The sequence below is a fragment of the Haematobia irritans genome, chromosome 3 (genome assembly GCF_050003625.1).
Source record: "Haematobia irritans isolate KBUSLIRL chromosome 3, ASM5000362v1, whole genome shotgun sequence".
In the NCBI taxonomy this organism is placed as follows: Eukaryota; Metazoa; Arthropoda; class Insecta; order Diptera; family Muscidae; genus Haematobia; species Haematobia irritans.
Window position 1 is genome coordinate 57,310,198 of NC_134399.1, and position 144,179 is coordinate 57,454,376.

Below are 144,179 nucleotides of genomic sequence, written 5' to 3' on the forward strand. Positions count from 1 at the left end.
GTTTTTTTTTTGTATTCGGATTGATGTGACTTGAGTCCTGTCAAAAGCTCGGATTTATCGGACACTTCTATCAAAACTTATGATAAAAATTGTACTTAAACTGCGACTAAAGTTTTAAAAAATGTCAATTCCAAAAAGGGCTAAGTATAGTTAGTACTGTTTAGAACAGAACAATACATTTTTTTCAAAACTAAGTAAACATGACATTCTTCAGAATGGACATTTATTTTTTCTATGATTTCTAAGTCTATGTTACTTAGTGTACACATGATACATTTTTGAGTGTCGCTATGTTTACTTAGCATGCTATTCCCCGATTAAACAAAAACATTTCTCACGTGTAAGTAAACTTAGAACAGTTTAGATTGGAGAACGTTGTCAGCGTATAAAGTATAGTTTTTTTTCGGTATTTATAGAAATTTGATTAACCTAACCTATTGATACTTTTGTGAAATTGACTTTAATAAATCTAAAGTTATTCTCCTGAAAAATCTATAGCTTAAAATTTAACACAAATTTAGATGAAAGGTTACTATGCAAATCGTTGGTAAGTAATTTACAAAAACATGTTAGTAAACGCAAAAAAAAACGTTTGGAAAAAGTTTGCCGAAAACTTTTTCATTTGTTAGGGTTTTTTCGAACATTTCAAACTTTTATTTCCAAAGAATTTTTTGTTACAAAATTTTTATTTTTGCAATAAAAAAATAAGATTTAATACACAGTCATTTAGTTTATATCAAGCACTGTTCTTTTCTGACTTTAAGTCTTTTATAAGACACATTTTGAAGTTTCATAGCGATAATTATCGGTTAATGACAATAAAAGCTTTGTAGCCCAGTGGATAGTTCGATTCTCAGTCCAGGCGATAGATAAAATTTAAAAAAATATATATAAAATATAATAATTTTTTCTACATTGTTTGTACACTGAAAAAACAGTGAACCCACTAAGGAGAAAACTTTTGGTTATGGTTAGAACATTTTGAATATTTTTAGAAAATGTTAACTACACAGTATTACAAACGCTGGCATCACGCCGATATCATAAAAATAAGTAAATATTTTTCGACAATTTCAAGAAAATTTATTAGACATCAATAATTTTCATAATAATTCCATGAACTAAAATATAGTTAAATTGGCTTTAGTGAAATAGAGAGTTCACTTTTTTGAATGTATTACAAAAAAATGTAGTAAGAACTAAAAAACCTCGAGGAAATGAAAAAGATTTGAGGGAAGACTAGGCAATTAGCCAGGGAAGAGAATTTTTTTGAGTTAGTCTTTAAGAATTTTTTTACATCGTGTAAAAAATCAACGTTTATCATAAAACATATAAACATTTCTTTTATACGAATTTCCTTACAGCGAAAAGCAAATGGGAAACAATATTTGTTGGTCTAAAATTTCGTTTGGAAGAACCCGATATGGACGAATTTGTTTGAACTGTGTCGCTGGAAATATTAATTTTTGTGTTACGTTAAAATTAAATTTATAACACCCTACATAACTGTTTTTGTAACACAGTTAAACATATGCTAAGTAAGTTGTTACATTTTCATTCTCCAAACTATAATATGCTATATGTTCTTAGATGACCAATGCCAGAAAAAATTTCCGATAAAAGGATGCTAAATCTACTTAGAGGAACAACGCAAAAAGCTTTGTTCATTCTAAAGTGGTCTAAGTCAATTTTAGCCGTGAAAAATTATCACTATTTGGAATTCGTACATTCTTAAAAAATTCTGCAATAAGTATAGGTGTGTACTATGTTCCTTTTTCGAGTTGAAAACCACCTTATTTTCGCGATTACTTTTCCTTAAATAATCAATATTATAAATTAAAACAAACTTATTCCTGTAAAGTCTTGCCGAAATCTAGAGGAACAAGAAACTGTGCATAAATTGAGTTAATTTATCTGATTTATATTGAACTGTTTTAATAAAGTAACCGCGAAAATTTCAACGCGAAAAGCGAACATAGTACTTACCTTATGATGTTAACACCGAAAAAAATTAATTTCTATCTTATACGGTTTTTGAGAAATTCCAAATAAACTTTGAATCCGTCTGCTGTAAAATTCTTCTTCTTAGACTTCTTAGACTTAGCGCACTCTGGAATGTAGACATCGATATCTTATACGGTTTTTGAGAAATTCCAAAAACAAACTTTGAACTTGTTTCCTGTAAAATTCACTTTTTAGACTTAGCGTACTTTGGAATAGAGACATCGATATTATAATGACAAACAAGGATTTTTTTATAATTTTTTTTTTACGTTTCATTTATACTGGGTGCTTTGATTCAGAAAAATTCAACACTGGGAAAATTCGATATGAAATAAATTATTCAAAAAGGTTCAGTTAATCGGTCTCTTAACGCCGAAAGTAGATTCGTGGGCGATTATCGATTTTTGGCCGAATGCCGATTATTCCACCGTGCTTATAACAATTTTCCGATGGTGTTTTTCCTACTGGGTTATATTGAGAAAAATTCTGATTTTTTAATAAATATACATGACATATTCTTAGTATATTTTTGTTGTTGTTGTAGTTCCTAATTCGGTTCCCTAGACTATGGAGTACAAAAATATAGCAGCAGACAATGAATGCACTACGTAAATTTATTATAAACCGCCTCATTCCTCTTTAAATGTTATTGAATTAAAGAATCAAACTAAATATTAATGTTACACAACGATCATTCCCAATCTTCAGAGACAAAAATTATGCATTTATGTACATATTTAACTTTTTTTCTACAATACATGTATAATAGGCCTTTATTGGTTCCCTTTGTATTGATGACTGAATAAACAAACTACAATAAATAATAATTGTGTTCACTACACAATTACGGTTATTAGTTTTTCTTTGACTTTCGTCGACATTTTTGTTACAATATTTGATACAAAAAAAATTGATAAACATTGTTCTCATTTCAATTTAGTATTAATTTGTAATGAATAGTATCTCATTTGAATTTTATGACAAATTCCAATTACCTTTGTACTCGACACAAATATTCCATCATTTGAAAAAATTTTTTTGACAACCTTACAATTTGTGCAATTGGATTTATTTACGATTTTCATAATACAAAAATAATTGCAATCACAATATTTGGTATTTGATTCACATATTCACTTTTTCTGTGTTCTCACAAAAAATCGTTTACAAAGTGAACCATTCCTTAATCTAATATGTATTTGCTTCCATGAGAATAAAAGGCGCTCCCAAAACTGCACGCAAGCTGATAGCAACCAACTGCAATCAATTTTGATACGGCTGCCTATATTCTCATCTCTATAAAAATTATGCACTGGATATGCAAAGCCATACCCCACTGGAGCATCAAAATCCATTCACATGAACTCTAACATGACGAATAATCAAGTGGAGCTCAATCAATTGAACGGTGATGCTGCAATGCGTCCGCACACAGAATAAATTCTGCAATCTTTTGTATATAAGAAGTGCAAAGACGAGCGCCCTTTTTAAATCAACCCCTATCAACGTAGAATACTTAAGGTGACAGACATTGTAACCAACTGAGAATTATAAGCACAGACATGATATACATTGTTCAAATTCATGTACTGAAAACGAAAAATAACGAAAACGTTTACCTCATAGAAGTGCATATTTCATGTTTGTTATAAACAAGAACCAGTGATGGTATTATTTAGAGAATGGACGAAATCGTACTTTTACTAGGAGAAGTGGTGATGGTATTTTTATCGGATCTTGGAAAATTTTTAATTCCGAAGGGAAAACCAAGCTCCTAGGAAATTATAAAGGTAAATAAGTGTTTCACAAAACACAGTTTTATGTATTTGTTTTAATCAAAACTGTTATGACCATTAATCATCGCACAGCCGTACAGATCAATCAATATGGCATCACCATAAAGGGCAACTGTCATTCTTGTTTACCCTTATTTCTTATTCTTGTTCTTGATATACTTACGATCGCATTAAATAAAAAGAAGTCACCTTTTTGTAATCATTATTATAAGATTAATTGCTGTTAGAAAATAAATACAGTTTTAGTATAAAAGCAGCGTGCATTTTTTCAATTATTGTTATTGGAAACCAATTTAACGACACAACAGTTGGCGACGAGAGTGAAACCAAATAAATTAATTTTTATTGTGCAAATTAATTATTTCATTTTTTTTTTGTAAGGCAGTACGCGCATTACAAAATGGATGCCGCTCAATTTGCAGAGTTTATGAAGGCGCAACAAGCTTTGGTGGCGCAATTAGCCAAATTAACAACTGGTGCATCAACATCTAGTGCAGTACAAAATGGTGGCAGTGCAACAATAAATACAATTTTGGTTCCCAATTTTGATATCTTCGACCCGGCAAAGGAGACATACCGAAATTACATTCAACGGTTTACAAATTACGTAACCATGAAAGGCATTGAGTCGAATAAAGATTATTGTACGAAGCTGCTTTTAAATTCAATTGGAGCAAAATACTTCAATATGGTCACATCGCTGGCGGCACCAAAAATTGCAATGGAACTGCCATACGACGAGTTATTGAAATTGTTGGAGGATCATTTGACACCAAAAAGAAATATCTTGGTGGCACAACATAAATTTTTGTCAAAATACCAGACGGATGGACAGTCAATTTCTGAATATGTTGCAATGCTTCGAACGGACATTGGTGATTGTGAATTTGTTTCAGAGTGCGAGTGCAAAAGTTCAATTGCTGATGTATTTTTACGTGCACAATTTATTCGAGGAATTTCTTGCAATAGTATTCGAGAGCAATTGCTGCAATCAAGTTCATCGAAGTTTGAAGAAATCGTTTTAAAAGCTTTAGCTTTAGAAGCAGCGAAAGCAGATGCAAAAGAACTAACACAATCACAAACAAATAGTTCAAGTGCAACAATTAATAAAATTTCAAACAAAAGGAAAATGCCAAAGCGTCCTAATGTGCAAAAATCGAAGGTCAAAGTTAATTATGAGCAACTTGGTATAGCTGGCTTATGTTTAAGATGTGGCAAAAATAATCATTTTGCAAAAGAATGTCGTTCTAGTGCAAATTTAAAATGCAATTTGTGTTCTAGACACGGGCATGTAGCAAAAGTCTGTATTGCATCTCTTTTGGCGGATAGTCCTAATGCCGGACCTACAAATAACAACAAAAACAAGTCGATTTCAACGAATCAAATTCAGAGTGATGGTTCCGACTACGGAATTTACAAAATAGTCGACGTATACCAAAGCAGCTATGGTAATGTAAATTCTAATCGATACTATGCTAATATATTGATAGAAGGCAAAGTTATAAAATTCGAAGTTGATTCTGGATCTGGATTTTCATTTCTACCCCGAGGAATTTTCAATAAGTTAAATTTGTCAAACAAACTTGGAAGTACGAATATCATATTCCGATCATACACTCAAAATACATTCAAGCCCGAAGGGAAAGTTCGAGTTCATGCTGTTTTCAACAACATTTCAATTTATGATGACCTTTATGTTGTGCCAGATGGCTGTACAGCCCTCATAGGTCGTACTTGGATTCGTCGATTATGCATTAATCTCAACGAATTGGATAAAATCAACAATGAGCCAATTACAAATTCAATAAGCGAATTAAATCATATTGATGATTTAATGTCAGAATTTTCAACAGTTTTTCAACAGAAGATAGGTTGTGTACCAAATTATAAAGTCTCCCTTCGACTTCGAGACAATGCAAAACCTATTTATATCAAAGAGCGCCAAATACCATATGCATTAATAGAACGTGTTAATAAGGAGATCGATGAATTGGAAAATCAAGGCATTATAACCAAAGTAACTAATAGCGATTGGGGGTCACCTTTGGTAGTAATCCCAAAAGCGGATGGAGGGGTACGCCTCTGCGTTGATTATAAAGTCGGAGTCAATATGCGGTTGGTAGATGCACATTACCCCATTCCAAAAGTGGATGAAATTTTTAATGCCCTCAAAGATTCGAGATTTTATTGTCGCCTTGATCTCTACAAAGCATATTTACACGTTCCAGTTGATGATTTGTCATCTGAGATACAAACGATCTCAACGCATCGAGGCACATTTCGAATGAACCGTCTGTCGTTTGGAATCAAGACCGCCCCAGCAGAATTCAATAGAATTATCGATCAAATACTGCGTGAGGTTCCAAAAACAGAAGCATACTTCGATGATATTTTGGTTCATGGCGAAACTGTAACTGAGTGCAAATCTAATCTGAAGGCTTGTTTAGCGCAGCTAAAAAAATACGATCTACACTTAAATCTTTCAAAATGCTCATTTTTTCAAGAACGCATCGAATTCTTGGGCCACATAGTTGAATTCAACAAAGTGCAAAAATCTGATTCTAAAATAAAAGCGATTGTCGAGATGCCACAACCCAAGAATGTAGATGACGTCAGGAGATTTTTAGGTATGGTGACCTACTATTCTCGTTTCATACCTAACGCGTCAACACTTACCGCACCTTTACGGAAATTATTGTGCAAAAATTCAATTTTCAAATTCGATTCAAATTGTAAAAATTCTTTTGAAGCTTTAAAGCAAGAAATAGCCGGTAATCGTGTCCTCATGCCATTCAATCCGGATCATACAGTGCAGCTAGCCTGTGATGCTAGTCCTACAGGCATTTCTGGGGTGCTATCACATTTAATCAACGGCGAAGAAAGGCCTATAGCTTTTGCTTCAAGGTCATTAACGTCGTCAGAACAAAATTATTCTCAGCTGGACCGAGAAGCCTTAGCCATTGTTTATGCTGTTCAATATTTTCATGAATATCTTTACGGTAGAACGTTTAAGCTGGTCACTGATAATAGACCGCTATCACGAATTTTTCATCAAAACTCTAAACTACCGCAAATGACTTCGGCAAGACTTCAAAGGTACGCAGCATTTCTAGCTGGATATAATTATGAAGTTATAGCAAAAAGGAGTGAAGAAAATGCAAACGCTGATTGTCTTTCACGTGCACCAATAAGTACGAAGATAAATTATATAAATTTCATCGATAAAGAAGTGCAGTCTATTTGTAATTCAACTGTGCAACAGATATCATCAACAATTATTAATTTCGATTCACTCGAGAAAGCTACAAAATCAGATCAAAAACTTTCTAAAATTATGTTCGACTTGCAGTCGTCAGGTATGGTCGATACTGAATACACAATAAATTGCGGAATTTTATTCAAGGGGCCGAGAGTGGTTGTTCCAGATTTGTTACAAAAAGCTGTTCTTGAGGAACTTCACCATACCCACTTAGGGATAACAAAGATGAAGCAATTAGCGAGGCGTTACGTCTACTGGACAGCTATTGATAAAGACATCGAAAATTACGTTCGATCTTGTGCAGCATGTGCTTCAGTGCAAAACAGTCCTCCAAGAGTAATTTTACACCACTGGGAGGAACCGCAACAAAACTGGCAACGTATTCATATTGATTACGCTGGACCTTTCCAAGGCCACCAATTTCTAATTGTAGTGGACTCCAAATCGAAGTGGGTGGAAGTTGGAATTTGTTCCAATGCACCATCATCTTCATCAACCATAAACATGTTGAGCAATATATTTGCAAGAAACGGCTTTCCTGACGTTATCGTCTCAGATAACGCTACAATCTTCAAAAGCGAAGAATTCACATCATTTTGTCACAATTGTGGAATTTTCCAGAAATTCATCGCTCCTGGTCATCCTGCGACCAATGGTTTAGCCGAGCGAAATGTGCAGACTTTGAAAAAACGCCTATCGGCTATGGCAGATGATTCATCGTCAATTTCAACTAAGGTGCAAGAAATACTTTTTCGTTACAGAGCTACTCCTCTAAACAACGGTAAATCGCCTGCTGAACAATATCTGGGAAGGCAGATTAAAATAAAGTTGGATGTATTAAAACCTTCAAAAATTACAGCATCTTCAAATCCGGAGTTACCTGTCAGACAGCTACGTGTGGGAGACAGAATACAAGCAAGGTATTACATGGCAAATAAACCTTCATGGAAGCTTGGGACTGTTGTCAAAAAACTTGGTCGTCTTCACTACCTTGTTCGTTTGGACAATGGGTTTATTTTTAAACGCCATATAAATCAACTTAATTTTACCATGGCAAAGAATCAACTTGATGTACAAGAGTCTCAAGAGGCAGAACCAGCAACAAATGATAATCAACATTCGGATAATCAACTTTTGTATCATCCGCATCTTCTTACGAATATTCCCGGCAGTATTTCAACAAGTCACAGTAATGAGCCTGAAACACCGTCAACACCACTACAACAACAACCAAGCACCTCAACAGGGAATTCGGAAGTTGACACTACACCGTCACGGCGTACATCCAGCAGATTAAGGAAACCACCTAGCTACTACAGCGATTATGTTCGACACTAACTGGATGAGTCTTCAATAAGTGGGGGAGAATTGTTATGACCATTAATCATCGCACAGCCGTACAGATCAATCAATATGGCATCACCATAAAGGGCAACTGTCATTCTTGTTTACCCTTATTTCTTATTCTTGTTCTTGATATACTTACGATCGCATTAAATAAAAAGAAGTCACCTTTTTGTAATCATTATTATAAGATTAATTGCTGTTAGAAAATAAATACAGTTTTAGTATAAAAGCAGCGTGCATTTTTTCAATTATTGTTATTGGAAACCAATTTAACGACACAACAAAAACATAATAGACAGTACTCGATTAGTGATTTTACTTTAAAAACATTAATACATGTATTCTTGTCATGAACTAAAATTGTCTTCATGGTAATAGCATCTTATGAAAAATATTATCTGATAAAAACGTAGTACAAAATGTGGGAAATGTTAACTGAATTTAGTGTAAACGAATTAAGTACCGGTCGTCAAAATGTTTCACACTGAAAATTGGCACAGCTATGGCGCTGGAACATTCCCAGCTTAAAAGTGCATTAGAAATAAATGTTCCATCTCTAACACCAACCTACACACATACATCTCCATAAGCAAACTAAATATATTTTTTAACGCAGATATTGACGCAATGCATATCAATGACATTTTCTGCGGCCTTAAGGTGGAAAGTCGAAAATAAAAATGTAAAGGACGAAACAATTTAAATGAAATTATACTTTTTCTTTATAAATTTTATGGTAATTATCAAGGCAGTGAAAAATCAACCTTTCTTTCAGTTTTTGTATTCATTTTCCATACAAATGACTACATCTCGCAAAGCCTAATAATAGTTTAATGCATATAGAGTTCTACTAAAGGAAACTTCCTATGAAGTCATATCACATGGAGCCTAAGTTAGATGTAGGTAGTTTTAGACAGAGGGAAAATTTCGCTATGGCCATGGCTGCATATAATAGGACAATGTTATATACCGAGTTAAAGCTAACATTTCTTAGATGATTCTGATGTGAATCAACAAGTGGCCTTTCGACATTCGCCTTTCAAAAATTTGAAAAGGTCTAATTTCGACAAAAGGTCTAATTTTGACATGGCGTCTGGAATGGTGACCGTCAACATAGATTTAAAAGGCAAATGGCCAATTTGATTACTAACACTAAATTCCCTAAGATGCTCTTCTCATCACTTTATTTAGCTTCGAAATTCGCAGTTATAATCCCTAATTTTCTAAATTATTTATTTAGATCTGTTTATAAATCCTACACAAATCAGGAACAAATCACACACTAGCAAGTTAAATTTCTTTGGACATGCGATAATTAATTACCTTGCGAGTTCCTTGATCGTATCGAGTTTATAATAAACGTCTATACGTTGAAATTAAGCGTAGTTCAAATATCATTAAAATTTTGAACATGAACATCTTACACATACAAATCGGCTGAACTTTTGGGTGTATTTGATTGGTGGTTCTGTGATTCTATATTAATGGAACAGGGATACAAAAGTCGAAAATTTTTTAGACTTTTTTTGAAAAAGTTTGTTCAGGCAGGTCAAAAACGATAAACCATATTAACCCTTATACTACGTTGGGGTCACTTAATGACCCATATCGTATTTTTCAACACCGCATATCTTACTGTTCGAATATAATTAACAATTTCTATCACTCAGTGCATTAATTGTTAACATATGCTGAATTCATACTGAGAAGTTAGAACTTTTAATTATAATCCAAAAGTAAGAAATTCGGTGATGAAAAATACGACCTAATACCCAACGTAGTATAAGGGTTAAGGAAACTCGATTAATCGAACATTTTATGCATACAACTAATCAAAAAGTCGAAAGTAGCGACGTCAGAATTCGGCTTTTTATACCCTCCGCCATAGGATGGAGGGTATATAAAGCTTGTCATTCCGTTTGTAACACATCGAAATATTGCTCCCAGACCCCATAGTGAGTATATATTCTGGTTATTGGTGAAATTCTAATGCTCGACCGTCTGTTGAAATCACGCTAACTTCCGAACGGAACAAGTTGTTATTAATGTAGGTCGGATAGTATTGCAAATTGGCAATATCGGACCACTTTTAGATATATATTTTGTTCCATCAACAAGTTAAAAAAGGCGATAACTCGACTTTTTTACTTTAAAAAAAGTCGATCGTTCGTAATGTCGATATTTCCGAATATTGGAAAAGTTAAAACCTGAAGGAGCTCGCTGAAAACTCTTGCAATTCGTACTTACGATGGTAGTTTATGTTTTCAATGAGTTCTAATCCGTTATTTATTTGTTTTGTCTATCATACCTGAAACCGATTGAGCAGTTGCCCAATTGCGATGCACAAGAATTCTTATATTCAGTATTTATATGGATCCCTTTTAGATATATTAAAAACTTTGGATAGCAAATTTTTAATATTATTGATAGCGATCTTCTAAGAATGTTCTCGTTGTATTTGTGTTTTGTATTACTGTCAGAACTTAAAACTCGTATTCATTGTTAGCTAGGGTAAGTACAGCAAATGTGATATACCCATTTGTTTTTCGATAGTCAAATTTTTTGTTTTTGTCCGACGAGGCTAAGATTTCACCACATTCATTTTACTAGTGTTAGCCATTCACGCAACTATGAGCGAAAAATAAGAAACCCATAATTTTAGATATACTTGCGAATTTATTAAAAATTTGCCGGTAATGTGGTACACACATTAGCGTAGCTAGACAATTTTCCTAGGGGGGGCTATAGCCCCCCTAGCTAAAACTTTATAGACTGAACTTATAGGTTCAACTAAAGTTTTATTTCATAAAATTTAATAAAAAATAGACATCAAAATAACTCGAGAATCAATTTATAATAAAGCAACTAAAAGTACCCTACGGGAAATTGGTGCAAATTGTGAAATAAAATTTAGTGAAATAAAATTATCAGAATAACCTTTTGTTCGATATATTTCAATTTTTTTTTCATTTCGGGTTCGATTAGGAGCCCAAATTGAAAGAGATTTCTAAGAGTTTGTCCGAGACTGGTTCCTGAGGACCTGTTTATGGGTTGCTCCTGCTAAATTGTTCCAGGACATGTCCTTTGGGGTGAGTCCAAGACGCGTCCTAAAATGTAAGTTTACTCCGTCAATGACAAACCCATGTAAAGGTGGACGGTCCCTTCCATACGTTTTGATCAGAACTGGGACTGGTCCATACACACCAGGGACTAGTCCTGTACCAGTTCTGTGGTTGATCCATTTCCCGTAGGGTAGTTCCACACTTTTCCCAGCAAAAAATTGGGAGTTGTTCCAAAGGCACAACTTTAAAAGCACTTCCAAAAATGTCCTCACAAAGAAGTTAACTATTTTACCTACACACAAAAAATTATCACCAAAATTTTTTCAATTAAACATTTAACTGAATTTGGAAACGGATTCAATTAATATGTTAATTGATTCAATTAATTATTTAATCAAATCCGAATAAAAACCAATTAAAAAAATGATTGATATTTGTTACGTTTCCAATTAAAATATTAATTGATTCAATCAATTTGTTAATCAATTCGGAAATAATTTTCAATTACAAACGTGATTGAAAATTTTTCCGTTTCCAATTACACATGTGATTGATCCAATCACCTTTGTGATTGAAATTGAATAATTTTGAGCAATGGAAAGAGCGAAAAGAGAACAAGAGAATGGGTATTTATAAAAAAATGTATGATGGAGAGATCAGTCTGTGGAAGTAACTCGTAACGAACGGTTGGGTTTTTGTTTTTCGCGTAAATTGAAAAACATGATTGGCGACATTCTGTCTGCTGCATTCAAAATGTGTGCATAAATATTTTGAACGCAACAACAAATCATAGCAAAGGGTTGAAATAAATAAAGTGTGCAACAACAAATGGCCACGTGGTAAACGTTTGAAAAAATATATGACAGAACGCATTAGAAATTACCTGTGTTTGTGTTTTGTGGTATTGTAAAAATGGAAAACAATCTACGTTTATTGAAGGTAAGACATTGTGAAATGTGAATACCGTTTTCTATTGAATCCTGTTTACATTAAACAAACTAAAATAATATATTTTTTATTCATTTATTTTAGTGAGCAATTTTATTTCGTGAAATTGGTCAATCAATCAACTTCATCATTTTATCAAATATATAAGAATATGTTTGCAATCAAAAGATGGGTACCATATTGATCTTTTAAGGTTATAATTTTTTTCACTCCTAGTTTTCTTAAAACCAAGAGCGGTGTGGGTTTGTTGGTATGGGTCTTGAAGTTGCGAAGTAGCGTTGGCATTAGATTGAATTTTTGTTTTACCTCCCTTTTTCAGTTTGAACCCAAGTAGATAGCAGTATATCTGATATATAAACTAATGAGCTGAATAATGTAACGGTAAAAAAGTTCTTTCTTTTGAATTTAAAAATATGAAAAATATCCGAAAATAATAAAAATATGTATTTTCCATTTATATTTTTTTCTATTTCCAGAATTTGCAAAGTATCATAAACATAATACCAAATATTTCATTGTTTTGCCATAATTTTTGTCTTTGATTGGTTCAAGTTTTAATAGACGATTTCAGTGTGTGGAAATTTTGGAAAGGAATTGTACTAAAATTAAATTACCGAGCTCCTTAATACACCTTTTTATGCTAGAAGACTACAACTGCAAAAGAAGATTATAAATCTGCAACCTGGAACTAAGAATTTAACTTGATATTCTATGCAGGTAAGTTTTAGCAAAATTAACTTTTAATTGAACAAAATTAAATTCGAATTATTCTGTTTACTTTCAGAAAAACTAATTTAGCTTACAGGTTGCTGATTTATTGGAAATCTAGGCGCATTTACATATTAGAAGGAACATGCTGACATGGTTATTATGATAAGGAAGATAATGATTTATATAGTCTATTTTTTTCACCCTATAGTTTTTTGTATAATTGCATAATTCAAAAAATAATAAAATATTAAATATGTTTTATAAGAAACACATATTTTCTTTTATTTTAAATAAAACTAAAAACGATTTTGGGGGCGCAATATATAATTTTTTTGATTGAAATTTATAGCCAATTTCAATTAATTATTTAATTGAATGAATCAAAAAGTTGATTAATTTTTGTCGCGAAATTAATTAAAATTTTAATTGATTCAATTAAAACTGTGAATGAATTTTATGTTAAAAATCAATCACGTTTTTAATTGATTCAATCACACAATTAATTGATTCCGTTACAAAAGTCAATTAAATTTTTAATTGAAAATCGTGTTGGTTTTCAATCAAAATGGGTGATTGATACTATCATTTTCGTGATTGAAGACATTTCAATTAAAAAAATGATTGAATCCGCGATTTTCGTGATTGAAATCAAAAAAAAAATTTTTGTGTGTACACAGAAAGTTTTTTTACTTCATTTTTTTTTTATATTTTAATGCGTAATTTTTTGTTTTCTTTTTTCAAATAGTTTAAAAAAAGAGTAAAAGAGTAAATAAGAGTGTACCACTTCCAGACCCAAAAAGAACATTTTCATTTATTTTTGGCGACGCTTTTTTGCAGCATTATTAAGATATTAATTTATGAAAGAATAGTTCTAATATCAATTACTATTTTTTATTCAACTAAATCATAAGTTCAACCACAGCTTTATTTCATAAATATCAGAATATCAGACTTCTACCACAACCCAAGTAATTCGATTGTGCATGAAAGTCTTTAGTGGAACTTTGTGCGTTGTACGAGTATATACTTGCTTAATTTTTATAAAAATGTAAAATCGTAAATAGGTTTTCAAATTCGGGGGGGGGGGCTAAAATTTTTCTGGGGGGTCTAAGCCCCTCCCCAGAGGCCTTCCTACGCTTATGGGTACACAATAATGTAGATTAAAAAAAAATAAATGCAACATATATATCGCAATTGCATACATTTTATGCTTATTTAGTAATCGTCAGTTATTTACATCCGAAAATTAATAAATTGAAAATGTACCTTCACACAAAAAATAACCCTTCATACAATCAATCAATCAAAAAATGAAATAATTAAAAACCACCCAAAAAACCATTCGAGCACAAGTAAATGTGATTTTTTTCAATTGACACAAATAAAGAGTTGCAAAAATCAAACTTATACTTACAGAATCATCATATGGAGCTACAAAATTCAAATTATCCGCCTGCACTTGGTTAGCATCCATTGACAAACTATTTGCTGCAACTAATTGACATGTTCCACCATTTTCCCAATTACCTTGAAGATAATACATGATTTGGTTGCTTTCCGCTTGATCAACAAATTCAAAGTTTTGTGTTGTGGATGAAACCAAAGGCTGCGACATGGTGGACGAGGCAGCTGGGGTGGTCGAACCCGGCATAGCAGTGCAATCGTTGCTGAAATTTTCTATATATTGCGCTAAATTACTTTTAGTCGGTGGTTGTGCATTAAGCATGTCTTTTATTTTGGGCTTACGACCTCGTTTCTTCTGTGGCTGCCCTTCTTTTTCGTAATTCTTTGATTTGTGTCGGCGCTTTGTTGATTTCTGTTTCTTAAACCCTAAAAAATCTCCTTGTGGGCTGAAGCTACTTGGTACAATGTTGTAGTTGTCCATGACATCATTATTTATATTTTCTAAAACATTTGTCGCCTGCCTGAGTTCGTCGTCATTTGCGCATGTTATTTCGTTAAAAAGCTGAGATAAAACATCGTCTTCTAAGTCTCGCTGGCTAGCATTGATGTTATCTGCAAGGATGTCGTCCGTTACAGCCAATTTGGTTTTGTGGAACCGTTTGTATGATTCTTGCCTAGCCCTCTGGGCTCTCGCACTTAATACAACCAAACTATTGTCCAATATATTAATGTTTATATCATGAAAATCATTTTTCAACAACGAAGGGATTGTTATGTGGCAGGACAATGGTTCACCGTTTTCAAATCCACTCTCTCTGCATTGTACGGCGGTTGTTGTAGTGGACACAACATATTCTTCATCTTTATATTTTTTCTTGTGGTGACTTTTTCTTTCGAGTGTATTCCCCTTTTTGGCTGATTTGGGTGGTGATGTGTATTTGGACGATCTCTTTCTCTTTCTTGGCGTTTTGCGAAGCGATAAAGGTACATTATCCAGCGAGTCGCAATGTTTGTCATTGTCACGAGGAACTTTGTCCTTATCGTTAGTGGTAGTCGTTGATGTATTCTTAGAAGATAGGCATCGCATTTTTTTAATAATTAAGACCTCATCGTCGCTGCTGTCCGTATGCGTGTCTTCTCCTTTGAACTTTTTATCTGCAGCTTTTTCACTTGCGCTGTTGCTACCATCTTTATATTCGATCATACTCTCCAGTCGTTTTATTTTTGTTTCAATGGATTCCATCATTTGATAAGCAAGGGATAATTTATCTAACACCACCTTGGGCTCCTCCATCACCAACTGTCTATGCATCTTAGCCTTGATCAGATTAAGCTTTTCTGGAAAATCTTTCAAGGCTGATTTGGACACCATTTCTTCCACGTAATGCTCTATGGCAATCTTCGCAACATCTTTATCCATGTTTGTTTTTATTCCTTTTTTTATATCAATTGCTTACAGATTCAAGACAGCAAATTTTAAGGGAAAGAATAAAATGTTTAGTAAAGTCTCGACGCTTTTTGTCCATCACAACTGAATAGAATAAATGCGGAATTTAAAATCCCGTTAGCAAATAAACCAACTAAAAGAACTCGCCCTAAATAAAATCATAGGCGCGATTTAAAAAGTAATTAGTGGAAATACAATAAGGTAACGTAAACAGTTGGGTTAGTGGAGCTTGCATTACAATTATTCGTCGAGTAAACACAGGGTACCCAAATACATTTTTAAAAAACAAAAATGCAAAATAACGATAATTTGATTATTTTAGGATTTAGCTGCTGTTTTTTGTTTACAACACCCAGAGAAATGTTTGGTTGCAATTCGATCATAACAATAAGAAAATAATGTCAGCAACTTATTTTTTGTTACAATAACAATGTCTTGATCGTTGGATAGTCGTTGGAGCGCTATTTTACAGGGAGCGATATTGAATTAAGTTGGTGGTTGCTGTTTGTTATTACAAAATTAACATTTTATTTTCCTTGGGCAATTGATCTGCTGCTCATTTTATCGTTTGTATAGTTTCGGAACAAAAATATAATCCGTGTTTGTGTTATAAACTCACACAAATAGTTTTAATAAATAAATTATTTCTTAATTCACATTGCAAATGGCTCCATGCTATAAACGTCAGTTTTTCAACTCGAAAAAAACAAAGTACCACAAATGGAAAAATTTCGCTAGTTTTTCTCATTTTTTAATTTTGTATGGAGTTTCAACGCGAAAACCGAATAGAGTACCGGCCTTAAAGCAGATAAACTCAATTGATGCAATGTTTCTTGTTTCTCTAGATTTCGACAAGACTTTACAGGAATAAGTTTGTTTTATTTTATAATTTCGATTATTTAAGGAAAAGTAATTGCAAAAATAAAATTGTTTTCAAACTCGAAAACCGAACGTAGTACCCACCTATACCTAAAAAAATGTTCACAGAACCAAATAGAAATTCTCATAACCATTCAGTCGGTTGTAATAACCAATGCCGGTAAATTTGGTTTTATGTTTAATAAAATTGTTGAGCTAACCACCAGCATAGTGAGACCTACAGCATGGGAATCAACAAATGGTTAGTACAATCAAGAGTTGAGTGTACTAATAGAATTTCAGTCCAATCATGGGACGCACGTAAGATAGTCGTTGCTATAAATAAATAGTAATATCAACATTGGCATGCTAGGTGGCATGACTCTACAAAATTTGCAAATCGGAGAACAGCGTCATAAAATTTACTTATTATAATAAATTGAATAATGTGTATCACATCAACAAGCGTAGAATAGAATTTGGCTTAAGGTAAGTAACGCACCGATTTTGAAAAAAACTGAGAATGATAAAAGTTTTCCGAAAATGTCCAGGCTTCACACACCAACAAACACAATCTTCATATAATTTCAACAATTTGGTTAAAGGCCGGTACTATGTTCATTCTTGCGAAAAAATTTTATGGAAACCATTATTTCGCACATAAGGTGGGTATTAAGTTCGAGTTTAGCCGCTAAAAACATGATTTTTTCACGATTACTTTTCTTTAATAATCCATTTTAAGGAATACAAACTTTGTGAAAATTTGCTTTGGGCTTTTCCCCATCAAGTTATAATAAAATTTGCAACAAATATGTATAATTTCATGCATTTTTCTTACTGATTTAGTTTTCACTTTAGCGATTTTAGCGGCTAAACTCGAACTTAATACTCACCTATAGAAAGCGGCGTTTTTTTAGGTAGCTTGGAGCGCTATTTTACAGGGAGCGATATTGAATTAAGTTGGTGGTTGTTGCTTGTTTTTACAAAATAACATTTTATTTTTCCTTGGGCAATTGATCTGCTATTCCTTTGATCCTTTGTATAGATTCGGAACAAAAATATGGTCCGTGTTTGATTTATAAACACGCACAAATAGTTTTTAATAAATAAATTATTTCTTAATTCACATTGCAAATGGCGCCGTGCTATAAACGTCAGTTTTTCAACACGAAAAAACAAAGTATCACAAATGGAAAAAATTTCGCAAATTTTTCGCATTTTTTTGGTTTTGTATGGAGTTTCAACGCGAAAACCGAACAGAGTACCGGCCTTAAGCCAGCAAAAATGCAAGTCTATTAACACCTTTTTGTATTTTTTAATTGTATTTTTGGAAAATAATTTGAATGGCGTTATTTGCAAAAGTGCAGTATGGCAACAAAAGGTACATTGTTCCAATAAAATGCGGGTTTTGAGCTTGACCGCAGATGCTATTTACAGAGGCAGTAAGTGACTTAAATTTAAGTATAATTTATTTTTGCCCTTTAGATTTCTCCATGTTGTCGTATGTCGAATCAGTTCACCATACTTACAAATATATGCATTCTTCATTTATATATGAAATCACAACATAATCTGCTATTTAATTCATTTAATATTGAAATTTGGTAGGTACATCTAACAATTGTTTAGGAAAATAACAACGCGGTTGGTTGCAGCCAAAGACAATAACTCTAGGAAGATAGGAAATTGGCTACTGAGGAGATCAAACCATTTACCGTGTTAGTTTCATACCAAACCAAACGCGTATACGACAAGTATTGACATAGCATTAAAATGCAAATAAAATGAAATTAAGTGAACGAAATAAATTTACTTAAACGGGAAAATGTATTTTTTTTTTGTTGTTGCCTAAAATTTAACATTGTTTCATTAAGAAAATTAAGTTTTTCATTTAAAAAATAAAAACGAAAAACAAATAAAAAATTACAAACATGTATGGAACTAACATGGTAAATGCAACATTGGGTATGACGCAAGCCAATTTCTTATCTTCCTCAATTTTATTGTCTTTGATATAAGGGCTGTTTTCTTTTTACACTGGATGCAACATTTGTATGAGCTATCCAGAACCAAAGACAATAAACTCTAGGAAGATAGGAAATTGGCTACTGAGGAGATCAAACCGTGTTTACCGTGTTAGTTTCATACTCGAACCAAACGCGTATACGACAAGTATTGACATAGCATTAAAATGCAAATAAAAAGAAATTAAGTGCACCAAATAAATTTCCTTAAACGGGAAAATGTAATTTTTTTGTTGTTGCCTAAAATTTAACATTGTTTCATTAAAAAAATTAAGTTTTTCATTTAAAAAATAAAAACGAAAAACAAATAAAAAAATTACAAACATGTATGGAACAGTTTTTGAATTTGACGGCATTTCCGAGAATCCCCATTTGAAATGTTGAAAAATTTGCACCAACTTTCACAATTTTAAGCGTAATAACTACACTCATAGAAAAAAGTCTGTTGTTAATAGCAAACGCTGTCTGCTGTTTTTCAGCAAACAAAATGCTGCTGTTTTAGCAGATTTTTTGCTAAAACAGCAAACAATCTGTTATTTTGGAACAGCAGACATACTGCAGAAAAGTCAGTCGTTTGCTGAAATTTTCTGCTGATCCGAATAAAATTATAAAGACTCTCCAGTCAAATGGACAATAGTAAAATGGTAACTTCAAACGTTAAACACAATTAATATTGTTTGATTATGCAATAACATTTTTGAACACCACTTTTAGTAATTTACATTTTAAGGTGGGTTCGAGTTTAGTCGCTAATTTTCACGATTACTTTTCTCTAGTTATTGGATTGCATTCGCGTACTTTTCAGCAATTTTAAGCAATGAGAGTAAAATGCACATTTACTCTTTGGTAGTTTTTATTGGATAATTATTGCTAGAAAAGTACGCGAACAGACCTAATGTTGGTTTTGACAAAGCATCCCAAAAAACACAAACGTTTGTAAAATGCTAAATTTCAACAATTTTTCAAACATTTTTTCAAGGGATAATATTCAAGTTGAGAAATTGTTGAGAAAATCGCGTTCTCAACAAAAAACAGACATTACCCTCATCAGTAAAATTCGATACAATAGCAATAATTTCTCAAGTGTTATCCTCAAATTGAAATGCATCGCTACTCAACAATTTCTCAAACAATTACCGATGCGAGTCAAATTAAAAATTAACATTAGGGCTGTTTTCTTTTAGCACTGGATACCCTAAGCCTTGAGGGACTAAAAGAAAACAGACCCAATAAACACAAACGTTTGAAAAATGCTAAATTTCAACAATTTTTCAAACATTTTTTCAAAGGATTAGGGTAATATTCAAGTTGAGAAATTGTTGAGAAAATCGCGTTCTCAGCAAAAAACAGACATTAGCCTCAACAGTGAAATTCAACACATTAACAATAATATCTCAAGTGTTATCCTCAAATTGAAATGCATCGCTACTCAATAATTTGTCAAACAATTTTCGATGCGAGTCAAATTCAAAATTAACATCGTTGCAAATACTTTTCAACCTAAATTTGTATGAATGATATCCCCACTTCAAATTGAAAGTCAAAGCCAAAATTCTATGAATTTTGTATAAATTATTCATTTTCATCAAAATAAAATATATAATAATACACTACACTACATTATACACTACAATACCAATTGATAAATAATAATCTTATTAAACATATCAACAAATAAGAACAAAAAAAAAAAAAAACAAGTATATACGGCCGTAAGTTCGGCCAGGCCGAAGCTTATGTATCCTCCATCATGGATTGCGTAGAAACTTCTTCTAAACACTGCCATCCACAATCGAATTACTTAACTTGCGGTAACGCTTGCCGATTGTATCTTAAAACCTCCTAACACCATCTTCTAAATTGTATGTAAGTCCATATGTGATATATCCCTGCCAGCATTTCAAAGTTCCATTTCGTCTTCATCGCTACCACAGACTCGTAAGTGTCACTACAACCATCCTACTGTGATGGGGGGCAGCATATCATAAAGTACAAAATGTACTTCATACATGTATTTTGCCATCACTACTTTTACAAAAGCCATTTTATTTTTTGTGAAACGCCAAGCCCAACCAGCTTGTTATATTTTATTTAAATAAAAACGAAAATAAAGTTCTGAAAACATAGATTTTACGCTTAAAATTGTGAAAGGTATATTGGTGAACAATTTTTGATTTTCCAAATGGAATAAAGTGATTGTTTTTCAAATATTTTACAGACACGCTGCCTCCATCGAATAAAAACACTGGCTGATAGACGCTGCAACATGTAACTCGCTACTTGTAACTCTACATCATCATTAATGCAAAAAATTATGTTAAATGTGATGTGATAGTGGTATAAATGTTATATTTTTAAGAATTTGTAAATGATTAATCAAATTAATAAATATCTAAACAAACGTGTTTTACTCGACCACAATGATTCTTTTACCACTATCTTAAAATGTGTTTTTTCTGATTGTTTGGAGGGTCTCTTATTGGCGTCGTTCTAAATTGATCTATAAAGGCACCTAATAATTGCACTCATGCGAAACCTTTTTGTAGTAACTTGGCGTGGTACAACTTCTCAATAGTGACGGCGCTTTTCCGACGAGTTTTTGATATCGTATATGAAGCGCCCCCAAATTCAAAAAATGTTGGCAGGGATATTAAATCAAAAAAGATCGATCCAATACGTACATAATTCAATTTGACAAAGTAGACATACAATTTTGACAAAATTTTCTACAAAAATAAAATTTTAACAAAATTTTCTATAGAAATAAAATTTTCACAAAATTTTCTATAGAAATAAAAATGTTGACAAAATTTTCTATAGAAAGAAAATGTTGACAAACATTTCTACAGAAATAAAATTTTAACAAAATATTCTATAGAAATAAACTTTTGACAAAATATTCTATAGAAATAAAATCTTGGTAGATTATTTTTGGCCCGAGTGGCAACCATGATTATGAACAGAATAAAATTTGAACAAAATTTTCTATAGAAATAAAATTTTGACAACATTTTCTATAGAAATAAAATTTTGACAATGATGAAAATTTTATTATGAACTGAATAAAATTTTAACAAAATTTTCTCTAGAAATAAAAAAAATTCTATAGAAATAAAATTTTGGTAGATTATTTTTGGCTCTAGTGGCAACCATGATTATGAACCGATATGGACCAATTTTTGTGTGATTGGACCAATTTTGGTATGGTTGTTAGCGACCATATACTAACACCACGTTCCTAATTTGAACCGGATCGGATGAATTTTGCTCCTCCAAGAGGCTCCGGAGGTCAAATCTGGAGAACGTTTTATATGGGGGCTATATATAATTATGGACCGATATGAACCAATTCTTGCACGGTTGATAAAGATCATATACTAACACCATGTACCAAATTACAACCGGATTGGATGAAATTTGCTTCTCTTGGAGACTTCGCAAGCCAAATCTGGGGATCGGTTTATATGGGGGCTATATATAATTATGAACCGATGTGGACCAATTTTTGCATGGTTGTTAGAGACCATATACCAATATCATGTACCAAATTTCAGGCGGATCGGATGAAATTTGCTTCTCTTTGAGGCTCCGCAACCCAAATCTGAGGATCGGTTTATATGGGCGCTATATACAATTATGGACCGATGTGGACCAATTTTTGCACGGTTGTTAGAGACCATATACCAATACCATGTACCAAATTTCAGCCGGATCGGATGCAATTTGCTTCTCTTTGAGGCTTCGCAAGCCAAATCTGGGGATCGGTTTATATGGGGGCTATATATAATTATGGACTGATGTGGACCAATTTTTGCGTGATTGTTAGAGACCATATACCAACACCATGTACCAAATTTCAGCCGGATCGGATGAAATATGCTTCTCTTAGAGGCTCCACAAACCAAATCTGGGGATCGGTTTATATGGGGGCTATATATAATTAAGGACCGATATGGACCAATTTTTGCATGGTTGTTAGAGACCATATACCAACATCATGTACCAAATTTCAGCCGGATCGGATGAAATTTTTTTCTCTTTGAGGCTCCGCAAGCCAAATCTGGGGATCGGTTTATATGGGGGCTATATATAATTATGGACCGATATGGACCAATTTTTGCATGGTTGTTAGAGACCATATACTAACATCATGTACCAAATTTCAGCTGGATCGGATGAAATTTGCTTCTCTTTTAGGCTCCGCAAGCCAAATCTGGGGATCGGTTTATATGGGGCTATATATAATTATGGACCGATGTGGACCAATTTTTGCATGGTTGTGAGAGACCATATACCAACACCATATACCAAATTTCAGCCGGATCGGATGAAATATGCTTCTGTTAGAGGCTCCACAAGCCAAATCTGAGGGTCCCTTTATATGGGGGCTATACGTAAAAGTGGACCGATATGGCCCATTTTCAATACCATCCGACCTACATCGATAACAACTACTTGCGCCAAGTTTCAAGTCGATAGCTTGTTTCGTTCGGAAGTTAGCGTGATTTCAACAGACGGACGGACGGACGGACGGACATGCTTAGATCGACTCAGAATTTCACCACGACCCAGAATATATATACTTTATGGGGTCTTAGAGCAATATTTCGATGTGTTACAAACGGAATGACAAAGTTAATATACCCCCATCCTATGATGGAGGGTATAAAAACAAACAACAATACTTTAAATATCTTAAACATTATTAGTAAACACTTTTGCATTTCCTCCCTTTTGGTGTCATAAAACAGCATTAAAATTTATTAACATGCGGGCAATTTGAAATTAGGAACGTACGCAGTCCAGTACGTTAGAATTGATTTCCAGCAGAAGGAATTCATAAATTGACAGCAGAAGGTATTCACAAAATATCCATTTTAAACTGATAATAGCATATGAATTAAACTGACGATGTGATGCACATTTTCATTAAAATTTACTAACATGCGGGCAATTTGAAATTAGGAACGTACTGGACCGCGTGTTAGAATTGATTTCCAGCAGAAGGAATTCACAAATTCACAGCAGAAGGAATTCACAAAATATCCATTTTAAACTGATAATAGCATATGAATTAAACTGACGATGTGATGCACATTTTCATCCAGAAGTTGTTGATTTCAGCAATTTATTGTTTTTAACAATTTTAATTGGTTGCACTTGTAATGTTTCTGGAAACTTTTTCTTGTCGATAAGCCACTCATTTTTCATTGGTCAGCTTCTTAATGTTTGCAAGAATGTAGCATCCAAAGATTTTAGTTTTCTGCAAAGAGATTTAAATTTAGTAACTTCTCTAAAGTGTTTATTTAATTTTTCATATTGACGTACCAATTATTATAAACTATTTGAAACAGTTCCAGTTAATTGTCCACCATTTTTTCATCGGTCAGCTTTTTAATGTTTTCAAGAACGTAGAATCCATAATTTTAGTTTTCTGCAAAGAGATATACATTTCGTGACCTCCTTAAAATTTTATTTCATTTTTTTTATTTTCACTTACCTATTTTTATAAACTATTTGGTTATTTGTCTAAAATTTTCCATTTTTTTATTTCTTGCAATTGACCACGAACTTCGTTGCACAAATAAGTATTGAAAACCACATGGTTTTTTCGTTGCATTTTAGGGTAGTGTTTTGTCAAAGTTTTTCTCATACCCTGCCAATATTTTTTGAATTTGGGGGCGCTTCTGAGAATCCCCACTACGTCGAAAACAGTCGTATACGATATCCAAAACTCCTCGGAAAAGCGCCGTCACTATTGAGAAGTTGTACCACGCCAAGTTACTACAAAAAAGTATCGCATGAGTGCAATTATTAGGAGCCCTTCTGGATACATTTAGAAGGACGCCAATAAGAGCCCCTTCAAACAATCAGACAAAGTGCATTTTAAGATAGTTGTAAAAGAATCATTGTGGTCAAGTAAAACACGATTGTTTAGGTGTTTATTAATTTTATAAAACATTTATACATTCTCATAAATATAACATTTATACGACTATCACATCACGTTTAACACATTTTTATGCATTAATAAGAGATTGATGTTGAGTTACAAGTTGTAAGTTAAATGTTGTAGCGTCCATCATCCAGTACTTTTATTCCCAATGGAGGCAGCGTGTCTGGAAAAATATTTGAAAAACTATCACTTTATTCCATTTGGAAAGTCAAAAATTGTTCACCAATTTACTTTTCACAATTTTAAGCGTAACAACTATGTTTTCAGCACTTTATTTTCGTTTTCATTGAAATAAATTATAATAAGCCAGTTGCGCTTGGTGTTTCACAAAATATAAAATGGCTCTTGTAACAATAGTGATGGCAAAATACTTTCATGCGAATAGTGATGGCAAAATACTATCACAGTTGGCGATTGTTGCAGTGTCACTTACGAGTCTGTGGTAGCGATGAGGATGAAATGGAACATTGAAATGCTGGCAGGGTATTAGCTTCAACACCTTTTCAAAGATTTCGTCAACATTTTGGCAAATTGAAGATGAGCTATTTAAAGCCAAGTTGAATTTATGTTGAAAATTATATTTACCCTCAAACTAAAAAGTTGTTGCATTTGAAAAACGCTCATCCTGTGTTTATTGGGACGAGACAAGCCGGGAAAAAAAAAAATATTTTTGTGTTGTTTGGTAAGTATTGGATTGTATAATATTGTATTTCTTTTAAAGACCTTTTGTTGTTAATAATTTTTAGATTGGAAAATTGCTATTATACATTGATATATGGGAGCAAACGTCGTACAATGGTTCAAGCCCGTTTTACATACAAACGGTTATGGATTCAATCCTAGTTTCGACTAAACACTATACAGTTTTGCAATGGTGGATAGGTGGATTATGCGCTTTACACACTATCCGTTATTCCGGACGGAATGTCGGTGTTTTTAAGGAATCTTGCAGTGTGTCGGATCGATACGACTTGTCGGCGATGACGACGTCGCTAACTTTCGATAACAGGGTGACATAGAGACGACAAAAACTGAATTAATATAAGACGGACAGACAGAATATTTAATGAAATGTATGTATTTCCGTGCATTAAAACAACGATTTATACACAGAATATGGTAGAGAACACTTTTACCTACAATTTGGTATGCCACATGTGCCTGTTCAATATTATTTAACTTGGTTATTACTGGGTACTCGTGGTCAGGACACTATTTCCCATGTGGAGACAACGGATATTGATAGAGGGCATCAATACCTACAATTTGGTATACCACATGTATCTGGGAAACGCCGAGTGTAGAACAAAATTTTCCAGAAACTGTTGGACGCACTGGTGGTCAGGACAGTATTTCCAGCGCTGAGGCCAGGAATGGACTTCGTACACAAAAGTGACAACGGAACTTGGTAGAGGACATCAATACCTACAATTTGGTATACCACATGTATCTGGGAAACGCCGAGTGTAGAACAAAATTTTCTTGAAACTGTTGGACGCACTAGTGGTCAGGACAGTATTTCGAGCGCTGAGGCCAGGAATGGACTTCGTACACAAAAATGACAACGGAACTTGGTAGAGGACATTAATACCTACAATTTGGTATACCACATGTATCTTGGAAACGCCGAGTGTAGAACAAAATTTTCCTGAAACTGTTGGACGCACTGGTGGTCAGGACAGTATTTCCAGCGCTGAGGCCAGGAATGGACTTCGTACACAAAAGTGACAACGGAACTTGGTAGAGGACATTAATACCTACAATTTGGTATACCACATGTATCTGGGAAACGCCGAGTGTAGAACAAAATATTCCAGAAACTGGTGGTCAGGACATTATTTCCAGCGCTGAGGCCAGGAATGGACTTCGTACACAAAAATGACAACGGAACTTGGTAGAGGGCATCAATACCTACAATTTGGTATACCACATGTATCTGGGAAACGCCGAGTGTAGAACAACATTTTCCAGAAACTGTTGGACGCACTGGTGGTCAGGACCGTATTTCCAGCGCTGAGGCCAGGAGTGGACTTCGTACACAAAAGTGACAACGGAACTTGATAGAGGACATTATTCCCCACAATTTGGTGTACCACATGTATCTGGGAAACGCCGAGTGTAGAACAAAATTTTCCAGAAACTGTTGGACGCACTGGTGGTCAGGACAGTATTTCCAGCGCTGAGGCCAGGAATGGACTTCGTACACAAAAATGACAACGGATATTGACTCTCCTCTTGTATTAATGTCACCACTTCCCCATATACTATGATGTGCATTTGCATCGCATCCCATAATGAGTTTTGTCTTTGTTTTCAATGACTCTTCAACTAAGGTGTTAACGGCACATAGAGACATCTCCCTATCATGTCCCATGTAGACCGAAGATACCCAATATTTGCATTTGGCTAATTCCAAACTGGCAACGACAGTGTCAGTATTGCACATTGAAGGAAGCAGAAACAAGTTGAGCTCGTTTTTAGCAATTATACAGGCTCGATTTACATCATTACCAGTACACTGCAATAATTTGAACCCCGGAGTACTTAATTCACATATTTTGTTTCTATAAACATATGGTTCTTGAATAAGAACTATATATATGTCCCCTTTCATCAGGAGAACTTTTAAGGCAGCACATGCAGCCTTACAATGGTGAAGATGTATCAGGCGGATCCGTAGGACCATCGGGATTTTCAACAACCGTCACATCAGCCGTTTCAATCGAGTCATTAAGAATGTCCTCTTCAGAGATCTCGGTGACTCTCGCAATAACCATAGGTTCAACTTTGGTGAGTTTTGAGGCTGTAGAAACCTCCTCTCGCATACGGTGTCTATCCATGTCTGCATCTTTGGTATTTCCCTCGACTTCGCAAGAGGATCCGCTTATTTCTGATTCAGACAGAGGCTTGCCCATTTCCGAATCCCTCTGCTAATCGCTTTTATATAGCTTCATTTGGATATAATGAAAGCCATAACATACACGGCCCTGGGACTTTGCTAGATGTGGCAAAGACTGAGTATTCAATATAAACACTGCATGCCGTCTTGCTCCATCCACTTCATCCAAACGGCCAACCTTCCAATCAGCTGATTGCATTGTTTCAGTCTATTTAAAATAGATTCAGGGTCAGGAGAGTTTGCAGGTATCCACATATGTGCTCTTGGTCTAGCCGGTATGTCTTTCTTCTCGACTAACTGTAGAGCAGCTCCTTCCCAAACTTCACCAATTAGTATCAAAACAGCTTTAAAACATTCTATAGTCCTCTGGTCATCAAATGCAACAACCAGCCTCTTGATGTCGAGGATGTTGATGTATTTTCCAGCACCTGTGCGTAGACGCCAGACAAAGCATTCCCAATTTCCCCCACTTTTTGCTTTGGAACCATACCGTCCAATGCTCCTTTATTACTGATAGCCATCACAAGGATGTCTTTAGCAACTGAGGCAAACGATCTTTGACCCCTTTTGGAGGATGTCAGCTCATCCGGTGATCGTTCCCTTTTTCCAGCTTCAAGAATTCCTTGAGCCCATTTTAAGGAATCGCTTTGTTTAACCGACAACGTGCTTGGGTCGACCGATCCTTCCCTGCCAGCATTTCAAAGTTCCATTTCATCCTCATCGCTACCACAGACTCGTAAATGTCACCACAACCATCGCGAACTGTGATGGGGAAGGATATCAAAAAGTACAAAATGTACATGAAAGTATTTTGCCATCACTACTGTTTTTTATTTTTTGTGAAACGCCAAGCGCAACCAGCTTGTTATATATTGTTTAAATAAAAACGAAAATAAAGTTCTGAAAACATAGATATTACGCTTAAAATTGTGAAAGGTATATGGTGAACAATTTTTGACTTTCCAAATGGAATAGTAATAGTTTTTCAAATATTTTTCCAGACACGCTGCCTCCATTGGGAATAAAAGTATTGTCTGATAGACGCTACAACATTTAACTTACAACTTGTAACTCAACATCAATCTCTTATTAATGCATAAAAATGTGTTAAATGTGATGTGATAGTCGTATAAATGTTATATTTATGAGAATTTATAAATGTTTCATAAAATTAATAAACATCTAAACAATCGTGTTTTACTTGACCACAATGATTCTTTTACAACTATCTTAAAATGCACTTGGTCTGATTGTTTGAAGGGGCTCTTATTGGCGTCCTTATAAATGTATCCAGAAGGGCTCCTAATAATTGCACTCATGCGATACTTTTTTGTAGTAACTTGGCGTGGTACAACTTCTCAATAGTGACGGCGCTTTTCCGAGGAGTTTTGGATATCGTATACGACTGTTTTCGACGTAGTGGGGATTCTCAGAAGCGCCCCCAAATTCAAAAAATGTTGGCAGGGTTATTTCTTTAGGATAAACAAAGCATTTCTGCGTTCCTTGAATCTCTTTCGTGAGGGATTACCTCCTTTTGATGTCATTACCTTAGAAAAGGTTCGACTTTTTTATGCATCACAACAAATATTACTCCAATGCGATTCAACAAATGGTAAAAATTAACTGAAAACACGTAAATGTCCCACTACGATATTTTCCTACACCCTTATTTTCTAATTAACTAATATTTTACTTTATATGTCCGAGTCGAAGAAGAGCACAAAGATAATAAAAGAGGAAGATGGGAGATTGGCTTGCGTCATACCAAATGTTGCATTTACCAGATTAGTTTAATACATGTTTGTAACCTTTTAGTTGTTTTTAGTTTTTATTTTTTAAATGAAAAATTTAATTTTCTTAATGAAACAATGATAAATTTTAGGCAACTTCAAAAAAAATTACATTTTCCCCTTTATGGAAATTTATTTCGTGCTCTTAGTTTCTTTTTATGTGCATTTTAATGCTATGTCAATACCTGTCGTATACGCGTTTGGTTCGAGTATTAAACTAATGTGGTAAATAGTTCAGTAGCCAATCTCCCATCTTCCTCTTTTATTATCTTTGGAAGAGCATGCCGATGTTGTTTCTTCACTTTGTACTCTCTTCTAAATGTAAACAAACTTCTTTCAATAACATTTTTCACAAAAAAACCAAAAAATTACTTACAAAGTATTTTGCAAGAAAATTAGCTTGAGTTGAAAGTGGGTCATTTTATGTTCATGTTATGAAATTGTTTGTTATGTTTAAATGAATTATATTTCTATAAATTGGAATTAAATATTTTTCTTTTATTTGAAAAAGTGTGATCTTTTTTTCCGTATGTGCTCTTTTTATAAGCTGAATGTGATCTTTTTGCCTGGGAGATAAACCGCATTTCCATATTTAAGAACATTAAGGTGTACATGCTTTTGTGAGCTATATCGCAATATGAACAGAAATGTCTGATATTAGGAGCTATAGTTGATTCTGAGTTACAGAGTTAGTATGCCACTACCCCAATCTGTGATCCGGAAGTAATACAAACTTGAATCATCTCCAATGAATTTTACATAGACTTGCCATAGGACGGAAGTACTCCCTTTTTGGATCCTTTAAATTGCTTTAGAAGTTGTGCCCTGGAAGTTTATTTGAATGAAGGAATTTAAAAAGCAAAAAAAAATTTTTTTCAACCAATTTTTCACTTTTTTCATCCATATATTTAATTACACTGTTATTTTCCTATTATATAATTTTTACAATTTGAAAAACTTTTTCGCTCCGAGTAGGGGTTGAACCTGGGTTTGTTGGCACCATAACAGAACGCAGTTAACATTCTAACTGCTTCTCGAGATGTTCTTTATTAGTATGAACGAAAAATAAGAAACACAGGTTCAAATCTCACTAGCGGCAACATTTGGTATCAAATATTTTTCTAAACAAATATTTTTTATGTTATACATCATTTTTGTTTTTTATTTTCGGCATTTATTTTCGTATAAATATATCTTTTCCATTAAAAATCAAAAAAAAAAAAAAAAAATTCTCGTAATTTGCAAAACCTTCTCAACAAAACTTCCATGGAAGCGAAAAAATCAAACGGCACAGGTTCAAATCCCTGCGGGAATGAAATTTCTATTTTTATACCCTCCATCATAGGATGGGGGTATATTAACTTTGTCATTCCGTTTGTAACACATCGAAATATTGCTCTAAGACCCCATAAAGTATATATATTCTGGGTCGTGGTGAAATTCTGAGTCGATCTAAGCATGTCCGTCCGTCCGTCCGTCCGTCTGTTGAAATCACGCTAACTTCCGAACGAAACAAGCTATCGACTTGAAACTTGGCGCAAGTAGTTGTTATCGATGTAGGTCGGATGGTATTGAAAATGGGCCATATCGGTCCACTTTTACGTATAGCCCCCATATAAAGGGACCCTCAGATTTGGCTTGTGGAGCCTCTAACAGAAGCATATTTCATCCGATCCGGCTGAAATTTGGTATATGGTGTTGGTATATGGTCTCTCACAACCATGCAAAAATTGGTCCACATCGGTCCATAATTATATATAGCCCCATATAAACCGATCCCCAGATTTGGCTTGCGGAGCCTAAAAGAGAAGCAAATTTCATCCGATCCAGCTGAAATTTGGTACATGATGTTAGTATATGGTCTCTAACAACCATGCAAAAATTGGTCCATATCGGTCCATAATTATATATAGCCCCCATATAAACCGATCCCCAGATTTGGCTTGCGGAGCCTCAAAGAGAAAAAAATTTCATCCGATCCGGCTGAAATTTGGTACATGATGTTGGTATATGGTCTCTAACAACCATGCAAAAATTGGTCCATATCGGTCCTTAATTATATATAGCCCCCATATAAACCGATCCCCACATTTGGTTTGTGGAGCCTCTAAGAGAAGCATATTTCATCCGATCCGGCTGAAATTTGGTACATGGTGTTGGTATATGGTCTCTAACAATCATGCAAAAATTGGTCCACATCAGTCCATAATTATATATAGCCCCCATATAAACCGATCCCCAGATTTGGCTTGCGAAGCCTCAAAGAGAAGCAAATTGCATCCGATCCGGCTGAAATTTGGTACATGGTATTGGTATATGGTCTCTAACAACCGTGCAAAAATTGGTCCACATCGGTCCATAATTGTATATAGCGCCCATATAAACCGATCCTCAGATTTGGGTTGCGGAGCCTCAAAGAGAAGCAAATTTCATCCGATCCGCCTGAAATTTGGTACATGATATTGGTATATGGTCTCTAACAACCATGCAAAAATTGGTCCACATCGGTTCATAATTATATATAGCCCCCATATAAACCGATCCCCAGATTTGGCTTGCGAAGTCTCCAAGAGAAGCAAATTTCATCCAATCCGGTTGTAATTTGGTACATGGTGTTAGTATATGATCTTTATCAACCGTGCAAGAATTGGTTCATATCGGTCCATAATTATATATAGCCCCCATATAAAACGTTCTCCAGATTTGACCTCCGGAGCCTCTTGGAGGAGCAAAATTCATCCGATCCGGTTCAAATTAGGAACGTGGTGTTAGTATATGGTCGCTAACAACCATACCAAAATTGGTCCAATCACACAAAAATTGGTCCATATCGGTTCATAATCATGGTTGCCACTAGAGCCAAAAATAATCTACCAAAATTTTATTTCTATAGAAATTTTTTTATTTCTAGAGAAAATTTTGTTAAAATTTTATTCAGTTCATAATAAAATTTTCATCATTGTCAAAATTTTATTTCTATAGAAAATGTTGTCAAAATTTTATTTCTATAGAAAATTTTGTTCAAATTTTATTCTGTTCATAATCATGGTTGCCACTCGGGCCAAAAATAATCTACCAAGATTTTATTTCTATAGAATATTTTGTCAAAAGTTTATTTCTATAGAATATTTTGTTAAAATTTTATTTCTGTAGAAATGTTTGTCAACATTTTCTTTCTATAGAAAATTTTGTCAACATTTTTATTTCTATAGAAAATTTTGTGAAAATTTTATTTCTATAGAAAATTTTGTTAAAATTTTATTTTTGTAGAAAATTTTGTCAAAATTGTATGTCTACTTTGTCAAATTGAATTATGTACGTATTGGATCGATCTTTTTTGATTTAATATCCCTGCCAACATTTTTTGAATTTGGGGGCGCTTCTGAGAATCCCCAGTACGTCGAAAACAATCATATACGATATCAAAAACTCGTCGGAAAAGCGCCGTCACTATTGAGAAGTTGTACCACGCCAAGTTACTACAAAAAGGTTTCGCATGAGTGCAATTATTAGGTGCCTTTATAGATCAATTTAGAACGACGCCAATAAGAGACCCTCCAAACAATCAGAAAAAACACATTTTAAGATAGTGGTAAAAGAATCATTGTGGTCGAGTAAAACACGTTTGTTTAGATATTTATTAATTTGATTAATCATTTACAAATTCTTAAAAATATAACATTTATACCACTATCACATCACATTTAACATAATTTTTTGCATTAATGATGATGTAGAGTTACAAGTAGCGAGTTACATGTTGCAGCGTCTATCAGCCAGAGTTTTTATTCGATGGAGGCAGCGTGTCTGTAAAATATTTGAAAAACAATCACTTTATTCCATTTGGAAAATCAAAAATTGTTCACCAATATACCTTTCACAATTTTAAGCGTAAAATCTATGTTTTCAGAACTTTATTTTCGTTTTTATTTAAATAAAATATAACAAGCTGGTTGGGCTTGGCGTTTCACAAAAAATAAAATGGCTTTTGTAAAAGTAGTGATGGCAAAATACATGTATGAAGTACATTTTGTACTTTATGATATGCTGCCCCCCATCACAGTAGGATGGTTGTAGTGACACTTACGAGTCTGTGGTAGCGATGAAGACGAAATGGAACTTTGAAATGCTGGCAGGGATATATCACATATGGACTTACATACAATTTAGAAGATGGTGTTAGGAGGTTTTAAGATACCATCGGCAAGCGTTACCGCAAGTTAAGTAATTCGATTGTGGATGGCAGTGTTTAGAAGAAGTTTCTACGCAATCCATGATGGAGGATACATAAGCTTCGGCCTGGCCGAACTTACGGCCGTATATACTTGTTATTATTATTTTCTTTTTACGTTTTTTATTAATTTTCTATTTTTTTATTATTTTTGTTTTGTGAAATTTAATTGTCCAAAATTTGCACATAAAATAGTCTAATTGCTCACTTTCTAATACTTGTCCAAAAGGACTGCATCGGAAGTAGAAAAAAATCATCGAGGGGTCCCAAGATGCGCTTTAGAAGAAATGTTTGTGGAATTGTCCAAAGGGACTGCATCGGAAGTTGAAAAAATTTATGGGGAATTCTTATGCTGGGTAATATTGATTCCATTAGTAAACAAGTAAGTAAAGTAGAAAGTCGGGCGGGGCCGACTATATCATACCCTAAACCACCATTACAGAATTAGTAATCATAAGCATTTGTGGGTTAACATACACAGTCTTACACAAGTTTACATACGGTTTAAAAAATTGTATTTTCTTTAATTATTAAAATATAATAAAATATGCATATATATGCTTTAGATTTTGTAAATTAATTTGAAAAACAAAGTATTTGTCCATTTTCAAGAAGATGTTTTTAGTCTGGATTATAAACAACAACAAGAAATATGTTTAGTTATAAGTTAAAAACCTCAAGGGTATGTAAACTTATGTGAGACTGTGTATAGGTCTGGGAGATAAACCGCAGTTGCATATTTAAGAAAATTAAGGGGTACATGTCTATGGGTGCACTCATGCGATACTTTTTTGTAGTAACTTGGCGTGGTACAACTTCTCAATAGTGACGGCGCTTTTCCGAGGAGTTTTGGATATCGTATACGACTGTTTTCGACGTAGTGGGGATTCTCAGAAGCGCCCCCAAATTCAAAAAAGGTTGGCAGGGTTATTTCTTTAGGATAAACAAAGCATTTCTGCGTTCCTTGAATCTCTTTCGTGAGGGATTACCTCCTTTTGATGTCATTACCTTAGAAAAGGTTCGACTTGTCAAAGTGTCGCCACCTGTTGACCCGTCTACAGATCGACTAATTGGGCCTAACTCTTTGTCATTGTCCAAATTTATAACTCCAGTCGATACCCGTCCACTGGGCCCTGAAGTTAGCAACCTAGTGGATGAATTTGAATTTCGCTCCATGGTGGCTTAATATCCCACCACACTTGAAATTCGTAGTAGGTACTTATTACGATGAGTTAGTCCGCTATTAAAAAAAAAACACGCCCGTTCCGTTCGACGGTTGAATGAGTAGTTATTGTTGGGGGTTATTGTTCACTAATATTTTTTGGCATGACTCCTTGTTTCCGTTACCCAACATACGGTGCATCTTCTATGGGCCATGAGGACTGTTTATGTGTGGCTTGAATTTCGTCCACGAGATGGCGCAATATTAATTATTTTTTTAAGCTGTAAAAAACTACATGTTGCATTTGTTTGTGTTTTTCTCGAAGGAGATTAGTGTTTCGCTGAAAGCGTTGGGTGCTTAGTTCATGTGTGGCGGCGTTAATTCGCCCAATACTTGATTATGCATAAAAATTTTTTGTGAACACAATAAATTAAAAAATAAAGTTAAACAAGTGATTAAAGTAGAAAGTCGGGCGGGGCCGACTATATCATCCCCTACACCACCCCTACTGAATTAGTAATTTGTGGTGTTTTGATGCCATACGTGCTCTTTTAAAGAGCACATGTGCTATTTTTTACAAAATGTACTCTTAAAATAAGATAGGCCAAAAGAACATGCAAAAGTGCTCTATTTTTAGTTAAGTGCTTTTTTTATGCATCACAACAAATATTACTCCAATGCGATTCAACAAATGGTAAAAATTAACTGAAAACACGTAAATGTCCCACTACGATATTTTCCTACACCCTTATTTTCTAATTAACTAATATTTTACTTTATATGTCCGAGTCGAAGAAGAGCACAAAGATAATAAAAGAGGAAGATGGGAGATTGGCTTGCGTCATACCAAATGTTGCATTTACCAGATTAGTTTAATACATGTTTGTAACCTTTTAGTTGTTTTTAGTTTTTATTTTTTAAATGAAAAATTTAATTTTCTTAATGAAACAATGATAAATTTTAGGCAACTTCAAAAAAAATTACATTTTCCCCTTTATGGAAATTTATTTCGTGCTCTTAGTTTCTTTTTATGTGCATTTTAATGCTATGTCAATACCTGTCGTATACGCGTTTGGTTCGAGTATTAAACTAATGTGGTAAATAGTTTGATGTGCTCAGTAGCCAATCTCCCATCTTCCTCTTTTATTATCTTTGGAAGAGCATGCCGATGTTGTTTCTTCACTTTGTACTCTCTTCTAAATGTAAACAAACTTCTTTCAATAACATTTTTCACAAAAAAACCAAAAAATTACTTACAAAGTATTTTGCAAGAAAATTAGCTTGAGTTGAAAGTGGGTCATTTTATGTTCATGTTATGAAATTGTTTGTTATGTTTAAATGAATTATATTTCTATAAATTGGAATTAAATATTTTTCTTTTATTTGAAAAAGTGTGATCTTTTTTTCCGTATGTGCTCTTTTTATAAGCTGAATGTGATCTTTTTGCCTGGGAGATAAACCGCATTTCCATATTTAAGAACATTAAGGTGTACATGCTTTTGTGAGCTATATCGCAATATGAACAGAAATGTCTGATATTAGGAGCTATAGTTGATTCTGAGTTACAGAGTTAGTATGCCACTACCCCAATCTGTGATCCGGAAGTAATACAATCTTGAATCATCTCCAATGAATTTTACATAGACTTGCCATAGGACGGAAGTACTCCCTTTTTGGATCCTTTAAATTGCTTTAGAAGTTGTGCCCTGGAAGTTTATTTAAATGAAGGAATTTAAAAAGCAAAAAAAAAAATTTTTCAACCAATTTTTCACTTTTTTCATCCATATATTTAATTACACTGTTATTTTCCTATTATATAATTTTTACAATTTGAAAAACTTTTTCGCTCCGAGTAGGGGTTGAACCTGGGTTTTTTGGCACCATAACAGAACGCAGTTAACATTCTAACTGCTTCTCGAGATGTTCTTTATTAGTATGAACGAAAAATAAGAAACACAGGTTCAAATCTCACTAGCGGCAACATTTGGTATCAAATATTTTTCTAAAAAAATATTTTTTATGTTATACATTTTTTTTTGTTTTTTATTTTCGGCATTTATTTTCGTATAAATATATCTTTTCCATTAAAAATCAAAAAAAAAAAATTAAAATTCTCGTAACTTGCAAAACCTTCTCAACAAAACTTCCATGGAAGCGAAAAAATCAAACGGCACAGGTTCAAATCCCTGCGGGAATGAAATTTCTATTTTTAGTATTATTTTCTTTTTACGTTTTTTATTAATTTTCTATTTTTTTATTATTTTTGTTTTGTGAAATTTAATTGTCCAAAATTTGCACATAAAATAGTCTAATTGCTCACTTTCTAATACTTGTCCAAAAGGACTGCATCGGAAGTAGAAAAAAATCATCGAGGGGTCCCAAGATGCGCTTTAGAAGAAATGTTTGTGGAATTGTCCAAAGGGACTGCATCGGAAGTTGAAAAAATTGATGGGGAATTCTTATGCTGGGTAATATTGATTCCATTAGTAAACAAGTAAGTAAAGTAGAAAGTCGGGCGGGGCCGACTATATCATACCCTAAACCACCATTACAGAATTAGTAATCATAAGCATTTGTGGGTTAACATATAGGTCTGGGAGATAAACCGCAGTTGCATATTTAAGAAAATTAAGGGGTACATGTCTATGGGTGCTTTGTGTCAATCTGACTATAGCTCATAGTCAATGTTGCCACGGAAAATATTCGGTTTACCCTACAAGGGCAAAAAAAGTACCCTACTTTCCCATACATTCCCAAACTATATTACTAAATATATTATACTATATTTTTCGTTAAATTTAAAAAAAAAAAATTACAAAACAAAAATGGTTCTAAGTACTTTATTATCTTAAAACATGAATATGCAACGTATATAACTTAGAATATAAATTTGTATTACCACCACGGTTGCCACAATTGGTAGAATTCTACCCAAATTAGTAATTTTTTTTTGTTAAATCTCTATAAAAATAAAATTTTGGAAAAAGTTTCTATACACAAATTTTTGTGAAAAATTTTGACAATAAATTCTATAGAAATAAAATTTTGAGAAAAAATTCCACAGAAATAAAATTTTGAGAAAATTTTTTATAGAAATAATATTTTGAAACAAATTTCTATAGAAATACAATTTTGACAAAATGTTCTATAGAAATAAAATGTTGACAAAATTCTCTACAGGAATAAAGGTTACCACACATTGTTAAAGATCAAGCCTTGCCGGCTTCTAATTTCCTCCTCTAATTCCACCAAAATGTAAAAAATATTACAAAATGTGTTGAATGAAAATGTCCTACATTGTGGCCCTACGTCCCTACAAGACGCTAAATATTAGAAACCCCCTACATATAGGGAATTTCCCCTACTTCTAGCAACACTGGCTGTGTTGATATTGCGCCTACGGAGTTAGTATGCCACTAATATTAAGCCCATTATTAAAAAAGAGAAAATCGTTAAATTAGTGTGAGTAATAAATACAAATTTGTAAAAATCGAGCAATATTATTATGTAAGAGCTACAATCACGTATAAGTACGATCGGCTAGTACATCAAAATTTGAAATTTGTGTAACATTGTTTAATAAATAAGAGTACTATGGCCAAATTTGGGAAAATCGAGCGATGCATATATATGGAAGCTATATCTAAATCTGAACCAAATTGCATAATATTCTGCGGGTTTGATTAATACCACAAAAGATTACCTTGTGCAAGATTTGAGTAAGATCAGTTGAGGCCTGTATGGTCAAACATAAGGTTATTAGGGGCGAATTTTTCAAAATCGGGTGATACATATATGGGAGCTATATCTACATCTGAACCGATTTCGATGAAATTTTGCACATATAGTTAGTACTATAGAGGACTGGACCTAGCCAACTTTTAGTAAGATCGGTTAATAAATAAGGGTTTTATGGCCAAATTTGGGAAAATCGGGCTATACATATATATGGGAGCTATATCTAAATCTGAACCGATTTCGATGATTTTTTGCACATATAGTTAGTGCTATAGAAGACTACATTTAGCCAAATTTGAGTAAGATCGGTTGATAAATAAAGGTGTGGCCAAATTTGGGAAAATCGGGCGATAAATATATATGAGAACTATATCTAAATCTGAACCGATTTGGATGAAATTTTGCAGACTTGAAGGGAGATGGAAAAGATTACCTTTTGCCAAATTTGGTGACGATCCGTTTGAAAAAAACGTGCAACGTGACCCCATTTGTCGAAATCGGGCGATACATATATATGGGAGCTATATCTAAATTTGATCCGATTTCTTCCAAATTCAATAGCGTTCGTCCTTGTGCCCAAAAAACTCCCTGTACCAAATTTCATCAAAATCGGTTTATAATTGCGACCGGAATCCTGTGAACAACAAATACATGGACAGACGGACGGACGGACACCAAGCGCTAGAACGACTCAGGAGGTGATTCTGAGTCGATCGGTATATATTTTATGGGGTCTAAAATCAATATTTCTGGTAGGCACATTTTTTGGCCGATCAAACTTATTATACCCTGACCACTATGTGGTTTAAGGTATAAAAAGAAATCGTTCAATTAGTGTGGGTAATAAATCAAAATTTGTGAAATTAGGGCAATATATTTATATAAGAGCTACACGTAAATCTAAATACGATCGGCTAATGCATCTACATTTGAAATTTGTGCAAAATTGGTTGATAAATAGTGGACTTATGTCCAACTTTGGGAAAATCAGGCGATACATATATAGGGGAGCTATATTTAATCTGAACCGATTACATATATAGGGGAGCTATATCTAAATCTGAACCGATTTCGATGAAATTTGACTCACTAAAAGGGTGGTCAATTACATTATTTTATGGCAAATTTGACGTCGATCGGTAAGTAAATGAACGCAATCTGACCCCTTTATAGAAATCGTACGATACATACAGTGCTGTTCAAAACATTTGCAACTAACCCTACCATGAACTTAATCTAAATATATCTCCCACAATAAGAGTTTTATAGTTTAGCTTCCACTTAACAAATAATATTTATGGAGTGGTATTTCCAAATCCTTATTGATAAATGAATGGGTTGTTGTAAAAAAGTGATATTTCCCGAAAGGTAAAAAATCGTATAATTCGACCTTTACAAAACATTTGCAACTACCAAGCATCCTGTAATATTTCCTTCCTTAATAAGTATAATAAGTTTGTCATTCCGTTTGTAACACATCGAAATATCGATTTCCGATTATATTTACTTTATATAGTATATATATTCTTGATCAGGGAGAAATTGTAAGACGATATAAGCAGAATCGTCTTTTGTCTGCACGCAGGCTATATCGGTCCACGTTTTGATATACCTCCCATATAAACCGATCCCCCGATTTGGGGTCTTGGGCAAATAGAAATCGTAGTTTTTATCCAATTCGCCTGATATTGGATATCTAGAGGTATTCTAGGGCCATAAAGAGGTGTGCCGAAAATGGTGAGCACCGTTTTGATATATCCCTCATATAAACCGATCTGCCGATTTTACTTCTTGGGCTTGTAAAATCCGTAGTTTTTACCTAATTTGCCTGAAATTGGAAATCTGGAGGTATTCTAGGACTATAAAGTGGGCCCAAGTGGGTGAGTATCGGTCCATGTTTTCACTGAAAGGAAAATGCAAGACACGAGAACGAATTTTTACGTTCCGGTGACGAATTTTTCGTCACCGGGACGTAAAACGTAACATTTCATCCCAGTGATGAATTTTTCGTCATGGCGATGAATTGTAATTCTTCGCTGTGATGAACATATTGACATCCCATAGATCATTATATTACGTCTAGGTGATGAAAGTATTTCACCTATGCGATTATATTTTTCGTATCTGCGATTATTCTCTTTCATCCATGCGATGATGAAATTCTTCAAAAGTACGATTCTCCTTCGTCGTCGGTACAAACGCTATCGTCACAGCGATGAATGCTTTTCCTAAATTTGACGTAATCCATTCATCAATATGATGTAATCGATTCATCAATATGATGTAAACCGTTCACAAATTTGATGTAATATCTTCATCAATATAAGTCAATTTCGTGGTAAAGGCCGGTACTATGTTAATTCTTGCGAAAAAAACTTTATAGAAACCATTATTTCGCACATAGAAAGCGGTGTTTATTTAGGTAACTTGGAGCGCTATTTTACAGGGAGCTATATTGAATTAAGTTGGTGGTTGCTGCTTGCTATTACAAAATTAACATCTTATTTTCCTTGGGCAATTGATCTGCTGCTCCTTTGATCCTTTGTATAGTTTCGGAACAAAAATATAATCCGTGTTTGTGTTATAAACCCACACAAATAGTTTTATTAAATAAATTATTTCTTAATTCACATTGCAAATGGCGCCACGCTATAAGCGTCAGTTTTTCAACTCAAAAAAAAAAAACAAAGTGCCACAAATGGAAAATTTCGCTAGTTTCTCGCATTTTTTAATTTTGTATGGAGTTTCAACGCGAAAACCGAACAGAGTACCGGCCTTAAGAGCGGATATGTTCGCTATATAGCAAATTTATATTAATACATGGACGAATATTATTATATTCGTCCATTCGATAATATCAATTTGTTTACATTGCGAACATTTCCGTCCATATCAGAAATTTGACTTATACATACACACAAAGAAAATTTCATTAAAATTGAGCCAACGAAATTTTTTCATTGATATAACGAAACATTTTCATTAATGCAATGAAAATATGCGTTAATAGTACGAAACGTTAGGTTGATAAACAGAAAATTCGTTATAATAACAAAAAATTTCGTTACATTAACGCATTTGTTTCATTGGTTCACTTTTAACGACACATTTCATTAATATAACGAAACTTTTTCTATTAGTGTAGATTACATCAAATTGATAAATGTATTACCAGAAATATTTTATACGACACTTTTAATAAACAACCATATTGTTTTTTGTTTTAATTAAACTTTATTTATTTGAAATAAAGTACAGCTAACGAAATAAATACGTATATAAAATTTATCATACACATCTTCCAAAGCTGTTGATTTTGATAAATTGTCCATCTTAATACACAAACATTCTGTTACCTTAATAGTATTTAGATCAGCAAGGATGAAAAGTTGTATGTATCCTGTGGAGAAAACAATAATAAAGTTTTTAAAAATTGATATTTTGAACACTCAAAAAAAGTGAACTCACTATTTCACTAAAGCCAATTCAACTTTATTTTAGTTCATGGAATTATTATGTTTGGAGAAAGTTTCCTTTACTCCAATAATTTTTTGTGTACGTTAGTTAAATTAACTAAAGCCGAGAAAAAAATATACACAAATGAAGCATAAAGATTAACTAAGTACGTGTCTTCCACAAAATAGTTCATTATTTCTTTAAATTTGTAAATTTTACCAAAAATGCGTCCATCATGAACTTCGTATGTCACTAAAGACATTCGTGCCATTTCGAACTCCAAGTTTTTCCTTCAAACTACAAAATTTTTTTAACAAGTGAAAAAACTTAGTGATGTCTAACAAATTTTCTTGAATTTGTCGAAAAATATTTACTTATTTTTATGACATCGGCGTGATGCCAACGTTTGTAATACTGTTTAGTTAAAATTTTCTAAAAATATTCAAAATTTTCTAAAATTAACCGAAAGTTTTCTTCCTGGTTCGATTCTATTAGAATTTTAAACAAAATTTAACTCACCCTTTTTGTGCCCAAATGTTCCTTTTCCTTTAGAATTTTTTGTTCATTAAATTCGTCTTTCTCTTTTAATTTCAGTTTAAAGCCATATTCGGTTGTCACAGAACGAAAAATGTTGCGGTAATTATCTGTAAATTTAGAAATACTTCCATAAATATATAACATATAAATATTTCGTAAAACAATAAATTGTCCAAAATAAATTTAAAATTACACTTGTTACCTTCGCAACGAATTCATCTTCTATATTTTCTTGTAACGCTTTTTCTCTATTGGATGAATGATTTGTTCGAGCATGCCTCTCAAAAGAAGAAGCATCCTTGTATAATGTCCCACAACATCGTCGATTGTCTGTGTGTTTAAGCAAATGATAACATTTTAAATGCTTAAAATATTCGTCATTATGGTTAAAACTTTTATTCCATATATAACACTTCATGTTTTTTTTTTTGGGTTTTACTCACTTTTTTTCTTTTCACTATCACAACTTTAATCAATTAGCTCTTTTTTTGGCATGCGCGACCACCTTTACACTTTGAACTAAACTCATCAACTGAGAAGAACCATTTGAAATATTTTACCGCACAGAAAAAAGGAGTAGATGAAATTTTTCGTCTACTTGATTACTTTTTTCGTCAATTTGAGGACTTTAATTGTTTTCATACATCTTGGAAGCCAATTTAAAAACAACCATGTGAACAAATGTGTGCTCAAATTTTCGTTTGAGTTAAGTTAAATGTGGAGAGAGCATGAAATACCCAACAAAAAATAACTTTGCTCTCATTAATAAAAGCTGTGTACAGTTATTTGAACGTAGCAACCGCGATTGCCTGTGTGTGTTTTTTGGGTAGAGAAATAAATACACATTTATAGAACGTATGAATTTTATCATGCATTGAACACTATTTCGTCACATTGACGATTGATTCGACTTTTAGGTGTTTCAGTACTAATGGAAAATGTAAATTACAATCATCCATACGGTATATATAGTATATATATACCGTATATAGTTTATGTTTTATTTAATATTGTGATTTTTTCGACCCATGTTTCATCGATTTGAAGATTCGTTCATCGCATTGACGGAAACCAGCACCCATGATACATAAAATAAAACACTTACAGCCGTATTCATAAAAAGTTAATCGACGTTTATAAACGATTGATAAACTATTTCGTGAAAAATAGCATTCATAAACGATTAATAGCTTACCAAACCTTTAACAAGTCTTTGGTAAATTGTAAAAATTTATTGTAGGATGTACCCTTCTTTAACTCTTTGATAAAATTGCAAAATGCTTTTTTTGGGCAATACCTATAATTTATCGCTGATTTATGCTATTTTGTATATCATTATATGCCAATGCGTATAAAATGGGCGATCTTTTCTTATAAAACCGTATTTTTATGCCATTTTGCAAAATACTAATCCAAATAAGAGAACTGCAGAAATAGACGTACAAAATTCATACCTACCAACATTATGTAAATTTAACGTCATCTTAAACTTCCTTTTGTTACTTTAATGAAAAATGCGTCGAAAATTAGCTCGAGAAATTAAATAGATTAATTCCATTAGATTAGTGATGTGTTTTTTATAACAATAGACTTTATATTCGAATACAATCCGGTTCGATTAATACTAATATTGATACTAACATATTGACTAATTATAAAATGATTGTATATTGTGAGTAATGCATTCTGTATAAATTAATTTAGCTTGGAAAATTATGTTTCGCCACAAAATCATTAAAATGTTGAGACTTTATTTCTATTAAGATCAACCGGTTATAATTCGATCTTCATCACTACGATGAAAATGACCAGATGTAACGACATGTGTTGCCACCTGATCACTAAAAACGCATGATAACTATAATAGTGTTATTAATGATTAATGAATACCTATTTTTATATAAGGCTTATAGAATAAAAAGAGCGTGACAGCTATCACTGGTTTAGAGTGCACGTTAATGATTTTTTATGGATAAGGCCGTTAGAACTTTGGTCCAATTTATATTAAAATGTGCAATTCATATAATGGGACTTCATATAAACGAAATAAATTTAAATCGAATGTTAATTTTGGTTAAGTTTCCCTGAATCGGGAAGAAAATAATTTCGTCTAGGACCATAAAGGGGTGTGCCGAATATATTGTTTATCGGTACAATTTTTTTTTTATACAGCCCCCTTATAAACCGGCCCTCCGATGTGGGGTCTAGATTCTAGAACTATAATTACCCTGCCAACATTTGTTGAATTTGGGGGCGGTTCTGAGAATCCCCACTACGTCGAAAACAGTCGTATACGATATCCAAAACTCCTCGGAAAAGCGCCGTCACTATTGAGAAGTTGTACCACGCCAAGTTACTACAAAAAAGTATCGCATGAGTGCAATTATTAGGTGCCCACCTCGATACATTTAGAAAGACGCCAATAAGAGCCCCTTCAAACAATCAGAGAAAGTGCATTTTATGATAGTTGTAGAAGAATCATTGTGGTCAAGTAAAACACGATTGTTTAGATGATTATTAATTTTATTAAACATTTATAAATTCTCATAAATATAACATTTATACGACTATCACATCACATTTAGCATGTTTTTATGCATTAATAAAAGATTGAAGTTGAGTTTCAAGTTGCAAGTTACATGTTGTAGCGTCTATCAGCCAGTGTTTTTATTCCCAATGGAGGCAGCCTGGCAGCCTGTCTGGAAAAATATTTGAAAAACTATCACTTTATTCCATTTGGAAAGTCAAAAATTATTCACCAATATACCTTTCACAATTTTAAGCGAAATAACATATGTTTTCAGCACTTCATTATCGTTTTTATTTAAATAAATTATAAGAAGCTAGTTGTGCTTGGTGTTTCACAAAATATAAAATGGCTCTTGTAACAATAGTGATGGCAAAATACTTACAAATAGTGATGGCAAAATACTATCACAGTTGGCGATTGTTGCAGTGTCACATACGAGTCTGTGGTAGCGATGAGGATGAAATGGAACTTTGAAATGCTGGCAGGGTAGATGTGCTGAATATTGTGTGTATTATGATTTCTCTAAAACTCAAACAAAAATGGTTCTTATAAATCCAGAATCTGATCTAGTCTTCATACACCCAGAAAAAAGTGCCTTCGAAACTAAAGAAAAAAATGTTTATCAATTTAGTTTAGCCATTTTATTTCCATTAAGTTAAATGTTTGTGTGAAAAGGTGAGTATTAAGTTCGAGTTTAGCCGCTAAAATCGCTAAAGTGAAAACTAAATCAGTTAGAAAAGTGCATGAAATTATACATATTTGTTGCAAATTTTATTATAACTTGATGGGGAAAAGCCCAAAGCAAATTTTCACAAAGTTTGTATTCCTTAAAATGGATTATTAAAGAAAAGTAATCGTGAAAAAATGACGTTTTTAGCGGCTAAACTCGAACTTAATACCCACCTAAATAATAAAATTTACTTGTTTCAGTAAAAAAATCCTAAACTGAAAGCAGTTAGGAATAGTTCATTAACTAGAATAAGGCATGGAATTTTACTAATACTGTTTTCTTCGCTGGGTATAAGAATTTACTACTGAACAAGAAAATTTTATTCACTGATAACAAAGCATTCGTAAAAATAAACAAAAACCGAACTAAAACCAAGTTTTCTCAAATTTAGTAAAGTTTCTTATAAAACGATAATACTGACTTCCTTTATTATAGAAAGCTTATCATACATACGAATAATATTTTAGTTCGTTCGTATACGGATGAAAAAGACTGTTTTTCATATGTTTGGCTATAAACATTATATGTTTGGAACACAAATTTTTAAACACAATATTTTTGAGTGCAAGCATACAATGTTCATAAACTAGCATAACATGTTTGGGACATATATGTTAATATGATAGAACATATTATGTTTGGGACATAAAATGTTTTTAAATATAATATGCTTGGATGCAAACATATATTAATTTAGAAATAGCCTATAAACATATATGTGTTTAGTAGCTTGGAGCGCTATTTAACAGGGAGCGATATTGAATTAAGTTGGTGGTTGTTGCTTGTTATTACAAAATTAACATTTTATTTTTCCTTGGGCAATTGATCAGCTACTTCTTTGATCCTTACAAACTGTGTGGTCCGCTGTTCGAATCCCCGTCCGGCAAAAGGTAAAATTAAAATAAAAAAAATCATACAATTGAATAATTTCTTCTACAATGTTTGTATTACAGAAAAAGGTGCTAAGAACTAAAAAATCTCGTGGAAGTGAGAAAGATGTGGGGGAATATACAATTGGGCAGAAACAAAATTTTGAGCATTCTGGTCGAAAGCCTATGTTGTTAGCACCTATATTACCTGTTTATTTTCATAATTCATTATGATTGTAAATATATAAATAAATAAATAAAATTTTGAGCACAATATTGTTTGGGAGAATTTTTTTAAGCATATAATATTTTTGGGTGCAAAATGCTTCCAAACATATTATATGTTCACATAATAACATATTGTTTTTTGGAAGACAACATTATTGAATTTGGATGCAAAAATACAAAATGTTTGGAAATTGACTACCCAAACATATATTGTTTAGACCAATATGCTTTCAAACATATTATATATTGGAAGAGATCAAACATATAAATGTTTGGGCAATAGCCAAAAATGTATATGCTTGAAGCAAAATATGTTTGGGAGTATATGTTACAGAAGCGATTTTTTGTGAGGGTGTGGGTATTTAAGATTCGGTCCGGCCGAACTTACTGTTTTATATATTTGTTTATAGCTCGCAGAATAATTGTATATTCCCCGACATCTTTCTCACTTCCACGAGATTTTTTAGTTCTTAGCACCTTTTTCTGTAATACAAACATTGTAGAAAAAATTATTCAATTTTATGATTTTTTTTATTTTAATTTTACCTTTTGCCGGACGGGGATTCGAACAGCGGACCACACAGTTTGTAAGGATCAAAGAAGTAGCTGATCAATTGCCCAAGGAAAAATAAAATGTTAATTTTGTAATAACAAGCAACAACCACCAACTTAATTCAATATCGCTCCCTGTTAAAAAGCGCTCCAAGCTACTAAACACATATATGTTTATAGGCTATTTCTAAATTAATATATGTTTGCATCCAAGCATATTATATTTACAAACATTTTATGTCCCAAATATAATATGTCCTAACATATTAACATATATGTCCCAAACATGTTATGCTAGTTTATGAACATTATGTTCTTGCACTCAAAAATATTGTGTTTAAAAATGTGTGTTCCAAACATATAATGTTTATAGCCAAACATATGAAAAACAGTCGTTTTCATCCGTGCACCACCATGAATCAAATATTATAGTTTCCTGTGAAAATTTCAGGGAGATTTGGTGACAAGCAGATCAGTTCAACCAGTACACTTCCCGAAGATAAATTCAAAGATTTTACCTATGTTTGAGTTTTAGAGGAATCATAAACATCGTGTGCAAGTGTGCAAGAAAATGAAATGAAAATGAAATAACGCCTTGATTTAAAATCTAATATCTGTAGATTTTTAACCCCATTGTTTAAAAGATTACCAGAAGTAAAATCTGGAAACTATAATTCAGTTTCAAGCAATTTTCATTATCAGTGCACATGGACCGATATTCACCATTTTCGGCACACCTCTTTATGTTCCTAAAATACTTCTACATTTAAAATTTCATACAAATTTGATAAAAACTATGGTTTCTAAAAGCCCAAGAAGTAAAATCGGGAGATCGGTCTATTTGGGAGATAAACCAAAACATGGACTAATACACGCCATTTTCGGCTCTCATATTTAAGGTCCTAAAATGCCTGTAGATTTCTCATTTCAGGCAAATTGGATAAAAACTACGGATTCTAGAAGCCTAAAAAATAAAATCATTTCTTGCACACCTATTTGTATTCCTAAAAACCTCCAGATTTTCGATTTCTGGCAAAGTGGACAACAATTACGGTTTCTAGAAGCCCAAAAAGTAATATCGGGAGATCGGTCTATCTGATGGCTATATCAAAACATGGACCTATACTCACCATTTTCGGCATACCTTTTCAGGCAAATTGGATAAAAAATACGGATTCTTTAAGCCCAAGACCCCAAATCGGGAGATCGGTCTATATGGGGGATATACCAAAACCTGGACCGATACTCACCATTTTTAGCACACCTCTTTATGGTCCTAAAATACCTCTAGATTTCAAATTTCAACCAAATTGGATAATAACTACGGATTCTAGAATCCCAAGAAATAAAATCGGGAAATCGGTCTATATGGTGGCTATACCTAAACATCAACCGACAGTTATCATTTTTGGCACACCTCTTTATGGTGCTAAAATACCTCTAGATTTCCAATTTCAGGCGAATTGGATAGAAACGATCGAATCTAGAAGCCCTAGAAATATAATCGGGAGATCGGTCTATATGGGGGATATACCAAAACCTGGACCGATACTCACCATTTTTAGCACACCTCTTTATGGTCCTAAAATACCTCTAGATTTCAAATTTCAACCAAATTGGATAATAACTACGGATTCTAGAATCCCAAGAAATAAAATCGGGAAATCGGTCTATATGGTGGCTATACCTAAACATCAACCGACAGTTATCATTTTTGGCACACCTCTTTATGGTGCTAAAATACCTCTAGATTTCCAATTTCAGGCGAATTGGATAGAAACGATCGAATCTAGAAGCCCTAGAAATATAATCGGGAGATCGGTCTATATGGGGGCTATACCAAAACATGGACCGATACTCACCATTTTTGGCACACCTCTTTGTGGTCATAAAATACCTCTAGATTTCAAATTTCAACCAAATTGGATAATAACTACGGATTCTAGAATCCCAAGAAATATAATCGGGAAATCGGTCTATATGGTGGCTATACCTAAACATCAACCGACAGTTATCATTTTTGGCACACCTCTTTATGGTGCTAAATTACCTCTAGATTTCCAATTTCAGGCGAATTGGATAGAAACGATCGAATCTAGAAGCCCTAGAAATATAATCGGGATGTCGGTTTATATGGGGACTATATCAAAACTTGGACCGATATAGCCCATCCTCGAACTTGACCTGCCTGCAGACAAAAGAAGAGTTTGTGCGAGAACAAAACCAACAATAACAAAACAAAACGAATGGAAAAATCATAAACCAATTTTTTCACAAAAGGTTAGCGTCACTGTATGAATGTTACCTGATAATTGAAGATTCCAAAATGAAGACGAATGAATATTTTATATATTTTATTTATTATATTATTTTTTAACAATCCCACCGTATACCATAACAACGCGATTTCAACTAAAAAAACAACCCACGCGCAAACATACCGATTACATATATGACAGTTATCGATTACAGGTAGATAAAAGAAATATAGGAAAATTTCCTATATTCTAACAAGTGTGTCCCCTTAAGTTTTAAAAGGATAGAATACTTCTTAGTACGAATTAACTAAAATATTTTTCTATGCCAAGTGTTATTCGTATGTATGATAAGCTTTCTATAATAAAGGAAGTCAGAATTATCATTTTATAAGAAATTTTACTAAATTTGAGGAAACTTGGTTTTAGTTCATATTTTGTTTATTTTTACGAATGCTTTGTTATCAGTGAATAAAATTTTCTTGTTCAGTAGTAAATTCTTATACCCAGCGAAGAAAACAGTATTAGTAAAATTCCATGCCTTATTCTAGTTAATGAACTATTCCTAACTGCTTTAAGTTTAGGATTTTTTTTCTGAAGCAAGTAAATTGTATTATTTTAAACAAAAATTTAACTTAATGGAAATAAATTGGCTAAACTAAATTGATGAACATTTTTTCCTTTAGGTCCGAAGGCACTTTTTTTCTTGGTGTAGTATATTTGATTCATGATGGTGGGTATTTAAGATTCGACCCGGTCGAATTTACTGCTGTATATACTTGTTTTACCTTGAATAGTTATAAGGACCTAAAAGATTAAACGTACAAAAAAGGACATTGTACACGCAAAAAAAAAAAACGTTTGGAAAACGTGTACCGAAAACGTTTTTCTTTTGTTAGAGTTTTTTTTGAATTGCTTCCAAAATTTTAAACTTTTATCACCAAAAAAATTCGTTTGTTAAAAAATTTTTATTTTTTCAATAAAAAAAAAGTATTTTTAAAACAACAACACAGTCCATTTCGTTTATATCAAACACTATTCTTTTCTGACTTTAGGTCTTTAATAAGACACATTTTACAGTTCAAAATTTAATATACCACAATGTAATGTTGAACATTTTTGCGGAATCTTCCGGACATATCTGCAATATATGTAAAAAAAAACTTTGGTCGAAGCAGGGATCGAACCCACGTTCCTTGGCATGTAAGTCGGACGTAGCAACCACTGATCTACGGTGCCAAACTAAATGTTTGTTTCTGTTAAATAAATTTGTTTATTCGGTTCGTGGGTGCCGCAAGCTATGCTATATAAATATAACTTATATTCAATGGCCGTGTTATCTCACGTAATGACGATGTCAATTGGCCGCCAAGATCATGTGATTTGACACCGTTGAACTTTTTTCTTTGGGGTTATTGGAAAGAAAAGGTGTACATCGATAAGCCAGCAACAATTCAAGAGCTAAAGGATAAGATAATTCGGCATATTAACGGCATAGAACCTCCATTATGCCTCAGCGTCATCGAAAATTTGGACCATCGGATGAAAGTGTGCCACCGAGGTCGCGGCGCCCATTTGGCCGATATTTTGTTCCATACATAATTGAGTAATACCAATATATCATAATAAAATAAAATTACAATAATTTCCTAAATAGTTTGAGTTTTATTCAAAATCAACATCGGCCCTTGAAATTTTAACCACCCTTTATAAACCATAACGATCAAACGTCGAGCTTTAGAAGTCAGAGTATATTTTCTCAAAAATACCTTAAATGGCATAAGTAGGAAATGTGTTTTTCCCAAGAATCAAAATTTTACTTTCATGGTTCGAATGGAAGAGGTTTAGTACGAAGGCCCAAATGAAAGTCCCAATCCAAGAAATACAAAAGGTTCCATCAATCGTGGTGGGGGCAATATTATGTCTGGGGTGTTTTTCTGGACAAGTTTTTGGTCCGATTCATAGAGTCGAGGGTATTATGCAATCGGAAGACTACAAAAACATTTTGTCCCATGTGATATTGCCATAAGCATTCCGGGAAATGTAGTTTGCAGGGATTATTCAGCGCGATCATGACCTCAAGCACACGTGTAAGGTAGTAAAACAATGGATTTCCGATAAAAAAATTGCGAGTGCTTGACTGGCCTACTTAATTGGCTAATATAAAAGTCAAAAACTAACCTTTGGAAAGTTGTAAAACGAAAAATTGGTATTAAATTTTGGTAAAATGGCTTATGATCTCTATTTGAACCTGAACCATAGGATATCATTAATATTTAATTTAATCCTAACCAATGGCAGGAGTTGCGCAGAAGTAGTTAATGGTACAACTAATAATATTTGATTAATTTTTTTAGATTAAATTTTGTTCTCATGCAAAGGGCTTCAACTAAAGGGTGATTTGTTAAGAGCTTGATAACTTTTTTTTTAAAAAAAACGCATAAAATTTGCAAAATCTCATCGGTTCTTTATTTGAAACGTTAGATTGGTCCATGACATTTACTTTTTGAAGATAATTTCATTTAAATGTTGACCGCGGCTGCGTCTTAGGTGGTCCATTCGGAAAGTCCAATTTTGGGCAACTTTTTCGAGCATTTCGGCCGGAATAGCCCGAATTTCTTCGGAAATGTTGTCTTCCAAAGCTGGAATAGTTGCTGGCTTATTTCTGTAGACTTTAGACTTGACGTAGCCCCACAAAAAATAGTCTAAAGGCGTCAAATCGCATGATCTTGGTGGCCAACTTACCGGTCCATTTCTTGAGATGAATTGTTCTCCGAAGTTTTCCCTCAAAATGGCCATAGAATCGCGAGCTGTGTGGCATGTAGCGCCATCTTGTTGAAACCACATGTCAACCAAGTTCAGTTCTTCCATTTTTGGCAACAAAAAGTTTGTTAGCATCGAACGATAGCGATCGCCATTCACCGTAACGTTGCGTCCAACAGCATCTTTGAAAAAATACGGTCCAATGATTCCACCAGCGTACAAACCACACCAAACAGTGCATTTTTCGGGATGCATGGGCAGTTCTTGAACGGCTTCTGGTTGCTCTTCACTCCAAATGCGGCAATTTTGCTTATTTACGTAGCCATTCAACCAGAAATGAGCCTCATCGCTGAACAAAATTTGTCGATAAAAAAGCGGATTTTCTGCCAACTTTTCTAGGGCCCATTCACTGAAAATTCGACGTTGTGGCTCGTTAGTAAGTCTATTCATGATGAAATGTCAAAGCATACTGAGCATCTTTCTCTTTGACACCATGTCTGAAATCCCACGTGATCTGTCAAATACTAATGCATGAAAATCCTAACCTCAAAAGAATCACCCTTTAGTATAGAAAAAGAGAGGATGATTCAATTACAAATAAGACTAAGACCTAAACAACGCTTAGATTGTTCGAGATCCTTGAAGTGTATCCCACAACGAATTATTTGAATAGTCTCATTTACCTAACTCAGTTCCAAATGAGAACAACTTTTGCGATATTTGTCTTTAATTTGTTTTAAAAACTCACTTTCATGAAAAGAGAGAATGTAGATCTTCATATGTTAAATTATAAAATCAATTATATCAGTTGGTCAATACTTGAAATGCATAATTTGTGGTCATAAAATGAACAAGTTGCCATATACAATTTTGCGGCATCACTTTCGTCAACGTTCAAGCACCAATCAGCGCCGTAACAAATGCTTTTGTGCTCGTTGAACTCTCCGACCAAGAGAGGAGAATTCACGTTTGTAAGATCCACAACACTAAAGTTGTGATACATGCAAGCGCATATTATAAAATTGTGATTTAGGGGATCAGATTTAATGCGCCATATTCCACCTTGCAAGTCAATCTCCGCCAAAGGTGCCTTCATGGATCTACTGTCGAATATGCGTAGCTTTTCATCGTAACTGCCAGTTAAGAGAATATTTTCCCGTTTTGGATGGCTTAACAGACAAGTGACACCAGCGTTATGGGACTTATTGAGAAATACCCGGGAATCTGTTCGCATATCGTAGGCAAGTAGAAATGTGTCATCACCCCCTGTATAGGCAAGATTTTTATTCCACTTATCGAATGCACAAATCCATGCCTCAAAATCATGAGCATGCCATGTTCGTATCATTTCCAGATTTCTCTCCGCCGACCACGATAGTAGACTAATATTTCCTTTGGAATCGGAAGTAATTATGCGGTCTTCGAGATTATTGCTAGCCATGTTTTCACCAGCTACAGATTTGCCCCAATCTAGTGATAATGCCAGCAAGTCTTTGTCAACGGGATTAAGGTTGGTACCTTGAATGTATTTAAGTTTTGACTCCTCAATAAGGAATATGTCAATATTTCCCAATGCTGTTGCCGCTGCCAAGATAGGTAGTTCATTATTGGATGAACTCAACCATTTCATATCTAATATTGCTGCTGTTTCGATACGATCTAGCTCCACCAAAGTTTCTAAATTTGTATCAAACTCATATAGGTATATACGACCTTTACGTTGGCATACTGGTGTTTCTCCAGGATTGTCTTCAGTTTTTTCTTTGAGTTGGTAGGTACCACAAACAAATAAGTTGTTGTAGCCAGGATGGGGACACCACTCCACAGAATCAGCTGAATACTCAGTATCGACAGAATGAATTAATTGTATGTCCAGCATTATCTGAAAGTATATGTACATATGTCGTTATTTTTTATAGTATTTTAAAAAAGTACACATAAGCAAATTCTTTTTGTAATTTAATATACAGTCAGCAAAAAAGTTGTACACCTATCAATTTGAAATAAATTGTGAAACGACAAGAAAAATACGAACTAAATATATATGTATTATACCTTAAATTAAAGCTACAATATAGAAAGAAAATTAATTCAGATTCAAATCTGTTTAGGGAAATAAAAAAACAAAAACAAAAAAGGGTTAATATCAGTTGGCCAAAAAAAACTTGTACACTAAAAATAAATAAAAGTTATTGTTTTAAACGCTAAATATTACAAATTTTTAATATTTTGTATGATAGTCCTTAGGGTTTTCTACTGCCTGGAGTCTATTTGGCATTGAGTGGTTAGGGTTTTCGTCAAATCTACGGGAATTGAGTTCCATATATCCAAAAGCACGTTTTTGAGAGTTTCTTTGCTAAAAATGTTAAAGTTCTTCAGCTTTGTCTTCACATATGCCCACAGGTGTTCAATTAGATTCATGTCCGGGTTCTGTGGAGGGTGAGGTAATACTTTTTTGGCAATTATTCCTTAAGAATATAGGACGAATGCTTGGGGTCATTATCTTGGACAAACACAAATTCGTCTTCCAGACCCATTTTTTGGGCAGATTCGTCCAAATTATTCTTCAGAATATATAAATTATCTATTTTGTGTATATTTCCTTCAAGAAATATGTTATGAGGTTTCCAACGAAATTTGCATGCCGTCACATTCTCACCTACGTGGTTAACAGTATGCGTAATATTTCGTTTTTCCCCATTTTCTCTTTCCTATTGCCTTGGAAGTAGTTCGTTTACACCAAAAAGCCAGCAAAAGAGAGCCGGAGAGAGACTATATTTGACAATTATCAGATAGAGAAATGCAAGATTTTGCTAGAGATTTTTCCCCAGTAAAATCTTGGAAACCTTTATATCATAGACCAATTAAAATAGATACATACTTTGATAATTCACCATGGGTTTGTTTATTTGCAGTGCGCAGTCATTCCACTCAATTGCGCAGTCAAGTGACTCAATTACTTTTTGGAAAACGAGAATTACCGTCAATTTGCATTACAAAAAAGGTGTGGATGTATAGAATTTTATATGCTTTTACAATATTTGGTGTTTCATCAAGAAAACAAATTAAAGCCAAATTAAATATATCACTCAATTTTTTAATTTGGCGTTCCAAGGAAGTTTGTCTGCACACCATAGAGGGCTCTTTTACGTCTGCAATTGAGTGATTTTTTTAATTTGGCTTTAATTTGTTTTCTTTCCTTTGTTTTCTTGATGAAACACCAAATATTGTAAAAGCATATAAAATTCTATACTATATATATTATATATTAAAAAAACAGGATTCGTTTTTAATGAAGCTGAAATTTTGAATGTGCAAATAATTACTGTATGCCGTTCGTGTACTTTTCAGCAAAGAGAGTAAAATACAGTCATACTCTCTTCCTTGTTACTGGAAAGGTACGCGAACAGATCTATTTACGGTTTTAAGGGCTCCAGAAGTCAAATCTGGTGATCGGTATGGACCAATTTAGGGAGGTATGTGAAAAAGCTAAATTTACTTTTTCATCAAAGTTAGTCTAGGAAGTCCAGCACAATAATATTTAGGATAGAAAGTAACATTTTGAAGCCTTAAAAATAGATATGCTTATGGTGCAAAATAACATGTTTGTACTGCACAAAAAACAGTATGTTTGAACAAATTCTTAAAAAACATATGCTTAAAACCATTGTTTGAACTTTGCTCAAAAATGAGCTGAAAAAACATAAAAACCCTTTTTTATTTGAGTGCCGCTCACAAGTGCCAATGAAATGAGCAGCCCTTTTCAAAAACTCGTAGAACTGTTCTATAAAATGAGAATTGTTTTGAATTTTGTATACATTACAGAGATGCCATATTGTAAATTTTAAACATTTTTCTATGGAAACAATTGAAAATAAAAATATGTATATAAAAGTATGGATGGAATAAAACAAGTAAGGAAAGTCTAAAGTCCGGCGGGACCGACTATATTATACCCTGCACCACTTTGTAGATATACATTTTCGATACCATATCACATCCGTCAAATGTGTTGGGGGCTATATATAAAGGTTTGTCCCAAATACATACATTTAAATATGACTCGATCTGGACAGAATTTGATAGACTTCTACAAAATCTATAGACTCAAAATTTAAGTCGGCTAATGCACTAGGTTGGAACACAATGTTAGTAAAATAATATGGGAAACATTTAAATCTGAAGCAATTTTAAGGAAACTTCGCAAAAGCTATATATGGGAGCTATATCTAAATCTGAACCGACCAAATTTGGCACGCATAGCTACAATGCCAATTCTACTCCCTGTGCAAAATTTCAATTAAATCGGAGTAAACGATTGGCCACTGTGGTCATATGAGTTTAAATCGGGCGAACGATATATATGGGAGTTATATCTAAATCTGAACCGATTTCAATAAAATTGGGCACACTTGACTACACAACTAATTGTACTCCTAGCGCAAAATTTCAACTAAATTGGGGTAAAACCCTGGCTTCTGGGACGGTATTAGCCCATATCGGGGGAAAGATTTCAATCAAATTTACCAAACATTGGTAGAATGTCAATTCTACACTTTATGCAAAATTTCACGAAAATCGGTAGTAAACTTTTGCCTCTGTGGTCATATGAGTCTAAATCGGACGAAAGATATATATGGGAGCTATATCTAAATCTCAACCGATTTAGATGATATTTTGCAAGTTTTTCGAGAATCATAAAATATTCCGATATACTGAATTTGAATAACATCGGTTGATAAACACGCCAATTATGACCAGATCGGGGATAAATATATATGGCAGCTATATCTAAATCTGAACCGATTTTTTCCAAAATAAATAGCGATTGTCTTTGTCCCAAAAAACGACCCTATGCCAAAAAGAACTTAACTTATTTCTGCTTCCTTCATTGAGCAATGTAGACACTGTCGTAGCCAGTCTATAGATATCCAAATGCAAATATTGGGTATCTTCGGTCAACATGGGACATGATAAGGAAATGCCTCCATGAGCCGTGATCACCTTGGTTGAGGAGTCAATTAAAACAAACACAAAACTCATTATGGGTATGATGTGCATCACATCCCATAATGAGTTTTTTAGGGAAGTAGTGATACTAATGCAAGGGGAGAGTCACTAATAGAATTTATTTTGCGCACTAACCTGGTAGTTTGCAATAAGGGAGATGCACCAACCTTCGTCATCAGAAATAGGCAAGAGGTTCTGGACGTCACATTGGCCTCTCCGGAACTGATTGATAAGATGTTTGAGTGGCAAATTTTGAGGGAACATAGCTTCTCAGATCATCGTTACGTACCATATTTCCGCCAAATGTGAGGAATGCTGACTGGAATAGGTGTACGTTCAATATGATGATATCAGAAATACCGGAGATAAATATAAGCATAAATATACCAAACCTATCGAGGAAATTGTATCGGAATCTAGAATAAAATGGGCTTCAAATAGCTTTGGACCATTCAAATCCCCCGGACCTAATGGAAATACTCCGGCAGTGGGTGACGGTGATATATAAAGGATGTATAAACTTTGCATATATTCCAGAAAAGTGGAGGGAAACAAAAGTCGTTTTCATACCTAAAGGCCGGTATGCACCTCTAGCGAAATTTTCGGTAGCAAAAATTTATTTAAGTCTACAACAAAAAAACAGGACTGTGTACACAAATTTTAAACCAGCTAATCGCTTTTAAAAATTGTTAATATATGTTCCAAATATTCCTCAAATAAATTGTTTATTATTTATAGACCTTTTAAAACTTTTACGCACACAATGATTGTAATAAATTAAATGTTTTCTGCCAAAATATACTTTTGACAACCCTGTTATTTTCATTAGAGGTGTGTACTAGCTTACGAAATTGAACGCTACCGAAAATTTCGTTAGCATAAATAGCAATGCATTTCTTATGGGAATGAAATTTTTCGCTAGAGGTGCATACCGGCCTTAAAGCGGGAAAAGCCTCTCACTCGAGTGCGAAGGATTTTCGACCAATCAGCTTATCCTCATTCCTACTTAAGACTCTGCATTTCTTATGGGAATGAAATTTTTCGCTAGAGGTGCATACCGGCCTTAAAGCGGGAAAAGCCTCTCACTCGAGTGCGAAGGATTTTCGACCAATCAGCTTATCCTCATTCCTACTTAAGACTCTGGAGAGGATGATAGATATTTCTCTTAGAACTAGCGTCGATTCAAGTTTGCTCTCAAAACGACAGAATGCATACTCGAAGGGCAGGTCTACTGAGACCGCATTGCATGAACTAGTCAGCTTTATTGAAAGCTCACTATCGTTCAATGAATACACAATCGTGGCGTTCCTAGACATCGAAGGAGCATTCAATAACGACCAACCGAGCTCGATATTAAATGGAGTGGGAAATCTGAATGTTGATCCAGGTATACTTAGGCTGTTAGACCAACTTCTAATGAAGAGAAGTATTTCAGCCACACTAGGACAAGCAAACATACAAAGTTATGTGAACAGAGACACTCCCCAAGGAGGAGTTCTATCACCTCTTCTTTGGAATGCTATAAACAACCTTCTGAACTAGCGTTATTTTGAACATGAAGCTGAACTTTAGGCTTAATACTGAAGAAAGGGCGAGGAAAGCAAATGTAGCTTTGTACTCGTGTAAAAAGGCAATAGGAAAAAAGTAGGGACTAAAACCGAAAATTGTGCATTGGCTATACACGGCAGTGGTTAGACAAATATTGTTTTTTTTTTAACGAACGGTCCCAACGCTCACTTTCCGGCCCCTTCCAACCGTGAGGGCCACGTCCCCATGACGTAGGGACAGCGTACACACCATGATCCGGACCATGGAGGGGTGGAGGCAGAGGGATTTGACCAGCTACAGAGAAGGACTCATCAGCCGGATATATTAAAACACAAGATCAAATATTAGGTTATTCAATGAAACTAATGTATTAGTTATCCAAATATGCTAAAATTCTAGACTTCATCATATCAATACTAAGGTTAGTGTCAACTAGATGATAGATTGAATTAAAAATAATGCATATCCTACGAATAGGTTCCACAGAAGCATAATTCGAACGTTGAAAACCAATGTAAAGAAACTGGTAATTCCTAGATGCCCTAAAAGGAACATTTATCCTAATCCTATAAATCAATTCCGAGCATGGAATATCCCCACTAACTAACCTATATATCATCATGGAGCTCAACATCGTCCGTCGGCTCCTGAGAGTATGCAAATTAAACAGCCTCAATCTAGAAGTGTATGAAGGAAGAACAAAATCACTGTTCCAAACAAAATCACTGTTCTGCTTCTGAACCGATTCTATCCTATCAATGTAAACTTCATACTGAGGATCCCACACGATAGAACCATAATCTAGAATAGGTCTAACAAGGGCAGTAAAAAGCCTCTTATCAAACGAGGAGAATAACTTAACGTCATCAGCATACATCAAAATCCTAGAGTTAACTACGGACTGAGGTAAATCGTTTATAAATAACAAAGATAAGACAGGCGCAAAATGACTACCCTGAGACACACATGATGGGACATCAAAGCACCTTGAATAGGAATCACAAAAAGACACAATCTGCGTACGGCAATCAAGATACGACAAAATCCAAGCCAAAAGTTGGCCACTACACTTTTGTTCCAATCCTATCCAGCTTATATAACAAGAGCTTATGATTCACCCGGTCAAAAGTCTTACTAAAATCCGTATAAGTAACATGAGTCTGATTCCCAACAACAAACTGATTAATAACATCAGAAGTAAATTCCACCAACTTCGTAGTAGTCGATAGGCCCTTACGAAAACCATGCTGGCAGGGATCCAGTATGGAAGAAATGCCATGCGACAAAACATCAGTCACCATCTTTTCAAAAACCTTGGGAATAGCACTCAATTTTCCTATCCCCCTATAATTACCCGCATCAAAGGGGCTCCTCGACTTATGAAGTGGTACGACAAAAGAGCTCCTCCATCTTAGAGGGAAATAAACGAACCTCAATGAACTATTAAATAACATCGACAATGGAGCAGAGAGACATTCGGAGCAAAACCTCAGAAATATCCCAGGAATCCCATCTGGACCACCACTAGTGGACGCCTCAACCCCACGCAAATACCCACACACAGACAGACTATAAAATAATGGAATTGACACCCTATCAAGCGACCTAATAGAGTAGGGATATGAACCATCAGCATCATAAGCACTCTTTCTATAAACAGATTCAAAAAAGCCCGCGAAACAGTCCGCAATGGACTGGTCCCCATAAAAGTCAACACCATACCTCCGGATCTTCAAAAATCACGATTACACAGCGTATCGAAGAGATCAGCATCGACAATAATCTTAAATGAAGATCTATTCTCAAAGGACTGAGACTTCAACCTAATAGTCCTAAAATCCGATATACTATCGACCCTAGACCTAATATAACAATCAATGTCCTCAGCCGTCGTCTCCGGGGGAAAACGAGAAACAAAAACTACCCTCTTTTAGGCAGCCATATTGAGTCTCTTCGACCTTTTCCCCTTTGGTTGAGCCTGAAGGCAATCCGACAAAGTAGGAGTCGCGAAACTTATGAGAGACAAACCTGAATCAACCACACGACCCCGCGAAGAAGTCGAGTCAGTCACCAAAGGAATCGGCGGTACAGGAGCTTGCGTGGACTGTTCAGCTACAATACCTGGAAGAGGATCACAAGAAATAGGAGCAGTCACAACCGCTCGGGGCAGTGATGATACAGTCACAGCCGCTCGGGGCAGTGATGATGACGCACCCCCAACCGTTGATGATCCCACACCAGATTTCGGCAGCCCCGAACCAGTCCTAACAACCTTAGTACGACCCTCCTTCGGCGACGACTTTTTCGAAGACCTCTTTCGTTTCGTACCCGATACAGGAGAGGCAACAAATGACGAAAGATCTGGAAACCTATCAAACAACGTCGAAAATTTCACAAAGTTCGAATACAGCTCCCATAAGTCACGCGTCAACGTAGTCACCTCAGACGTAGCCTCCCTAAAAAAGTTATAGAACTCCACACTAATCTTCCTACATCTCACACAACACCATCTAAGACCGTTGTTACCAACGTACAACTCATCTACCACCAGCAGCCAGTCCAGCACACCTCGAATGCCAATGCCCATCACAAAGCCAGCATACAATAACAATCTCATCATCAGAAGCAATTTTACAATCCTCATTCGAGCATACCATGGTGAATTCAGTAACAAAATAAAATTAAAATAAACTATAACAAAAGTCAAATGAAAATATCCCACTGCCTCAATACGAAGGCGGTTCGGAAACTTCTTAGCCTATCAATGAAAGAGAATAGTTAGTTTTTCAAAAATATTTTTATTTTTCAATATAATTTCCTGAAACTTCAATACACTTAGTCCAATGCTTTTCTAGCAATTCTATCCCTTGATTAAAATAGTTTTCCTCAAGGTCTTCAAAATAGTGGTTTACGGTAAAACGCTTGCCAGCAAGGATTTTTTTAGATTTGGGAACAAGTAAAAGTCACTGTGAGCTAAGTCAGGAGAATAAGGTCGGTGGTCAAGCAACTCGTATTTTAATTCGTTGATTTTAGCCATTGTTAAAACACTCTTGTGCGCTTGTGCGTTGTCTTGATGAACAATTAATTTTTTGTGTTGTAAGCCAGGACGTTTTTCTCGAATTTCCTCCAGCGTCAGTCCACTGTTTGGATTGTTCTTTTGTCTCTGGAGTATAGTGATGGATCCATGTCTCATCAACAGTTATGAAACGACGCTTAAAATCCATTTTATTTCGCTTAAAACGATTCAAACAAGCTTGAGAAACATTCATTCTTATGCGTTTTTGATCGACTATTCACAAATGCGGCACCCATCTTATAGAAAGCTTTTCCTTCTGTAGTTCTTCACGCAAAATTAAATGGACTCGATCATTTGAGATGCCCATGATATTAGCAATTTCACGCACTTTTATTCGTCGATCATTTAATACCATATCATGCATTTTGGCTACAATTTCTGTTGTTGTTGCTGTTTTTGGACGTCCACTACGTGGTTCATCTTCAATGCTTGTACGACCACGTTTAAATTCACCAACCCTATTTTTTACGGTTGCATATGAAGGAGCACTTTCACCTAACACATTCACCATATCATTATGAATTTCTTGTCCCGATACACCTTTTTTATGTAAATATTTTATGACAGCATGAAATGCGGGTACGTCTTTTTTGAACAGATCGAAACAAAATTTAACATGTGTTCATAAAGGGTGATACTCTCAAAATTTGGTCAAGGGAAAACGCGTGTAAATTGGTGAAATCGTTTATTTAAAAAATCAAATTAAATTTCTATTTCAAGTTCAATTAGTATAAAATTCAGTAAAAATATTCAGTTAGGCTTTCGCTTTTCCAAATCCGAATTGCCGGGCCTCACGCTTGACACCTGCCATCAGATTTTGTACAGCCACCTTGTCCACCTTCTTCGCCGCAGAAAGCCAGTTTGCCTTGAACTGCTGCTCGTCCTTAGCAGTTTTTTGGTCTTCTTTAGGTTCGCTTGACAATTGCCCAGTATTTCTCAATTGGGCGGAGCTCTGGCGTGTTGGGAGGGTTCTTGTCCTTGGGAACCACCTGCACGTTGTTGGCAGCGTACCATTCCATGGCCTTTTTACCGTAATGGCAAGATGCCAAATCCGGCCAAAACAGTACGGAACAACCGTGTTTCTTCAGGAAAGGCAGCAGACGTTTATTCAAACACTCTTTTACGTAAATTTCTTGGTTGACAGTCACGGAAGCTATGAAAATGCTGCTTTTCAAGCCACAGGTACAGATGGCTTGCCAAACCAGATATTTCTTTGCGAACTTTGACAGTTTTATGTACTTGAAAATATCTGCTACACAGAGAATACAGATTGGTTGTGATAACCGAATTTATTGCCAACCTCCTTTTGGCAGTTGCAGCTACTATTAGTTGGCAGTTGTGTCACCCGAATGATTCGGTCAACACAACTAATACCACATATGGTTTTGGTTGTGACTACCTTCATCATTGCGTTGTGTTGCCCACATAAATACTACTCATGACCGAATTAAAAATATATTTAAAAATCAATTACGTCACCGTTAAATATTATATTTTATTTTATTTACATATAGGTATAGTGGTACAAATAATTCTAAATACGCTAAATGTATGTAATTAGTAGATAAAAATTTTTGTCTAGAATCTCTAGTTATTGCATCAAAATGTATCCACACCCAGACTCTTAGAGCAAAAAAAAATTTTTTTGACGGTCTAATTTAGTAAGATTTTCCATATCCAACTGCTTTCGTCTCTGTAGCTTCTTAAACACCAGAACCAAATCACTGGTTACTCCGAGTTGATTGCTCTTAAAAATAGGCCACTATTATATGGATATTAAGAAATAAAATTAGAAAGTTCTGGGGTACATGTATCCGTGTTGGAGTTAATAAAACTAATTCCAGGACATATCCACAAATGTATCATATCTTCGATTACCTGATACAAAACGGGAGGCGCCATGAACAGTTAAAATCCATAGTTCATATTGTCATCCTATGTATTATGTATATGCTTTTCGTTGTGAAGTCAACATGTAACATAAAATTCCGCTGTTTTTAGTTTTAATTTGAAACAAATAAAAATGTCTTATTTGAATAATAAACAATTTGTTCAAATAGAAATGACATTTGAGAAATTCATCAAAAGACATTCGGCTGAGACTACCATATATCAGTGCGGACCACTAAATGAGAGTTACGAAATTTATTTAAGGTAGGTCACATGAATGGAATTCAAATAAAAATTTTCAAAAGAGAGTCATTTAATTGCTACAATCATTTATTTTCATTTACAACCGAGAATCTTTTGAAATTATAGCCAAATGGTATTAAGGACAAAAAAATGCTTGTGATCCAAGTAAATAGATTGGCAGAACTGATATATAACTCTGAATGTAGAATTTTCGTTAGTACAACAGATTTCCAACCAATTTGTTTTCTGTGTGTAGCTTTCCACTTCCTTTTGCCGTATAAAACTCCTGTCCCGGAAGCTGCTTGTAGTCGGCTTTGACGTAGGTTTCGTCGTCCATTACCACGCAGTCAAACTTCGTCAGCATCGTCGTGTACAGCCTCCGGGATCGCGCTTTGGTCGTCGTATTTTGTTTATCATCGCGATTTGGAGACACTACCTTCTTGTAAGTCGATAGTCCGGCTCGGTTTTTGGCTCGATGCACGGTTGTAGACGATACACCCATCTTATTTGCGGCATCTCGGAGAGAGAGGTTAGGGTTTCTTCATAATAATGTATGTATTAGAGGTCTGCACAACTCCATTTGTAAATGCTGAGTACACGTGTACTTGCTAAATGAGTACGTCTATTTGAGAGAGTCGCAAAACAATTGGTACACATTTTAATGAACACCAAAAGCCACGAGTAACTTCTTGGGTCTACTGTGATGCAGTGCTGCCGCTACTACTTCAATCGAAGTATTTTGCTTCATTTTCACAAAATTTACTTCGTCACTCCTTCTTCCAAAAATCTGCTTCACTTTTTGTTCTGCTTCAAATTTTTAAATTTTTCCCCATATTACCTAATTGTACTATTCCTTTAATTACGATGAACATAGCGGTTTTAATGATTGAATTATTAACCGCACGGTTGAAAAAGACTGTTTTTCATATGTTTGGCTATAAACATTATATGTTTGGAACACAAATTTTTAAACACAATATTTTTGAGTGCAAGCATATAATGTTCATAAACTAGCATAACATGTGTGGGACATATATGTTAATATGTTAGAACATATTATGTTTGGGACATAAAATGTTTGTAAATATAATATGCTTGAATGCAAACATATATTAATTTAGAAATAGCATATAAACATATATGTGTTTAGTAGCTTGGAGCGCTACTTAACAGGGAGCGATATTGAATTAAGTTGGTGGTTGTTGCTTGTTATTACAAAATTAACATTTTATTTTTCCTTGGGCAATTGATCAGCTACTTCTTTGATCCTTACAAACTGTGTGGTCCGCTGTTCGAATCCCCATCCGGCAAAAGGTAAAATTAAAATAAAAAAATCATAAAATTGAATAATTTCTTCTACAATGTTTGTATTACAGAAAAAGGTGCTAAGAACTAAAAAATCTCGTGGAAGTGAGAAAGATGTCGGGGAATATACAATTGGGCAGAAACAAAATTTTGAGCATTCAGGTCGAAAACCTATGTTGTTAGCACCTATATTACCTGTTTATTTTCATAATTCATTATGATTGTAAATATATAAATAAATAAATAAAATTTTGAGCACAATATTGTTTGGGAGAATTTTTTTTAAGCATATAATATTTTTGGGTGCAAAATGCTTCCAAACATATTATATGTTCACATAATAACATATTGTTTTTTGGAAGACAACATTATTGAATTTGGATGCAAAAATACAAAATATTTGGAACTTAGACTACCCAAACATATATTGTTTAGACCAATATACTTTCAAACATATTATATATTGGAAGAGATCAAACATATAAATGTTTGGGCAATACCCAAAAATATATATGCTTGAAGCAAAATATGTTTGGGAGTATATGTTACAGAAGCGATTTTTTGTGAGCGTGCGATGTGGACCAAATTTTGCATAGTTGTTAGAGACCATATACTTACACCATGTACCAAATTTCAGCCGGATCGGATGAAATTTGGTTCTCTTAGAGGCTCCGCAAGCCAAATCGGGGGATCAGTTTATATGGGGCCTATATATAATTATGGACCGATGTGGATCAATTTTTGCATGGTTGTTAGAGACCATATACTAACACCACGTACCAAATTTCAACCGGATCGTATGAATTTTGCTCCACCAAGAGGCTCTGCAAGCCAAATTTGGGGCTCCGTTTATATGGGGGCTATACGTAGGAGTGGACCGATATGACATTTGCAATACCATCCGACCTACATCAATAACAACTACTTGTGCCAAGTTTCAAGTCGATAGCTTCTTTCGTTCGGAAGTTAGCGTGATTTCAACAGACGGACGGACGGACATGCTCAGATCGACTCAGAATTTCACCACGACCCAGAATATATATACTTTATGGGGTCTTAGAGCAATATTTCGATGTGTTACAAACGGAATGACAAAGTTAATATACCCCCATCCTATGGTGGAGGGTATAATAAAATAAAGTCTATTGTTTTGTTTTCAAAAATGTATGCTACTTCAATTTTATTGAATCTACTCCACTTTTTTTCCAAAATTTACTTCACTCAATTTTTCAGTAGCGGCAGCACTGCTCTGATGTCTTCACTACCAACAAACACATATTCCTCTTTCTCTCTTATTGATGTGTACTCATAGTAATCACGTCGAGTATGTTGCGACAACAAAACTTCTTAAAGTACTCCATGTACCACGTGCAGTTTCAGAAATACAAGAAAACAGTTACTCTCCATAATATATGTTTTCGGATTGATATAAAGAACGGCTAACGTTAAGGTAATTGTGTGACATACATAAATATATTAAATATGTGACATACATACATATCTATGATTAATAATTATGGAAAGTTTTGCTTCGCACATAACTGAGAAATGTTGTACTTTTCTCAAGTACTTACATTTTTATTGTTCCTTTTTTTTGGAACACATATTGTTTCGGATAAGTACTTGGTGGTATTTGACAAGCAAGTGTTCTCTTCACTTCACTACTTGCGCTCTGAGAGAAAGACAGTGTATGTACTATATTCGACAGGGAATTGCATACATGTAGTGAAAAGTTATTCGATGCAGACCTCTAGTATGTATGTATATCCACAGCCACTGAGAAAAATACATGTACAAAAACAAAACAACTGGTACAAGAAAGCAAAGCCCACTTGTTATTGTAAACTAACACAAACTATTTAACAGACAAATAATCCAATGAGAATAAATACAATACAGATTAACAGGTTGGCTGATAAGTCCCCGGTCTAACAAAGAAAAACAAATTTTTTGTCAAAATTCGTTTTTATTATTCAACATAGTTCCCATCAAGAGCGATATAACGATTATAACGACCTTCCAATTTTTTGATACCATTTTGGTGTACTCCTTCGGTTTTGCCTCAAAATAGGCCTCAGTTTCGGCGATCACCTCTTCATTGCAGCCAAATTTTTTCCCTGCGTGCATCCTTTTGAGGTCTGAGAACACAAAAAAATCGCTGGGGGCCAGATCTGGAGAATACGATGGGTGGGGAAGCAATTCGAAGCCCAATTCATGAATTTTTGCCATCGTTCTCCATGACTTGTGGCACGGTGCGTTGTCTTGGTGGAACAACACTTTTTTCTTCTTCATATGGGACCGTTTTGCCGCGATTTCGACCTTCAAACGCTACAATAACGCCATATAATAACCACTGTTGATGGGTTTTCCCTTCTCAAGATAATCGATAAAAATTATTCCATGCGCATCCCAAAAAAACAGAGGCCATTACTTTGCCAGCGCAGTTTTGAGTCTTTCCACGCTTCGGAGACGGTTCACCGGTCGCTGTCCACTCAGCCGACTGTCGATTGGACTCTGGAGTGTAGTGATGGAGCTATGTTTCATCCATTGTCACATATCGACGGAAAAACTCGGGTGTATTACGAGTTAACAGCTGCAAACACCGCTCAGAATCATCACGTTGTTGTTTTGGTCAAATGAGAGCTCGCGCGGCACCCATTTTGCACAGAGCTTCCGCATATCCAAATATTGATGAATGATATGACCAACACGCTCCTTTGATATATTTAAGGCCTCTGCTATCTCGATCAACTACATTTTACGGTCATTCAAAATCACTATAGCTATATGGTGTTGTAGTCTGGTGGCCGGCACTTCAGCAGCCGACAATTTTAGATAAAGTTCAGCGTTTGTCGTGCTTGTGTATCTCAGGCGCATTCAATAAGTCAGGGACAGATTCCCATCGACTGCCGCAAATCTCTCAACGAGATGGTTGAGCAGTACAATATTCACCTAATATGGGTGCTGTCCATAGGAACATACCTGGGAACTACGAAGCGGATGAGTTAGTCTGTTGGTATGCCTCTGGCTACCTGCAAGCTCTTACTGCATGAGAAGGATGTTATGATGACAAATGTTGCATGGGAGAATTGCAAGGGTTGTAACGACACCAAGCAAATATGGCCCCATTTAAACTTAAACCGCACACTAGATATGTTAGTGTTCTCAAGACGTCATGTTTCACTCCTAATATCTGCTATAACGGGTCGCTGCCTGATAGGCGATTTTCAAAAACTATTGGCGCGAAGTATAATGACTACTGTATGAGCTAATGTTTTTTGGAACAATCTGGTTGGTTGAACAGAAGGAAATAATTGAGAAGGTTCAGCGGTTAAAACTAGAAGTACCCATATGTAATAGGTACTTTTAGTTAATGTGGTATCAATGGACGGAGCCTGAAGCTTAATCGGGCTGCCACTTTAACCTAACCTAACCTATTTGAAACAAAATAATTTAAAATTTCTTATTAAAAATATAAAAAACCTAGTTTTAGAATATTGTATCAAAAGAACTTCCTGTGTAGTTAAAATAAAGAACATCTTTGGGAGGGCATTTTTGGAAGTGATTTTAAAGTTGTGCCTTTAGAAGAATTTCCAATTTCTTTTGCTGGGTACCTTAATAAATATGCCTTTGTTTCTTTTATTACGGAGATTATGTTTGTATTTGTCATTCTTTCGTAGTCCTTTGGATGAAAATTAGGTAATGATTCATATATTCCCAGCAAACAAAGCGTCGCCAAAAAGTAGTGATAGTGTTCTCTTTGGATCCGGAAGTGGTCCAAATTGTAGCAGAAGCGATTAATTTAACATGGGCTTGTTATAGTACGGATGTCCACCATTTCAACAGCCGCTGCGCTTAAGTTGCATCTCTTCTTAACGTGTGATTCGAATTCAGTGTTTTGAATGTGAATTCAAAAATTATGTAATATTTTACCATATAAATAAATCTTTTAATTTTTTATTATTTTTAATGCATTCTTACGCTCGTCTACAACGTTCGAACTCAAAAATTTTCAAAAATTCGCAATTTTTCTAGAATGGATTTAGCATTATGTATTTTCGACAAAATTTTAATAATTTGTACCACTTTATTAATTCTTTCTCCGTTTTTAACATATTTGAAGGAAAAATGTTTAAATTACCCATTAAAAATATGAAAAATGCGAGTTATGCAAAATTGAATCAAAAGAACCTCCTGGGTAGTTAAAATAAAGAACTTCTTTGGGAGGACATTTTTGGAAGTGCTTTTTATGTTGTGCCTTCAGAAGAACATCCTTTTTTTTGCTGGGTTGTTTATTAATATTTAGCATGCCCGCTTTGCATACAAAGAGTCATGGGTTCAATCCCGGTTTCGAACAAACACAATAAAGTTTTTCAGGGGTGGATTATCTCCTCTCAATAATGCTGGCGTCATTTCTTAAGGTTTCAAAGGTTCTCTAAGTGGTTTCACCGCAACGTGACACTCCGTTCGGACTCGATTATAAAAAGGAGATATTATGTTATTGAACTAAACATGGAATCGGGCAGCAACCAGTGATAAGCGAGAAGTTGACCACTGGAGCATCACAATGGACTGATTGAGTCTAAAATAACGGGCTCTTACTCTCTTACAGCGTGAGAAGGCCGTCATGATGGCAAATGTTCGATGGGAGAATTGCAAGGGTTGTAACGACACCAAGCATTTAAGCATTTAAACTTGAATTGCACACTAGATATGCTAGTGTTTTCAAGACGTCAGATATAACTTCTGATATCTGCTATAACGGGTCGCTGCCTGATAGGCGAATTTGCAAAAACTATTGGTGCGAAGTATAATGACTATTGTATGAGCTGTCATGATGCGTAGGAAAAGCAATCAATTACACACCTCTTGTGTGAGTGTCCTGTATTTTGTGTAAGGCGTAAGCAAATTTTAGGGGCATATAGCTTTAGATTACTGGCGGACTTGGAAAACGTTAACTTAAGCAGTCTGTTAATGTTTTTGGAACAATCTGGTTGGTTCAACGAAAGAAAATAATAGAAAAGGTTCAGTGGTTAAAACTAGAAGTGCCCATATGTAATAGGTACTTTTTGTTAAATGTGATATCACAATTGACTGAATAGTCTAAGTGAGCTTGAAACTTAATCGGGCTGCCATTTTAACCTATCCTAACCTAACCTAAAATAACGGGCTATCGCTATACCCAACATAAACCTGAATACGACTATAGACCTTGGACAACACTTAAACTAAACTGCCAATACCTCTTCAATTGGCTTTGATGGAATTCTATTTATTTTACATATTTAATAAATGTAGAAGTTCTTGTATTAAATGTTTTATGGATTTTATTTCAAAATATCAAGAAAAAATGCTAGGACAACAAACATTTGTAGTAATTATTGCAGAAAAATGTTAGCTAACACGTTATCTAATTCAGCAGTATTTGTTTGCTATTTCAACTAACGTTTGTTTTCTGAAACAACTACATGCTACGGCTTTCCTTTTTTCAGCAAACAAAAACTGCTGTTCTAGCGAACATTTTTGCTGTCATGAATAACAATTTTTTTGTGGAGTTATTTACCACATATATGGAAATAGTCGTTAATTGTACCAGTTGAAATAAGGCTAGTAATTACAAAGATATTTCAAACCTAGAGATATTCCGTAACTAATGGAAAAGATATTGAGAAAATTAAATTTTCGTCTAAACTTTGCACTTCCCAACACGTATTTGGAAAACATCGGTCAACGACTTCAAACATTTTAGAATTTAGTTGTATGGTCAAAAGTCGTAGCCAAACTGATACAATATACAAATACGGATTTCAACCAAGGTGAACCATTCGCTTCTATTTATGATGAAAAAAATCAATTTGTATTTTTACTACTTTAAAAAATTATTGACTTTATTATGTTTGGGTTTTTGTTTTAGTTTCAGCATAATTATACATACATACATATATGTATTCCAAACTCTATTGTAAGTTTCTCATCTATACAATTACTTTAATATGTATGTAGGTATATATGATATATGTATATATAAAGTTATATGTATGTATATATAGCAATAATATAATTATGCTCTTGTTCATTTGTTTGCTTATTCTTATATGTCTGTAAGTGGTGTTGGCATATGCTTGTAAATTATATTTAGTTTCGATTTTTTATTTATTGTTGTTTTTGTTTTATTTTGTTATTACACAGTAATATTATCTTAATGATATAGTTTTACAATCTTAGGACAATAAAATATATATAAGTATATATTAGTTTTGTATATACTATATAAAACATTATTATTAATAGTATTATCTACTGTTCACTACATTTGTATACTTTTCTTTCTACATACCAAAATCAAACAAAACAAAAAGAAAAACTTTTTATATAAATAATTTTTATGTATACAAAAGAAAATAATTTTGTAGACGTAACTAAAATTGGTTACAACTAGTACACATATTATTAGAGTTTTTGTTTTCTTGGATAACTTTACCCTCTTAATATTTTAGGATATAGAAAATAGTGTTGATTTTGTTGCATTTTATTTGTTGATGTTGCTTCTAAAATATTGTTGTTATTATAAATACATTGGTTATTGCGTGTACACTCTAAGATAAATATATTATTCTTTTCAATTTGTTACATTTTTAGTTATAGGATTATGTTATGTTTTCATCCTCAATGTTTTTGAATTTCTCACACATTTTAAAATATATCTTTTGGATTCTGCCTCATTTTAAATATATGTGTGTTATGGGAGTGGTAGTACAAATTTTAATATTATTTGGCAAACTACTTTTTGTGTAAATAAATATGCAGAAAGCGAATTGAACCAGCTAAAATATTACTTAAACCCAAAAATATTGTAGCCCAAATCCTAGACAATTTTGTATAAGTTGGCGGTTCTAGTGCAATACTAAAAATTTGAAGAATCGTTACTCTCAAAATTTTATATATATATATATATTTTTTTCACACAACGAAACTTTTATAAAATTTTGCCATATTTTTATAGGCCACTTAAAATGATCATTTTACATAATTTCGTTCCGTCAGCTAAAACCGGGAGCTTTTAAAATCATACTTATTGTTTTGGCATTTGCAGTTTGACCTAATATGCTATGCGGGTATGCTAACCATTGCTCAACGGTGGCGCTAACAATAGCTGTTTTCCATTTGGTCCGGAAGTTAAAAAAATCGAGTAATACGACTTTATTGTTTGTAAAATACTCTTTTAACATTGTAACGAATAAAAAATTAGAAACTTGACCATACATACGCCTAACATTAACTTTTCAAAAAATGAAAAGTAAAGCTTTCCAATTTTTTTTAATCTAAAAATTAACTTTTTCAATATTAAAAACTCAAATTATAAAACGTCGATATTTTTTAAATTTGAAGAGTCAAAATGTCGATCCCAATTTTAATCCCTATTTGATATAAAACAAAAGCTAAAACGAGATAGTCAATATAAATTTGCCTCTCTGACATAAATGTATTTAGTGTTCATTAACATTCATATCGTAATGGGTAAAATTAAAAATCGATATACACTCCACGTATGTATGTACCATATATGACAGTGCTTTGATGTAAAATATAACATATATAGAGAAAAAATTAACTATAAGATTCGTGGAATTCACTTTTGAATATTAGACAGAAAAATATGTACACTTTTTCCATGGTGTTCTGTTGACAAGTTTTCGTAGATGAGGCATATACAGTTATTTGGATATAAAAAAAGAAACTGCCTATTCTGCTCGCTTACTCGATACACGATTGTTTCGTTTAACGAATTGCTTCAAAGGACGCCAAAAAATAAAACTACTTTAGGATAAAACTGTTCAAAATGTTTGAGCCGGTTCAATTGAAATGTGTGTGTATGTGTAAATAAGTTATAGTTTCCACATATATGTAATATGCATGTAAATAAAATATAATGACCACATTTCTCTTTTAAACAGTTTGCATTACTATTATTTTATAAATATTTAATTGTTATAAATATTAGTAGTGATTCACGTACTACATAGGCTTCCTTTTTGTGCTTAAGGCGCAAATCTTTTTGCAAATTTATAAATATTCACATTTACAAAATAATAATGTTTATTATAATGTAGGTGTGAATCGAGATAAGGATTCGAAGCAACTTTTTTGACAAACTGTTCATTTTTAACATCTAAAATTTTAAATGATGTATTTTAAATTCGACTAATCGAATTTTGTTATTGGCTAAAATCGCCTTCTCATATAGAATCGAAATCGATTAATCGTATTTTAACGAAAAAAGTCGAAAAGTCTTTGAGTTGAGATTACAGCCATGAAGTACATAGATATGTGTAAAATTCCACGTGTTTCACAGTACAACAGTCTGGTGAATCTGCATTACTCTGCATTGCATACAACTGTAACTTTGTTTTTATTTTAGATCCTTTGATACAAATGAAATGCAGTAACAAAAGGTAAAAAAACCAATAGCAAATGTCGAAAAACTTAAAAACTTTTCTAAATTTTAGAAAATACAAATTTATTACTATAAGTTTCTAATAACTGCTTCCGGAAATTTCTAAATTATTGTACTAGATTAAATGTTTATTTGAAAATAAAAAAACTTCGTGGTGTAGGGCTCTGCAAAAAAAATCTTGTATTGAAAACTTTAAGAAATATAAACTTAACAACATTGTTGATTCGAATCTTGAATTCGTATTTTTACATCTACAGTCGAAATATGAAATGACATTTTGTTACAATTTAAGCCATATGCAATGACATTCATGCCATGAGCATTGCAAGGAGCGAAATAAAATTGGAATGGCTTTTGACGTTTCCATCGATCTTAGAAGTGGAACTTCGAAAGGTCATCAATCTTAATGAGAATTAAGGAACAATTTTCTGATGTGCTTCTGTAGTAATCTAAAAAGAAATCTTCCTTGAACAAGTTGCTTTTGGTAATAGTCTAGACCTATACATATATTGTATATATCATTGATAATATATAATGCGCTATACATTTGCTGTTTACTTGGTTTTCATAACAATTATAGGTTCAAGAATTTTCAGCATATCATTATTTTCGGGTTGCGTTGTTGTTTGCTGCTGAAATTCCTTGCCTTGTTGTTTTAAAAAATTGTTATTATTGTTGATGTGATTGAGTAGATTCGGCGTTTGCAAAATACGCTGTTGATCACTGTTCGATGGACTGCTTTCCTGCGAGAGACTGCCGCCACTTATACTGCTACCGCTATTAAGATCAGTGTTTATGCCATTTTTGGTATCGTAGCCATTTGCCGCATTTATTCCATCTGAATTATTGAAAATGCCTATTGTCGTGGGCGATGTGTTCACAACAGCATCAGGATCGGCTTTCGTGCGATTATAATGGGGTGTATGAGTTCTAAGACGACGCATTCTTGCATATTCCGCTTGTTTGGATAAACGGATCTTCTTTTCCTCCGGCGTTTCTGTTGCCCGAATTGCTGCGCGTTTTTGGCGTGCTCTTTCACTCAGTTTTTGCAAACGTATGGCTCTTTGTTCAGGTGTTTCGTTGGCTCGCAACGCTCGCTGATGGGCTGCCATTTTTTCTAGTCGCTTACGTTTTTCTTCGTCATTTTCGTATTTGATCTTCCGCGTTGAGGACGACGATGACATGGGGGAATGTTGGATATTCTGTTCCTGTTGTTGTTGTTGCTGCTGTTGGGGCTGGAGCTGTGGCTGTGTTTGCGTCTGAATCTGGATCTGTGTTTGTTGCTCCATGTTCCGTGAGGCCAACATTTGATTGATCTCTTGCTCTAGCAATGCACTCATTTTCTGTTGGTGCTGCTGCAACAGTACATCGTCCTGCGACGTATTCAATGAGTCTTTACTATTGTTATTATTGAAAATCAGTTTTCTAGGGCGGCCTCGAACAGTTTTTGAGAAATCCTGCATAGACTGTTGCTGCTGTTGACTGCCTGCTTCGTGATGGATAACAATGCCATAAAATTTTCGTATTTTGTAAAAAAATAAAACAAAGAAAAAAAAACAAAACACAAAAAATTTCGTTAGTATATTTAGTTGTTCATTCAATGAGAAGGAGCCGCATCTCTCCATTATCATCTGATCGTACCCGAATTCGGTGGCGATGATCCCGTGGATCCCCCTAAGGTATTTGATGTTGTCGAAAAGTGTACTGGGGTAAATGGAGGCGGCTGCACTGTGTTCGGCGCGATACCCAATTGAAAACCATTATGATACATGGGATAATAGGCAGTTGCGGTGGTCGTCTGTGTTGGTGTACTCGGCGGTGTTGTAACTACTACTGGGGTATTTGCCGTTGCTCCAGCCGGAAATGTGGCTAAGTAGGGAAATTGGTTGTAGAGTGGTGTGGGAGGGTTTTGTATTTGAGGGTGTGTGGACTTAAGTTTTCCTTCGCTTTTCTCATTATGGCCGGATGCGGTGACGCCAACAGTCCCGCTGTTGATATTACTGCTTGGTGAGTTGTTTGTCTAAAATAACATATATAGATATATGTAGCTCTGATTTCAGTAAAAATCTCATTGCTAAAGAAACATTTTATATCCAAATACAATTGAAAGAAGAAAGTATAAAGTCGGGCGGGCCAACAACAATACCCTGCACCATTCTGTAGACCAAAATTTCCGATACCATCTAAAGATATATATTTATTTATCTATATCTAAAGATATATATTTAATTATATTTATTTATCTATATCTAAACCGATTGGGACAAAATGCGACTGAATAGAACTTATACAGGATATTATTTCTATTCTGTGCAAAATTTCAATTTGTCCTCGGCGTTCATATGGGAGTACATATGGGGGCTATATGGACATCTGAACTAATTTGAACCAAATTTGGTAAACTGAACAGTCATGTCAACTTGAAGTAAATCATGATGAAATTCTGGCCTTTGGTTGAAGCTCTATATGTAAGTCATAACCGATTTCTAGCAAAATCAATAGGGATCAATTCTGTCCGAAAAAATGGACTTGTACCGGATTTCAAATCGATTAGTCTAAAAGTGTGACCTGACTGTCTGTAGTCAGGTGGAAACAGAAATCGACTCAAGAAATGGTGCTGAGCATTCAGAATTGTGCAAACATACGCAAAAATTTATAATACCCTGTTTCTCACAGTGGTGCAGGGTATGAAAGCAATAATATTTGTAAGTTAAGGAAAGATTTGTAAAAAAAAAGAACTACTCGCCATCGATGATGTAAATAATCATATATTTGAAAACTAAAACTATTCGCAATAAAAATACGTTTAGATGTGAAAATCTACAAAACTATTAGTCGTGGCTAAAGTTTATACCTTGTATGTATGTAGCGTAAGTCTTTTGTAAATTTTTATGAGGCGCTGGAATACATATAGCTCATTAAAATATCGAAATAATGCATCTTACAATTGATTTTTAGCTATGTAAAATCCTAATGTGACTGAAACTTGGATGTTTTGTGATATAGGCCCAATTTTATGATCGACTAATCGACTTTGTGTCAAAAAAAGGCAAATTGAAATGACCCTACAGCGGCTATTCCCTTAACCCCCATTTTCATAAAGCTCCGTTAGTGTTCCGTAAACTAAACAACTTTTAAACCGTATTTTGGACGAAGCTGTCATCTTGGCTTTATATTCCATAGGCCAGTTAGGAACTTAACTGACGAAAATTTTTCAGTTAAAGTTAACCGGAGAGAAGATATTTGCAATGTACTTTCAGCTAACTGGCAGTTAAAGCCTAACGGAGCTACATGAAAATGGTCGTAAGACCTATAAATTTATATTCTGAGGACGTTTTACACCAAATCATATTTTATCATACCCCCTACATACACCAAATTAAATTAGTAAAGATATTTTATATGATATATGGTGGTATTAAATCAGAAGGAAAGAAACAGTCACGAACAGGGGAAGAAAATGTGTTTTAGGTACCGCAATAGACCCATATCATAGTCTAAGTGGACAATAAACCCGATTCCACGGATTCGCGTCATCCGCCATATCCTAACCTAACCTAACATGCGCTTGTTTTGAAATCGTGAAGCAATATCGCTTGACCATTTTTTATATCACGTTTACGCATAAAACCCGTTATACTCCATATTAAAACCGATTGTGCGAAATAACTGTGAAATCTATGTTTTAAACTTTTTCGAACACATATTGCTGTTCCTGTGGAACCTTCGAAAAATATGCATGGATATTATTCCGCTTATAGGTATTCTGATATTCATTACTTGCAGAAACTATGCAATGGGCTTTAATTATAAAAAAAAAACAAGGAAATTAAACTGATTTCCAGTGCGTAAACCAAGGAAATATATATTACGATGAAATGACTTACGTATACATACATACATTCGGACATAGGTATATATTTGCAATAACTATGTCTGTTGGCAAAAAATAAAATCATTCCTAATTTGTTATTTTCCTTTCAAATGCACCCATTTTCTATATTGTTAACCTTTCCTTACCTTTAGCCTACACACATGTCACTTTTGCACACCTCCACCATACTAAATACATCATTACAGCTGTCTATTGTCGTATGGAAACGTTGAACATCTTTTTGCATTATCTAATATACTAAACAATATAGTTCTTCTACATTTGAACAAAATCTTTAAATGTCTTTCCCTTGTCTCGTTCTAATCATCTAAACTTATCGGAAGTGGTGTAAACGTGAAGAAACTAAAACATGTTCAGTTCGACACTATACCCACCTGTTGAAGCTCCTGCTTCTTAACATACTTATTCTGGAATAAATCTAATGAACTAGCGATTGTGCTGAAATGAGGAACATTAGCTGCTGTAGGTGGCAGTTTGACGGATACCTTTTGTGATGCCTCATCGTATAGATGCTGTGGAAAGAGATTTGATGCTTCCGAATCGACAAGAAGATTGGCACCTACTGCTCCCCCCGTATGCTGTTGTTGGTGTGGTGTGCCAAAGCGATTTTGTTGTAGGCTAGATTGTTGCTGCTGAGTTTGTGGTTCCTGTTTCAAGAGAGCACTACCTGTGCGTAATGTGGTTGGATTAATGAAGATATTCTGATAGTATTCAATGGGATTTGCAGCTAAAACAGTTGCTTGTTGATATGATGCGGTTAGATGCTCAGTTCCAGCTTGTCGTGAGATTTCATCATTGCCGGTCGGCGTTGCTGATTCACCACTTCCTGCTCCCCCTCCAGCAGCTGCTGCTCCTCCTCCCCCAGATGACGATGTGCCGTCTGCCACAGATGCTGGTGCCTGATGATTTAGATTTAAAGAGTCATTATTACAATTTGCAGAAGCGCTTTGCGTCGTATTCGAATTCTGTGTGGAATTCGGAGTCTGCGCCGCGCCGGTTTTTAAAATTTTTTTCTTTTCTCTGACCTTTCGTGCATATTCATTGAGTTTTTTCAGTCGTTCCTTACGCGAGTCCGGCGTTTCACTCGCAATCCGTTGTCGGGCACGCGATGCCATTTCGGCTAATCGTACCTTCCGTTGTTCGGGGGTCTCGTTGGCTCGATATATACGCATTCTCTCGGCAAGTTTTATCAGTCGTTTCGCCCTTTGATCCGGAGATTCCATGGCGCGACGCAGACGCTGCCTGGCGGCGTTGCGTACCAGACGCATGGCTCTTTCCATTTCTGATTCATTTTGTCTACGCAAACGATTGGCCTCTGCATTGCGGGCCAGCCGCTTACGGTACTCGTCTTCAGTTTCACGATTGCGCCTTTCACGCATACGTTCCGCATTTCGTGCAAGGCGGCGAGCCCGGGCTTCCGGACTTTCATTCCATCGATGACGTACGGCCGATGATGTCGAGGAAGCTACTGATGCTGGACCCAATGTAGTTGTGTTGTTATTGTTATTCACAACAACACCCCCAGTTGCCGCAACTGATCCACTGCCGCCGACTGTATTATTCGTAAGTTGGGTTGTGGCTAATTGTTGTTTCAATGATAAAGGCTGTGGATACACTGTTAGTTGTTGCAATTGGTGATGCTGTTGTTGTAATTGAGCTGAATTTGTATTTGCTGCTTGATGTTGGGTTTGTTGTTGTTGCTGTTGTTGGTGTTGTTGATGTTGTTGCCATCCGCCAAATTGCTGTTGATGTACAAGCAAATTTGACGGATGGTCAATAAGTAGTGCATTTGATCCATTGATTGCTAGCAAATTCGTTGCATATTGCTGGTGATGATGTTGTTGAAAATGCTGATCAAGCTCAACTTTTATGCCATTGGGACCAGGTTCCATTATTTACATTTAGACCACCCCCACACAGATTTATACAGGAGCAATTGTCGAGACAGTTCTACTATACGGAATTGACTGGACTATAGGGAATTAATTTATCTTTTTATCCCATTGGAGACAGCTTCCATAATTTGTGCAGCTTGCATACTCCCGGTGTAAGATTGAGGTATGAAAGAAACGTGAGTAGTATAATAGTATATTTATAGTTTAATCCTCTTAAATAGTAGTCGAATTTTAGGGACACGGTCCAGATACTTGGTTGATGTGATGATGCGATGTTAATACGATAGATTTCCCTTTATAGCACATTGAAAATTAATTAAGATGAGCACAATAAATTGTATTTGCTTGATCTTAATAGTTTAATTTCTTGCAAAGTTTTGACATTGTTTTGCTAAATTCACTGATGTCACTGTAATTCGATTACAAAAAAAAACACACACATAACTAACTATTGCGCTTTCTTGTCAGAATCCATCACTAGCAGTGAATGCTTGATTTCTTCTTCTTGCTTGCATGTCCATATTCCAATGTCATCTACATGGCATTGGAAGGGGAGAAGAAAATGTATTTTTTATCTATAGTTCGCGCTCTCTCTCTCACTCCACCCGCTCATATATGTTCGTAGAAGATAATTGTGTATGTATGTATGTATTGATTTTTCACTATGGGGAAATAATTTTATATTCAAATAGGATTGCAACTACTTTATAAGTATTGATTCGTTTGATATTTAATATTTTACAAACAACATTCACCGTATGGAAGGATAGAAACTTTGCAGTTTGTATGAAAGTTTTCCTCGTCTCCGGTCGTATTCTATATGTGTTGGTAGTAACGAAAGTAATATGTGTATATATAAGTCTATATTTGTTTTTTTTTCTTATTTTATAGCGATTTATAGCGATATTTTTCAATTTCATTTAATTTGTTAATGCACTTCACTTATCACGTGTTTTATTTCTTGATATTCCGCCAAAATAATAATAATATTTTTATATTTGTTCCGCGATAATAACTCCGTCTGACAAAAAATGTAAATAAATTCTTATTGGAAAGAAAGGCGAATTACTAACACACTAAGGACAAAATGTCAGTTCAACCCAATGACAGTTCACAATAATAGGAGTGTTTTATTATACGAATATGGGAATTTATGTACGTTTGTTTTGAATACTTTTATGACTGCAGAAAAGCATGATAAAAACAAAACTCATTACGTTTTCACAAAACCACATAACAACCGTAGTAACGATATGTGAAACAAAATTTTGTTTTGCGGTGGTAATGGGTTCTATTTTGCAAATGCCCGACAAATTGCATTTTTAGCGTTTTCGGATTTATGTGTAGCGTGATATATTTTCAGAAAATATATACAATGTTACTCATAAGATATGAATTGCTATATTCGCTAACGTAAATTTCATGAGACGTTGTTATCGATTGTTTTCATTTAACTTCATTAGAAAAATACTTGCAAAACTTTGTTTTTGGCTGCAGCTAAAACTACAAGAGGAAAAATTAGGTTTTGGTATATTGATTTGGGTAATCACCTTAAGACTGGGCGATCATACGGAAATTCCACGCCATCAGCAACTTCTTATCGTAATAAATTCAGTGAATTAAACAAATGTTATGAAAGAAGTATTTTTTGTCGTAGAAACATATTTTTCCTTTGCCAAAGTTAAATCACCAGTCTCAAAAATATACCAAATATACCCAATTTGGTTCTATTCAAAATGAAATTATACAGCTACAACTTGAAGCAATATTATGTAATATCATTAAATCTAAAACATATAAAATACGTCCAAATTTTGATTTAAAAGCATAAAATATTTAAACTCCGCAAATACTTGATTGATTTGTTTCCATAAGAAACAAGAGGCAAAACTGCCTTCGACAGAGACTTTACAATAAGAAAATTGGGGCAATGCCCTATTGTGATCATGTTAAATGCGTACTAGTGAAACTTTGCCTCCCACATTCATCCTAGCACAAATTAGCAGAAGCGTTGTTACCGACTGTTAACATTTGCTGTACTCCCTGAGGTTTCCAATTGAATTGAAACCCACCCATTGATCCATCTGGATGCTAATCGCATTGTCAAATTTCATGGAAAATTCCGCGTCCTTTGTTATGGACATTTATTTCCCTTTGTTATCTATATACGTCACTTTTCCTAAGATTTGCATTGAATGCACATTTAATTTTATATGTCATGACTGTCTTACCGGCATGTAATGAAATATCTGGACGTAAAACTATCGAATAAGATATTTATGGCGATACAAAACACATGCGTTGACATCACCTTCGAACTCATAACATAGCAGTACACATAGTAACAGCCAGACAAACTCACACATCGTGAGGAAACCAGAAGTAATGGTAATGGCAGTATGGAAGTAATGGCAATGACTGATGTATAAATAGGGAAAAGGGGTTTGTGTGTAGGTATATCACAAAAAAGGATTAACTTTCCAGTGTACAGCCAGACATACTCATTCCAACGAATGTTCTCTTCGGAGAATAGCAACCAACAAACCCAATAGAAATATTATTAATATGAGGTGAAGGGATAGGCTCTTATTGGGCAGGGGGTGTTTGCATTCACAGGATTACATATACATAATACACACATGAGCAACGATTCAATAAGAGGATTTGTGTATGCATGTGTGTATGTATACTACTTCCTGTTTCTAAAGCAATCTAAAGGCATTTTTCCCAGAAAATTTTTATTTTTGGGAAAATGCGCAAATAAATATTGTATTTTCTATTTATTTGCTTAATAACTCTCCAATTGAGTTTTTCTCAATATAATTTCATATGAAAATGGCGGGAAATGTTCTCCATTAAAATTCGTACGAAATATAATACTTGAATTCGCAAAAAAATCTCTATTAACATACAACAAGAAAAAAATAAAGCATGTATAGACACAACAACTTCGTTGAACTATTGGGAAAATTACTCACATAATTAGTACCTTTGAGCTCATTTTACGATATCGAAATTGCCCTTGTATTCCTTTGCTTTTGTTAAGTTTTTATTTGTACTATTCGGGATATTTCCTTAATTCCATAAGAGACAAGGGAAATGTCACAATATTCTTGACCGCCGTTAACTTCCAAGTCGGTCCATCTATGTAGCACGATCCAAGAGACAGGGTCTCTTGTCTATGGATAAATTCTGAGATATATCCAATCTTCATTCCAAGCGCATGATGTTTATGTCCCAGCTATGTGAATCGATCATCAGATGTAACATATCATACAAATACTTTTGATATCTACATATTTGTTTTTATTTTCGCTAGCAAATCGTTTAGCATACACAAACATATTTTCCATACACTTGTCTGGACCCTATTCACATATTTGCATAAATCCAACTCTCGTGTTCACTTCGACTTTTGATGCTGAATATCGAGTAATCGCCTTATAAAGTTGCCCGAATCGACTATCAATCACAAAGAAATAATGAAAAACTTGGTATTTTTATTTACATCCATCAAAAGAACATTGTACAACTCGTTGACTTTTTGTATTTGCGTGATAAACTAAAACTTTTTTGATGTTGAAGTAAACCAATTGATTTCTCATCATGTCAGCCGATGTACGTCAATAATCACAGAAATTGACCATTAGTGTACATATCTCTCTGCGACATTCCGAAAGTAGCGACCTCTTTATTATGGTCTGGTCCTATTCGGCGGAAACTCAGAAAGCTTATGACTTTGTACACATTTTCAATTCCAAGAACTGTTTTCTCCGTTTCAGCCTGTGACATGAGACCCAAGGGTTTTCTTGAAAACATTCATGGTATTTTATCATATTAAAAAAATAGGGGACCACTAGTCGATATTTAAAAATGTGAATGCAACTTTATTCATAATTTTGTTGTTTGTTTTAGAAAGTGTACAATTATTATTATTTTAATCAATAGAATTACATATTTGATTTGAAATTAATGGTTACATTATAATTAAAACAATCTTTAAATGTTATTTTATGATATTTTCTCCTCGTCCGATTTTATATATTTTTTTATAATTTTGACTAGAACTAAATTAATTAAGAAAAAATTATACGCTAACAAAAGAAAATACAATACAAAAAATATGAAATTATTAAAATAAACAATTAAAATATGTACGTACGTATTTATTATATATGCATTGCTTAGTAATTTATTTTTTTTCCTACAAGAATATTTTCTTTTTGTTTTCCTTATATATACTTCTCGTCTTGCTTGAGTTTTGTGTTTAGGTTTACGGAGATTATGCTTAAATAAAATAAGTTGTTTGAAAACCTTTTTGAATTTAAAAAAAATACAATGCAAAATTTGCCAAAATTTTAACAGATCCAAGCAAAATTATAATTATCTAAAGAATAATACAATAATAATTCATCAGAACCTTATGCAAATATACAAAAACATATAGGATAATTAAAAAAAAAAACATGGGATAGATTGAGATGATGATGTTTTTGGGATAGTACATATGCTGTATAATAATACGTTCATTATACGACAACAAACATAATTTATTATTATTTATTTTATTTATAATAATAATAATGAAGTGATCGATCGAAGATCTTTTTTATTTCTAAGACTAAAGCATTGGTGATATTGCGATATTGCAGCACTTGTAATGTTATTTAGGTTGTATATCATTCTTGTGATATTTTTGACCTAAAATTCTTTAATCGTTTTATTGGAAGATACAACATAATCGAACATGAATGAAATGATTCGATGTAGCACGGAATGGCTTCTTGGTTCCTGAATGTTCCTACAATCCATATCGAATATGTAATTAAGTGAATTTATATTCGTAATTCCAAACATTTATAAAAAAAGCAGATTATTGTTTACTATTCCATCTTCATGGTGAATAATTTCATTTTCCACAAATTGAGAATTTGTTCAGTTGTGGTAGGCTAGTACACGTTTTTGACTTCGTTTTTATGGGTATTCATACACACGTTCTGCTATACCATGCTTATTTTAAGTGCTTTCGCCCCAAACAAAATAATAAGTCGGCTATTAACTGCAGTCGTTGTCTCTTGTAATATAAAACTCTAATAGAATTTTCAAAAACTCAGAAATCTCAAAAAAAAAAAAAAGAATTTTGTAAAATAGAAATATCATTGCATAACTAACAAATCTCTACTTACTCGATAAACGGAAGTGGAGAGATGGAAAATGAACTGTTGTTTGTCCTATTTTCTTGAAATTTTGAATTAGGGATCGACTGATGACGAAACGAAAATTCGAAACTGTAAACTACCGAATACTTTGGATTTTATTTTTATTCTTCCACGGCGACAAATACTAGCTTGGAGAGCATAACAAATAAACTTATTAATTGTATGTATGATGGTCTTATATCATTTCAAAAGGGCTAAGGGCAAAATTGATACAAAACTATAAAATAGAAAATGTAGAAAATATAAAGGAAATAAAAAAATAATACCCCGCAGTTGGCGGCAAAGCTCCGATTTGAAATGAACATAAGGGGTAAGAAAATTGTCATTATGGCCGATTGCATACGTGCAGCAGCTTGTAACTCATTCTATTGACCGATTCAGCAAAGTGAATGGACACTTTCACCCATTTTTTATTTGGGTCGACAACTTTGTCCTTTATCTTGGTAAAACATTTTTCATCAGCCAACTATATTATTTAGTTATAACGTAGCAAAGGGCCACTACAATATGTCTTATATTGAGGTTGAGGTATCAATATAATATCATGATAGATTGTCTCCAGAATTGTACTATCTACCTTACAATTAGACAACGCAGACAACGATTTCAACTATTTGCAGACGTATTTCTAAATATCGAACATTTTTCCATACCAATTAGAGTAGTTGTTCAAAATGGGTTGAAATGATTTACTAATAACACCACGGGGAACTAAAAATTTATTAATTTTTTGGAAGTTAGAATGAATTTATATGCAGAGACAGGGGAATAAACATTATTATAATTTTAAATACTGTCTCATTATTACAATTTTAAATACTTTGCATTGGAACATCTTTTCGGAACCATAGCTATACAAACATTTCTAGTAAAATGATGAGAATCTACACTGCATTGGTATGTTTAAAATTATTAAAACTATGTTGTAGTTTTAGTTTAGTTTTTTTTTTTTTGCTTATGTTGACAATGTAATTAATGTATTATCATATATATATAAATATATAATCATTTATATATATATATATTTTGTTTTTTCATCTACGCCTCTCATCATTCGTTCAAAAAGTACAAAATCATTTTTATAGTCTGTTAGATTCCCAATAAATATTTTTGTTCATTCTCCAAATTACCAGTCCTTGTTTTCTTTAAATGTTTGTTTTTTTATGTGTTTATTGTGATAAATTGTCACAAAAATTGTGCATAAAGGATTATGGATGTTGGTGTTGATTTTAGTTCTTGTGGTGTGGTGGTGGCTGTGTTAGGAAAAGAAAAGGTCTAATTCAACCTTTTGGTGTTTAATGAGATTAGTAAGATGTATTGAATATATGTGGAGAGCGATTGTTGATTGGCGAATTGTTGTAAAAAATAGTGGAGGTATAATGTAGTGTATATTATCTGAATGCAATGACAGGAAGCCAAAGGTGACGGGTGTAGTGAGTTGTTTTCCTTTTTTGAATTTTTGTTGTTTTGTAAAAATTTACATATCCAAATTGTTATTTTATGCTCTACAAATATTGTTGCCGTTTTTTAATTACATGTCAGTTTCTCCTTGTTGTTTTTGTTTTCTGTTTGTATTGTGGATGTTTTTTTATTGTGATATATTTCTTTATTATATTTTGTTTTTATTTTGTTATATATAATTGTAAGCATACATGTATAATGCATGTGTTATAAAAATACTTTATTTTTGTTATTAATCTTAAAACGATTCTTTTCTTTAAGTGTTAATGCTTTTGTCGCTTGTATTTAATTATCATTCTTTAGTGTTATATACTTGATGAGGCAAAGTATTACTTTAAGTACTAACTTTGCGCGGCCTTTTCGTACTTATTACTTTCTTTTATAATTATAAATATTACTATTATATATGTTAGTACTTTTTTATGTATATATATAGATGTATTTATTATTTTATTTTTTACTCTATTTTATGTATATATATATGTATTATCTTTGCTACACTTCTACAAAAAAATATGTATGGTAACATGATCCTTCCATCACTACTGTATTTGTTAAATGTATGAATATGTTCATTTCTTTTAGATCCTTAATCATTCAACATCTCAGCATGGGATTGAGAACCATGAGGCATGTAATTGATTTTTTTCCATTATTATATAGCTTTTCATTAATAAATATTAGTTGGTTTTTTTTTATTTTACTACCACTACGATCTACGCTTCTTCATATATCGCATATATATATTTGTCATTATTTATTTTTGTTAATGTTGTTTTTATATATCCGCATTTTATTTTCATGTATTGTTTCATTTGTTCATCATATATGAATTTTTTGTTACATACAATCTGTTTGACCCAATGATTGGTTTTTGTCAAGAACCGAAGACAACTGTAGAAAAACAAATTGTTGGAGACCAAGAAAGTTTTATAAATTTGGGTTTTTAATGTAATCGGGGACCAAGAAGCGATGCAATATTTCAATTTTCATGGTTGGAAAATAAATCACAAATTTATGAAATGATCGATATCAATTTTAAATGGAAATCAATATCCAATTTAAATACACTAATTTTACAGAGAACACAGAAATTGGAAGAATCTCTTTCCATATGGGAATAAGCCTCCCAATTATCAATGTTCGAAAAAAAATGATAAAATAGGGGAATAAGATCTAATAGTTCCACAAAAAAGTGAACTATATTATGACTAAATGGTTTTGGACATTTTCGCCCACTTTACAAGAAAATAGTTACATATGCCATCATAATAAATCAAACCATTATCTACCCAATAGTAGAGATGTTTGTCACATTTTCTGCTAGTGACTTACGAAGTATAAGAGAAAATTTACTAACCTTTTTTATATCGATTCGTTATCGCAAACATTTTCAATTTCAAAATGTCGAAGTTATTATACCAACCATTTACGTGCTGTACATAACATCCTCTATCACAAATACGTGTTGGACATATCCAATATTGATTGGTCAATGAATTATCCATCCATAATAGAAGTATATAAACAAGACAAACATTTAAAATTAGACATTAGGATTTGTTTGTAGACAAATCCAATATAATTTAATTTATAGTATATAAGAATAAGTTTAAGGTTATTATGATTATCTGTGAACATAACACAACCATTGCAGGTGTGCGTGGATGATAGTTTACACTCTGTTTTTTTATAGATATTGGTGTGGAAGCCGGCTGGGATACCTCTTTTTTTGAAAAATGCAGAAAAAACTCTGAACCTTAAAGCTGATGAAAGATGCAGCTCGTCAACGAAAACGACAATAAACCACACAAACACTTCATTTGGTCAGAGTGAGTAACGCGTTGCTGATGGGATAGATCGATCAATCGATTTTCGATTGATAGCATTTTGTGCACAGCACCATGCTTCCTGTTAAGTACACTCCAATAGAATAAAAAGCGCATCGTTTGTAACTTTTTGTTTTGCAGGTTCTCCGTGTAAACTTTTGCCTCCTTTTCTATTAAAAAACTAATCATTGTTGTTGTTGTTTTCTGTAGGTTCTTGGTTATTTGTTAAGAAAAATAAAAAATAATCGTAGTAACAATATGAATGCATGAAATTTTCTGTGTTTAATAAAACAATAATCCATACGACTTGAAGATTTGTTTTTAAATCGGTTATGGTATGATTAGAACCACCTTTAATTTTTACAAGACTTTAAATTATTTGTTATGCCAACCGTATACCCTTATTGAGATGTAGAAGTATATGAATTGGAAACTTTTAAATCATATTCGAAATATGTGAAATATTCAATATTCAATGCTTCTTGGCATAGAACATATGATAAAGTAAATCAGAGATAAGTCAAAGAAGCTTTCGTTCAAATTAGGCCAATAGTGGGACCCAAAATATTAGAATAGTAATGGTGTGATGACTTTGTTGGATGGGGATGGGATGGTGCCTATAATTTCTAATGTGCAGTTGTTTGCTTTCTTCTCTGAGTGTAGATTTTAGTGTGTTTATGTTATTGTTGTTGCTGGTTTTTGTTAAATATAATGTTTAGCTGAAATGTGCTGCCTATATAATCATCGTCATCTCACGTTCCTCCTCTTATCTTCCCGCCCACTGGTTGTTACTACCTCATATCGCAACCCAATAGTAATATGAGACGACTCCTATTTCCCTTGCATTTTTGTCAGACGTGAAGAAAAAAGTTCAAGTTACAGTTAGATGATGATGATACGTTTTTTTTTGTGGCGCTGCGTTTGCGGGTTTTGTGTTGGTGTCTCTCTTAGTAGCCCTTAAGACGATCCTCCAGCGGCGGCTTCGGTATTTTTGGTTGTTTGGCACGGGCTACACGCATACGCTCAGCTGCCTTGGCCAAACGCTTTTTTCTCTCCTCGGGCGTTTCACTGGCCCGTCGTAATCGTTGACGAGCTGCATTTTTCATCAGTCTTAAGGTTCTTTGTACTTCATTTTCATTCTGGCGACGTACACGATTCGCCTCGGCATTTTTGGCCAGGCGTAAACGATACTCGGCTTCAGATTCCTTGGCGCGTTTCTCGCGCATCCTTGCGGCGTTTCGCTCCAGTCTTCGTTGGCGGGCCTCTGGTGATTCGTTACTTCGACGTCGGGCTGCTTTTTGAGCGCGTGTTGACTGCGTTGGGGGTGTGCTGAGGGTATGGTGCAGCGGGTGTGGGGTTGTGGAGGCGTTGACGACGTGCTGGGTATTTGTAGTTTGCAATTGTTGTTGTTGCTGTTGCTGTTGAACCACTTGCTGGGCTTGGTGATGGAAGGTATTCTCCAAATTAAGGGCTACAGCTGCCACTACAGTTGAATTCGCAGCGACAGCGGCGGCAGCTACAGCGGTTGAATTATTGTTGGCGTTGGTGGTGGAGGAGGCAGATGTAGTATTATTATTGGTGTTATTGTTGGTGCTGTTATTTGTCGCTGAAGCGGCTGCCGCTGCATTTACCGCCGCTGCTGTTACCGTATAATTATTGTAGTCTATAAGCCCCCGATTACTTGGGTACAGATGATGCATGGGATTATCATAGTTGAGGTATTCGGGTTTGATTAAGAAGGGGTCGCGTGCGGACAGTGGTGCCGTGGGTGAATTCAGGAAATACAAGCGGCTATGATGATCTGTCGTTATGCTCCCTCCACCTCCCACTCCTGTGGACATCTGTAGTGGTGGTTTGGCGATGATGTTGTATCAATCGCTGTTTCTGTTTTTCACTTTTTTTTAACTCACACACTCACTTCACAAGATTCGCGCTCCATTGGCTTGCATCAATATTTCTATTACAGTTTTTATCGTTGCAGAATATTTTAGCACTTCTTGTCCAAATTTTTTGTTATTTTTTTGGATTTCAGAAACGATTTTACATAAAATTTAACAAAAACGTTCAGAGTAAACAATAAAAAGCGACATAACTACTAATCAATATGTACGGAAAAAAATTTCCAAAAACTTCCAATAAGAGTGACAAACTGCGCAAACGTCATTTCATTGGAAGTAGCTAGAGACAACCACCAGAGTTGCTATCTAATGTAGTAAAAGTATACAAGTTGTATTTTCTCTTTAAAGGTATAAATACAAATTTAAAATAAATGTTAGAAAGTGTAACCAGATACAAATAATGAAGAAACAATTGGATGGAACAACAACCCAGATCCCACGTTTTTTTAAATATACATCCGAACAAATTGTAGTATTTTAAGTACTTTGTTAGAGCAACGCTGTGATGTGTAACTCATGTGTGGTTCGTTTGTTTACATCTAAATTGTGTATATTGCGAAGAAAATTCGAAGATATTTACACTTAAATTGTAAATACATATATAACACCTACCTTCGTATTAGGCCCAGTAGTTTTTGCAATGTTAAGAAGAATGACACTTGTTTGAAAGTATATAAAATTAAAAACCTCCGTGAAGTTAGCGACGTCGCTAATTTTCGATAACAATAAATAAATGAAAAAACAAATAAACCGGGTGACACAGAGACGGAAAAACTGAAAAAGTACATTTTTTATCAACTGTTCGGAGCTAGAATTTCAATGGAGAACCAGATTCCTGGACAAAAATATATAAAATTGTCCAATTACTAATGGACATGTAGACGGATTCTTTAGCTACAATTTAAGGTATGACTCATTGTCCAAATCACTTAGTTTGCTTCAGAAATCAATGATATCTATTACATATATCACACAAAATAAAATCCTAGAAAATTTGGACAAAGGAACAGGAAAGCTGTCTTCCGTGCGAAAATTTTAAGGTATAATTTATGTTCCAAATCAGCTCGGTTCCCAGTCAAATTCCAAGTTTTCAGTTCTGAAACGGGTGGTCAGGACACTAACCAATGCCCGGTTTCCATATATTGAAAACACAGAAAATTTGGACAAGGGAACATGATAGATGACATCAATACGAACATTTTGAGGTATCATACATGTGCTAAATCAGCTCGGTTCCTTGTCAAATTCCAGATTTAAATTCCATCAATTGGAGGGCAGGACAAAACCCCAGCGACGGCCAATTTGAAATAAAATCCTCTCCAAATGATAGGAAATGATATTGGGCATAATTATCAGTAATACATTTTTCAAAAAAGATGTTTCGTGGTTCACCCAATGAAGGTTTCCATCGGAATTAGGTGACCCAGGACACTAAATCCAGCCTGGAGGACACATATAAAAAACCTAGATAAATTGAACAAAGGAATATGAAAGCTGATATTATATATATATATATATATATATATATATATATATATATATATATATATATATATATATATATATATATATATATATATATATATATATATATATATATATATATATATATATATATATATATATATATATATATATATATATATATATATATATATATATATATATATATATATATATATACACCCAGAGAAATGGTTGGTTGCAATTCGATAATTACAATGAGGAAATGATGTCAGTAACTTATTTTTTGTTACAAGAACAATGTTTTGATTATTTTCCCCATTATACATTCAACACGACCATAACAAAGTTCACAGGATCAAAACGAAATTCCCATAATCATTCAATTGGTTACAATAATCAATGCCGATAAATTTGGTTTTAAGCTGCATAAAATTGTTGAGCTAACCACCAGCATAGTGAGACCTACTTCATGGGAATCAACAAATGGTTGGTACAACCAAAAGTTGAGTATACTAATAGAATCTTAGTTCAATTATAGGACGGGCGTAAGGTAGTTGTTGCAACAAATAAATATTTATATCAACATCGACATGGTAAATGGTATGACGCTACAAAATTTGCAAAACGGGGAACAACATTACTTGATAATAGTCCGCAATACATTGAATAAAGTTTATCCCATAGAAAAGAAGTTGCCTTCAGGTAAGTAGCGCACCGATTTATAAAAAAGGAATATTACAAAAGTTTCCATAAAAATTACAGGCTTCATACACCAACAAACACAAATACTTTTTACGGCAAGCGAGCTTTTTTATTGTATTAAGAATACAGGAAGAGTCTAAGTCGATCTGTATTTATATCTAGAGGCTTAAGGAAGAAATTTCTGGCAAGTATATATTGAATTAAGTTCTGTAGTTTGACCACATAATTGCAACCTAATAACCATCTGTCATTGGTATACAAACATTACCTATAAAAATTGTAAATTGTAATGTAAATTGATCTCACATATATGTAGATCAAAAGCCTTTGTTGTATTTATTTTCGTAGTTTATTATGATTGTAAATCTTGTAATAAATTAATAAAATCTCAATATAATCTGCCCTTTCATTTGATATTGGAATTTGGTTAGGATAATAGTAAAGAAAATCGAGGGCGGTTGCACCAACAAACAAAACAATTAATATGAAATTGCGACAACCAATGCAAAGTTGATCCAACATACTACCATGTAGTTACAATTGCCAAATGTTAGTTGTGCTGACAGATATCATTGATAGTTGATGGAACCACCTGCTTTCGGTTGGCAAATAATTCGGTTGAGGCAACGAATTTGTTTTCTGGGTGTATATATATATATATATATATATATATATATATATATATATATATATATATATATATATATATATATATATATATATATATATATATATATATATATATATATATATATATATATATATATATATATATATATATATATATATATAAGCACTTCAAAACGAGTCGTTTTCGCCATACTAAAAAACAAGTTCAAAACACAAGTTTTCCTCCAAAACACGTAAATTTTAGAATGTGAACCCACCTAATTTGGAATATACCCCGAATAACATACCCTATTCAAATTATATATTTCAAAATATTGAAATAAGTTCCATAGAAAAAAAGAATAAACAAAGGCTTTTAAGAACATGCACCCAGAAAAAAGTGACCGCTTCTTTAAGTTAAAATGAACTCATTGTGAAGAAAGTTGAACTTCGTATAGCGCCAAAGATTTTTATTTGTTTGAACGATGTGATTTTCGTAGAAATTAGGTAGAATGCATTCCATATATTAGTTAACATTTTCCTATATTTATGTACCACTATACTACAGAATGAAAAAAATTAACTGAATTGAATTCATATATGGAATGATTTTATTGAACTTTTTTCATTCATTTGGATAAATCTTACATATTTGTGGTAAACCTTTTACTTCAAAATTAGAACTGCTTACCTTTTTAAATACAGTTTTATTTATTTATATAGGCAATTTTTCCTCAATAAAAGACATGTTTTATTAATATATTAAATATATTTATTAAGAATCAGCAGCATCGACTGTCCTTGAAATATTAGTTTATTATTCCACTATTTCCAATTTCCATGTAATGTTACCAACTGTAAAACATAATGGTTTTCTTCTTTTTGTTCCTTTCACTTTTAATAAGATGCTGCGTAACGATTTTGTCCTCCTTTTACAATTTCAATACCTACAAATATAGAAAAATCATAAACCAATTTTTTCACAAAAGGTTAGTGTCACTGTATGAATGTTACCTGATAATTGAAGATTCCAAAATGAAGACGAATGAAGGGTTTGTTTTTCTGTTGCTGTTTTCTTTCTTTATACACTATCACGACCATTGATAGACTTATTGTTTGTTATTTATGTTCAATAATTTTGAAAAAACGAAGAATTTTCTCACTAATTTAAAATTACAAATATTTTATATATTTTATTTATATTATTTTTTAACAATCTCTCCTTATACCATAACAACGCGATTCCAACTAAAAAAACAACCCCCGCGCAAACATATCGATTACATCGATGACAGGTATCGATAAAAGAAATATAGGAAAATTTCCTATATTTTAACAAGTGTGTTTCCTTAAGTTTTGAATGGATTGAATACCTCTTAGTTCGAATGAACTAAAATATTTTTCTATGCTAAGTGTTATTCGTATGTATGATAAGCTTTCTAGTCAGAATTATCATTTTATAAGACATTTTACTAAATTTGAGGAAACTTGGTTGTAGTTCGGTTTTTGTTTATTTTTACGAATGCTTTGTTATCAGTGAATAAAATTTTCTTGTTCAGTAGTAAATTCTTATACCCAGCGAAGAAAACAGTATTAGTAAAATTCCATGCCTTATTCTAGTTAATGAACTATTCCTAACTGTTTTCAATTTAGGATTTTTTTACTGAATCAAGTAAATTTTATTATTTCACACAAAAATTTGACCTAATGGAAATAAAATGGCTAAACTAAATTGATAAAAATGTTTTCCTTTAGTTTCGAAGGCACTTTTTTCTGGGTGTAGAATTTTGAATTGTAGCTATTTTCTTGTTTATACTATCCGGCGCATGCGCCGAGGTGGTGCGAGAAAAGTTTTGATCTAACGAGATTACTGTTGATATTGAGCGAGACAACAGGTGATAGTCCTCCTTTGATCGATGTAAGAAATTTGAAAGAATTAATCCGGTTCTTTGTCTCTTTACTCAGTCTTTTTATGTGTTCATTAGCAGACAAGGACGCAGTAAAAGTCCGGCCAAGATACTTTATTTTGTTTGTTCAATTTACACACCATTAATTTCAATACATACTTCCTTTGGATACATACATAACTTGAGTTTTGGCAGGATTGAAGGAGAGATTCAATTCTTTACAGTTGAAATAAAATTGTCTTATTTTTGCATTGAGATTGTTTTCAGCCTTCTGTAGGTCTCTGTCAAAGGTCATGACTAAGAAATCATCAGCATATTGGTACAGGAAGGTTTTCTCATCTTCAACACAATGTAAGTTCCTCGTGTACACGCTCACAAAAAATCGATTCTGTAACATATACTCCCAAACATATTTTGCTTCAAGCATATATATTTTTGGGTATTGCCCAAACATTTATATGTTTGATCTCTTCCAATATATAATATGTTTGAAAGCATATTGGTCTAAACAATATATGTTTGGGTAGTCTAAGTTCCAAACATTTTGTATTTTTGCATCCAAATTCAATAATGTTGTCTTCCAAAAAACAATATGTTATTATGTGAACATATAATATGTTTGGAAGCATTTTGCACCCAAAAATATTATATGCTTAAAAAAATTCTCCCAAACAATATTGTGCTCAAAATTTTATTTATTTATTTATATATTTACAATCATAACGAATTATGAAAATAAACAGGTAATATAGGTTCTAACAACATGGGTTTTCGACCTGAATGCTCAAAATTTTGTTTCTGCCCAATTGTATATTCCCCCACATCTTTCTCACTTCCACGAGATTTTTTAGTTCTTAGCACCTTTTTCTGTAATACAAACATTGTAGAAGAAATTATTCAATTGTATGATTTTTTTTTATTTTAATTTTACCTTTTGCCGGACGGGGATTCGAACAACGGACCACACAGTTTGTAAGGATCAAAGAAGTAGCTGATCAATTGCCCAAGGAAAAATAAAATGGTAATTTTGTAATAACAAGCCACAACCACCAACTTAATTCAATATCGCTCCCTGTTAAATAGCGCTCCAAGCTACTAAACACATATATGTTTATAGGCTATTTCTAAATTAATATATGTTTGCATCCAAGCATATTATATTTACAAACATTTTATGTCCCAAACATAATATGTTCTAACATATTAACATATATGTCCCAAACATGTTATGCTAGTTTATGAACATTATATGCTTGCACTCAAAAATATTGTGTTTAAAAAATTGTGTTCCAAACATATAATGTTTATAGCCAAACATATGAAAAACAGTCTTTTTCAACCGTGTAGATGTTAAATAATAAGGGTGCAATGCAACTGCCTTGTGGTAGCCCATTCTTGACTTCAATTCTTTCTTTTCCAAGTCTTAGTATCCGTTTAGACAAAAAATTACAAATCCAGGAAATATAATGACAGGGAAAGTCAGATTTTTGCAATATATTTTTAAGAAGATTTATTTTGACACATCTGTAGGCATTAGAAATATCCAGAGCAAGCCAAAGTACTTTATAGCCATTTTTTAAGGATTGTTGTTCTGTGCAGTACTTCATTAACACACGTTGCAGCTGATCTGTGCTTGACATAAGAGAAACATCTGTCAGGAATGAGGTTTCTAGATTCCAGAAAGTCAACTATTCTGTTTTTAATTAGCATGTTCGTGATTTTAAGAAAAACAGGTATCAAAGAGATCGGTCTGAAGTTTTTAAAATCTTCCAAATTTTTTTGGGGTTTGGGATCGGTACTATTTTTATATTTCTCCATTCTTCTTTTACATTGTCGTACGTTATGCCACACCAACCACCAGCTGATGAGCCTTTCCTTTCTTTTAAAACTCTCTCCAGTTCTTCATATTCAAAATTGACATTTCCGCGATCAAGAAAGTCCTGACAGACTTCATCATCCTTTGGTACCTGACTTTCAAGATATTCCAGGTATTGTTTGTTGTTATCCTGGTTCCATAGATTTCGTCCATTTTTTCGCTGTCTTCCAGTGACGTTTGTGATGAAGTTCCAGGACTCCCTTGTACCACGTCTCCTATTGAGCTCATCTAGTTTATCTTTATAGTTTTCTTTCTTTGCTATAGATACAGCCTGCTTCCAATCTTTTCTCCTTTCTCTTGCCAATTGTAAATTTTCAATAGAGGGATATTGTGTACATCGTTTTGTAGCAGCCTTAAATACTCTGAAAAGGTTATGTAGATTGTTGTTCCACAAACTTTTGGGAGTCTTGTTTTCTTTAATCACAAAGGTGGCTTCCTTAATGTCATTCTTAAAAAGATCCTCAATCAGATTTAGATCAGTTTTCATGTTGCCAAGGGCACCGATTAGTCTATCTTTCGATAAGAAATCCATCTCAAATAAATTTAGACTAATCGATGGTGGAAAGTAGACCGAGCATAAAACATAATTTGTTTTGAGATTATTTGTTCTTGTAAATAAAATATCTTGTGTGGACTGAAAATCTATAACAGTGAAATTAATATATTTCCTAAAGGCAACGGCAATACCGCCATATCCATCTATTCTTAACTTTTCTACCATATTAAAATGCATAATCTTTCTCTCCGATAGGCAACAAGCATCAAATCCTTCGTTGTTCAGAAAATACTCAAGGCTACTTACGTTCTTATTGAATCTTTCTTTTTTTGGAATCCTCATTTAGAGCAAAGGTCTCCGATAGGTAACAAGCATCAAATCCTTCGTTGTTCAGAAAATACTCAAGGCTGCTTACGTTCTTATTGAGAGGTTGTATATTATACTGAAGTATTGTGATTGTCATTATTATTGGTTTGAGATATTATTTGGTAATCATTATTGATTCCAACTTTGTTAAAACGACCTGTGAAATGTTTCACGGCTACAAGTCCAGCTTCACTTCCAGTTTGAGCAAAATGGTCTCTCATGAAACGTAGAAATTCATGCATAATCTTCTCCAATTCCGATGCAGTGTTGTATTTTGGGTGCTGATAAACTGGTACTGATGGGCTTGGTTCAGCAAACATCCTGTGTTGCATTGTGTCGCAAATGACAAATTCTTGCATAGATCTGGCTCTATTGACCTTTTTAGCCACCGAACTATACGGCCACGGTGTAAGAATCTTGTTAGATTCTTTGACTTTATTTTTCACATTTTTTCAGTGCTTGACAGCTAGGGATACTCCTCATTGTCCTTCAGTAGATCAAATCTATTTGTCTTAACCTGCGCAAAAGTGTTCATAACCTCAGATGTGGCCATTTTATTTTCAGTCATCAATTTGTTGAACTTCTCCTCCTATATCCAGACCTGACATAACTGGCCATTAGTCTTGTCTGCAGCAGAGTGTCCCATTTTTTGCATAAGACGCATCTCACCACTTCACATTTGCCATCACAACCATTGCCTTCTACTCCACACTTTATACACTTTTGTTTGACTTGCAACCTTTTTTAAGATGCCCAAACCTTCCACAATTTCTGCATTGCTTAACAGCAGGATAATATGTTTCGACTTTCAATACAGTATAGTTTACTTTTACATGTTCAGGATGGCTGCCTCCAGAAAAGCCTACTTTTCTGAATTGGTTTGTACCATTTTTGTTCTGTCATTTTCATCTCTTCTTGTGAAACTTTGCACATACATGACTTTTAAATTGGGCTTCTCTTTAGTCAGAAATGTCTCAATGTCGCTTCTGATTTCCCGTTCAGAATTCGAAAGAGGAACATTTCTCAAAACTCCAAAAGTTTCTACACAGAAAAAAATATCACCAAAATATTTCCAATTAAAAAGTTAATTGAAGTTGAAAATTTTTTCAATTAATAAATTAATTGATACAATTAACTTTTTAATCATGATAGAAACATTAAGTTAATTAAGTCAATGATGGAAAATTTTAAAATTTTTAATTAAAAAAATAATTGATACAATTAACTTTTTAATCAAATTCGGAAGACTAATTCAGTTAAAAAAAGTGCTGATTTTTGTTTTTAATTTTTAATTAAAAATGTATTTCAAACAATCATTTGTTAATCCAAATAAAAACTCTAAGCCAATTCAGAAAGTAATTAAAAATAGTTACCTTTTTTAATTGATAAATTAATTGAGTTTTGCAATCAACATCAATTAAATTTTTAATTAAATCAATTAAAAATTAATTGAAATTTGCTGAAAAAATCAATTAATTTTTTAATCAAGAATTTTTTCTATGCCCAATTAAAACTGTGATTGATACTATCATTTTCGTGATTGAAGACATTTCAATTAAAAAATTAATTGGATCAATTAATTTGGTGATTGAATCAGAAAAAATATTTTTTGTGTGTACATAATTTCTTGGTATAAAAAAGCCTTTGTCATTTGTTCAGAAAGTTTGGGATTGTTTGCAAACCTGTTGGCTGCACGAGCATTCAGGAATTTTATTTTATATAGTGTCAGATCAACATCTTTAATTTCATCAATTTCATCTTTATCCGAAATAATACTTTTAATCTTTTCATACAGGCACAAACCATTTTTCCTTCTTGTGTTCTTAATTTCATCAGCTTGTGATGTATCCACCAATACCGCAAAATCTCCTTTGTGGCCTTCGCCATACAATATTGTTTCATCTTCCATTCTCCTTCTTTTCCCTTGTCCATCATCCCCGCACCTAAAATTAATATTTCCGTTACCTGTATTCTCAGCCATCACCATCACTTCTTCTCTTTCCATCTTTTTCGCATGTCTCTTCGGCCTCTCGCTGGAACCGTTACCCATAGCAGCACTAGAAGCATTGTCATAATATTCCATATCTGTATCCTCCAAGTTCCTCTGAAGAGTTCTATTTGCATCAAAAGTGTTGTTTTTGCTTCTGGTTGTTCTGTCAGAGGCAACATGAGCCAAAATCAAAGACTTCGTCGCTACCCCATCACATTTCTTCACATCCGACGCCATCTCGTCGGCCTTTTCACAAAAAACTGCAGAAAAGCTGACCAAATTGCACTTAGTTTGCTTTTCAAGTCCAAAAGGTTTATTAACAGCAACAAAAAGAAACTTTTTTGTTCTATCTTCCTTTATTTCTTTGTATACAATTTACAGCGCGCATTGCACGACGGTTGCTCCCATATATGTATATATATATATATATATATATATATATATATATATATATATATATATATATATATATATATATATATATATATATATATATATATATATATATATATATATATATATATATATATATATATATATATATATATATATATATATATATATATATATATATATATATATTATATATATATATATATATATATATATATATATACCCTGCCAACATTTTTGAATTTGGGACTCTTTTGAGAATCCCCACTACGTCGAAAACAATCATATACGACATCAAAAACTCGTCGGAAAAGCGCCGTCACTATTGAGAAGTTGTACCACGCCAAGTTACTACAAAAATGTTTCGCATGAGTGCAATTATTAGGTGCCTTTATAGATCAATTTAGAACGACGCCAATAAGGGACCCTCCAAACAATCAGAAAAAGTGCATTTTAAGATAGTTGTAAAAGAATCATTGTGGTCGAGTAAAACACGTTTGTTTAGATATTTATTAATTTGATTAAACATTTACAAATTCTTAAAAATATAACATTTATATCACTATCACATTACATTTAACATAATTTTTGGCATTAATGATGATGTTGAGTTACAAGTAGCGAGTTACATGTTGCTGCGTCTATCAACCAGTGTTTTTATTCCATGGAGGCAGCGTGTCTGTAAAATATCTGAAAAACAATCACTTTATTCCATTTGGAAAATCACCAAATTGTTCACCAATATACTTTTCACAATTTTAAGCGTATAATCTATGTTTTCAGAACTTTATTTTCGTTTTTATTTAATTAAAATATAACAAGCTGGTTGCGCTTGGCGTTTCACAAAAAAAATGGCTTTTTTAACAGTAGGGATGGCAAATTACTTGCATGTACTTTTTGATGTACCTTTTCATGATGGTTGAAGTGACATTTACGAGTCTGTGGTAACGATGAGGTTGAAATGGAACTTTGAAATGCTGGCAGGGTATATATATATATATATATATATATATATATATATATATATATATATATATATATATATATATATATATATATATATATATATATATATATATATATATATATATATATATATATATATATATATATATATATATATATATATATATATATATATATATATTCCAATCTAAAAGTTATTAAAAACAAAAGGACTATAAAAGGAATGGCAAATTTCTTAAATGACAAATACAATACTTACCAAATATAATCTCCCCAATATAAGAAATTTTGGAAAATAAATTCCAAAACAACAAGTTTAAAAGTGATGCTTTGATGGCGTTGGCATTTGACATATGTCAAAACTGACTTCACAAACAATAGGTCTGTTCGCGTACTTTTCTAGCAAAAATTATCCAGTAAAAACTGGCAAGAGAGTAAAAGTGCATTTTACTCTCTTTGCTTAAATTGCTGAAAAGTACGCGAATGCAATCCAGTAACTAGAGAAAAGTAATCGTGAGAAATGGCGATTTTAGCGGCTAAACTCGAACTTAATACCCACCTTAAAATGTGAATTACCAAAAAGGGTTGCTTGTTCACAAATGTTATTGCATAATCAAAAAATACTAATTGTTTTTAACGTTTGAAGTTTTATAATGTGTACCATTTTTCTATTGTCCATTTGACTGGACAGACTTTATAATTTTATTCGGATCAGCAGAAAATTTCAGCAAAATATTGGCTTTTCTGCAGGATGTCTGTTGTTCCAATATAACAGATTGTTTGCTGTTTTAGCAAAAAAACTGCTAAAACAGCAGCATTTTGTTTGCTGAAAAACAGCAGACAGCGTTTGCCATTAACAACAGAATTTTTTTTATGAGCGCATGCATGTTATGTATGGCATACGTTTAGAAATGGAGAATCGTTCCGATTATGGTGATAGCACGACATACGATACCAGCTGCAAGGTTCTAGATTCCTACGATTATTCATCTATATCGACAATTGATGCTAAGCGCAGTATATTCGATTTGAGTGTGAGCGTAATGGAAGTCTTATAGCTCTGGTTGAAGATCAGCCTTCGTATGAGTCAAAACCGGAAATATTTGTCAAAATATATTGTGTGGGAATGAAGAAAACCGAACAGGACGAAGAGGTGTGTGTCATTGAAGATAACGTTACAAGCAATGGAGGTTGCATTAGAATTTCGGTCCCAGGGCTGCTGGCGGCATAAACGATAATGCTTCAGAAAGAGATGGTGATGTTGTTATGGGAAGAGTAGCTGCTGGCAATGATGGTGATGTGGAAAATGCCAATAATGGCGGCTTCGGTATGGATGGAATCGCAATAACATCGAAATAATACCGCCCTTTCTGGTGGGACACGGGCAACGAAGACCCTATCAGATACAACCTCAACCTATAATGCGTAACCTAATCACCATCCTACTCAGCAAAATCATCGTGCCAACAACAATCCACCTGACAAAGTTAATCGTGCACCAGCAGTACACGCAAAGAAAAAAAACGTTTGGAAAACGTGTACCGAAAACGTTTTTCTTTTGTTAGAGTTTTTTGAATTGCTTCGAAAATTTTAAACTTTTATCACCAAAAAAATTCGTTTGTTACAAAGTTATTATTTTTTCAATAAACAAAGTTATTTTTGAAACAACAACAGAGTCCATTTCGTTTATATCAAACACTGTTCTTTTCTGACTTTTGGTCTTTAATAAAACACATTTTACAGTTCAAAATTTAATATAGTACAATGTAATGTTGAACATTTTTTTCGGAATCTTCCGAACATATGTAGAATGTATGTAAAAAAAAAAAAAAAAAAAAAAAAAACTTTGGTCGAAGCAGGGATCGAACCCACGACCCTTGGCATGAGAGTCAGACGTAGCAACCACTGCTCCACGGTGCCAAACTAAATGTTTGTTTCTGTTAAATAAACTTTGTTTATTCGGTTCGTGGGCGCCGCAAGCTATGCTATATAAATATAACTTATATGGATATTTATCTATTGATGACCATAACAGGTACATAGCTCAGTGGTTAGTGTGTTGGCTTACAAAGTGCATGGTCCGCGGTTCGATTCTCAGTCCAGGCGAAAGGTAAAAAAATTTTAAAAATTTATAAAATCGTATAATTTCTTCTACATTGTTTGTATTACAGAAAAAGGTGCTAAGAACTAAACATCTTCGTGGAAGTGAGAAAGATGTGAGGGAAAATGCAATTAGCCAGAAAAAAATTTTTTTTTGAGTTAGTCTTTATGAAATTGTTTTTACATCCTGGAAAAGAACAAACGTTTATCACAAAAAGTATATACTTTTCTTCCAAATACACTTCCTTACAGCGAAAAGCAAATGAGAAACGAACTTTGTTTGTCTAAAATTTCGTTTGGGAGGAAAGAATTATTTTTTTGCGTGTAGGACGTGGATTAGCATCGGCGCCAAATAATGTTAATAATGGTTTCAATGATGATTTGGTGAATTTTGATGATTTTGCAATAAATTTATTGTCTATGGTTGTAGGAAGATGAGTGTGAGGAGTCCGATGAGTACAATTCAGACAGCGATGAATCAAACAACGGTAAGTATGGTAGAAATGATAATTATAAACCATATTGTATTAGTACTGTTTTCGACGCCGCCATTAATTTTTAGTGCTTGATATAATTCCTGATGACCGACAACGACGCCGTGGAAACAACGATGCAGAAGAGGAAGATTCCGATGAAGGCGAAGATGACAGCGACGATAGCGATGATGACGATGGAGAAGGCTACGGGGATTCATCATATGACGACAATTGGATCGACATTATGGATGATGACGATGACGTTGCCCAATTTGCAATTTTGGATTAATGATAGCACAAAATCAAAAACAGTTTGGTGTTAAATCATCAAATCCCCCGCCGTCCCAGCGAATCTGTCGAAAACAATTTCCTTCCCTGCGTGGTATCTTCGGGAGCTTCCTGTTTCCTCACGCATCTATTGCTTGTGTCTTTCTTAAGTTAAGAAAAAGCATTGGATACATGTGTGTTTTCATATCCTTCGGAAACAAACAGACAAATCATCCAAAACTTTCAGTTCTAGTGAACTTTTCTATTATTACCCTGTAGGAAATTGGGCTGACTTTAAGCTAACAAATGGTTAATCAAAACTGAATCGCAGGTGACTCAAAAGATCACTCATTTCCCATGTAAAATCCTATTCAGTTTTAACTCGTGTTGTCATTGGAACGAGTCAGTTCTCACTCAACTCTGCATAAGTTTGAGCTAACCAAAAGTTAGCTCAATATTAGTTAGCTTTTGGCTGATAATACGTAAGGACACTATAAGTTAGCTTCTAACTGATTAGTTTATGGTGGGCTATCTGGTTAATAAAAATATTTTTTATTTATTATTTTCCATTCATTTTATTCGGAAGTAAATAAAAGCTTATTCAGTCTTTGTAACTGTATTACAAGGAATAAACTGTAAGATATAATATAACACAAATATAAGTTCTGGTAATATTAGGCTTGAATGTTGTCTTAATTTCTTTCCTTTGAGATTGTGTTGTAGCTCGCTGACTGGAAGTGGACTTCATCAGGGAACTCCAAAAGCTTTGAAGGCACCATTGATTTTCTACATTATATGCCACTATTTACATATGTAAATATTTTGTTTCCTTTGTTATTTTTAACTTCATAACCGTTTTTTTATGTTTGTATTCGCTACAGAAAACTATTGTTGTTTTTGAACATTATCTGTTCGACATTATTGAATTCGGTTCAGAGTTAGATATAGCTCCCATATATATCTTTCGCCCGATATACACCCATATTACCACAGACGCCAAAGTTTTGCTCCGATCTACGTGAAATTTTGCACAGGGAGTAGAATTACAGCCTGTTTCTGTATGTCGAACGAGCTCAATCGATCGACTGAAATCGACACAAACAGCTGAATTTATAATCAGAAATCAGCTGTTTCTATGCATTCCAGTCGATCGATAGAGATCGATCGACATACAGAAATAGGCTGTTAATATTCTTACTATGCATGCCAAATTTGGTTGAAATCGGTTCAGATTTAGATATAGCTCCCACATATATATCTTTCGCTCGATTTATACAGATATGGCCACAGAAGCTTAAATTTTACTCCGATTTACGAGAAATTTTGCACAGGGTGTAGACTTAACATTCTCACTATGCATGCCACATTTGGTTTAAATCGGTTCAGATTTAGATATAGCTCCCATGTATATCTTTATTCCGATTTATACACATATGACCACAGAGGCCAAATTTTACTCCGATTTACATGAGCATGAAGTGGGGGAATATCATATGGAAAACTACGGTGAACTATCTGAATTACACAGGTAGCAATTTTTGGTTAGTAGAAACGGATTTAAATTGAATAAAAATCCTCTATGGAACGGCTCTAAACCAATTACAAAAAAACAAATTGAGCATTGTAGACACATTATTGGTGAACCTATACAATCGTTGGCTATTTCTTTTATGCCTGATGAAGGTGATAGAGGATATTCAAAGTAAAAACCGCTTGCTATATGTGCTATCATGGTGAGAAAAAAGGAAGCGTCATAGAAGGCAAAAAAGGGGACAATGTAAAAAACCAGTCTATGTGGAGCACAGCTGGGTGCAAACAAATGCTACAGTTGCCCAAAATATGTATATTTTAAGTTTTTATTTCCCCTCCTTTTATTTGTACTTTTTTCATATGAAATAATTCATAACAAATCAACTAAAAGAATCTTAAACCACAATATTTACATTTGAAAATAGTGGCAGATTTTGAAGAAAAATACAAAAATTGCTATATTGTAAAATATATTGTTAAATTTGTCCATATTATGAAAAAGCACGAAAAATTAACCACTGAGTCCAAATTTCATAAAAATCGGATAAAAATTTTTGAAATGGCAAGAGTGCCAAAGCTATGGTTAACCTGAAATCAAAAACAACAATAATGATTGAAGAATAAACCAACAATAACAAGCTAAATGAATGAAGATAGAGGAACACGGTCTAAAACAAACCCAGCCAACTACATTCAAATCGATGATTTGAGTTTGGCAAAGAAAAAGAGATATGCTTGCAAATTTGTTTAAGCAGTAGCCGACTATCAAACCTTTTTTCGGAAGGTTCAAGTGTAGTTCACTTTGGGTTGAGTGAATTACCCGAATTTATTCTGATAATTGGTTGATAGTTTTGCTGCAAGTACACCCCTACAAAAAATCGCTTCTGTAACATATACTCCCAAACATATTTTGCTTCAAGCATATACATTTTTGGGTATTGCCCAAACATTTATATGTTTGATCTCTTCCAATATATAATATGTTTGAAAGCATATTGGTCTAAACAATATATGTTTGGGTAGTATAAGTTCCAAACATTTTGTATTTTTGCATCCAAATTCAATAATGTCTTCCAAAAAACAATATGTTATTATGTGAACATATAATATGTTTGGAAGCATTTTGCACCCAAAAATATTATATGCTTAAAAAAAATTCTCCCAAACAATATTGTGCTCAAAATTTTATTTATTTATTTATATATTTACAATCATAATGAATTATGAAAATAAACAGGTAATATAGGTGCTAACAGCATAGGTTTTCGACCTGAATGCTCAAAATTTTGTTTCTGCCTAATTGTATATTCCCCCACATCTTTCTCACTTCCACGAGATTTTTTAGTTCTTAGCACTTTTTTCTGTGATACAAACATTGTAGAAGAAATTATTCAATTTTATTTTTTTTTTATTTTTTAATTTTACCTTTTGCCGGACGGGGATTCGAACAGCGGACCACACAGTTTGTAAGGATCAAAGAAGTAGCAGATCAATTGCCCAAGGAAAAATAAAATGTTAATTTTGTAATAACAAGCAACAACCACCAACTTAATTCAATATCGCTCCCTGTTAAATAGCGCTCCAAGCTACTAAACACATATATGTTTATAGGCTATTTCTAAATTAATATATGTTTGCATCCAAGCATATTATATTTACAAACATTTTATGTCCCAAACATAATATGTTCTAACATATTAACATATATGTCCCAAACATGTTATGCTAGTTTATGAACATTATATGCTTGCACTCAAAAATATTGTGTTTAAAAATTTGTGTTCCAAACATATAATGTTTATAGCCAAACATATGTAAAACAGTCTTTTTCATCCGTGTAGAGGATGCTGATGAGGAATGTGGTAATTCCGAAACATCTGTACATCCAACCATCATGTAATCTATAGGGCTTTGTCCAAATAAATTTGACAAACATACTTTTCCTCTGTTGGTTAAGCTACACACGCAAAAAAATAATTCTTTCCTCCCAAACGAAATTTTAGACAAACAAAGTTCGTTTCTCATTTGCTTTTCGCTGTAAGGAAGTGTATTTGGAAGAAAAGTATATACTTTTTGTGATAAACGTTTATTCTTTTCCAGGATGTAAAAACAATTTCATAAAGACTAACTCAAAAAAAAATTTTTTTCTGGCTAATTGCATTTTCCCTCACATCTTTCTCACTTCCACGAAGATGTTTAGTTCTTAGCACCTTTTTCTGTAATACAAACAATGTAGAAGAAATTATACGATTTTATAAATTTTTAAAATTTTTTTACCTTTCGCCTGGACTGAGAATCGAACCGCGGACCATGCACTTTGTAAGCCAACACACTAACCACTGAGCTATGTACCTGTTATGGTCATCAATAGATAAATATCCATATAAGTTATATTTATATAGCATAGCTTGCGGCGCCCACGAACCGAATAAACAAAGTTTATTTAACAGAAACAAACATTTAGTTTGGCACCGTGGAGCAGTGGTTGCTACGTCTGACTCTCATGCCAAGGGTCGTGGGTTCGATCCCTGCTTCGACCAAAGTTTTTTTTTTTTTTTTTTTTTTTTTACATATGTTCGGAAGATTCCGAAAAAAATGTTCAACATTACATTGTACTATATTAAATTTTGAACTGTAAAATGTGTTTTATTAAAGACCAAAAGTCAGAAAAGAACAGTGTTTGATATAAACGAAATGGACTCTGTTGTTGTTTCAAAAATAACTTTGTTTATTGAAAAAATAATAACTTTGTAACAAACGAATTTTTTTGGTGATAAAAGTTTAAAATTTTCGAAGCAATTCAAAAAACTCTAACAAAAGAAAAACGTTTTCGGTACACGTTTTCCAAACGTTTTTTTTCTTTGCGTGCACTTGTAGTTTAGTCAATGCATGGTTTTAAGCTGACATCAAAAACAACAATAATGAGTAAAAGAAATGTTTGTTTCACTTACTTAATGTAATCCTATTGAAAAAAAAAAAAACAGAAAACAATTTTTTTTTGTTTAAAATGTGAATATATTTTGTCCAACAAAAAATAAAACATCTGCCATTGGTAGGGTTATTTTTAAAAATGGTAATGTAATCCTATTGAAGAAAAAAACAGAAAACAATTTTTTTTATTGTTTAAAATGTGAATATATTTTGTCCAACAAAAAATAAAACATCTGCCATTGGTAGGGTTATTTTTAAAAATGCCGCTACGGCAAGAAATAGTCTAAGCCTTTTCCGAGTTTCAAAACTCAAAGAATTGGAGCAAATCAATATTGACCTCCAAGAAAGAATAAAAGCGTTGGAGAATATTTGCAGCCAATTTCACCAGGAAAATGTTGCCTTGTGATCACAGTTTGCACAAACACAAGGAATAAATAATAATAATGGAAGTAATGAAGAAGCCACTAATGCAAATATTAGTGTGGCTAATGAATCGGGAGATACGCGACAGATCATATATGCAACGGACGAAAGGAATTGGCAAAGGAAAACGAGTGGATCCTTGTTAAAAAAAGAAAAAAGATTAAAAAGCAAGAAATAGGCCTACAAAAATACATGGGGAGCCCTTAACACCCCCGATAAGCCGTGGTGAGGAGACTGTAAATCCAGTTGCGAAAAATACTGAAGTCACGAAAACAATTACGAGTGCTCAGCCAAGGCCTGTTCGCCCACCACCTATTATAGTCAGCAGTGTGGAAAATTACGCCCCTCTTCGTAATATCATGAAATTAAAAGCCTCACTATAAAACAAATTGATAATCACTCTCAAAAAATATCAACGTTTGAAGGCAATGATTACAGAGAAGTAACCAAAGCTCTTAATGAGAACAACATACATATGAACAACATTCATATGAAAGCAAACATGATCGCCCTATACGTGTGGTAGCGAAGAACATTCATCACTCTTGCAGCCCCATTGATATTATATCGGATCTGAAAGAACAAGGCTTCAATATTTTGAATGCTTTTAATAAAACTCATCGCTATACCAAGAGTCCCCTCAATATATTTATCCTAAGCTTCCATACGTCAGAGAATTTAAAAGATATATGTGAAATAAAACAAATTTTGAATACCATTGTTAAAATAGAAGCATTTTAAACACCCAAAAGCCATTCCCCAGTGTAAGAACTGCCAGGGATATAATCATACGAAGAATTACTGCTCAAAACAACCAAGGTGCGCTAAATGCGCGGGCAAACATGAAACCATAAATTCCGTTTTTCTCCCGAAATGCTGCAATTGCGGTGAACAACATCCTGCGAGCTACAGAGGATGTATTGTTTCTAAGGAGTTTCAAAAATTGCGCAATAAAAAGAAAAAACTTAATATGTTAAATGATATCTAAACTCTGCAAATCTGGTCCAAAACAATAATGGACCACAAATAAATGCACCAGTTCCAACGACTTCGCAAAATGCATCGAAAACAAATCAACACAGAACAACTAATCTGTTCTCTGATACAGTTAAAAATAATAACACACAAAAAGCTACCCACGAATATATTCTTTTAAAAATCCTATTCAAATTGGTTCAATCGAATCGTTTAACAAGTGCTTAGACAACCGGTTAAGCTTGTTAGAGGAGACTTTTTTCAATACACTCTAACAGATGTAGACGGGAGCCACCGCGGTGCAATGGTTAGCATGCCCGCCTTGCATACTCAAGGTCGTGGGTTCGATTCCTGCTTCCACCGAACACCAAAAAACATTTTTCAGCGGTGGATTATCCCACCTCAGTAATGCTGGTGACATTTCTGAGGGTTTCAAAGCTTTTCTAAGTTGTTTCACTGCAATGTGGAACGCCGTTCGGACTCGGCTATAAAAAGGAGGTCCATTGAGCTTAACATGGAATCGGGCAGCACTCAGTGATAAGAGAAAAGTTCACAAATGTGGTATCACAATGGACTGAATAGTGTAAGTGAGCCTGATAAATCGGGCTGCCACCTAACCTAACCCAATAGATGCAGACATTAATAAAAATTATGCAGTGGAATGCAAATGGAATCTTATAACACATAGATGAACTTCGATACATCTTATATGAAAAAATATTGATATATGTCTCATAAGCGAGACACATTTTGTTAACTAAATAGCGCAAATTAAGCTGGTTAATCGGAAAAAATTTAGTCCTGTCCACAGACAATAAACTCTTATGCTCATACTCATATTAATTTAAGGATGGTTAATCGAAAGAATTTGTATGGTAATAGTAGGTTTAAAGTTTACGTTAACTTTTATGAATATGGGGGTTAATATATAAGCAAGTATTAAAACCAATATGGTTATATGGCATTCAACTATGGGGATGTGCGGCAGTTCTATCGAGAAAATACAAAGGTTTCAAAACAAAGTGATAAGAAGTGCAGTAAACGGTCCATGGTATGTCCGAAATAGTGACCTCCACCGAGACTTAAAAATGACTACGATCAAAGAGGAAACCTCTAGAATTGCAGAAAAACATCTGATCCGCCTACAGAACCATACTAATCGTGAAGCCTGTAATTTACTTCAAACTTCCAATCAACCTAGAAGATTTCGCCGTTTCAAACCACATGATTTACTAACTCGCTTTAATATCTGAAAGTCTCAATCCACACGCACAGAAAAACCATGTTTGGACATGGTTGCCGTCCATTTAATGCTTACCTAGAACATCCCTGCCAACATTTTTTGAATTTGGGGGCGCTTCTGAGAATCCCCACTACGTCGAAAACAATCATATACGACATCAAAAACTCGTCGGAAAAGCGCCGTCACTATTGAGAAGTTGTACCACGCCAAGTTACTACGAAAAACTTTCTCATCAGTGCCTATTTAGATCAATTTCGAAGGACGCCAATAAGAACCCCTGAAAACTATAAGAAAAAGTGCATTTTAAGGTAATTGTAGAAGAATCATTGTGGTCAAGTAAAACACGATTGTGTAGATGTTTATTGATTTGATTAAACATTTATAATTTCTTATAAATATAACATTTTTCGGTTTATCTCATCACATTTATCATAATTTTTTGCATTAATAAAAGAATGATGTTGAGTTTTAAGTAGCAAGTTACATATTGCAGCGTCTATCAGCCAGTTTGTTTATTTTCGATGGAGACAGCGTGCCTGGAAAAATATTTGAAAAACGATCACTTTATTCTATTTGGAAAGTCGAAAATTGTTCACCATATACCTTTCACATCTTTAAGCGTAATATCTATGTTTTCAGAACTTTATTTTCGTTTTTATTTAAATAAAATATAACAAGCTGGTTGCGCTTGGCGTTTCACAAAAAATAAAATGGCTCTTCTAACAGTAGTTATGGCAAAATACTTTCATGTACATTTTGTACTTTTTGATATGCTTCCCCCATCACAGTTCGAACGGCATTATAAATACAAATAAACAATGAATTATTTTATAAATAAATAACAACAAACCAATAAAGTTAATTTTGTGTTTTCTTTTCTCAAGTGGCGTCCTTTTTTCGACGATGAAAAAAGTTTTTTTCATAAAGATCAAAACATTTTAGGTTGTTACCATGTTGTTTTAACTAAGAGAAAAACATTTTTAATGAATACCATAACATTTTAAATCGTGACCATTGTCTTTTCATTCAAACAAAATTCTTTTTATCAATATAATAACATTTTAGGTTAGGACAATTATATTTTTCTTAGAACCATGTTCACTGAGCCAACATGGTTGCAGGTTAAAATGTTACATGGTTGCCGCAAAAATAGCTCCTATCATATTATTTTGCTCTTCCAATATGATTGTGACAATCATGTTTCTTCTCTGCGTGCAAACAACAATTTTACTAGAATATTTGTCCTAGCTTAGTCTTAGGATATTTTAATTTCTATAATTCTATTGATTGTTAATAAATAAACTACTGGCTGGTCACTTCTTCATAATAGAGACTAGTTGTAGTATAAGTTAAGCATCATATATGTATTCACTTAAATAAAAAAAAATTGCCATTGGTGTACAAAAATACCCCTATAAAAATAGACAAACATTATTTCCTCCCTTTGTAAATTGATCTCATATAGGTCAAAAGCCTTTGTTGTTAGCAGTTTTTGTATTTATTTTCGCAATTTATTACGATTGTAAATATTGTAATAAATAATTAAAATCCCAATATAATCTGCGCGTTTCATTTAATATTGGAATTTGGTAAGTATATCTAACAATTGGTTAAATAACATCGAGGGCGGTTGCACCAACAAACCACACAATTAATATGAGATTGCGACAACCAATGCAAAATTGGTCCAACATACTACCACGCAGTTACAATTGCCAACTGTTAGTTGTGTTGACAGATATCTTTATAGTTGATGGAACCGCCCGCTTTCGGTTGGCAAATAATTAAGTTGAGGCAACGAATTTGTTTTCTGGGTGTACATTTTTCTCCAGGAATCTGGTTCACCATTGAAATTCTAGCTCCGAACAGTTGATAAAAGAAGGTACTTTTTCAGTTTTTCCGTCTCTGTGTCACCCTGTGAATATACCAATTTTTTGTTATCGAAAATTAGCGACGTCACTAACTTCACAGAGGTCTTGTTTCTCAATGTGAGTGGGTACGTTTAGTTAATTGGATTCTAAGATCCACAGGTGGTTTACAATGATGCCAAACTCATAAAATTTATGGTAATGGACATTTATGTGTTTGGCATGGCTGAATAAAGAGGTTGATCACGATTACAAAAACGAAAATTTCAATATGTTGTTTACAATTTTAAGAAGCCAAAATCAGATGATAAAAGAGTCGTATGACATTGGTAAAAGTGTCAATTGTTTATTATAATTCAAATCCAGAGAAAAGTGAAGGTTCAAATTTAATTGCGTCACCTATTGCTATGTTCCCACTGAAACGTTTTCCTCACTTGTTTTTCCAAAACATTTCACCGTTCACACCGAGTTGAGATGTTTTAGTTTGACGGTTGCCATGGAAATTCGAAATTCCCATTTACTTTTAATTCAAATATACGCACCGTTTGTATAAATAAATACCGCGATCTCAAAGGGAAAACCTTTTTTAAGTTATTTTTACGTCCCTATATTCTTCAAAGCCTTTGTTTATTCTTTTTTTCTATGAAATCTATTTTAATAATTTGACATATATTTTGAAAAGAGTGTGTTCAGTCAGAGCATATTCCAAATTAGGGGCGTTTACATTATAAAATTTACGTGTTTTGGAGGAAAACTTATGTTTTGAACTTTATTTTTTGTATGGGGAAAACGACTCGTTTTGAAATGCTTATAAAGGCAAAACATTTTAAATCCCAAAACATGCTTGGTGAGAACACCATATATTAGTGATTGTGAAGTGGATAATGCATCCGAGGAACGCCGATATGAGACAAATAAGACTATAATACCCACCAAAGTTAAGAATGGACGTCAGTCAAATGGCTCTTCGCCAGCTATTAACAAAAACAGTTCATGATGCAGTTTAAAAATTGATGTGCGTGGTATTTTGGGACTGAAATATGTTATCAAGATACTAAAGTCATCTTCGAATAATTCTCCAGCTATGAATGCGTGAGTTTGCTTTATATGCATTTGCTATGCAGTGTCATTTGGAGAGCTGCAACCACCATAAACATGTGATTTTGACATCTTAAAATTTTGTCGAAAAAAAAATTTTAATCATATGGGTTCTTGTTGGTTCGAATTATGGTAATGAAACAGGTAATGTGCATAATGCGTCTTATGCGTCCTACAGACTATAAGTTTTTCCGGACGGAATGTCGTGTATTTGTAAAGAATCTTACAGTGTGTCCAATTGATACGACAATTCGTTGATGACTAAATAATCGGTAAATGTGTTATCGACCCCATAAACATGCAGCAGTATCGTTTATGCCTTCGGACTTAACTTATAATGTGGCCAGTATGTGGGATATGTTCGACACAACCACTGTCGTCCGGAATAACTAATAATCTGTAAAGCGCATGAGAGAGTTGGAAAAAATGGGTATGATGTTACGAATCTAAAAAAGAAAAGAAAATGAAGAATATTCAATTTGGTTAATAGGCCTGTTTTTGCACTCTCTTCATTCAACATTTATGCCAAAAGAAATTACTTCAAGTAAATGGTGTTTATTTTTATTTTTGTGTGTCTTTAATGGTACCGTATCTTTACAAATTGTATTGCAATACAAGACATAATGACTAATATGCATGCATGCATGTTTATGTTCCCATGTAGACCGAAGATACCCAGTATTTGCATTTGAATAAGAACTATATCTATGTCTCCTTTCATCAGGAGAACTTTTAAGGTAGCACAAGCGGCCTTACAATGGTGAAGATTTAACTGGAGAAACCGCAGAACCATCCAAATTTTCAACCACCGTCACATCAGCCGCTTCAATTGAGTCATCAAGGGCTTCCTCTTCACAGATTTCGGTGACTCTCGCAACAACCCGCGGTTCAGCTTTGGTGAGGTTTGAGCCTGTAGGGACTTCCCGCATACGATGTTCGTCAATGTCTGCAGTATTTATGTCTCCTTCGGCTTCGCAAGATTTTCCTTCTTCTAACTCTACCGGAGGCTTGTTCGTTTCGGAATCTTTTGGCTGATCGCTTTTGTATACCTTCATATGGATGTCATGAAAGCCATAACTTACACGTCCTTGGGTCTGGGCTAGATTTGGCAGCGACTCAATGTTCAATATAAACACCTCATGTCGTATTGGTCCATCCACCTCATCCAAACGACCAACCTTCCAATGGAAGATTGGTTGGAAGATCTGGGTTACATTCCTTTAGTCTGTTTAGTATTGACTCAGGATCAGGAGGATTTGCAGGTATCCATGCATGTGCTCTAGGTTTATCCGGTATGTGTTTTCTATCGACTAACTCCAAAGCGGCTCCTTCCCAAACTTCACCAATTAGCATGAAATCAGCTTTAAAGCAATCCATAGACCTCTGGTCCGCAAATGCTATTAACTTATATCGTCCTTGATACCATCCAGCATCTTGCCGTCGAGGACTTGATCCGGGAAACTTTTTTCGCACCTCCGAGTAGACACCAGACATCGCGTTCTCAATTTCCCCCCATTTTTGCTTGGAACCATACCGTCACAAGGCTGTCTTTTGCAACTGAGGCAAACGATCTTTGATCCCGTTTAGAGGATGGCAGTTCATCCGGTGATCGCTCCCTTTTGCCAGCTTCAAGAATTCCTTGAGCCCAACGTACTTGGGTCGACAGATCCCAATTTCTTTAGGATAAACAAAGCATTTCTGCGTTCTTTGAATCTCTTTCGTGAGGGATTACCTCCTTTTGATGTCGTTACCTTAGAAAACGTGCGACTTTCCAAAGTACCACCACCTGTCGACCCGTCTACAGGTCGACTACTTGGACCTGACTCTTGGTCACTGCCCACATTTATAACATATAACTAGAATAAACTGGTTCTGAAAAAATAATTTTGCAATGGCTACTTTTAATTCGGTAGTGAAAGGGTTAAATAATTGTTTTACTTAGCCGACAACGGGCTTGGGTCAACTGAACCTAATATCATTAGGATCTAAAAGAGCATTTCTTTGGTCCTTAAACCTCTTTCTTGTGGGATTACCACATTTGGATGACGTTCGACTTGCCAAAAATGTGTAGCAACCCGTTAACAGGTCGACTAATAGGGTCTAACTCTTCATCAATGCCCAGATTCATAATTTCAGTCGAAGCCCGTCTACTAGGCCCTGAAGTCGACAACCAAGTGGATGACGTAGAATTTCGCTGTATGGTGGCTTGATCTACCACACTTGACATTCGTAATCCGCTTAGTTCGACGGTTGAAATGGATTTTGTTCGAACACAAGTGCGATATAAAATAAATATTTCGCTCAAGTGCAAAGCCTTAATTTTCAATTATATTAGATTCTACAAATATATATAAATGCAAAAAAACGAAAGGGTTTTATATTCCTATTTCTATCAGATCTGGTAAACCGAATTCTATCATAGAGATAGCTTGGTTTTCGTTTGTAAATCAATTTATGTAGAAATACTAACGACTTGAAGTTAAGCAGGGTACAAATACTAAAGCCATAGAGGGAGTCTGTAACATGCGAAACATGATCGGTCCTGCGTAACCCATACACATATATTTGCTCACGGAGTCACAATTTGTGAAGAGTTCAGATCCGTAAATTAAACCCGGTATCAAAAAGCCAGGAGAGTCGAATATTGACTGGTGTGTATGAATGAAGCACGTAACTTTGCATATGTCTGTCCAACAACTGCGTTCACAAACATTTAGACTTTGATGTTTAACATCATGAAATATTTATTAAAGTCAATTGAAGTTGTTTTATATCTTTTTCCTCCATTAAGCCTAGTACTACAAGCAAAGAAAAAAAAACGTTTGGAAAACGTGTAGCGAAAACGTTTTTCTTTTGTTAGAGTTTTTTGAATTGCTTCGAAAAGTATACACTTTTATCACCAAAAAAAAATTCGTTTTTTACAAAATGTTTATTTTTATAATAAAAAAAGTTATTTTTGAACCAATAACACAGTCCATTCCGTTTATATCAAACACAGTTCTTTTCTGACTTTAGGTTTTTAATAGCACACATTTTACAGTTCATAGTAAAAAATTAATATAGTAGAATGTAATGTTGAACATTTTTTCGGAATCTTCCGACCATATTTGGAATATATGTAAAAAAAAAAAACTTTGGTCGAAGCAGGGACCGAACCCACGACCCTTGGCATGCAAGTCGGACGTAGCAACCAATGCTCCACGGTGCCCAACTAAATGTATTTTTCTGTTAAATAAACTTTGTTTAATCGGCTCGTGGACGCCGCAAGCTATGCTATATAAATATAACTTATATGGGTAATTGTCTATTGATGACAATAACGGCTACATAGCTCAGTGTGTTGGCTTACAAATTGCATGGTCCGCGATTCGATTCTCCTTCCAGGCGAAAGGTAAAAAAAATTAAAAATTTATAAAATCGTATAATTTCTTCTACATTGTTTGTATTACAGAAAAAGGTGCTAAGAACTAAAAAACTTCGTGGAAGTGAGAAAGATGTGAGGGAAAATGCAATTAGCCAGAAACAATTTTTTTTATGAGTTAGTCTTTTGTTTTTACATCCTGGAAAAGAATAAACGTTTATCACAAACAGTATATACTTTTCTTCGAAATACACTTCCTTTCAACGAAAAGCAAATGAGAAACGAACTATTATTTTTTTGCGTGTAAGATCATGTTTCCGCACGAAAAACTGTTATACTCCATATAAAAAACGTTAGCGCGGAATAAATGCGAAATCTTTGTTTTGAGTATTTTCAGACACATATTTATACAACCCTGGATTTTTCGCACGAAAAAATAGGCAGGCATATTATTTCGCATAAATAAGTTAACATCCCTGGGTTTGAGACCCTATTTACAGAGATAGATGAAGATATTCGTTTTTTTGCAGAAACGAACTTAGTACTAAGCATTATCCATAAATTTCATAACACTTGGGTCTCTTTTCATTGTTGTGGTGTTTTATTGCATACTCAAAAAGAGGCTTTATTTCGTTGCGAAATAATGCCCCAAAACTTGGGGACTTTGTGTCCTTTATAAATTTGCGTCCCTCCGTTAAGGTCGCAACCTTCCGAAAAAAGGTTTTGCATGATAGCCGGCTTATGCCGAAATAAATTCGTACAAACATACAGTGGCATAGGACAAGAGATATGTTTGTACGAATTTATTTCGGCATAAGCCGGCTATCATGCAAAACCTTTTTTCGGAAGGTTCAAGTGTGGTTCATTGTTGGATTTGATGAACTGCCTGAATTTATTCTGATAATTGATTGATAGTTTTGCTGCAAGTAGAGGATGCTGATGAGGAATGTGGTAATTCAGAAGCGTGCGTCCATCCAACCATCTTACAGTCTATAGGGCTTTGCCCAAATAAATTTGACAAACATTCTTTTCCTCTGTTGATTAAGCTACACTTGTAGTTTAGTCAATGCATGGTTTTAAGCTGAAATCAAAAAACAACAACAATTTTCTATATTTTAAAAAAGCCGCATCTTTGGCTCGGAATCAATACCAAAATCCTTAAGGCAAGGTCAAAATCATTGGATCCAAGTAAACTTTTTTTTGAGTGTAGTAATGCTGGTGACAATTCTGGGTGTTTAAAAGCTTCTCTAAGTGGTTTCACTGCAATGTGGAACGCCGTTCGGACTCGGCTATAAAAAGGAGATCCCTTGTCAGTGAGCTTAACATAGAATTTCACCACAGTGGTATCACAATGGAGTGAATAGTCTATGTGAGCCTGAAATATCGGGCTGCCACTGTGCCTAACCTAACCTAACGTAGGGGTTCACTACAAATTCATACTATGTCATAGATTTATACATTTATATGACCGCAAACCTATACTTCGAGGTGTTACAAACAGAATGGCAAATTTTTTATACCCCTTCCTATGCACTAGGGTCTGGCGGCCCCAATTTATTGGCCAAAAATCATGGCGCTTAAGCGGTTATTCTGACCACCACAAAATATTCTAGACATTGATTCAAAAGGACAAAACCTTTAAGACTAATCCATTGTTAGACCCGCCTGCCCCAATACAGGGTGGGAGACAGCGTGTCAAAATATACTGGATTCATAGTTTTATACCCACCACCATAGAATGGCGTATAAAACGTTTGTCATTCCGTGTGCGACACATCAAAATATCGATTTCCGACTATATAAAGTATATATATTCTTGATCAAATAGAAATTCTAGGATATAACCATGTCCGTCTGTCTGCCTGACTGTTGTAATTACGCTACAGCTTTCAATAATGGGGCTATCGCCATGAAATTTGGCATAGATATGTTTTTTGTCAGCAGGCAGGTCAAGTCCAAAGTTAGGCTATATCAGTCCAGGTTTCGATATAGCCCCATATAAACCCTCCCCCGATTTGGGGTCGTGGTCGATTTGCTAGAAATTGAAAATCTAAAGGTAATTTAGGACTACAAATATTTGTGCCGAGTATCGGTCCATGTTTTGGTATAACCCCCTAATTAACCGATCTATAGGTATTCATTTTATTGCAATTAAAAAAATGTATATATTGTATTTTTGTATATTTCAGTAAATTTTCTTTCCAACGATCAAATTAGACAAGAGAATTGTTATCCACGGGAGGTTTGAACAAAAGTTCTCCCTGAAGCCAAGCATTATTGCCTAAATTAAATCTGTCGAATTGTCTGCCTACTTTTTGCCGCTTTTGATCCAATTTTACACAATAACTACGCACTTTTATTTTAATATAGTTAATATATTCTGCTGAAATTCTAAGATCTTCAGTATAGTTTAAAACGTTATCAAATTTTTCTTCTTTCCGGTGTGAATTCAACCAAACATTGAGCAAATCTCGGCTTTTGAAACAAAAAGTGCCTAAAATAAAAACGCATTTTTTCTGCAAAAAGCAGATCAAAAAAGCAGATTTTTCTGCAAAAAGCAGACGGTTAAAGCGGATTTTAAAACGTGAAATGCCCTAGAATCATCCTGGTTTAAAGCCAAGGTGGAATAATGTGGATTTTTTAGTTTTATTCCATTTAATTTTAAGAAATTTTTTCAATTTTAAAATTATATAATAGCACTATTATTTCATATCACTTTAACATTTTTCACATTTTTTTGTTAATTAAAGTACTTACCATCATCTTTCATTTCCATATTGTAAATATTTATAATATATATTCACTTTACTTTGAAAAGTGTTCTTGATATGTTAAAAGTAACAACACGTGTTATAGTTAAAATGCAGAAAATTGCACATGTTGTCAGGTCCGGTTTATGACTTATATTTTAACAAACTATATTTTCTGACATCTGAAAGTATTTATTATCTTTGACAGTAATAAATTTTTGGCCAAAAAATTGGGTCCGCCAGACCATAGTGCTATGGTTCTGGGTATAACAAAGGTTAGATAGGGCATAATTATAAGTATAGTCAAATCGTACTAAGACAAAACAAAAATTTGTTATATTGGTAGAATTGGTAAAGGTGAAGCAAAATATATTTAATTTGTTGCAAAAAAGTCACAACAAATAAATAATAATAAACAAAAAATAAAAATTTTAAATATATTTAAAGTGGTTTGTGCCTTCGCTAGAAAACAACTTTAACTTCCCATCTTTGAATTGATAAGTAATCTCTAAATTACACTAAAAATTTACATTTGATGAAAAGTGACTTTTTTATGTATTTTCACCTGCTGAATTCGAAAATAGAGGTTACATTTTTTATGGAACAGTTTTTAATATATCCTTATATTTTTAGTTTTTCGTCCATTTTTCACTAGACAATTCATATCTCGAGCTAGAAATGCGATTATTGTTGGTACTTACATGTAGGTGCTTTTTCCGAAACAATTGGTCAAAATTCGGTATTTTTTTGAAATTCCAATAGTGGATTGTACAACTTTTAATCTGAAGCACATAAGTACACAATCTTTCTAAAATGTGTAGAATTTTTTAGGGAATGCAGTTAGAAAAGAAAACAAGCATCCGCCCAAAAGCGGTCCAATATTTGCAAAAAACCAAAAAAATAAGTATATACAGCAGTAAGTTCGGCCGGACCGAATCTTAAATACCCACCACCATGAATCAAATATAATAGTTTACTTTGAAAACTCTTCATCGTAGCGGGTTACTTGATAATATATAGAATTTCAGGCGGTTTGATGACAAATCTTCTCCCAAGCAAATCAGTTCAAGCAGTACACTTCCCGAAGAAAAATTTCTAGATTCTACCTATGAAGACTAGATCAGATTCTGGATTTATGAGAACCAATTTTGTTTGGGTTTTAGAGAGATCATCGTGTATATGTTTAGAGAGATCATCGTGTATATGATGAAATAACGCCTTTGAAATCTTAAATCTGTAGATTTTTTCCGCCATTATTTAAATGAATACGCGGAGTAAAATCTGGAAATTTTACTTTCAGTATCAAGTAATTTTCATGATCAGTGCGCCTGCTATACCCTGAAGGAAGTGTTTTCTTTTCTAAGGAACGAAATTTTAGACAAGCAAAGCTTTTGTCCAATTTGTGGTCAGCCGGATTCTAGAAGTCCTAGAAATAAATTCGGGAGGAAGGTCTATATGGGGGCTATACCAAAACATGGACCAATACTCACCACCTCTTAATGTTCCTCAAATACCTCTAGAATTCCGATTTCAGACAAATTGGGTGAAAACTACGAATTCTAGAAGCCTAAGAAGTAAAATCGGGAGATCACTCTATATAGGGGCTATATCAAAACATGGGCCGATACGGACCATTTTCGACACACCTCTTTATGGTCCTAAGATACCTCTAGATTTTCAATTTCAGGCAAATGGGATAGAAAATACAGTTTCTAGACGCCCAAGAAACAAAATCGGGAGATCGGTCTATATGGGGGTTATACAAAAAAATGGACCGATACACATCAATTTCGGCACACCTATTTGTGGTCATAAAATACTTCCAGATTTCAAATTTCAGGCAAATGGGATAGTAAATACAGTTTCTAGAAGCCAAAGTAATAAAATCGGAAGATCGGTCTATATGGGGGATATACCAAAACATGGACCGATAAGAACCATTTTCAACACACCTTTTTATAGTCCCAAAATACCTTTAGAATTTCGGCACACCTATTTGTGGTCATAAAATACTTCCAGATTTCAAATTTCCGGCAAATGGGATAGAAAATACAGTTTCTAGACGCCCAAGAAACAACATCGGGAGATCGGTCTATATGGGGGCTATACCAAAACATGGACCGATGCTGACCATTTTCGACACACCTCTTTATGGTCCCAAAATACCTCTAGACTTCCAATTTCAGGCAAATCGGATAGTAAGTACAGTTTCTAGAAGCCCAAGAAGTAAAATCGGGAGATCGGTCTATATGGAGGCTATACCAAAATACGGACCGATACACCCCATTTTCGACACAACACTTTACGGTCCAAAAGTACCTCCAGATTTTCAATTTGAGGCAAATCGGATAAAAAATACAATTTCTAGAAGCCCAAGAAGCAAAATCGGGAGATCGGTCTATATGGTGGCTATACCAAAACGTGGACCGATGGGCACCATTTTCGGCACACCGTTTTAAGGTCCTCAAATATCTTTAGACTTCCAATTAGTTAGTTAGTTAGTTAGTTAAAGTGACATGATTGACGGGAATGAACGAACTAGTTCAGCTTAACTAGTTCGTTCGTGAACTACCCAACTATATGTGAAATAAGTAAATCATTTGGAAATTAGAATGATATGGAAGGGCGTTGTAAGCCAGAAATATTATTATCAACCTTAGCCAATGAGAAACGCATGTTATAAAATTTTTCTTAGTGTATATAGAATATATTTAACACACCGACGACTAAGACGACGGATTAAAGCCGACAACAAATATTAATAATGGTCAAAGTTTTATATAAGGCTTCATTGTATTTAATATTCTATTGTTGCTTTCCTCCAATTCAATTCAATTTACATTTACAATCACCAATCATCAGTGTTTCTTCGCTTAGTTATAATAATTTTTTGTTCATTTTTTTTGTTTTCGTATTGTATGTGCGTATTTTTTACTTCTGTTAAATGTATTATTTTTTTATTTCCTTATTATTATAATCATCAAATCAAAAGAGAATTGTGTGAAGAAAAGAGGAAACTATATAAAGGAACTTGAAAATAGCCGAGATCAATGTGCGAATGGAACATTTATTTCTATTGAATAGATTGAGTAATTGTCCAACGAAATGATTCACTGAAAGTGTAGTTAGCTTTTTTAGGAAACGAAATTTTTCTGAAACTAAGTATTCTCTTTTTAAGTTGGGGCTTCTTTTAAATAACTATTGTATAATTTGAAGAAGCCACACTGATAAAAAAAAAATTGAGAACCAATAACTTTTGCTGGAAAACCAACGACAAAATGTTTCCTGCAACAAATTAATTTGTAATTTTAATAGTCATTATTACAAATAATTTGTTAGCAACCCTTTCCATCAGAAAGCAGCAAATAATTTGTGTTCTCAACAACCTAATTTGTAAGTATGTAGTTTGTTGAGCATCAAATATTACAAAATATTTGTTGTTGAACGTTACGTTTAACCCTCAACAAATATTTTGGAATTTGAACGAAAATATTTGTATATGGTTTGTTGAACTTCTATTTATAATCTGTAATAAATTTATTGGTGTGTTGACCAAAAATATGACTTTGCGTTTGTTAATAAGCAACAAAAATGTTGTCTTTTAACAACAATATTATTCCCTGTAAACATCAAGTAAATCGGAGTAGTTTAGATTGTGCCCTATTGTTTAAAAAGGGACGTCCTATTTCCCAATCAAATATCGACGAAACATTGGACGTTTGTTGTTCAGAGACAACCTCAAAATGTCCCTGAAATTTCAAGAAAATCAAGGAAATTTTCTCCAAGTTTCAAAATGCCGGGTAAGAGGAGGTCCCACTTCCCAAAAAAAAGTAGAGGACACCACCTTCCCTGAAACTTTAATCAAATCAGAAAACTTTGGTCCAATTTCCAAAAAACGGACAAGAGGGAGATCTTCCTCCGCGTCCATATATTAAAAAATCCGATACCTCATATTAACCACTCCTAAGTAATTTTCAAGTAAATCGCAGTTTATTTTTTTACTGTACTTTAAAAAAAGCGGGTAAAGGGGAAGTCCACTCCTCGACAAAATATTGAAAAATATAGTGACGGATCTTTGTCTAGTCCCCAACCCTGAACATTTCAAGCAAATCTGAGAATTTTGGTCCAATATAATATATTAAAATATAATTTTTTCACAGATATTTATAAATGCTTTTCTGTATTCTTTCATGATTGGGCTCTTTGCTTGCTATCAATCATACACGGACGAAAAAGACTGTTTTTCATATGTTTGGGTGTAAAAATTATATGTTTGGAACTCAAATTTTTAAACACAATATTTTTAAGTGCAAGCATACAATGTTCATAAACTAGCATAACATATTTGGGACATAAAATTTTTGTAAATACAATATGTTTGGATACAAACATATATTAATTTAGAAATAGCCTATAAACATATATGTGTTTAGAAAGAGAGACCTAGAGAGTATGCTGTAAATAAAAGAATGGAAGTAACCAATTGGAGTCTTAAAAATATGTATACACAAAGAAAATTTCATTAAAATTTTTTCTACCAGTCTATGCCTAAGTTGAAACATAATATAAAACAATATTGAAACATAATACAAACAATATTTTGTTTGGACCAATGCTGAAAATATATATGCTTGAAGCAAAATGTGTTTGGGGTATATGTTACAGAAGCGATTTTGTTTTTTTTTTTTCATACTCATTTTGTTCAAACGGTATTCTTCGCATACCTTTTTAGCCTTCGTACATATTTATTTGGGGTTATTTTTTTGTGTGCACCCAACTTTAAATCTACGCTAGAGCTCGACCAAAGAATCGGCATTTCGCCAAAAATTGATAATCGGCCACGAATCGGCCTTCGGCGTCAAGAGGCCAATTAATCGAAGACGAACCTTTTTGAGTAATTTATTTCATATCGAATTGTCCCAGTGTTGAATTTACCTCTGTCAAACACCCAGTACAAATAAAACGTAAAAAATAAATTATAAAAAAAATTTTTTTTTTATCATTATAATATCAAACTACAGAATTTTGAATAATAAAAAGTCTGTTAGTTCTAAAAGAATATTATAAGACATGGAATTACATATCAGTGTTGTTTTTATGCATTTGTTGAAAAAAAAAAATATGGAAATATTATAAGACATGGACTGAATTACATTTCAGTGTTGTTTTTATGCAAATATTGAACTAAAACACACCAATCGACTTCGGCCGATTGTTACTTTTTTTTGCTGAACATCGGCTTTAGTTCAATAAAAACAATGTGAACTACACTTGAACCTCCGAAAAAAGGTTTTTGATAGTCGGCGTTGTTTAAACAAATTTGCAAGCATTTCTCTTTTCCTTTGATGTTAGTGAATTACTCGAATTTATTCTGATAATTGGTTGATAGTTTTGCTGCAAGTAGAGGATGCTGATGAGGAATCCATCCAACCGTCTTGCAGTCTATAGGTCTTTGCCCAAATAAATTTGACAAGCATACTTTTCCTCTATTGGTTAAGCTACACTTTTAGTTTAGTCAATGCATGCACTGTTAGAAAAATATGTTTTTCATATGTTCCGATATAAACAAAATGTGTTTCGGGCACAATTTTTAAACACAATATATTTAAGTGCAAACATGTAATGTTCCTAAACTAAACTAAAACACTAAATGTTTGGGACACATATGTTAATATGTTAGAATATATTATGTTTGAGGCATGAATCTTTCATAAAAATAATATGTGTGAATGTAAACATACATAAATTTACAAATTTCGAGTAAACATATATATGTTGTGATATTTTATTCAGAGAGCGACAGAGAGAGAGAGGGAGAGAGTATAGAGAAAGAAATAGAGATGGAAACCGGTAGGGTTGAGGAAAGATATCAACATAACACAGCGAGAGAATCAAAAGAGAGCAATTTCTGTGAAACTGCTTGTATGTTGTTTCGGAAAACTGTTTTATAATAAGGCCAAAAATTTGATATGCTTAAGTCTAAATATTATTTAATTCGAATACTCGTGTAGAGATAATAGACATTCGGAAGCGGGCATTAAGTTCGAGTTTTGCTAAAAAATTGAAAAAGTTTATTTTCTTTAAAATGAATTATTAAAGAAAAGTAAAAGTCATTTTAGAACGATAATGCCAACTTAATACCCGCCTTAAGGGTAAAAATGAAATTAAGTACAAAACACGATAAGTTTTAAATGCATTTAAAATGGTGTTAAATGCTAGTAAAAAACTGTTCACGGCTAACTAAATTTATGTGTATATTATAAAATTATTTATGTATGTTTATACTCGACTCCACGTTCTTCTTTTGTTAGAGTTTTTGAATTCCTTCCAAAATTTCAAGCTTTTATACCAAAAACAGTTTTTTGTTACAAAATTGTTATTTTTGCAATAAAAAAATAATATTTTATCCAAAAGCTCAGTCCATTTCGTTTATATCAAGCACTGTTCTTTTCTGACTGTACACCGAAAGAAAAAGCGTTCGTCACCTTGACGATTGAGTTTCATCAATGCTTTTTCGTCTATGCGATGAAAAGTTTCGTCCATGGGAGTATTTCGGTAGTCCACGTGACGAAATCAATCATCAAAGTCAATTTTTGTTCTTTTCATAGTTCGTCACATTGATGATCTAGTTTTGTCTATGAAACGAAATTATTTTCTTCCCGATACAGCGAAAAATAACCAAAATTAACATTTGATTTAAATTAATTTGGTTTATATGAATTCCCAATATATGAATTACATATATTAATAGAAGTTGGACAAAAGTTTTAAGCGTTTTATTTTCATGATGTATCAAGGATGCTGGTTTTGGTCAATGCGATGAAAGAATCTTCCAATTGATTAAACACACTTTTCTCTGAAATGTGTATCAAAAAATCTCAATGCTAACTAAAACATAAAACGATATACGGTGTATATAGTATATAGATGTTTGTAATTTACATTTTTCCATTAGTACTAAAGTGAAACACCTAAAAGTCGAATCAATAGTCAATGTGACGAAACAGTGTTCAATGTGATGATAAAATGCATACGTTCTGTAGATGTGTGTTTATTTCTCTACCTAAAAAAACACACACATGACCAAATGCGCTTGCTACGTTTTGTTTTTAAAATAACTGTACACAGCTTTTATTAATGAGAGCTAAGTTATTTTTGTTGGGTATTTCATGCTCTCTCCACATTTAACTTAACTCAAACGAGTATTTGAGCAAACATTTGTTCACATGTTTGTTTTTAAATTGGCTTCCAAGACATATGAGAACAATAAAATTCGTCAAATTGACGAAAATAGTAATCAAATAAACGAAATTTTCATCTACTCCGTTGACATGTATTCAAATACTAATGCAATAACACATCCATACGTAGTTGTGTGGTAGAAATATTTTTTTTTCTGTGCGGTAAGAACATTTCAAATGGTTCCTCTCAGTTGTTGAGTTTAGTCCAAATTGTAAAGGTGGTCGCGCGTGCCGAAAATAAAGGGCTACTGCTTAAAGATGTGAAAGTGAAAAGAAAAACAAAAATGTGAGTAAAAATAAAAAAACATGAAGTGTTATATGGAAAAAAATTTAACCAAAATGACGATTTTTTTTATTTTTTGGTCAATTTATTTTTTTTAACATTTATATGTTATATGTTTATGGAAGTATTTCTAAATTTACAGATAAATGCCGCAACATTTTTCGTTCTGTGAAAACCGAATACGGATAAAGAAAATAAAGAATAAAGATGAATTGCACCCAGAAAAAAGTGACCCCTTCTTTAAGTTAAAATGAACTCATTGTGAAGAAAGTTGAACTTCGTATAGCGCCAAAGACACTTTTATTTGTTTGAACGATGTGATTTTCGTAGAAATTAGGAATAATGCATTCCATATATTAGTTAACATTTTCCTATATTTACATACCACTATACTACAGAATGAAAAAATTTAACTAATTAGAATTCATATATGGAATGATTTTATTGAAATTTTTTCATTCATTTCGACAAATCTTACACATTTGTGGTAAAACTTTTACTTCATAACTAGAACTGCTTACCTTCGTTTTTAAATACAATTTTATTTATTTCTATAAGCAATTTTATCTTCAATAAAAGACATGTTTTATTAATATATTGAATATATTTATTAAGAATCAACAGCATCGAATCTCTTTGAAATATTAGTTTATTATTCCACTATTTCCAATTTCCGTGTGATATTATCAACTGTAAAACGCACTTTTTCTTCTTCTTGTACTTTTCACTTTTAATAAGTTGCTGCCTAACGATTTTGTCCTCCTTTTACAATTTCAATACCTACAAATATAAAAAAATCATAAAACATTTTTGTTGCAAAAGGTTAGCGTCACTGAATATTACCTGATAATTGAAGGTTCCAAAATGAAGACAAATGAAAGGGTTGTTATTCTGCTGGTGTTTTCTTTCTTTATACACTATCACGAACATTGATAGATTTATTTAAAAAAAACGAAAATTTTTCTCACTAATTTAAAATAACAAATATTTTATATATTTTATTTGTTATTTATTATATTATTTTACCATATTATTTTTTAACAATCTCTCCGTATACCAAAACAACGCGATTCCAACTAAAAAAACAACCGACGCGCAAATATATCGATTACACCCACGCGCAAACACATCGATTACGATGACAGGTATCGATTACAGGTAGACAATAGAAATTTAGGAAAATTTCCTATATTCTAACAAGTGTGTTTCCTTAAGTTTTGAAAGGATTGCATACTTCTTAGTACGAATGAACTAAAATATTTTTCTATGCCAAGTGTTGTTCGTATGTATGAAAAACTTTCTATTATAAAGGAAGTCGCAATTATCATTTTATAAGAAATTTTACTAATTTTGAGGAAACTTGGTTTTAGTTCGGTTTTTGTTTATTTTTACGAATGCTTTGTTATCGGTGAATAAAATTTTCTTTTTCAGTAGTAAATTCTTATACCCAGCGAAGAAAATAGTATGAGTAAAATTCCATGCCTTATTCTAGTTAATGAACTATTCCTAACTGCTTACAGTTTAGGATTTTTTTACTGAAACGAGTAAATTTTATTATTTTTCACAAAAATTTACCTTAATGGAAATAAAATGGATAAACTATATTGATGAAAATTTTTTCCTTTAGTTTCGAAGGCACTTTTTTCTGGGTGTGGATGAGCAAACAATTCAAAACGAAACGGAACAGTTTGGCACAAAAAGGGTGAGTTAAATTTTGTTCTAAAAAGATCGAATATATTTTACAATAATTTTAAATTTCCATTTTTAAATTCTTCTTTATAATTTTTTTACTCCACAGGATGAACCCATAAAACTTTTCATCTTTGGTAATCTAAACACTAATTAAGGTAATAGAATGTTTGTGTGTCAAGATGGTCAATTTATCAAAATCAACAGCTTTGGTAGATGTGTATGAACAAATTTGTATACGTTTTTACTTCGTTAGTTGTACATATTTCAAATAAATAAAATTTAAATTTAATTAAAATAAAAAACAATACACTGAAAAAACAGTGAACCCACCAGGAAAGATAACTTTCGATTAATTTTAGAAAATTTGGAACTTTTTTAGAAAATTTTAACTAAACGGTATTACAAGCGCTGGCATCACTCCGATATGGCAAAAATAAGTAAATATTTTTCGACAAATTCAAGAAAATTTATTAGACATAACTAAATTTTTTCAGTAGTTGAAGAAAATTTTGTAGTTTTAAGAGAAATCTTGGAGTTCAAAATTGCAAGAATGTCTTTAGTGATATACGAAGTTCATGATGGACACATTTTTGGTAAAATTTACAAATTTAAAGAAATAATGAACTATTTTGTAAGAAATACGAAATTAGGAAATCTTTATGCTTTATTTGTGTATAACTTTTTCCCGTTTTTTAGTTCATTTAACTAACATACGCAAAAAATTATTTGACTAAAATAAACTTTTTCCAAACATAATGATTATATGAACTAATATAAAGTTAATATGGCTTTAGTGAAATAGAGAGTTCACTTTTTTTTGAGTGTATGGTTCTTTATTAAAAGTGTCGTAGAAAATATTTCTAATAATCAATTTATCAATTTGATGTTTACATCGTATTGATGAATCGATTACATCAAATTGATGAATCTATTACATCATATTGATGAATGGATTACGTCAAATTTAGGGAAGGAGTTCATCGCTATGACGATGGCGTTTGTAGCGATGACGAACGAGAATCGTACTTTTGAAGAATTGCATCATCGCATGGATGAAAGAGAATAATCGCAGATACGAAAAATATCATCACATAGATGAAATACATTCATCATCTGGACGTAACATAGTTGTATATGGGATGTAAATAAGTTCATCAAAGGGATGAATTCAATTCATCGCTATGACGATAAAATCGTCAATGGGATGAAATGTTACGTTAGCTCATTTTTGACGAAAAATTCGTCACCGTGATGTAAAGATTCATCCTCATGACGTACTTTTTCCTTTCAGTGTAAATCTTTAATAACACACATTTCGAAGTTTCATTGTAAAAATTTCATTTAATAATATAAAAATATAAATACAAAAATTAAAAAAAAAAATGGTGTTCGGTCGGAGTAGGGATTGAACCCAGGACCCTTTGCATGTAAGGCGGACATGCTAACCCCTGCTCCACGTGGCCAACAAATATATGTTTCTGTTCAATAATGTTTTGTTTGCATCGGCTCATGGGCGCTGCAAACTATGCTATATAAATGTAACTTATAACGATAATTGTCTATTGGTGACTATAACAGCTACGTAGCCCAGTGGTAGTGTTTTAGCTTACAAATTGCATGGTTCCCGGTTCGATTCTCCGTCCAGGCGAAAGGTAAAATTTAAAAAAATTATAAAATTGAACAATTTCTTCAACATTATTTGTATTACAGAAAAAGGTGCCAAGAACTAAAAAAATTCGTGGAAGTGAAAATTATGTGAGGGAATGAGCACAATCTTCTTTGGGGAAAATTCTTCCAAGCATATAATTTTTTTGGGCTCAAAATGCTTCTAAACATATAATATGTTCACATAAAACAAACATATTAATGTTTCGGCAGTATCCAATAATATATGTGCTTCCTGCAAAATATGTTTGGAACATATGTTAGAAAAGCGATTTTTTTGAGGGTGTGGTTTTAAGCTGAAATTAAAACCAACAATAATGAAATAAAAACTTGACTAATTTTTTTATAGAAATTAAATTTTGCCAATATTTTCTATAGGAATTTAATTGACATTTTCTATAGAAATAAAATTTTGACAAATTTTCTATAGAAAAAAAATTTGACAAAATCTTCTGTTTTCTATAGAAATAAAATTTTGACATAGTTTTCTATAGAGATAAAATTTTGCAAAATAATATTTCTTTGTTTGGTAGCTTTTTGGTAACACTTTCTCCAAATTTTGGTAGATTATTTTTGTTTGCGTAGCAACCGTGTTCGTATACCATAAAAATGCGATTCCAACTGAAAACACACACAAAAATATGTGGTTGAAGTCAGATTTGTCCTTTCATAAGAAATTTTACTAAATTTAAAGATTTAGTTAGGGGTTTCTTTATTCTTTATTAGTTTTAAATTCTTACTTCTCGAGAAGTAATCAGTGTTATTGAAATTCCGTTCCCTTTATTGCAAAGTATTTCAGTGTATTTTTAGGTGGCTTTTGGCTTAGAACATTCTTACTGAATTAAGTAAATTTTATTATTTTAAACAATAACTTAACTTAATGGAAATAAAATGGGTAAACTAAATTGATGAAATTAATTTCCTTATTTTCGAAGCCACTTTTTTTCTGGGTGTAAGGTCTGTTAAATGTACTTCGTACAACAATAGCCTTGTATGTACATCATATCATAGATCGTAGATGATAGTTTGAGCATTTCGGTGAGATACAAAAAGCTGTGACAATGTTTGTGACAGCCGTTTTCCAAACGTTTTATTTTTTTTTTTGAGCAGACGTAAGGAGAGAATAAAGAATTCTCCACTTTATATTTAACTAAAAAAGGGGGAAACTGAATAATAAAGTGTCTGTGTATAATGAAGTATTTATCAGAGCCTATGACCCATCAACATTCATTATAAGAAACTTTCAATGAAACTTTTATTGATCTATTGGCTTTTCACAGACTGCAAATGCTTTCTTATTATTCCTCACTCTCTCTCTCTCTCTCTCTCTCTCTCTCTCTCTCTCACACACACAGACAATCATTTTTTTTTAAATCTGCAAAACAACCAATTCTGGCTTTTCCAGAATTTGTCGACAGTCTTGGAATTCCATCTCTATAGATATAAATATGCATATGATAGAAGTCATCCTGTATATGTACATGTATGTATGACCAAAATGTATTTAGCTGTGCGTCCAGTGTTGTAATGGCACGAGATTTTTTTCTGATTAGATGTAGAAGTTTTTCCATTTTATTATTTTTCGTAAGTCAAATACCGACATTAATGAACGACGACAATCTATGCGAATGTTCATAAGAATAAAATGTTTGCCTTAATCCCGAAACAGGAACAATCACAACAACAACAGCAACGAAGATTCAGGCAGAGAAACAGCAATGAAAACATTCAGTAAAATCCACAATGATTCCGTCCGTGTCTTTTATGGATATTGATGCAGGATGCCGCCGACGTGGTAGTCTGGTGTTTTATGGTTCAATGTTCAAGATGCAAGTTTTTCGAGAACTTGAAAAGAAGGAGAAGATATATGACCAAATATAAATAGGCATTCTGACATACCGACCGGCATTTTCACAAACAGATAGACGGTATGAGGAGTAAACAAACAAAACCAAACAATCGTACAATCATAGCTCAAGTCGATCGAACCAACACCCAAACAAAGGCTAAAGCAATCGAATGCATACATGGCAGCCTGATCCATCCATCCGAATTGAAACGAAATGAACAATCGAAAATAGGCAGGGTAGAAATCGAAAAATAACAAAAATAGCGAAACTATAACCTCACTCGCTCACCTCTACCACTCTCTAGCCCAGTTAAGTCAACCAACTCACTCACCTATTTGTGCACACACAAAAATTCCTTAAGCCAAAATAAATTTTCAATGTCCCACTGCTGCTAGAACTCTGTCCAACGAATCGAGCCTATCCAATATCAGCTATGCAACACAACCTAGCATTACAATCATAATCATCCTCATTCATTTCCAATTCCCCACAGAAGTTATAGCTAACCCTGCTGCTCGTTCCATGGTTCTTAGCCTTGCACACAAGTATTTTGAGCTTTTGCAGTGGCTTCAGCCTACTGCTGCCAGCCCGTCAAATCAAAGTGGTTTGTTCACTTTGTTCGATTGTATGCGCTCCCAATCACTATAGCTCACACTCTATGATGCTTAAGATATTTGCTTGGGCTCCCTCCACAATCATCCCCAGATTGGTTTGTTTTGCCAACTCCAGACCAGTTGTTTAGTTCTAAGATTAGTTGGTATTTTGTCCATTTTGGTTCCTTCGTTAAAATTTATTATTTGTTTCATTATGGTTTTTCATTTGTTGTTCCACGGACTATTCACCTGAACAAGGGTTACCACCGCAAACGTACTAAATGGAAATAGAGGAAGATAAATTTCCAATGTTGTATATCAAAAGCTGGGGAGCATGTAATGAAAGCCTTCAACATCTCTCTTAAAACAACAAGCCCTAGAGTAAAACCAAGGAGTGAGGAACTCTGTGTAAGGAGTTATGCAGTACGAGGAAATCTTTCGGGAAGCTCTTGATCAAGGACATTAGATCTTCGAAAGACTGGTATGTCAAAAAAGCAGTGCAAGGAGTATAAACAAATCATTTTACTTTTTCAAAATTTTGAAAAGTAGATTTTTCGATTTTTTTTTTGTTTTAATTGAAAAATCGATTTTTGGGCAAGTGCAAATTTTTATCATCTCCAATGAATTTTACATGGGCTTGTCATAGATCGGAAGTACTTCGTTTTTCGATTCTTTGCATTGCTTTTGAAGTTGTGCGTTCGAAGTTCATTTGAATGAAAAATTTTTAAAAATATATATTAATCAATATTTTGTATTACAATTCTTTCTTATTATTATAACCTGGGATTGAGCCTTGGATTGTTGGCACCATATCAGAACACCTTAACTTACTCATCCAGAAACGCCATTGAACACGATGCATCGAAACGTCAATTAAAATGGTTGTGACTTGGTCATAATATGACACCAGAGCATAACATTCCAAATACTTCTCGAGATTCGGCGTACATTTTTGTACAAATATATTTTTCCCATTTAAACTCAATAAAAAATTAAAAAGTTGCAACATATTCTCAAAACAACTTCAATTAAAGTGAAAAATTGAACTGGCACTGTACCTTCAAAAAAGATCGCTTCTGTAACATACACTCCCAAACACATTCTGCTTCAAGCATATATATTTTTGGGATTGGTTCAAACAATACATTGTTTGTATTGTTCAAATATATTATGTTTCAACTTAGGCATATACTGGTAGAAAAAAGAACTTTTAATTTACTTGTGGAATATCTCTCGGTCTCTCCTTCTGAACACATATATCTTTAGAAGCAATTTCTAAATTAATATATCTTTGCACCCACACATATTATATATAAACAAATGTTATGACCCAAACATGTTATGCTAGTTTAGTTGGGTAACTTAAGGAAATTAGAATCTACTCACTCCGCTCGCGATTACACTAACACATCGAAGGGACCGCGTTTACCATCCAGTGACGAGAAGTGTTAGATATTATTGGACACACTTTTTCTTGGAAATGTCAATAACATGAAGACCCGACGGTTAACTACTGACAAGAGAATAATGTCATGTTGAGTTAGGTTAGGTTACGTGGCAGCCCGATGTATTAGGCTCACTTAGACTATTCAGTCCATTGTGAAACCACATTGGTGAACTTCTCTCTTATCACTGAGTGCTGCCCGATTTCTTGTTTAGCTCAATGAGGTCCCTTCTTTTTATAGCCGAGTCCGAACGGCGTTCCACATTGCAGTGAAACCACTTAGAGAAGCATTGAAACTCTCAGAAATGTCACCAGCATTACTGAGGTTGGATAATTCACCGCTGAAAAACATTTTGGTGTTCGGTCAAAGCAGGAATCGAACCCATGACCTTGTGTATGCAAGGCGGGCATGCTAACCATTGCACCACGGTGGCTCCCATGTTGAGTTATGTGGGCTTTAAATTGCTGTGAGCCCTCTACATCTCCCAGACCTAGTGAAATAGGGAAGACAAAAATTGCTTTCTTCTCTCCTGAAAACACCCAATTCAAGTGCGAAACACATCCGTTCAATAATCCTCTGAAAAGTAAGCTAGTTAACAACAACATGCTAACTGGAAGGCAAGTCTATTGAGAATGCATCGTATGAACTAGTCGGCTTTATTGGAGATTAGTCCCAAATCAAGAGACACTGGGGCTAATCGCGAAGTCCTAACGAAGGGGAAATTTAAAATTTTTATCACCAAAACAAAAAAATCGTTTGTTACAAAATTTTTATTTTTTCAATAAAAAAAAAATATTTTTGAACCAACGTTTCGTTATATCCATTTCGTTTATATCACACACTGTTCTTTTCTGACTTTAAGTCTTTAATAAGACACATTTTACAGTTTCACAGTAAAAGTTTAATATACTAGTATGTAATGTTAAACATCTTTTCGGAATCTTCCGAACTTATCTGGAATATATGTAAAAAAAACTTGTTTGTGTTGGTCGAAGCAGGGATCGAACCTAGGAGCCTTGGTATGCAAGGCGGACGTACCAACCTCTGTTCCATGGTGCTCAACTAAATGTATGTTTCTGTTAAATAAAATTTGTTTAATCGGCTCGTGGGCGCCACAAACTGTGCTATATAAATATAATTTATAACGATAATTGTCTATTGATGACAATAATAGCTACGTGGCCCAGTAGATAGTGTGTTGGCTTACAAATTGCACGGTCCGATTCTCCGTTCAGGCGAAAGGTAAAATGTATAAAATCGAATAATTTCTTCTACATTGTTTGTATTACAGAAAAAGGTGCTAATAACTAAAAAACATTGTGGAAATGAGAAATATGTGAGGGAATATACAATTAGCCAGAAAAGGTTTCTTTTGAGTTAGTCTTTATGAAATTGTTTTTACATCCTGGAAAAGAATAAACGTTTATCACAAAAAGTATATACTTTTTCAAAATTAACTTCCTTACAGCGAAAAGCAAATGAGAAACGATCTTTGCTTGTCAAAAATTTCGTTTGGGAGGAAAGAATTATTTTTTGCGTGTACAAACAGTCTTTTACTCTTCTTGAGAGCCAACATGATACAATGTTTAGCAAGCCTGCCTGGCATACTAAGGGTCGTAGTTTCACTCCCATTTTCGGCTGACCACCATATAACGCCTTCATGGCCACTCCAAGTGTTTTCGCACATAGTGTGCCGTTTGGGTTGGTTGGCTATAGAAATTTAAATAAAATACATGGCTAATTAAAAAAAAATTATTTGGTAGATAATTTCTTGTCATTTAACATTTAAATATAATTTCGGACACCATGACTATTTTGCACACAAGCGTCTATCGTTGCTGGTTTTTCGAAATAACGTTGTCGTTGAAATGTTCTTTCAATAAGTCCATTGTTTCGCCCGCAATATGACAAGCGACACCATCCAGTTGAAACCACATTTCGTTTACATCGATATCTTGAAGTTTTAGCAACAAAAATTCATTGATCGTGATTCTATATCGATTTCCACGTTCACGTCGTTCTTCATCAATTTTGCACGAAATAAGGACCGATGATTCCTCCAGCCCATAGACAGTACATTTATCGGGATGCATTGGTAATTCTTAAACTGCGTGTGGATTATCTTTGAACTATCCATTCAAAGAGAATTTTGTGGTAAAAAAACGGATCTTCGTGTTCTACAAACATTTTTAATTGAACACACCCTTAATTGAACCCACCTCTGAAAAGCTTTTAGGTGTTTTGGTCGAAACTGGGATTGAACCCATACTCCTTAGTGTGCAAAGCGGACATGCCAAACATTGCACCACGGCGGCTCTCTTAAAAATGAAAATACGATTTTCTTTGCAAAGCCCAACATAAATTATCGGGAAGTTTTATTCCTTTAAAATAACATAGAAAGATAAAAAAGTAACTGTGAATATTTTTTATTGTCACCTGTTAAACTTAAATCACCTTTCAAAGTGTATCGAACTAAGTGCGGCAACCCTTCATGTTATACATTCTTAAGAGATATGGACAAAAAAATGAATATATGTATTTCTGCTAGCCTATTTGGAATAAATATGTTCATTCCTTGCCATTTATTTCTCCCCATGCTATTTACAAATATTTGTTAGGTTAAGAAAAAAAGGCTCAGTCGCTGCGCTGTTAAAGGCAATAGAAGATGGAAAACAACTGGATCATACACACAATCGCGGCGGCTCTCGACTGCAATTGTTGAAGTTACACGGCATTATTCACTTAAGGCATCTAAAGTCAACAAACGTAGATATTTGTGTTTCAGATAGATATGTGCGTGTTTTGCCTCGCTTCACACAACGGAAGCGCATTTCTGCAGCCATAAAGATTTGCGCTGTTGTAAAAAATGTGCACCAAATATCATTTCAATGCTGCTACTGCTGTCGGCGTCTTTCCATGTTTCAAGTTGGCACTGCAGTCATTCAGCTGAAACCCCCTACCCACGAACGTTCAAGCTATAGTTCAGTTTTATATTTGCAATTTACAATTCATTTATTATTTTATTTTCGATGTTTTGTTTGCATAAAAAGTAAATGAAATACATACAAACATTTGCCACACGATGAAATAAAGCTACACATGCATATAATATGTATAGGAAAATAGTCATCTGTGGAGCTTTGTTCGTGTTTATTTAAATGCTGGTTTTATTATTATTGCCAATCCAATATGACCGACTATCTCACCGTTCGACAGACAATTTTGTCAGTCTGGCTGACTGACTGACTTTCCGATCTGCTCATACGTTTGTCGTTGAGAGAAATATTTGTAATGTTGTTGTTGTTGTTCATGTCAACTTTGTCAGTGTTGTTGTTGCATTTTCTTATACACATTTTCTTTTCATAACATTTTCTGAGTTTTGCATTTCATTTATGGTTGTGTGGTTGAATGGATATTTTTGGTGTGTCTTTCTGTTGTTGTTGTTTGTTTGCAAGTGTGCTTGTTGTTTCTAAACTTTTCGTGAGAGAGCAATTTTCCTCGGTCGTCGACGTTCTTGTTTACTTGTGTGTGGTAATATGTCTTTACATAAAAATTAAGTTTAAGTAATGAATTATTTTTTAGAAACCTCCTTTTACACTCTAGGAAAATATTAGATAAACTGTTGATTTGATTATATTAATAAAAGTTGAGCTAATATTGAATCCCGTAAAGGATTTGCGTAGAATAAAATGTAACGTGACTTCCTATTTGCAAAGAAACAAAAAATAAATTGTTTTATGGGAAACATGATAATTGGACTAAATTGTTACACCCTCTTAGAGAAGGAAAAATTAACTAAAAGATTGATATTTTTGGGAATTGTACGAAAAATTTCTTCTGCTGTAGTTTACATTGAACTTGTATCTTTTCCAAATATATCTTTTTGTGACATAATACGAGGGCGATTCGGAAACTTCTTAGCCTATCAATCAAAGAGAATAGTTAGTTTCTCAAAAATATTTTTATTTTTCAATATAATCTCCTGAAACTTCAATACACTTAGTCCAACGCTTTTCTAGCAATTCTATCCCTTGATTGAAATAGTTTTCCTCAAGGTCTTCAAAATAGTGGTTTACAACAGTAATTGCATCTTCATTTGAGGTAAAACGCTTGCCAGCAAGAATTTTTTTAGATTTGGGAACAAGTAAAAGTCATTGGGAGCTAAATCAGGAGAATAAGGTGGGTGGTCAAGAAAATCGTACTTTAATTCGTTTAGCCATTGTTAAAACACTCTTGTGCGCTGGTGCGTTGTCTTGATGAACAAATATTTTTTTGTGTTTGTGTTGTAAGCCAAGGACGTTTTTCTCGAATTTGTATATTTAATTGATCCAAAAGGTTGCAATAGTACTCTGAACTTATTGTTTTACCCTTTTGCACATAGTCAGTCATTAAAATACCTTTGAAGTCCCAAAAAAACCGTTGCCATAACCTTACCAGCCGATTGAATTGTTTTTGCCTTCTTTGGTGCACTTCCTCCAGCTTCAGACCATTGTTTGGATTGTTCTTTTATCTCTGGAGTATAGTGGTGGATCCATGTCTCATCAACAGTTATGAAACGACGCTTAAAATACATTTTATTTCGCTTAAAACGATCCAAACAAGCTAGAGAAATGTTCATTCTTAAGCGTTTTTAATCGACTATTAACAAATGCGGCACCCATCTTTGAGATGCCCATGATATTAGCAATTTCACGCACTTTTATTCGTCGCTCATTTAATACCATATCATGCACTTTGGCTACAATTTCTGTTGTTGTTGCTGTTTTTCGACGTCCACTACGTGGTTCATCTTCAATGCTTGTACGATCACGTTTAAATTCAGCAACCCAATTTTTTACTGTTGCATATGAAGGAGCACTTTCACCTAACACATTCACCATATCATTATGAATTGCTTGTCCCGATAAACCATTTTTATGTAAATATTTAATGACACCACACATTTCTAATTTTTCCATTGTAAAAAAATTGTGGATGCGTCTTTTTTGAACACCTGTTTCTATATGAAGGAGTTACCAGATCGAAACAAAATTTAACATGTGTTCATAACAGTGATGGAAGTTTCCAAAACACTTAACTTTTTTCTGTTTATACCGCGCTTTTTGTGCTAGGCTAAGAAGTTTCCGAACTACCCTCGTAATAATAAAATATTCCCAATAAACACAGGATGAGCGTTTTTCAAATGCAACAACTTTTCAGTTTGAGGGTAAATATAATTTTCAACATAAATTCAACTTGACTTGAAATAGCTAATCTTCAATACATCTTCAAATTGTTTGCGAATTACTTCCAATTTGCCAAAATGTTGACGAAATCTTTGAAAAGGTGTTGAAGATAATATGAGAAAACTTTGACAAAACACTACCCTAAAATGCAACGAAAAAACCATGTGGTTTTCAATACTTATTTGTGCAACGAAGTTCGTGGTCAATTGCAAGAAATTAAAAAATGGAAAATTTTGGACTAATAACCAAATAGTTTATAAAAATAGGTAAGTGAAAATAAACAAGTACATACGGCCGCAAGTTCGGCCAGGCCGAATCTTATGTACCCACCACCATGGATTGCGTAGAAACTTCTACTTCTACTGTGATTTAGTCCATACATGGTATATATTAGACAAAAAAGTTATGTATAGTTAAGTCTACAAATAATTACGAATCGATATGGACTTTTTGTACGTAGAGAGCCAGAATTGAAATATGGGGGTCGCTTATATGGGGGCTATATACAATTATGAACTTGATATGGACCAATTTTTGTGTGATTGGGGATCGATTTATTTGAGGGCCATATATAACTATAGACCGATATGGACCTAATTGGGCATGGTTGTTAACGACCATATACTAGCACAATGTACCAACTCACTCGGATGAAATTTGATCCTCCAAGAGGTTCCAAAACCAAATCTCGGGATCGGTTTATATGGGGCTATGTACGATTATGGACTGATATGGACCACTGTTGATATGGTTGTTAGATATCATATACTACCACCACGTACCAAATTTCAAGCAGATCGGATGAATTTTGCTTCTCCAAAAGGCACCGGAGGTCAAATCTGGGGATCGGTTTATATGGGAGCTATATATAATTATGGACTGATAGGAACCAATTCCTGCATGGTTGTTGGATACCATATACTAACATCACGTACCAAATTTCAACCGAATGGCAAGAATTTTGCTCTTCCAAGGGGCTCTGGAGGTCAAATCTGGGGAACGGTTTATATGGGGCCTATATATAATTATGGACCGATATCGACCAATTTTTGCATGGGAGTTTGAGGCCACATATTAACACCACATACCAAATTTCAACTGAATCAGATGAATTTTGGTCTTCCAAGAGGTTCCGGAGGTCAAATCTGGTGATCGGTTTATATGGGGGCTATATATAATTATGAACCGATGTGGACCAATTTTTGCATGGTTGTTATAGACCATATACTAACATCACATACAAAATTTCAGGCGGATCGGATGAAATTTGCTTCTCTTAGCGGCCTCGCAAGCCAAATCGGGGGATCGGTTTATATGGGGGCTATATATAATTATGGACCGATGTCGACCAATTTTTGCATGGTTGTTAGATACCATATACTAAGAGCATGTACCAAATTTCAGCCGGATCGGATGAAATTTGCTTCTCTTAGAGGCCTCGCAAGCCAAATCGGGGGATCGGTTTATATGGGGGCTATATATAATTATGGACCGATGTGGACCAATTTTTGCATGGTTGTTAGAGACCATATACTGACACCATGTACCAAATGTCAGCCGGATCGGATGAAATTTGCTTCTCTTAGAGGCCTCGCAAGCCAAATTTTGGGGTCCGTTTATATGGGGGCTATACGTAAAAGTGGACCGATATGGCCCATTTGCAATACCATCCGACCTACATCAATAACAACTACTTGTGCCAAGTTTCAAGTCGATAGCTTGTTTCGTTCGGAAGTTAGCGTGATTTCAACAGACGGACGGACGGACGGACGGACGGACGGACATGCTCAGATCGACTCAGAATTTCACCACGACCCAGAATATATATACTTTATGGGGTCTTAGAGCAATATTTCGATGTGTTACAAACGGAATGACAAAGTTAATATACCCCCCATCCTATGGTGGTGGGTATAAAAATGAAATAAAACTTTAAGGAAGTCACTAAATGTATATCTCTTTGCAGAAAAATAAAATTATGGATTCTACGTTCTTGAAAACATTAAAGCATTAAGCTGACCGATGAAAAAATGGTGGACAATTAACTGAAACTGCTTCAAATAGTTTATAATAATTGGTACGTCAATATGAAAAATTAAATCAACACTTTAGAGAAGACACTAAATTTAAATCTCTTTGCAGTAAACTAAAATCTTTGGATGCTACATTCTTGCAAACATTAAGAAGCTGACCAATGAAAAATTAGTGGCTTATCGACAAGAAAGAGTTTCCAGAAACATTACAAGTGCAACCAATTAAAGTTGTTAAAAACAACAAATTGTTGAAATCAGCAACTTCTGGATGAAAATGTGCATCACATCGTCAGTTTAATTCATATGCTATTATCAGTTTAAAATGGATATTTTGTGAATTCCTTCTGCTGGAAATCAATTCTAACACGCGGTCCAGTACGTTCCTAATTTCAAATTGCCCGCATGTTAATAAATATTAATGCTGTTTTATGACACCAAAAGGAAGGAAATCGAATTATCAATGCAAAAGTGTTTACTAATAATGTTTAAGACATTTAAAGTTTTGTTGTTTGTTTTGTTTTGTTCTTATTTGTTGAAATGTTTAATAAGATTTTTATTTATCAATTGGTATTGTAGTGTATTATGTAGTGTAGTGTATTATTATATATTTTATTTTGATGAAAATGAATAAACTATAGAAAATTCATAGAATTTTGGCTTTGACTTTCAATTTGAAGTGGGGATATCATTCATACAAATTTAGGTGAAAAGTATTTGCAACTATGTTAATTTTGATTTGAGTCGCATCGAAAATTGTTTGACAAATTTTTGAGTAGCGATGTATTTCAATTTGAGGATAACACTTGAGATATTATTGCTAATGTGTTGAATTTCACTGTTGAGGGTAATGTCTGTTTTTTGTTGAGAACGCGATTTTCTCAACAATTTCTCAACTTGAATATTACCCTAATCCTTTGAAAAAATGTTTGAAAAATTGTTGAAATTTAGCATTTTTCAAACGTTTGTGTTTATTTGGTTACGACAAATATATTTTGCAATAAAAATAAGTTAAATCTAGCATTAGTTTAACTACGGACTGTTTTCAGTGTACACCCACAAAAATGATGGGGTTATGACCCTTCTCCTCAAATATTAAGAAAATTACCCCTAAATTGTTATATAGTTGTTTTAAAAACCCCCAAAATTTAATAGGTACGAATGTTAATAGGTACGAAATGGTTTTCCAAATTTTTGCGAAAAAAACCCTATAGTGATAGAGTTCAAAGATTCAATAAAAAGTATAATAATACACTATGTTTTAGTCGCATTAATTAAAAAATAATAAAGTAAAAAATAAAAAAAACTAAAAGTGAACATTATTCACCAACAGCGTTGCCAGAATTGTTTCACCAAAAACCGTTAGATTTGCCCAAAAAAAGCTAAAGAAAGCTAAAAAATTCTAAAAAATTGCTAGAAAAAACTAATTTTTTTTGTATCAAAATTTACATTTTTTATTGAAATTTAGCAAACTTTAAGCTTTATTTCACTTAAAATGCCCATTATTTTAATTGTATGCATTTTAATTCTACTTCTCTGAGACTATAACAATATTTAAATCATATTATTACTGGTAGTCCTTCGTTTACATTTCACAGTAACACTTCTACTAAGTAACTACTGTCTTGCAAGTTTATACTGAATAAATTTTATTGGAAAATTACCTAAACAAACCTATTGTTGTTCAATTTTCGTAAAAGTAAATCCATTACATTAACCCTCTAATGCCCCAATTTTTTCTTACATACACTAAAAAAAACATTTTGTACACCAATGATTTTGGTATTGATTCCGAATTGGAATTTATTCGTTTTTTCAGCTTTTTCTTCGACTTCAAGTAGAAAGTCAAAATAAAGTGTTAAAATAAAGTGTTGAAAAACATCTTCTATTTTTGAACGCTTTTTTGGTTTGTGGTCAAGATACAAAAACTCCACAAATTTAAAGACTTTTTCTTTAATTTTAACAATATTCTAAAATTGACCCTAGCCTTCTTTCATGTAAAGATACCCATTTTATAAGGACAAAACGACTTTATAGGCTTTTGGACAAGGAAAAAAGTTTATATAAGAGAAATTCACAAA

General features: G+C 33.6%; 3 protein-coding genes, 7 long non-coding RNA genes, 1 other non-coding gene and 1 pseudogene across 15 annotated transcripts; 4 read left to right on the forward strand and 8 right to left on the reverse strand.

Moving 5' to 3' along the window:
* Positions 1–3,242: 3,242 nt before the first annotated feature.
* LOC142232463 (U11 spliceosomal RNA) lies at positions 3,243–3,493 on the reverse strand. The gene has a single exon (XR_012721143.1). It is a non-coding gene; the product is annotated as a U11 spliceosomal RNA (small nuclear RNA).
* Positions 3,494–20,760: 17,267 nt separating this feature from the next.
* Positions 20,761–21,281, forward strand: LOC142232086 (uncharacterized). Its single transcript, XR_012721013.1, has 2 exons — positions 20,761–21,011; positions 21,079–21,281. It is a non-coding gene; the product is annotated as an uncharacterized LOC142232086 (long non-coding RNA).
* Positions 21,282–23,957: 2,676 nt separating this feature from the next.
* LOC142231745 (uncharacterized) lies at positions 23,958–24,462 on the reverse strand. The gene is made up of 3 exons (XR_012720894.1): positions 24,361–24,462; positions 24,189–24,294; positions 23,958–24,123 (listed from the first exon to the last, which is right to left on the reverse strand). It is a non-coding gene; the product is annotated as an uncharacterized LOC142231745 (long non-coding RNA).
* Positions 24,463–33,129: 8,667 nt separating this feature from the next.
* LOC142231928 (uncharacterized) lies at positions 33,130–33,623 on the reverse strand. The gene is made up of 2 exons (XR_012720962.1): positions 33,380–33,623; positions 33,130–33,312 (listed from the first exon to the last, which is right to left on the reverse strand). It is a non-coding gene; the product is annotated as an uncharacterized LOC142231928 (long non-coding RNA).
* Positions 33,624–53,265: 19,642 nt separating this feature from the next.
* On the reverse strand, positions 53,266–91,016 carry LOC142228538 (diphthine methyltransferase). 2 transcript variants are annotated; one of them, XM_075298998.1, is made up of 2 exons: positions 90,893–91,016; positions 53,266–54,438 (listed from the first exon to the last, which is right to left on the reverse strand). In XM_075298998.1, the coding sequence occupies exon 2, from the start codon at positions 54,433–54,435 to the stop codon at positions 53,356–53,358; it is 1,080 nt and encodes a 359-aa protein (XP_075155113.1). In that variant the 5' UTR covers positions 54,436–54,438; positions 90,893–91,016; the 3' UTR covers positions 53,266–53,355. The 2 variants fall into 2 exon arrangements, with proteins under 2 accessions (XP_075155113.1, XP_075155112.1); XM_075298997.1 differs by lacking the exon at positions 90,893–91,016 and adding an exon at positions 80,629–80,922.
* On the reverse strand, positions 71,483–80,630 carry LOC142228537 (uncharacterized). 4 transcript variants are annotated; one of them, XM_075298996.1, is made up of 4 exons: positions 79,004–80,630; positions 78,353–78,877; positions 75,725–76,103; positions 71,483–75,572 (listed from the first exon to the last, which is right to left on the reverse strand). In XM_075298996.1, the coding sequence occupies exons 1-4, from the start codon at positions 79,868–79,870 to the stop codon at positions 74,638–74,640; spliced, it is 2,706 nt and encodes a 901-aa protein (XP_075155111.1). In that variant the 5' UTR covers positions 79,871–80,630; the 3' UTR covers positions 71,483–74,637. The 4 variants fall into 4 exon arrangements, with proteins under 4 accessions (XP_075155111.1, XP_075155110.1, XP_075155109.1 ...); XM_075298995.1 differs by having other exon boundaries at positions 78,464–80,630; XM_075298994.1 differs by having other exon boundaries at positions 71,483–75,569; positions 78,353–80,630.
* LOC142228539 (uncharacterized) lies at positions 88,093–90,614 on the reverse strand. Its single transcript, XM_075298999.1, has one exon. It carries the CDS (start codon positions 90,221–90,223, stop codon positions 89,330–89,332), a length of 894 nt encoding a protein of 297 aa, XP_075155114.1. The 5' UTR covers positions 90,224–90,614; the 3' UTR covers positions 88,093–89,329.
* A 64-nt stretch (positions 91,017–91,080) lies between the features above and the next one.
* On the forward strand, positions 91,081–91,773 carry LOC142228541 (uncharacterized). The gene is made up of 3 exons (XR_012720200.1): positions 91,081–91,186; positions 91,270–91,320; positions 91,532–91,773. It is a non-coding gene; the product is annotated as an uncharacterized LOC142228541 (long non-coding RNA).
* A 174-nt stretch (positions 91,774–91,947) lies between these two features.
* On the forward strand, positions 91,948–92,846 carry LOC142228540 (uncharacterized). Its single transcript, XR_012720199.1, has 2 exons — positions 91,948–92,449; positions 92,510–92,846. It is a non-coding gene; the product is annotated as an uncharacterized LOC142228540 (long non-coding RNA).
* Positions 92,847–100,562: 7,716 nt separating this feature from the next.
* On the reverse strand, positions 100,563–101,073 carry LOC142230545 (uncharacterized). Its single transcript, XR_012720729.1, has 2 exons — positions 100,834–101,073; positions 100,563–100,776 (listed from the first exon to the last, which is right to left on the reverse strand). It is a non-coding gene; the product is annotated as an uncharacterized LOC142230545 (long non-coding RNA).
* A 257-nt stretch (positions 101,074–101,330) lies between these two features.
* Positions 101,331–104,572, forward strand: LOC142230941 (uncharacterized; annotated as a pseudogene).
* A 6,751-nt stretch (positions 104,573–111,323) lies between these two features.
* LOC142229516 (uncharacterized) lies at positions 111,324–112,957 on the reverse strand. The gene is made up of 2 exons (XR_012720424.1): positions 111,601–112,957; positions 111,324–111,533 (listed from the first exon to the last, which is right to left on the reverse strand). It is a non-coding gene; the product is annotated as an uncharacterized LOC142229516 (long non-coding RNA).
* Between the last annotated feature and the right edge of the window lie 31,222 nt (positions 112,958–144,179).

Coding starts and splice junctions, on each gene's coding strand:
- LOC142228537 (XM_075298993.1), bottom strand. CDS start 79,870: ATGGAACCTGGTCCCAATGGCATAAAAGTTGAGCTTGATCAGCATTTT. Junction 76,104..78,352: donor AGAAGCAGGAGCTTCAACAG/GTGGGTATAGTG, acceptor ATGTTATTTTAG/ACAAACAACTCACCAAGCAG. Junction 75,573..75,724: donor ATCATCGCCACCGAATTCGG/GTACGATCAGAT, acceptor TCCATCACGAAG/CAGGCAGTCAACAGCAGCAA.
- LOC142228538 (XM_075298997.1), bottom strand. CDS start 80,793: ATGAAATTGAAAAATATCGCTATAAATCGCTATAAAATAAGAAAAAAA. Junction 54,439..80,628: donor AGTTTCTATCCTTCCATACG/GTGAATGTTGTT, acceptor ATATACTTTCAG/ATAATGCTGGACATACAATT.
- LOC142228539 (XM_075298999.1), bottom strand. CDS start 90,223: ATGTCCACAGGAGTGGGAGGTGGAGGGAGCATAACGACAGATCATCAT.